At 42.7% G+C, this 144,179-nt stretch overlaps 1 protein-coding gene across 2 annotated transcripts; it reads left to right on the forward strand.

Moving 5' to 3' along the window:
- Positions 1 to 56,705: 56,705 nt before the first annotated feature.
- ADTRP (androgen dependent TFPI regulating protein) lies at positions 56,706 to 120,517 on the forward strand (the record flags this gene model as incomplete). 2 transcript variants are annotated; one of them, XM_079712846.1, is made up of 6 exons in its annotated part: positions 56,718 to 56,870; positions 66,464 to 66,598; positions 68,133 to 68,234; positions 94,739 to 94,854; positions 105,124 to 105,275; positions 120,128 to 120,517. In XM_079712846.1, 6 exons carry the CDS (start codon positions 56,718 to 56,720, stop codon positions 120,160 to 120,162), a joined length of 693 nt encoding a protein of 230 aa, XP_079568972.1. The 2 variants fall into 2 exon arrangements, with proteins under 2 accessions (XP_079568973.1, XP_079568972.1); XM_079712847.1 differs by lacking the exon at positions 120,128 to 120,517 and having other exon boundaries at positions 56,706 to 56,870; positions 105,124 to 105,361.
- Positions 120,518 to 144,179: the final 23,662 nt, after the last annotated feature.

A 144,179-nucleotide genomic window follows, 5' to 3' on the forward strand; every position in this document is an offset into this window, starting at 1 on the left:
TAAAATGAAAACTGATTTAGAATATCCATGGAAACATGAGATAGAAGGATAATTTTCCATCCATTGTCACTTTGGGTTTTAGTCCTTTTCATCCTGGGGTCTGCGGTATATTTTAGATTCTACCAAGAGAATATCTCAGGGTTGCTAGTGAAATAAACTTGAGCTCAAGTGGCCGGACTTTTCTTTGCTCACCTTGCACTTGAACTTTCCCCAAAATTAATCAGATTAGATGATCTCAGTGTCAAATACTTTTATTGGCTGGTTGATGCTGACCACCTACCTATAAAGTAGCAGATATCTCTCAAGGCTAGTGACTTTGGCAGCACACTAGTTCTCATCCAATTCTAATCAACTGTGTCCAGAGAACACATGTAACTGATTTTACTTCTCAAGCCAAGGATTTGTGCAAGTCAGAACCACTGAGAAAGGACAAAGTATTTAGGGCCATTTGTTCTTAGAAGAGGGTGTGTCATGCAGGCACATCTGACTTCATGAGCTCTTCCATGGTGCATGCACTCTCCCTGCATCCCATGTGACCACCTGCGTCATTCAAGACCAGCTGCTATTTAAAAATCCCCTAAGCCTAGACTCCAGAAGTGATGTCTATGACTGCAAAGTCTGCTCTTGCTATACATTTTGAAAAGAAGGTCATCAAAGGATTTACCTGTTAGAGCACCTCTCTGAAGTCCAGCAGAGAAAGTTTCAAATAGGCTTGTGATTTCCCAGATGAAAGAGATGACAGAAGTGCAAATTATGGCATTAAATGGGAAAGAAGAGCATCAGAAGATCAACTGTAGTTTGGGGGGAAATTAAAACTAAGAACAAAGGAAAGGAAATTAAATTCAGGTCTATTCCTTAAAAGGATGGGCTCTGATTTTGATCTTGAAAAAAAAAAAGTTTTCGAGGAAAAGCTGTTTCCAGTACTATCCATCTTCTAACCTTTTATAACATCTTTCATCTACTGAATGATTTCGAGGGAAAGAGGGCGTTGATGGTGATGCAGCAATCGTTAGACCCAATATTTAAGAATAACGAGCTTGTTTATATAAAATAATGGCAGTTCTACAAATCTAGGTCAGTGCAAACAAAGAGCAAGAAATATAACTTGCAGAAGTATAACGAAATAGCAGCAACAAATTTATCATTATTATTCTAATATTACTCTTTTGCCTTTTATCTCCTTTATAATGATATAATGTTTCATTTCAGGTAGAAGATATAAACTGTGTAGGCATCAGGAGCCGCGCTGTCATAACTGAATTATTTCAAGAATTATTGTGTGGCTCTCCCTCCTTTCCTCTTTTTTTCAGCCTCTCTGGGGAATTCCAGGAGGGACCCTGTCAGCCAGGTTGACAGTTATACGTAATGGAGCGATAGTTTAGGCTGCAAGCTGGCTTTGCAAGAGCGTTGGAGTCAATGCCCTCATTAATGAAAATTGAGACCATTTCCCTGAAAGCATTTGCCTAGGAAAAATAAAATATTTTTAAAAATTCAGCATTGGTCTTAACAAATGGAAGAAAAACACAGTTTGCCCTAGCGGTCAGAGCACAGGGTTGCGAGGCCGAAGACCCATTCCCCTGCTTCTGTTTTCCCAACAGTAATGCAGATAATATCACCTGCCCTGGGGCTCTCCAAAGTGCAAAGAAATTAAATAAGGTAAAAAAAGTAATGATTCTCTGGAAAATTTTAATTAATATACAGTTAAGAAGGGTGAACAGCCATAATACTTTTGTGTCTGTAAGACTGCAATCTGTGATGAAGAAACCCATTCTGGATGCTGGAATGACTACAAGTAGTGCCAGCCTTAGGCCAAGTGGGAAGCAATGAGGCATTATCTTGGGTGTCACTTCTGGAAGGCCTCCTAGTGAGAGCCGCTCACTCCCCTCTGCCCCGCCACACACACATGCAGCAGTATCTCCCACTCATCGGCCCCCACTTGTCCCTGTTGCCCTTTAAAGCTTTGTTTTTCTCATGATTCTTCAAAGCAATTTGAGATGTCGCGATAATGGTTTCACATGTCATTCTCACCTGGGCCTCCTTTTGCATCTTAACATGGAACAGTGTCTTAATCCATAACAGTGACTCTAATGACAGAGATCTTGGGTTCCTATTCATTCATTCATTATGGTGTTCTTCAAGCTTTTGATCATTGATTCAACAAATATTTATTGAGTGTTGACTATGTGGCCAGGTAATGTGCTAAAATCGGAAATGGGACTGAGAACGAGAGGAGCATGGTCCGGGCCCCCATTAAGCTGACTTGGAAACAGACGTCCAGATAGAGGTGGTCCATCCGTGTGATGCAGGCTTTGCCAGGGCAGCCTGCGATGCTGTGGGAAGCTTCTAGGTCTCGGGACAGGCTGCTGTGGGAGACTCTGGGGGCAGTGTGTAGGTTGGATGCCTACTACCTAGGAGAGTGATGTATTCATCTATAAATAGGGCTGGTTTTGTCCAGAAGAAACTAACTGGGAAACGAGAAAAAGTATTGGACTGGGAGTCAAATGCCCTAAGTGGAGTCTCAGTTCTGCTTGACCAATTATGTGTCTCTGGAGAATTCACTCAGCTTTTCTGAGCCTCAGCTTCCTCCTCCGCAAAAAAACAAGGGCAGAATAGGTGACTTCCGTGGTCTTTATCAGTTTTATACTTTTACATCAAAGTATTTGTCCAATACCTCAGTTAACCCTTTCAAGTCTAAAGTCCAAAATGCCGTTTTCCCTGAATATTTCCAAAGGGTGAAGTTCATTGCCTACCTATTTTTTCCAGTAAATTTATTTTTTGGCCACTGATCACTGCTGTACTTGTAACTTGCTTGGGAAATCTGATGTAAGGGCCTTGCTCAAGTGAATATGGGTTCTCTGTTGCTGTCCCACAGGCACTGAAGAATAGGCTGATAACCAACCTGGGAAGCTTAACACAGCCAAGCTCTTCCTGTCAGATGTCTTATCATATCAGGATCCGAATGCCTAGGTCCATTGCACATGGCAAATTTAATGAACCTAGCCAAGGGGTGGGTAATGCAAAACATTAAAGGAAATAATAATTCTAAAACAGAAAACCACACTTTGTCATGCAAACTTTCCTTGTTATCTAGCTTTAAAAAACATGATCCCAATAGAACCAAATCAAAATGACAACTTCTCTCAGCCCTATCATTATAAAAAAGGAAAGGCACTTTAGATGTCATTTGATCCAATGCCTACACTCCAGAGATGAGGAAATTGAGGCTCAGGTAGGATAAAATGTTTTGGCCAAGAACCCTCAGCTGGTTGGAAGCAGGCCAAGACCAGATTTCAGATTCTCTGATTCCCAGGCTCTGGGGCTCTCTGTCTCCATCACCTTGTTACCCACCCCAGATTGCACCATTTGTCTTTAAACTGTACATATTCCAAAGCGACCCCAGTCTCTCTTGCAGTCTGCTCTGGTTCCTCACTTCTGGAGAGGAAGGAGGATTTCCTTACTCATCCTGACATTTACCACCACGTCTTCAGGTCACTTAGCACTCACTCTGTGGGTGCCTCCCTTGCTGGATGGCCTCTGTTCTTGGTCTCTGGAAATCCCATTTCTTTTACTGTCTGGCTTTTTTTTTTTGGCCCAACAGTGTCCCTGCTTTCAACCAAATGCATCCAAGTTCAACACAAAGCAAGAGTGCTGAAGAACCAGTTAGGAAAGTTGTTTCCTCACCATATGTTATTTTTTTGTGTTTTCAGGCATCTCTTAAGATTTGGATGCCATCTCTGTGGAACAAATGTCAGAGCCATCAGTGGAGTCATGAAGGCCAGAGACAGTCCCCTGTGCTCAGCTGGTAATGCCTTTGGTAGAGTTGGGGCCTGGCCCAGCCCTTTTAATGTTTCCCTGCTCTTAACAGGGCATGCTGAAAGACAGGCATGGAAAGTGACCAGCCTGCTGCCTGAGCTACAGCACCAGGTGCCTCCTCTAACAGTGAATGGTCCACCCACAAGATGGAAAACGAATGCTGCTCCACCTATCTTTTCCATGTACAAGGGGCACAGATTTTAATTAAAATGATTTCTGGAAAGTCACCCTCATTGTCTGAGAAAGAGAAAATGTGGCCATGGCTTGCATTCTCTTAAGAAGATGAAGCAGCAAATACTTGGTACATACATTATAGAAAAAAAGTCAATAAACTACAACAAGAAGAAGATAAATGGATGACCATACTGATCCAAATAGAATAAAGACAGTTTCAACCCCCGCCCCCCAAACACACTTACTTTCAGGAGTTTTTAACTAATCGGGATGTGGACATTTCTTAAATACCTAGTGAATGACACTACACTAGCAGTTTTTGTGATATCTGAATTCCAAAATTAAGGTGGATTTACAAGTAGAAAAATGTGGTGCTATCTAAGCAAGAAGAGAAAGCAAGCAGTAATGTATCCCATGCATGCTCTGACACAGTGTTTCCAGAGGCCAGGTCACCCACCTGTTGGTTATTTTAGGAAGGGGGATTCTGGCAGCAGCTGGGACTCTGCCATAAATAACTTGCACACCAATGTTCTAACACTGAGCCCATCTTGTCACATCATTCTAAGAGACCTTGATTTTGGAAATGCCTCAGGTGACCATACTCTCCAGAGCCAAAGAAAATGACAGAGGCTGCTTGGTGGTCACCATCACTTTCTTCCCATTAGCCCTTGCCACTCACAAGCTGGCTATTGGCTTCAAAGGACTTTCTGCTGTTGGAGGGTCAGAAGAACAGCAACTGCACAAGAATAATCACTGTGACCATCGAGGCCATTTACATAACTCTATTAAATGATTAAACACACCACATTTCAAAAATCTTCCAATAGCTCCTCATTACCATTCATTTTAGCCTCAAAAATCCTAATCTTGGTATCTGAAGCTCCACCAAAGTTCCCAGCCTCCAGCCTCCTGAAGCTGCGTCCGCTCCTCCTTGATTGTATCTGACTCTTGGTCCACCGACCAATGGCTTTCTTACTACCAAGATGAGCTCAGCACTGCCTTCCTCCCCAAAGGCCTCCCTATCATGCATACTGGAAGAATCTGAACCTGGATGTGCATTATACACCCATATGTTAGGTGTGTATATGTATGCATGGGTTTTCTATGCCATGGCCATTTGTAGGTAGGCTCACCTGCCCAGTGCTAGAGAAAACTCAAGTCATTCAAAACCATGACATGAATGAATCCACCCTTAAGACTAGCATTAAAACAGCAACACAAACACCCATATCCAAGTGAGAGCTTCAACTGCTGCCCCTAATGACTTGCCCTAACAAGTCAGCAAAATAAGGTTCTTTCAGGAGGCTCAAGTATCTTTTATTTATCTCTTTTTTTTGAGATATAATTGAAATATAACATTATATTAGTTTCAGGTATATAACATAATGATTGGAAATTTGTATGTATTCCAAAACGATCACCAAAGTAAGTCCAATTAGCATCCATCACCACACACACAGATTTTTCCTTGTGATGAGAACTTTTAAGATCTACTATTTTAGTAACTTTCAACTACACAATATAGTATTAATAACTGAGTCACCATGCTGTACACTGCATCCCCATGACTTATTTATTTTATAACTGGAAATTGATACCTCTGACCACCTCCAACCATTTCACCCGTCCCATCTCACACCACCTGCCTCTGGCAGCCACCACTTTGTTCCCTGTATCTGAGTTCTTTTTGTTTGTTTGTTTGTTTGTTTTTTAGATTCCACATATAAGTGAGATCATATGGTATTTGTCTTTCTCAGTCTGATTTATTTCACTTAGCATAATGCCCTCTATATTGTTTAACTCTCGGAGTTGGAAAACTTTGTTGCTAGAACCCTTTTCAGAAAAAGAAAAAAATGTGTCAGTGTACAACAAGTTGGAGGCTTTGGCTGGCATGTTTCTCCCAATATGGACATTTGCAGATAAGAAAACCAAAACACAGAAATGCCTTTACACTTAAGCTCAGGTACCATTTATACCCCACTTCTGTGAATAAGATTTAATCACTATATATCAAATCTTCAATAAGATTCGTATCATCTTTAAATTATCCTAGTACAGAGTCTTGTCCTTAAGAAGGTACTCAACAAATGTTTGTTGAAGCAGTCATGGAGAATTTAGCTCACAGGAAATCTAAGTGATTATCAACAAGCATAGCAGACCTTAGTGGGAACCGTTGCTTGTTATTTGATTTCCCAATAGGAAATACAAATTCAACCTCACCTTGGCTTCCTTCTTCCATAGATTTCAGGAAGATCTTAATGGCTTTGGAGTTTCAGGTTCAGCCTTTTTTTAAGTTGCTTTTCTTTTATGCTGAACATACATTTACAGCTTTAAAAGATACTAAGCATATTCATACTACCATTCTACTTGACTTTATATAAGAAGAGAATTATGGTCATGGAAGTGTTTTTCCTATTCACAAAGTGCAAGGGAGGATTTTCTGATAATTGTCTGGTTAACCAAGGGTCAGTGAAACAGATTAACTGTGCCATTGACTCCTGACAGCATAGAAACATGTATACTTCTGAACTGGGGTCCTACATCCTTCCTTTCTAGGAGCAAACAACTAATTTCCAAAACTGGTTTTAAGTAGTATTTAACTGTGATAGTCATTATTTTTAGGCAGAATTTTTGATGTCGTTTTGCTTTCAATTAGTTCAAATTAAGTGCATCTATTCCTTGAGTAGAAGATGAAAATCCATGAATAGGAGCAATTAGCGTCAGTTTAGTTTGAGCGTTTATGAGGCAATCAACTGAGAATCCCATGAAAATTTGTCATTAGACCATGAGTACCATATTCCTTGTTTTTGTTCTTCCAATGTCTCTTCTAGACACAGACACATATGTTAATGAGCTTCTACACGCCAGTTACAGAACGGGATGGTCCCCATGGAGTGCTGGGCTTTTAGCACTTAAGGGAGGTAGAGTGTAAACTGCCAGTTTGGCTGCACCAACTTAACAGTTCTGAGTAGCTACTATGAGGGTAGTGCAGACCCTCCAAGTACAGAGGAGGCGCTGGGGACCCTGACCACAGCCCTCCGTGACCTCCTGCCACCTGCAGAACTCTTAAGAGGCAGAGACTTCCAAGATACTTTCCCCTTTGTGGCAGCCACACCTGACCTTCATGGAGTAGAGGTCCTTGTCCTTGTGTCTACCTGGACGACAGGGATCACCAGCAGGACCAGAGCAAGGGGTACTCAACTCAATGCAATTAAAAAGTCAGTTTACTGAAATATCCAGATCACCAACTCACATTCTCACACCACCGATTCTACTGAACTACACAAGGACAGTGTCTTCTTGTCCAGGACTGTACTTTAGCACCCAGTACAATGTCTGCTGCAGACAGGCTCTCAGTAAACAGATTTCAACCGGATGACTTGCATGAGCTGTTGGGGTTAGGAGTAAAGAAACTCTAATATCTTATTTCCACAGCTGCTAAAGTTCCCAGCTGTCAGGTCCTTAAGCTGCAAGGTCAGCCCTGGAAGGGCGGCTGGTGGAGGCTGCAGTATTCACCCAGGCTTATGCTTAATCTTTGGCCATTCCCTCTAAGCCTGTCGCTGAATGAAGCACCTTCTAAAATCTTCCACAGATATCTGTGCGCTTAGAATTGTCCAGTGCTTTCTGCTAAAGCTAGCGTTCCTTGGCTGACGCTGCAGTGTACTTTGGCTTGGATTGATGTCTATGCCTAATGTGGTAACATGGTTAAATGTCGGCTCACATCTTCTTTTATCTTAACCTTTTTCAGGACCCTCTTGGGAGTTTACTATTTTATGACTTTGTAAAAGCCAGTTGATTTTCCTCTTTTACTAGTGGTGAATAGGGTGAATAGTGGTGAACAGGGGCTATTTCCTCATTCACATCACTCAAGCCAGAGTAAATAGTCATTTTTAGCTGTGTATTAAAGTTATACTATTGGTGCGAATCCAGAAAAAATTGTTAAGTTCAAATATGTCTTTAATAGTATATAAAAGTATATATGAGGAATTTATATGAGAAATACTATGAAGCATCTATCTAGTGATTAAGTCAGACAACAGAAATCAGAGAACTATTCAATATGTCTATACACACTAGAATAGCTTGTGATCTTTGGCGAATCAGTGTCTCAGTAACTTTTTGTTGCAAAGGTGACTAACCACTTAATCATTCCTATGGTTAGTAGATTAAGACTACCCTTTGCCCACCTGAGAGCTCTGCTCTGAAGAGAAGCCACTGTTCTGGGTCCCAACCCATCGAGCTCTATGAAGACAAGAACACTTCTGTCCTGTTGTTTAGTGGGAACACGGTGCCTTGCACAGTGCCTGGCCCAATGTTCAAGGAATATCTGTTGAATCAGTTAATGAATGCTGGAGGTGCTCTGTATGCCTGAGAGATCTTCCCTTATTCTACACAGAGTTACACAGTCTGTTCTACTCAAACAAGTTTGTTGTGGATTCTGTGGGAAGGAAAATAATGTCAGCACAACAGATTTTTTTTTCCCCAGTGAATAAGGGAAAAAAAATTTTTTTTGTAGTGTAAACAGGCAAACACAGACATCAAACACTATTAAACAAAATTCAATTGTCTAATTTAGTTCAGTCAAATTGTTTCTCACTTTAAAAATCAGAGAACACTTCTTATTCACTTGGCAGTCACTTTCAACACTTCAGAAGAAATGACTGCACTGACAGAAAGAACCTCAGAGAAACGCATAGGGAAATAAAATAATTGAACACCGTCACATCAAATTGACTTAAAGAAACTATTGCCTATTCTTTCCCACACTGTGCTAATTTACTGTTCTAATCGCCTAGAGTATGTATTCAGCAAATATCATAGCTGCGTGTGTCACGAGCTTCATTTTCCCCGACACTGACCTTGGATTAACCCTTCCCCTTTCACTCTACAGCTAATTAAATCCAGTGACATTTCGGTGAGACACTGTCCGCTGAAATATTTAGTGAGGGTCTTGAATTCCTTCATACTTGTCCCAACCGCTATATGCCTACCTCCCCATCGTACATCTGCTTCAGTGTCACAATATTGTGTCAAAAAACTGTAGCACTGCCGTGGAAACATCATAAACCCGTCCCTCGCCCAACTCTTCCAGGAGTTTATACAACTGCAGCTGTAAAAGTTGGCCATCGGCTGTGTGAGCGGGGTCTTTTATGTGTGCTAGTTAACTTTTTTTCCCTTTCTTTCTTCACCACTCCCACTCCAAAACCACTCATTTAAAAATATTTACAAAGTAATTTAACATTTATTTAGCCATCAAAGAGGAAATTGACGTGGAGCTCAAGTTGACTTTTCTTACTACTATACTGCTTTCTAAGGTTAAAATTGTCCCCTTTTTTTCCTTTTTACCATCTGGGTGAGCTCAGCTGAAATCAGGAGTTCTTTCTTCATCCCCCTCGCATTTCCTCTTTCTTGGAAGTCTTCACTTCCCTGAGTTCCTTCTGACTTCGGTGAGAGCCCCATATATAGGAAAAACACAGAGGCATTCAAGGGAAAGGGAGCAGGCATGGGAGGAAGAAGTCGTTCCAGCACAGTTAATCTCCATTTTACTGAAACCCACTGAAGTCCACTTGAAATAGGGTGCAGCTGTCCCTTTTATTTTTTCTTCACAGCTAGGTTACCTCACGTATCTGTTTCTCCATTATTCCTAATGGTCCCCCCGTGCGTGCCCCACTAGTTTGGGCACTTCAGTGGAAATCCCATTCATCCTCAAGTTTTAGATAAGGTTGAGTGAGGTTACGTCACTCATAGTGGACAGAGTTGACACAGGGAACTCCGCATCTCCTAAAGAAAGGAAGATTTTTAAGTGTTTTTTTTCTTATTTTTTTTTTCTTAAATAAAATCAAACTTGTTAGGCAGAGAGAGAAACCAAAAATCCAAGAAACAGTCAACCAATATCTACTGGAACTATTTTGGGTTAGATTCTTTGAAAGAATATAAGTACAGAAATGTTAATTATATGACATTTGATAAGTTTGATGCCTTTGAGCAAAATTCAGTTGCAGGTTTTGATACAATTATCACCTAGGCTAAACTACCTCAGGACAAACATGAACTGTGTGTAATTAAACAGTTCCTGGTGAAAGAAGCTTGAACGGTCAGAATTGCATATCTAAGTCCAAAGTGGAATTAGGCTGCCTTCAGGCAAACATAAGCAGGGTCTATACTGAGGCTGGCAAGCTAAGGTGTGTGTGTGTGTGTGTGTGTGTGTGTGTGTGTGTGTGTGTGTCCAAGATGCACATGGAGTGATTCTGAGTAGAATGAACAGGCGGCCCAGACACAATCACCTCACTGTTGAGGTCCATGAGCTTGTGCTGGGAACTTCCCGTCTTCTGTTATCCCTGCCTCTCTCCCCCACTTATAAGCACAACGCTCGACACCTAGTACAGATGCTCAAAGGATGTGTTCTTTGCGAATGATTTGATTTTATCCCTTTCATTTGTAATTAGTAATAATTAGTAATGTATTATCTCAGGAACTATCTAACTACATCTAAAATCTGGAGAGCTGTAATATCTTGAAACTGTTCACCATAGCCCAGCAAATTAACAACTCAGCTCAGACTAAAAAAATCCCCCTTTCACACTGGCAGTGTGTGGTAATAACATCACAGTCTTTAATCATAAAATGACAGAGCCACAGAATGCTTGCAACAGAGATGGTTATCAGTTAACTTTAAAAAATTATTTTCATGCACTCTGCAGCTTGGAATTCCCCCCTTCCCCCCACCACCTTGATGTCAAGAGGAGCTACACATGGGGGTCAGCTCTATAAAGGGCCACACAAGTTAATCTGAGATTACCCTGGAAATTCCCTCCTATGGGTGTGGTGGTACAGTGGAATGACAGGTGATTTTACGGGGTAAATGTGTTTCAACACAACAAACATTCTAAACAAGAAAAAAAGTAGCACCAAAAAAAATAGCAAAAATAGCACTAACAGTTTTTCTCAAGGTCTGTTATATTTCAGACAGTGGCAAATGCATGGAAAAGGCAAGTCAACACTTCTGATCTACTGATAAAAAACTGAAGAGTTTCCTGTATATTAGTGGGATGAAGTCCTTTGGGTGGATGAACTCACGAAGAAAGAGAGTACGGAGTGAGAAAGGAAGGAATCAAGGTCAAAGTCTTACGGAACTCCAACATTTAATTGTTGGAGAGTTAAAGATAAGCTTGAAAATGGGTCTCCAAGAAGTGGTCAGAGGAGTAGGAGAAAAATCAGGAGCATGTGGGGTTCCAGAAACCCAGAGAAGAAAGGGTTTCAAGAAGGTAAGTGTGGGCTTCCCTGGTGGCGCAGTGGTTGAGAGTCTGCCTGCCGACGCAGGGGACACGGGTTCGTGCCCCGGTCCGGGAAGATCCCACATGCTGCGGAGCGGCTGGTCTCGTGAGCCATGGCCGCTGAGCCTGTGCGTCTGGAGCCTAAGCTCCGCAACGGGAGAGGCCACAACAGTGAGAGGCCCGCGTATCGTAAAAAAAATAAATAAATAAAATAAAAATAAATGGACAATACTCTTGAATTCTCATGTAAGTTCAAGTAAAATAAGCAAAAGGAAAAAATTACTTAGCATATTATGGACTGAGCTATACCCCTCCAAATTGAAATGTTGAAGCCCTACTGCCCTATGTAACTGTTTTTGGAGATAGGGTCTTTAAAGAGGTATTTAAGATTAAATGAGGTCAAAAGGGTGGGACCTCATCCCAAATGCCTGGTGTCCTTATAAAAAGAGGGAGAGAGTCCAGGGATGCAGGTACATAGAATAAAGACCATGTGAGGACTCGGGGAGAAGGTGGCCATCACCAAGCCAAGGAGAGAGGCCTCGGGAGAAGACAAACTTGTTAGAACCTTGACCTCGGACTTCCAGCCTCCAGAAAATAAATTTGGGTTGTTTAAGCCGCTTAGCTATTTTGTTATGGCAGCCCTAGGAGACTAAGACAAGCAGCAAGGGTCTTAGATTACCGATCACAAAGTTGCTTTGGGGAGAGATGGAAATTAAAACCTGGATTGGAGCATGTTGAGAAATAAGCAGGAGATGAGTACAGGGAGACAGGGAGTGGAGTCAACTCTTTTAAGCAATTTGAATGTGAAAAAAAAAGTAATTTGAACGTGAACATGAAAAAGAGAGATAGGATGATACACTGGGGAAATGCGGGGTTTCAGGGTTTTGAGGATTAAACTTTAAAATTAGCAAATACTGTATGAGATTATCTATGCAAAAGCCACATTAAAAAGACAAAATATCTCTGAAAGAGCAGAGTTAGAATATGGTGATAACAGCAACAATAATAAAATAGTGATAAATCAAAAATAATATCATTTATCAAGCAACTTATATAAGCCAAGTTATGAGTGTCGTGCTTTATAGATTTTATATATTTTTATCTTCATAGCATAGTGCCTGCCACCTACCAGGTATTCAATACACTTTTTCTGACTGAATAAGAAAGACTTTATAAAATAGATATTATTATTATTCCCAACTTAGTCCCCATTTATATTTGAGGAAATTAAGACTCACATAGTTTAAATAACTTATCCAAGGTTTACGTGGCCCTAAAGTCTAATCAATAATGTAGACACATCCAAAGGAAAATACCCTAAGTGAAAATACAAAATGAGACTTTAGAAGGGTAAAAACTGAGTGTGCTTTTATACTGCTGTCTAGGGGAAAGGATACAGGTCAGTGGTGCTATTGGCATTGGAGAGAACAACCAGCTCTTGGGAGAAGGTGCGGGAGGTTTCAGGCTTCTGGTGACTGAGTTCATTCCACCATTCACCCCCTACCTGGGATCTGGGGATCAGATTGTGGACCTTGTAGATGCCTGTATGAACTCTCAGGAGGATGGAAAGCAACTGGAGGGTTTTAAGAAGAGGAATTTTATCATCTCATAAAAGTTTGCTAGGGCTGCCAAAACAAAATATCACATACTGGATGGCTTAAACAACAGAAACTTATTTTCTTATAATTCTGGCGGTTGGAAGTCCAAAATCAAGGTGCCAGCTGGGTGGTCTTCTCCTGAGACCTCTCCCCTTGGCTCGAAGATGGCTGCCTTCTTGCTGTGTCCTCAAGTCGTCATCCCTCGGTCTGGGTGTTGTCTGTGTCCTAATCTTGTCTTCTTAGAAGGACACCAGTCATACTGGATTAGGGCCCACCCTCACGACTACGTTTTAACTGAATTACCTCTATAGACCCTATCCCCAAATACAGACATTTTCTGAGGCACTGAGGATTAGGGCATCCACACATAAATTTTGAGGGGACACAATTTAGTTCATAACACTTCACTTGGATTTTTAACATGATCACTGGGCTGCTGTGATGAGAATAGATTACAAAGCTGTATGGATGCAAGGGTGCAAGAAGGGAGAGCAATGGAGGTGGCTCAGTCCAAGGTGGCAGTATTGTTGAGGTGGTAATAAGAGTTTGCACGTGGGAAATATTTTAAAAGTTGAGCCAAAAGAAAATGCTCTTGAATTGAGTGTAGGCTAACAAAAGAAAGAAGTTAAGGAATAACTCCAGGGCTTTTGGCCTGAGTAGCTGGAAGGATGGAGTTGCCATTACCAGAGATGGGCAGATTATGGAATAAGCAAACTAGGGTGGGAGGATAGGAATTCTGTTTAGGACATATTAAGTTTGAGATGCTAATTAGACATCTAAATAGAGATGTCAAGTAGGCTTTTGAACACGATTCTGGAATGTGCATAGAGGTGTGGGCTGGACACATAAATTTTGGAGTCATTGTTATATAAACAATATTAAAAGAAACAAGAGGCTGTATGAAACTGCTGAGGGGTGTGGACAGAAAAAAAAGTCCAAGGGTTGAGCTCTGGAGCACAACAACGATAAGAGGTCAAATGCATGAGGAAGAACAAGCAAAAGAGACAAAGAATCCGTGGCCAGAGAGGTAAGAGGAAACGCAGAAAATTATGGTGCCTGGAAGCCAGGTGATGTCATAGTTTCCAGAGCAGAGAATGTTTGCCAAATGCTATGGATAGTTCAGTAAGACGAGGACTGAGACCTGAGCACTAGATTCAGCAGTGTGGAGGTCACTGGTGACCCAATATTTGTTTGCTTAACGTGAGTCAGTGCTTAAGAGCTTAATCAACTCTGGGGCACTGAAAAGTTGAGTTTGTGGATCAAACTGCAGGGAGGACAAGGCCAAGGAAAATATAACCCTCATGGCCTGCCTACTTGTCCAACTGCCCTCTCTAGGTAATCTGCTGCCTCTTTCCCAAACAAACCACAACAACGTCTCTGGTGTCTCAATGATAAGATTGGATGTGCAGTCAACACTTGGCCTTTTAAGGTCTCTGAAATCTCTGTAGACCTCAAATTGTTGTTTCTGTTGTCATTAAGTGCTACCACGGTGCCTGGCACATGCTAGACAACCAATAAATATCAAATGAATGGATTAAAAAAAGAATGCTGCTGGGTAAGTAGATATCAGCCAACAAATGACTAGTTTTCTTCCTCTGCTCTGTGTTAATCTGAACCCTCCAACGAGAGACCTCAAGATGAGATTTCCCAAAGGGAAACGCCTTTGGGAGAAAGATAGGGAAAGACGCAGCAGAGGTTGGAACAACCATCAGACCTTGGAGAAGAGAAGGAAGGAAGGATGATTGAGAAGAAGCATCTTAGACTGCAGTGCAGTTTTAAGAAAGTATTGGCAAATTTATTGGGCCAGGAATGCCCATCAGAAGAGTCCTTGTCTTCCAGGAAAGGGCCTGACTTAAAACCCTGCCTCACTCAGTCACTGGCTGGGAGCATTCCATGGGAAGCATGTCCGTGGTGCCAAAGTGATGGTGTATTTCCAAGCACAGTAGCTGGGGCTATCCGTCCATTATGCCACCTACAGCCAAGATCTGAGAGGTACTTTCCATAGCCACATCACATCCCACGTCTATTTTTGGCTTCCTACTCAATATTTTATCTAAATGAGCGAACAGAAATAAAACTCCAAAGAAAATTTGAAAAATTGTCTTTTTTAGAGTTTCTAGTCAACTACCTGAACATCCATAACATTACTTGGTTAAATAAGTCAAACAACGACAACAAATCATAATTCAGGCAACTTACAATTGGTATACGATTAATCTTTGGTCATCAACATTTAAAACATTATCACTATCTCATTAAGTGCTGATTTCATCTTTTTGTTTTGTTTTGTTTTGGCGGTACGCGGGCCTCTCACTGTCGTGGCCTCTCCCGTTGCGGAGCACAGGCTCCGGACGCACAGGCTCAGCGGCCATGGCTCACGGGCCCAGCCGCGCCGTGGCATGTGGGATCTTCCCGGACCGGGGCACGGACCCGTGTCCCCTGCATCGGCAGGCGGACTCTCAACCACTGCGCCACCAGGGAAGCCCTGATTTCATATCTTTTAATAGAAGACAAGGTAAATGAAAAAGACAGAACATGCTCTCCATTCTGCTTTCCATTTATTCTGTTAGCTACTAACCTTGAATTAGCTCAGACCCCAGCCTGCCTCCTCCTCTTCCGTTCCAGTCCTCTCCCCACACAGAGGTTCCTGTCAAGGTTACTGCTTGGACTGCTGCTCAGCACCTGCCCCAGAAAGTCAAACAAAGCCAATTGTTCAGAATCTAGTGTTTGAAGGAAACCTTCCACCCATAAATGCACACTTGTGTTTTTATAAAAATGTGATTCAACAACCATGTACTGAGAACATATTTCTTGTAAGATTGGAATTGACTAGTCAAAAGTTAATCAATTTTTTAATAAAGGAAAGCCTGAAAGAGAACATCTGGCCTGCTTTTGTCAACTAAGATTTTTGTAATATAATGTGTTCATTTTCCAAAGAAGTAAACTGACTCATGGGATAAAGAATGATTTTATTTTTACATTTTCTTCTGAGTTGATACCGAAATCAGAACCCTTACATAGATTTTCTACTCCTGCACTACACTCCCTCACTGCACCGAGATCACACCACCTCTACAGGCTGAGCATGTCAATACCTGAGAATCATGCCTTGTGCATGACAGGATAAATAACTGTACTTTTGAAACTGAATATTGATTTTTCAGTGGTCTGTCATATTAGACATGCCATTTCACTTGAATGAAGCAATTTTTTTTTTCAGTGTTGCAGAGGAAAAACACAGGTACAGGACAGATTTTCCCGCCTCTATTACTTAAATGAGAACTTCTGTTTTTAATTTACCAGTAACCATATTAGTCCCTGATTTTGTCATTCTCCCCAGGAATATCTATGCATTTAGGACTTAAGGTGGGGAGGAAAGAGGATCACAGATCCGGGAAAACTGGGTTTTTCTTTTCTTCGAGTGTGAAGGACGTCAGGAATTAATAACTATATAATAGATTTTGTAATTTTCCTTTTTCTTCTAAGAATTGAAAGCTCAATGGCCCCTATCCACGTAGCACTGACATCAACATCTACTGTTTCTACAGATGAAACGAAAACTAGAAAACCTCACTCACCTTGCTGAAAGTGTTCATTTACTGGGAGCTTTAATTACCCCATGCTAAGAAGTTGAGCAATTCAGAGGAGTTAAAACAATTTTCTCAGGTCTTCAAAAAGACCATCCCTATTTTGGAGCCTCAAGGTCATGAACTCACAGTCCTAGCAAGGGCCCTAAGATGTGTCACCCATTATTTTGTTCAGTACAGAAATGGTCAACACAGCTTGCAGATAGCAATCAGATCGTTATGTACAACCCTCTGCAGCAAGTTTGAAAATGGCTGCTCTAAATCGTGGTGATTAGATGCCACACTATGTTCTTTAAAAGACTTGACATGAAACTACTACACAGAGATATATGAATACTGAAAATAAATCTGTCAATTTTATTTCATATAATAAATTACTATATTTAAAATGTGGCCTTTGGTCAGTAACACTAGTGAATTCTGGTTCACATCCTTATTTAGTTTGGCCGCACGTACTGGAATCCTATGGGCAGAATTAAATCTAGAGTTCCTGTACAGATGGAAATCTGTACAATCTCTTGTCTAGTTTACAAAGGCCTCAGACAGAGAGATTTTTGTTCCAGAAAGTTGTTTCCCTATTTTTTCTTCTTTTCAGTGATTTTTATTTCCTTCAAGTTTTTGTTTGTTCTTTTGCTTTTTAACAAATGTACATGAGAACCTTGATTAAGCAGCTTCTCTACCAACTTTCCAGGCTGCAGTAATCATCACTGTCTTATGGTTTATTCAATGATCTTATATCCCAAACATAAGTAACCTGAAAGGCTCTCTTTCTATTTATTCGTGTAATAAATTATTCGAGTGTCTGCCTTGGGCGAGGCGTACACTGGGTGCCGTGGAGAAGGCCTGCACTGACGCAGACTGACAGTCTCTGGGGCAGTGGCACATGGCCTCAGGCTATGCAGGACACTACTTCCCTGTGCTTGTTTCAGCTTGGTGCTCCTCTCTTGTTTGCTTAACCCTCACATTGTTAGCAAAGAAGAGAAAGAGCGGATGCGATGCGGGAAGGACGGCCTCTGCCTCTTTCTTCAGTCCCTCTTTTAAAAAAAAATTGGGGGAGCAAGGAAACTTTTCCTAGAAATCCACCAGAGCTTTCCACTATTTTTTTCCCATTAGCCAGGATTTGGTTCTAAGACCATGGCTAAAACTATCACTAATGAAAGAATGGGACTACAATGTTTGGTTTAGACTAACCATTTCAGAAGGAGCAGATATTGAGAAATAAACCAGAAGAGCTACAGCAGGCATGTAAACAAATCATAAAGTGCAAGACAGAAAGTGCTGAACCATAAAAGTGATGTAACTAAAGTGTTTTGGGTGTTAAACCTGGAGAGCTTATTTTTATCTGGGTATTAATTAAAAAAAGACTTCTGAATTGAAGGCTGGAATTAAGGACAAGAGAATGAAAAAAACCATTGTAATTTGCCAGTCAAGAAACGGCAATGTATGTATAACTGATTCACTTTGTTATAAAGCAGAAACTAACACACCATTGTAAAGCAATTATAATCCAATAAAGATTAAAAAAAAAAAAGAAAAAAGAAACGGCAATGGGAAAGAATGGGGCATACGCAAAGTTACAAGATACATCTGGCTGAGATAAAAGGTTTATAAAAGGTTTATCAGTTAGGGCTTCCCTGGTGGCTCAGTGGTTGAGAGTCCGCCTGCTGACGCAGGGGACACGGGTTCGTGCCCCGGTCCGGGAGGATCCCACGTGCCGCGGAGCGGCTGGGCCCGTGAGCCATGGCCGCTGGGCCTGTGTGTCCGGAGCCTGTGCCCCGCAATGGGAGAGGCCATAACAGTGAGAGGTCTGCGTACCGCAAAAAAAAAAAAAAAAAAAAAAAAAAAAGGTTTATCAGTTAGGTTTTGCTATGATAACAAATAAACCCCACATGTCAGAAGTTTAGAACCACCACAAGTTTTGTCTTGCTCACAGATCTGCCAGGTGTCTGCAGCTGTGTTTGGCCCTTCTTCAGGTGTCTTCTTCTTCTGGGAACCAGGCTGAAGGAGCAGCTCCTACCTGGGATATGCTCCTCTTGTGGAAGAGAGCAGAAACCCAAACCTATGGTGAAGTTTCTAAGGGCCCGGTGGGCTCGGGGAGGTTGAGGTATTCCCTCGAGATGCAGCTGAAGTTGCATCATCTTGTGCCTCCTACCACTGAGAGGCACAAGGGCTGATGGGAATCTCTGGATTCTGGAGGTAGCACATGTCACAGCAAGTGCGCTGTTCTCATCGATTGAGTGAGTTATCTTTAAGCCAGACAGTTTTGCCAGGGGTTGAAAACAAAAGAAGGGTCTGTAACAGGTCCATGTTTGATCATGGAAACCAAATCACCACCAGTCAGACTGTAACTGCCTCCACGAAATAATGGCCTCTCTTGCTCTCTTCCAAATCTTGTGCAAATAACTCACATTGGCAAATTCTAACCTGGAGCAATACAGAGTAAGGATTTGAGGAAATGTAATCCCTGGCTTCTCTGCAATGCAGAGGCCCTAGGAGGGTGGAAGTGATGCCAGATTGGCAAAGGCAAATAAGATTGGAAAGAGAGACTGTGACTCAATCACAGAGGGCCTTAAATGTTATACCAAGAAAAAAAGTAACAGGGAGTCTTCTGAGGATTTCAGCAGAAGAGTGGCATGATCAGGAGTGTGCTCTGAAGCACTTTCAAGTTCTCTGTACATAGAAAGGTCACAGGGGGACCCAAGAATCATAACATTTACCCCTTAACTGTGTTCCTTTGTGCCTGGCACTGAAATATATAATTTTATTTAATCTTCTAGACTTAAATCTTTTTTTAAAATAAATTTATTTATTATTTTATTTATTTATCTTTGGCTGCGTTGGGTCTTCGTTGCTGCGTGTGGGCTTTCTATAGTTGTGGTGAGCGGTGGCTACTCTTCCTTGCGGTGTGCAGGCTTCTCATTACGGTGGCTTCTCTTGTTGCAGAGCGCAGGCTCTAGGCGCATGGGCTTCAGCAGTTGTGGCACTCAGGCTCAGTAGCTGTGGCTCACAGGCTCTAAAGTGCAGGCTCAGTAGTCATGGTGCAAGGGCTTATTTGCTCCGTGGCATGTGGGATCTTCCCGGACCAGGGCTCGAACCCACGTCCCCTGCACTGGCAGGCGGATTTTTTTTTTTTTTTTTTTTTGGTGGTACGCAGGCCTCTCACTGTTGGGGCCTCTCCCGTTGTGGAGCACAGGCTCCGGACGCGCAGGCTCAGCGGCCATGGCTCACGGGCCCAGCCGCTCCGCGGCATGTGGGATCTTCCCGGACCGGGGCATGAACCCGTGTCCCCTGCATCGGCAGGCGGACTCTCAACCACTGCGCCACCAGGGAAGCCCTGGCAGGCGGATTTTTAACCACTGTGCCACCAGGGAAGCCCTAGATTTAAATCTTTTTAATATTTTATACAGTATCCTTACAAGGTAGACCGTATCATCCCTATTTTCAAGATAAGGAAACTGAGACAAAGACAGGTTAAGGAACTTGCTCTTCTTTCCCCAGATAAGCAGATGTAGAACCAGGTACCTAAGTAGGTTTTCCTGATTTCGGTGTCCAAACACTTCCCACTATGTAAAACTCTCTTTGCCTGTGGACTAACGCATGGGGATGGGAGCCCCACAGCCAGAAAAGGTCCAGGGGGGCAGGCAACTCGGAGGGGCTGACATCTCCTCTTTGCATTCATTCATTTATTTATTCCTCCATTCAACAAATCATTAGGGGTTACAGGTTGGTCAGTTTAGAGGAGATTTGAAGGGCATTATTTTAGCATGCCGTCAACTGTGGATCTTCAGATGCTGTATTTAATTGGGGTCCAGGTGAATTAAACCCAATTATAACTACTGATTTAATTGTCATTTCCACCACAGTTTAAACTCCAAGAGGGTAGAACTATGTCTACTGTATCTCCAGTGTCTATCACATAGCAATTTCTCAATAAAGATCTGATGAGTAAATGTGGGAGTGCCTGAGTGACTGGCTGCATAAATGGGAAGAACCACAGAGAATCTACTTCTGCGGTAGTTGTAAGAATTGGCTGGTAGTCTTTCTCTTGCTGATGAGACTGGTTCTTTAAACCCGGAGCATGAGCTCTCCCTCACACACTCTCCAGGATGAGAGAGTTATTAAAAGCCTAATAACTCTCTTCCAGCCTCAGTGTCACTTCCTGCTAATCTCTAGCCACAAGCGAGGTAAAATGTCTAAAACAGACACCTAGTCACCATGTTGTTCTCCCAATGACAAACCTCCAGAGATCCTCCACTTGACTCCAAACTGTGGCATAACATCTAAGGCCCCTTTGGGAGTCTGTCTTCAGCCCATCTTTCCGGCTTCCTTTCCATCACTTACAACCAGCTCCACAACGCAACCCTCCAGACTCTACACTCCATCCATATGGGACTGTTTGCAATTCCTTAAATACTCCAGGCCCTCCTCCATTTTTCCACCAGAACCCCAACCTACCCTTCAAGTCACAGCAGCTCAAAAGTTGTCTTGACCATGACACCTCATTTAGAGTGATTCGCGCCTTCTACTGAGATCAACGACACCTTGTTTATAACTCTCTTCCCACAGTACATTTCGATTAGGTGTTTCCATGTCTATGGCTCCCCAGACATACAGAGAGCTCAGAAGTGAGGCTTTGTCTTTGCACAGGTGGTTCCTAGAGAGGTAGCCGGCACATCACAGGTGTTTCAGCAACTGGTAGTCAGACGAATGAGCTTACAGAGTGAGTGGCTGGAGGTGTCTGCTCGGCCACCAGGCTTTGATCCAAGCTTCTTTGCCTGGGTGTTCATGCTGGTTACAGACAGTTCCAGGGCCCTGTGTCTGCCACTGCAAGCAAAGGAGAAACTGTCCATGAATGCTCATTGTACAGCTTATATCTTTTCAGCCACAAAACCATCCTCTGCTGGTACCAGTAACCTGGAGTGGTAGGTCGGTGACCAGGAGGTCCCCAGGAGATCATCCTCTCCAAGAGACTAAGAGGTTTAAATCTAAGATGCTAGCCTTTGCATCAGCCTGACCCACTGTCACCCTGGCTTTGTTGTTCTGACTAATTTGCCTTGCTGTGCAGGCTAATTTAAGAGAAAACACACAGTTGATGATTGTATGAAACTGGTGACTGCACACCATTCCATCAAGGCACAGTCCTAAAAGGGGGCAGAAATGATGTTGTTGTTTTTTTTAAAGTCCAGCAATGTTGAGGATACAACCAGACATGCTCCCTCTCAGCTGAGAAATATTCCCCTCTCCTTTGTGGAAAGTAGGAGGATGACAGCAAACTTTCATCTTCCCTGACAAGGTAACTCAGACATTTTCCTCAGGGAACGGCAACTGATCATTTGATTCTGCTCAAGGATAATGTAAAGTGCATAAAAGCGCTCACAGGCCCCACTCTTTACAGCTGCCTCCTTTGGACACATGTGAGAACACACAGGATGTTCTTCATTAGACGAGGAGCCCACTTATGATTTTTGTTCCTAAAGGCTCTTGAGTCCTGGGAGCTACGACAAGAGGTCATTTCTTCCCGATAACGCAGACCAAAAGAGCTCTTCTCAGGCCCCCAGACATGCCCCCAACCTAACTACTCTGGTTGACATTCCTCTCTACTCTCTGGACTCTTAAAAGCTCTTTCTGCCTAAAGCGTACTGCAGAAGATTTATTATAGATTATATCGGGTCCTGTGCTCTCCTCTTATGTTTCATAGTGTTTCAGGTAGATCTAAAACTTCGGAAAGACAGAGGACCCACCATGTACCTCTTTGGTAACCCCTGGAGTGCCAAGCACAATGCTGAGTACATACATCATGCTCAATAAATAATTCGATTGACACATTCCTCAACACAAGATATAAAAAGGATGTGGGAGAGAAGATTAATCATATGATGTCAACTTCTTTTTAGGCAACTTTATAAGAAGCTATCACCAATTTATAACGCAACAGTATTTCTTTTTGTAACCTAGATAACAAACAATGTTCCGTGATCAATGACACATGCAGTTTCCCGTCAACCTGAAGCTGGTCCCCTAGCCTGTGCTAACATGGGATTGTTTTTAACAACAGGATTAAAACAGCATCACATTCTTGAACCTAACCAGGATACATCTACCTGAGGAATTCTGTGTGTCATTCTGTTGTCAAACCTTAAGAAGGATAACTGAGAGCTACAGAGACCTGTGGGAAAGCATTTTCGAAGCGTAAAGAGATTGGATGCACTGTTTGAAGAAAACCAGTTGACATATTACAATTCTTTATTCAGACTACAAAAAGGATAATAACATATACAAAGTTTATAAAATCACAAAGATAAAAATTGAGTGACCACAGAATTACCGACCAAAAGCTATAATTCTACCATCTAAAGACACTCGACAAACAGCAGGCTTGGAAAAGCCCTCATTTAGTGATCATGTGATTAAAAACATATAGAGACCTTAGAAGGATTGGAATCAATTAATGGTGCACAGAACCACAATATATTATTTAAGGAAATCAGGAACACTTGAGGTTCTCGTGCTGAAAGCCAAATTACCATGTCTTCTCACAAAAATCTTACTTGCTGGCCTCCTCAGACATATAATATTGAGGTGATGAGGATATTGTGTTTTGCTATTATTATATGTTTTAAAATCTTTACCTCCAGGGGCTTCCCTGGTGGCGCAGTGGTTGAGAGTCCACCTGCCGATGCAGGGGACACGGATTCGTGCCCTGGTCTGGGAAGATCCCACATGCCGCGGAGCAGCTGGGCCCGTGAGCCATGGCCACTGAGCCTGCGTGTCTGGAGCCTGTGCTCCGCAACGGGAGAGGCCACAACAGTGAGAGGCCCGCGTACCACAAAAAAAAAAAAAAAAAAATCTTTACCTCCACTTTGAATTTTTTTTTTCTTTCCCTGGATTCCTACAGAATTTTATCTGTACCAACAATATAGTAAATAATCTGTATACTCTGTGCCTTTTATTATAAATATGTGCATGTCATTTGCCCTACAAGGTTTAGAGGTCCTTAATGACAGAAAGAATGATGATAAGGAGGATGATGATATAATAAAAGCTAACATTTATTATACTTTTACTATGTGCCATGCTTTACTGGGTTTCATTGAATCAGATTCACTTAAGCACAGTGCACTCATCTTTGTATGTCCATTAGGCCTAATAGTACTAGAATAAAATTATCTGTGAAATCAACAAATAGTAAGCAAGTTCAGTTGTTTATTTTCCCTTTGAGTAACCTGGGCACATGAGCAGATTTGATTGAGATCCAAATACGTGACTGGTTTTTCTCCTCCTTTGAAATTTTCAGAAGTCTCTTCTATCAAGCAGGAAGGGTCACATCTTCTGATGACACAGTTTCCTCCAAGTCCCTACTGCAGTGGTAGCTACCTAATAGGTTCTCAGAAAATGCCCTTGACTTAAATATTCCACAGCACCAATTATGAAAAGTGACTTAGCATAAGAAATGATGATAGACTGAGCTGCTGTGGGTTATACACAGTGAACATGCTACCACTTCAAATTTATAAGCGTCAGGAAGATCATGAGGGATACATATATATATGAAAATTTACACGTTTCAAATAAGCCCTGTAATGAGTTTGAGAGGTCCCTGTGTGTTTCTAACTAATTTGACTACATCATTGTAGTCAGTCTAAAATGCTCTAAAATGCCTGGGTTTGAAACCTTTTAATACCATGAAAATAGTAAAAGAGAAACTGTGTGTGTTATTCTAACACTCTAAAAGGCTTAAAAATAAATCACAAATATCCTAAAGAAACTCCCACTCTTGGGGAAATTACTAACTTGTGAGTAATGTGAAGAGATTCTCAATAGATTTGCAGTTACATATCCCGTGGTCTTCATTGTTTACTCTTTAATTAAAGTGGGTCCATCCCTTATGTCTCATGGACTCCCAAATACGCAGAATGGCCCCCCAAAAAATAATCACTCTTCCTATCCCCCTTTCTGCCCTACCCCTCATCCCTTCTAGCACCTTTTCCTGGGGTTACAGTCTCCTGAGGGAACTTGCCCTGGGCCAATGGAAGTTGGGAGGAGACGGGTGAGGGAATAGAAAGCAAGGGAAGGAACCATGGCAACTTTGAGCTCCCTCACTACCCTGAAAAGCTCTGAAATGGCCTATCTTTGTAACAATCTACGGAATTTGCCTCAAAGAGAAAGTTGGAGAGTTTTCTCCTTTTCTGATGAGGGGAATCTTAGATCCTGGTCTCAGAGTTTGCCCGTTTCTTTTTAGTGGTGGGCGGGAAGTCAAGTGGCTGAATTCCCAAGCCTTCTGGATCTATGTGAAAGTTCTCAGCCTCTACCCAAGCCTTTTTCTCTGCCAAGTGGTGCGATAAAACTTGTGAGAACAGGTTTGCCTTGCGAGGTAGCTGATGCATCTGCACCCATTTCTGGCAGAAAACCAAAGTAAAAAAGAATTTGGAGAAACCTTACAAATATCGTAAGGGGCTTGATATGAATTTCCTTTAGAAATTTAATGATTGTTCAAGGGAATGTGATTTGTGTTTGACCTTTATCTAAGCAGTTTCTCCCCAATCCCAGCACTCACACTTAGCCATAATTCAGCTTAATCAGCCAAGACCCAGGCAAAGCACTTTTATCTGGATGAATTATAAGACTTTTACCAATTCAACATGATAGGCACGTGGCGTAGGTCTTTTGCAACAATGACCTTCTACAATAAGAAAACCTTAGAACTGTATGAGCGTCAGAGATTTCAAAAGACTTCGACATGAGTTATCACTTTTAATCCTAGGAGAGAATTGCTCCAACTGTCCAATAAATTCATTGATTCTAATATCTCAGTAAAAGAAATATTTTCTATTTTCCATCCTTTCCCTTTAATAAGAAAAAGAACCAAAAGGGAAATATGTATTCTTGTCATCCCTTCAGAAATGCAGAGGGGACACAGCTAGCTGTTGCATCCTTCAAAGGGCTGAGGTCTCAACCGGCCCTTGGTGATGTCACCGTGATCAGTTTTTCACTTTTGCTTACCCTTCCACTCAGACCCAAGGGAGCAGCCACAAGGACTGTCAGTCACTGAGAAGCGGGGCTCCCTCCACCTTCCTCTTCTTGGTTCTGCTGTGAAAAGCCCACAGTTATCCAACACACACTTGGTGGAGAAACCAAGCAAGCCTCAAGATCACCAGCCAATTCAGACTTATAAAGTGCTTTACTGGTTACCTCACTGAACTCTTAAAACAATGCTTTGGGGTAGATATTATTACTTGTCATTTTACAGACGAAAAGTCAGAATTTTAGCGAGATTGAAAGTAACTTGCGGGCTTCCCTGGTGGCGCAGTGGTTGAGAGTCCGCCTGCCAGTGCAGGGGTCACGGGTTCAAGCCCTGGTCCGGGAAGATCCCACATGCCACGGAGCAGCTCGGCCCGTGCACCACAGCTGCTGAACCTGCACTCTGGAGCCCGCGAGCCACAACTACTGAGCCTGCGTGCCACAACTACTGAAGCCTCTGTGCCTAGAGCCTGTGCTCTGCAACGAGAGAAGTCACTGTAATGAGAAGCCTGCGCACCGCAACGAAGAGTAGCCCCTGCTCACTGCAACTAAAGGAAGCACGTGTGCAGCAAGGAAGACCCAATGCAGCCAAAAATAAATAAATAAAATAAATTTATTTTTTAAAAAAAGTAACTTGCACAAAGTCAGGTAGAACTTGGATTGAACCCATGTCTCATGGCTCGGTGACAATGGAATAAATTCACCACATCCTTCAAAGCATATTCTGTGGACCAGCAGCATCAGCATCACCTGGGAGCTTGCTAGAAATGCAGAGTCTTAGGCACTCCCCAGACTGCTGAATCTGCATTCTACCTAGATCGCAGGAAGTCTGTATGCACAGTAAAGTGTAAGAAGTACTGCTGTACAAAATAACTATCTCCAGCCAAGGGGAAGCTCAGCTGAAGCTCCAAACGCAGAGAAACCAAATGAGAGGGATGTGTCCCTAGGAGGAACATTACGGCAAGCTCATGCTAATTTTGTATTATTCATCTGTAGTTAATCCCCAAATTTAAATCCCTCCAGCTCTTCCAAGTCTAGTAAAACAGAATCTCACCCTCTACAGGGCAGATGGACCTCTGCTCAATGCCTCTGCTTGTGATGGGGTGGGGGGGGGATGGGAAGCACTGTTTTCATGTGAATCTTTTTGAAGATCCCTATTGAAAAGAGGCTCATCACTCCTGCTAATATGGAGTCCTAGTTGATGTCACTTTTAAGAAAACCCATTTAGCTTGAATACTGTTGGAGATATTCACAGATAAGCAACAGTGATTTTTGCTTGAACAAAAGTTAACTGGTAGCTGTAGGGAATGGGAAAAGGTTTGGGGGAGAGGGCTGTGAGGACTCCCACGGGAACAAGGACGAAAGCTGCCTCTGACTTCATTCTCCTGCTCACTGAGCATCCCCTACAAGAGAGGGCTAAACAGGCCACTTAGGGCCTGCCTTTAGGGTGTCATAATCCAAATAAAAATGTTTCTGGAGTCTTTTCACCTTCTATCCTTCCCACTTTCCCAAAGAAGTAGTCAGGAAACCAAACGGCATGATTTCAGAGATTGGGAAAGTCCAATTATGCAAAAGGCACCCCACGCCCCTGCCATCACCTGTCCTCCAATTCCAGGAATTCTATTAATTAGTGTTTCTGCTCAAGGTAATTTTTTTATTTCTCACAATTGGAATAGTTCTCCTTTTCATGATGTTGGGTAGGGTGTTGGGACAGCTAGAAGATTCAAACTGGCTTCAGTCACACGGATGCTAGTTGGTGCTGGTGGCTGCCTGGGAGCTCAGCTGGGCTATTATCTGGGAGCTTCAGTTCTCTTCCATATGGGTTTGTCCACGTGTCTGCCTGGGCTTCCCAACAGTATAGTTGTTAGATTCTAACAAGGAGCCTTCCAAGAAGTAAAGGCAAGTAAAAGTTAAGACCTTGCCTTGGAGGTACACAGTGTAATTATGAAACATCATGTTAGTCAAAAGAGGTCACTGCCACAGCCTAGATCCAAAGAGGGTAGAGAGGGAAATAAGCTCCACCTCTTTATGGGAGAGTAGCAAGATTACAGTGCAAGAGAGCTGTAGAATGAGAGATATTGCTGGAGACACCTTGAAAACATGATCTACCACAGGCCATTTTAAAAGTCCTCTTGCATGACATGGACTGTTTAAAACAGCAGGAAAGATGATTATAAGGACAATAGCATTTGAAAACAAAACAAAACAACAACAGCAGGATAAAGATTATGATATCACTTTAAGAAAACAGAGGGTGGGATGCCTGAGATTTTGATAGCCCTCACATGTGTTATAGAGGTACTTTCCTACTCAATGGATCCAACACATTCCTAATCAGTGTATGGGGTGAAGAAAGGTCAGGGTTCATTTTCACTACCTGATTGAAATTATCAGTTGGTACTGCCAACTAATGGAGCACTGCAAGTGTATTACCCTATAGCAATACGTGGTGTGCACGCCCCACCGCTAGCACTAGACTAAGTATAGTGGGTTGCATAGGAAGAAAAGGGCCAGTCCTTGCCCTCTAGCACTTGCATACTTAGATGTATGTTTGAAATGAGAATCCCATTAGGATGGAGCTCCCAAAAGTGTACCTAGTCACATACTTCTGAGTTTGACAAACCCTTGAATCACTTAAGGAATCACTGCTTGTCTTGCTACAATGCTTTAAAAAGGAATGGTTGGTGGAAACTGATCTAGGGTGAGGTACAGACCACTCTTCCGGAGCAACAAGTCTAGTAGCATGATCAAATTAAAACTGGAGGCTATATGCGGGTTCAGAGGGAGAAGGCAGAACCTTGAAGATGTTATACAGACATGTGACTCCCAGTTGCCTGGCTCCTTGCCATTAACAACATGGTGTAGGATCAGAAGCTTTGTTGCATGATCTGAACCTGGACAAAAAGAACATTTCCAAGCACCTTGTTAAAATATACTCTGGCAAGAGTACAGCTGGCACTCTGTAAAGTAATCTGGACATTTTTATCAGAGTAAGAGACAATAATATGATTTGCTGTTGGCATAATATAAAATCTATTCATTTTTTAAAATAAAAAAGTACGTAATTATGTAAGTGTCTTATGGTAAGCATTCTTCCAAGATAGGGAAAGGCTCCACGTCTCCGGATTTCTGGGTAGAGTTTATATCTTACATAGATTTATGACAATGATGAGATTTGGTCCCTTGAACTTCCTGACATGGAGTGTCTAGCACAAGCTTCCTACCTGGATTGAATGGTCACCCTTGGGCATCCTAACTTGTGTGGGAACAGCAAACACATAATAGGCATTCAGCAATTGCTAGTGAATGGATAATTTCATGATTGGAACAGACACAACTGATTAATTGGATTTCCCAGGTCTCCCCATCTGCCCCCAGCTCCCATCTTACACACACATACCTACCATTTGAGTTGCCTTCAGAGGCCCAAGGGACTATAAGCTGCTTCAGATTCTGAGGCATTTCAAACCAAAAACATAGTAAATATTGCTAAATCAAAACCACACAGACTGCATTCATTCAGTCTACTACTTTGGAACAGTTGCTTTCCAGAGCAAGACACTCAGTGGTTATAAGTAAGAAATAGGGCTCAAGTGGAAAATATTTACAAGGGGAACAAAAAGCAAATGGTGTTGTGTTTGCCAATGACATCTTGGAGAACCAGTGGGTATTAAAAGAGGGAAGACAAAGAGACCTGCTATTATAATATGCCTTTCTTTCAAGCACACACATACACACAGCCAAACTAAGGCAAGCTCCTTTCAGGCACTGAAAGGGGGAGCACTTCTGGCAGAAATAATTGCCCTATACTTATTGCTGCTGGAGTTGTGGCTCAACAGGGGAACAGAAGGTACAAAGGGCAATGAGGTAGAGTTGCAAGGGGGACCAATGGGCACTGAACAATGCACAAACGGCTCAGTGTGTTCCACCTGGAGGGAGGAGTGTATATTGTACAATATCACATTTAATTAACACTTGAAGAGAGGAACCTAATGGCTCACACCAGTGATTCTAGGCAGCTGTTGTATGAAACAGAGGAAGGGGAAAAACCCTGATTAGACACTGGTCTTAAGCACAGTTTCCTTGGATTTCCTTTTTCCTCTTTACCATATAATAACATGGCTGAAAATTAGTTCTGACAGCTAATCAGAGTGAGTGGCTCTTTCTTTTCTTGGAGGGGTTAACACGTACTGTGCATTGTGCCAATACATCTACTGCTGAATGGCTGTAGGAAGGAAGGAACTGATGAGTTATTTCATTGCAGGCAGCTCTGTACCTCCTTTCAGCTGAATCACAGGACTTCTGTGGTACTTGGGTTCATTATGTGTCTGAGGGCAACCTAAGAATGTCAGAAGCAACTCTGCTAATATGGTAGCGTCCCCTCTGACTTACTGGACCTTATGTACCTGCACTCCCCACGCCCCCATGCCCCACACCCATCCCTCTCCAATGCCTCCCACTCATAGTTACTGCTGCTTCTGACAGCACACTGGAAACGTGTACTATAAAGATGGAGTGTTGAACTAAATTTAGTCTGTTAAATGATAAAGCAGGAATTAGCTAAAGACAAAAGAACAAGTCCGTGGAAGGAAAGAAATCATAAAGATCAGAGCAGAAATAAATGAAATAGAAATGAAGAAAACAATAGCAAAGATCAATGAAACGAAAAGTTGGTTCTTTGAGAAGATGAACAAAATTGATAAACCTTTAGCCAGACTCATCAAGAGAAAAAGGGAGAGGATGCAAATCAATAAAATTAGAAATGAAAAAGGAGAAATTACAACTGACACCACCAAAATACAAAGGATTATAAGAGACTACTACAAACAACTATATGCCAATAAAATGAACAACCTAGAAGAAATGGACAAATTCTTGGAAAGGTACAATTTTCCAAGACTGAACCAGGAAGAATTAGAAAATATAAACAGACCTATCACAAGTAATGAAATTGAAACTGTAATTAAAAATCTTCCAACAAACAAAAGTCCAGGACCAGATGGCTTCACAGGTGAATTCTATCAAACATTTAGAGAAGAGCTAACACCTATCCTTCTCAAACTCTTCCAAAAAATTACAGAGGAAGGAACACTCCCAAATTCATTCTACGAGGCCACCAACACCCTGATACCAAAACCAGACAAAATAAATTTGACAAAGATATCACTAAAAAAATAAAATTACAGACCAATATCACTGATGAACATAATCCGAAAATCCTCAACAAAACACTAGCAAACAGAATCCAACAACACATTAAAAGCATCGTACACCATGATCAAGTGGGATTTGTCCCAGGAATGCAAGGATTCTTCAATATACGCAAATCAATCAATGTGATACACCATATTAACAAATTGAAGAATAAAAACCATATGATCATCTCAATAGATGCAGAAAAAGCTTTTGACAAAATTCAACACCCATTAAGATCAAAACTCTCCAGAAAGTGAGCATAGAGGGAACCTACCTCAACATAATAAAGGCCATATATGACAAACTCACAGCGAACATCATTCTTAATGGTGAAAAACTGAAAGGATTTCCACTAAGATCAGGAACAAGACAAGGATGTCCACTCTTGCCACTCTTATTCAACAGAGTTTTGAAAGTCCTAGCCACGGCAATCAGAGAAGAAAAAGAAATACAAAAGAAAGAGGAATCCAAATTGGAAAAGAAGAAGTAAAACTGTCACTGTTTGCAGATGAAATGATACTATACATAGAAAATCCTAAAGATGCCACCAGAAAACTACTAGAGCTAATCAATGAATTTGTTAAAGTTACAGGATACAAAATTAATGCACAGAAATCTCTTGCATTCCTATACACTAACAAAGCAAGATCAGAAAGAGAAATTAAGGAAACAATCCCAGCTACCATCTCAATAAAAAGAACAAAATACCTAGGAATAAACCTACCTAAGGAGGCAAAAGACCTGTACTCAGAAAACTATAAAACACTGATGAAAGAAATCAAAGATGACATAAACAGTTGGAGAGATATACCATGTTCTTGGATTGGAAGAATCAATATTATGAAAATGACTATACTACCCAAAGCAATCCACAGATTCAATGCAATCCCTATCAAACTACCAATGGCATTCTTCACAGAATTAGAACAAAAAATTTTACAATTTGTATGGAAACACAAAAGACCCTGAATAGCCAAAGCAATCTTGAGAAAGAAAAACGGAGCTGGAGGAATCAGGCTCCCCAACTTCAAACAAAGCTACAGTAATCAAGACGGTATGGTACTGGCACAAAAAGAGAAATATAGATCAATGGTACAGGATAGAAAGCCCAGAGATTACACACACATATATGGCCACCTAATTAATCACAAAGGAGGCAAGAATATAAAATAGAGAAAAGACAGCCTCTTTAATAAGTGGTGTTGGGAAAACTGGACAGCTATATGTAAAAGAATGAAATTAGAACACTCCATAACACCATACACAAAAATAAACTCCAAATGGATTAAAGACCTACATGTAAGACTGGACAATATAAAACTCTTAGAGGAAAACATAGGAAAAACACTTGTTGACATAAACCACAGCAAGATCTTTTTCAATCCACCTCCTAAAGTAATGAAAATAAAAACAAAAATAAACAAATGCGACCTAATTAAACTTAAAGGCTTTTGCACAGCAAAGGAAACCATACACAAGACGAAGAGACAACCCACAAAATGGGAGAAAATATCTGCAAACAAAGCAACAGCCAAAGGATTAATTTCCAAAATATACAAACAGCTCATGGAGCTCAATATCAAAAAAACAAAAAACCCAACCAAAAAATGGGCAGAAGACCTAAATAGACATCTCTCCAAGGAGGACATACAGATGGCCAAGGGGCACATGAAAGGATGCTCAACATCACTAATTATTAGAGAAATGCAAATCAAAACTACAGTGAGGTATCACCTCACTCTGGTCAGAATGGCCATCATCAAAAAATTTACAAACAATAAATGCTGGAGAGGGTGTGGAGAAAATGGAACCCTCTTGCACTGTTGGTAGGAATGTAAATTGATACAGTCTCTGTGGAGAACAGTATGGAGGTTCCTTAGAAACTAAAAATAGAACTACCATATGACCCAGGAATCCCACTACTGGGCATATATCCTGTATATGATGAATGGATAAAGAAGGTGTGGTACATATATACAGTGGAATATCACTCAGCCATAAAAAGGAATGAAATTGGGTCATCTGTAGACATGTGGATGTACCTAGAGTCTGTCACAGAGAGCGAAGTAAGCCAGAAAAAGAAAAAAATATATATTGTATATTAATGCATATATGTGGAATGTAGAAAAATGGTACAGGTGAACCTATTTGCAGGGCAGCAATAAAGGTACAGATGTAGAGAACCGACATGTGGACATGGGGGGAAGGAGAGGGTGGGACGAATTGAGAGATTAGGACTGACTTATATACACTACCATGTATAAAATAGACAGCTAGTGGGAACATGCTATAAAGAACAGGAAGCTCAGCTCAGTGCTCTGTGATGACCTAGGTGGGTGGGATGGGGGGTGGGGTGGGAGGGAGGTCCAAGAGAGGGGATATAGATATACATATAGCTGATTTGCTTCATTGTACAGCAGAAACTAACACAACATTGTAAAACAATTACACTCCAAAAAAAGAAAAAAAGACAAAAGAACAAATTCAAATCCAACTCTCTCTTAAAGAGAAGAGCTTGGGACCCAAGAGATTGGCTAAGAACAGGACCAGCATTTGTGTGTAATGGGCAGATGTGAGTTAAGGTCATCCCAGGTGAGTGGGCAGGAGCTTCCCTTCCCAAAGAGTGTCCTTTACTTGGCTGAAGGGAGTTTGTTTGCTCACCAAGAATTTTGTTTTTATAGTTTGGAATGCAAAAGAATGATCATTGCTAAAAGGGCTGTGATAGAATGGACTGGAGGTAAAGAGCTTTAAGATTCTCCAGATGAAAGCCATGCAAAGGGGTACAATGACTGCCCCACCAATTAAAAATAATAGCAACAGGGCTTCCCTGGTGGTGCAGTGGTTGAGAGTCTGCCTGCTGATGCAGGGGACGTGGGTTCATGCCCCGGTCTGGGAGGATCCCACATGCCGCGGAGCGGCTGGGCCCATGAGCCATGGGTGCTGAGCCTGTGCATCCGGAGCCTGTGCTCCGCAATGGGAGATGCCACAGCAGTGAGAGGCCAGTGTACTGCAAAATAAATAAATAAATAAATAGATAGATAGACAGATAGATAGATAAATAAATAAATAAATAAATAGCAACAGCAAAAGTGGCCAAAGGGGAGGTATCTGGGCCAAACACAGCCCACAGGATTCCAAAACCTGCCCTAGGGCTGGATCTCATTTGAAATCCCAAAGAATGTCCCTGAGACTACAGTTCCTGATAGGTCCCCTTCCTAGGGAAGGAGCCCGGGGAAAGGATTCTGAGCTTAATAGGGCAACGTGACAAGGCCAGACCTGAACTGTGGCAGCTCCCACTAAGCCGAGGCTAGCTGTGTCCAAGCAAACAAGCTGGGGTGCTTGGTCATGCCCCAATCAGGCTCTTGGCTGAGATCCTGGAAAGTTTCCCTTTCAAGTTGTCTTTCGAGGGAGGAATGGGCACTCATATTCTCCAGTACAGTTCTCCTTGGCCCTCTGGAGGGAGATGAGCCCCTGAAAAGAATGAGCCTTCTTTAGCACAAATGTCCTGGCATTTTAGGGCTGTGTTTTGCTATGTCTATGCTAGAAGGTCAAAGAAAAAAGGAAAACCAAGCCTTCAAAATCACTTTAAAAATGCACAGGCTGTATTTTGGCTGGATGAACACTTTTCCTATTTTTTTTATTGTGGTAAAATACACATAACAGAAAACTTATATTTTAATCATTTTGAAGTGTACAATTCAGTGGCATCAAGTACATTCATAATGCTGCTCAACCATCACCACCATCTGGTTTCAGAACTTTTTCATCACCACGAAAGGAAACTTGTACCCGCTGGCAATAACTCCCTCATTCCTACCTCCCCCACCCCTGGCATTCACTAATCTGAATTCTATTTCTATAGATTTGCCTCTTCCTATGTTTCATATAAATAGAATTACACATATCTGGCCTTTTGTGTCTGGCTTCTTTCACTTTGCATAATGTTTTCAAGGTTCATCCATGTTTTGGCATGTATTTTATTCCTTTTATGGATCACTAATATTCCGTTGTATGGATAAAGCCCATTTGGTTTATCCACCCATCAGCTGATGGACACTTGGGTTGCTTCCACCTTTTGCGTACCGTGAATAATGCTGCTATGAACATTTGTGTACAACTTTTTGTTTGAACATTTGTTTTCAATTCCTTTGAGTATATGCCTACAAGTGGAATTGCTAGGTCCATATGACAATTCTATATTTAACTTTTTAAGGGACTACTAAACTATTTTCTATAGATACTGTACCATTTTACATTCCCACCAGCAATATAGGAAGTTTCCAATTTCTCCACATTCTCACAACACTTGTTATTTTCTGTTTTATTATTGCCATCCTTGTGAATTTGAAATGGTATCTCATTATGGTTTTGATTTGCATTTCCCTAATGACTAAGGATGTTGAGCATGTTTTCAAGCGCTCGATGGCCATTTGTATATCTTCTTTGGAGATATACAAATAACTGTTCAAGTCCTTTGCCTATTTAAAAAATTTTGTTGTTGTTGTTGAGTTGTAGTTGTTTGTTTATTTGTTTGTTTGTTTTTCGGTATGCGGGCCTCTCACTGCCGTGGCCTCTCCCGTTGCGGAGCACAGGCTCCAGACGCGCAGGCTCAGCGGCCATGGCTCACGGGCCCAGCCGCCCCGCGGCACGCGGGACCCTCCCAGACCGGGGCACAAACCCGCGTCTCCTGCATCGGCAGACGGACTCTCAACCACTGAGCCACCAGGGAAGCCCTATTTATTATTTATTTATTTATTATTATTATTATTTTTTGCGGTACGCGGGCCTCTCACTGCCGTGGCCTCTCCCGTTGCAGAGCACAGGCTCCGGACGCGCAGGCTCAGCGGCCATGGCTCACGGGCCCAGCCGCTCCGCGGCATGTGGGATCCTCCCGGACCGGGGCACGAACCCGTGTCCCCTGCATCGGCAGGCGGACCCTCAACCACTGTGCCACTAGGGAAGCCCTGTAGGAGTTTTTAAAAAATATATTCTAAATATTAGACTCATCAGATATGTGATTTACAAGTAATTTTCTCCCATTTAATGGGTTGCTTATGTACCCTCTTCATTGTCCTGTTTTTAAAGAGAAGATACCAAACAAAGCACTCAGATGCTTTTAAAAAAGGAGTACCAAATAAGACAGTAACGGTCACAACAGTTCTGAGCTAAGGAAAGTCTCCATGCTGTCACTTTTTTACGCTCCTGGCCTCCAGTAGGAGGCCTCCAACGTCTCCCTGAAATAACTAGAGCAACAGTAAGTTGTGTAAAGACTCCATGTGCCAGACAGGGTGCTGAGTGCCTTAACTGCACTTTCTCCCATCCTTGTAGCTACCCTGCAACATAAGTGTTATTACTCCCATTTTACAGATGAGGAAACTGAGGTGCAGAGGTATTAATGAATGACCAAAGATCTCAATGCTCACAAACAACAGAGTCAGACTCCAAAGCCAGGTCTGCCAGACCCCGTCCTGCTCACCGACAGGTTTGTTAAATTTTGTTCTGGGGAGCTTTAGGACCTCCATGTGGGTGCCTCTGGGGCCTTCCTGGACATAGAGAGGAGGATCAGTGGAGGGTTTGGGTCTCTGGGGCCAGCACCCACTCCAACCGGAGCAGCTCTGCTTTGATCTCTTTTATAATTTGGAGCTCAGGGGTAGAACTTTGAAAAAAAAGAGGCTTCTGGTGCTTTAAAAAAAATGTTTGAAAACCACTGCTAAATCATGCTGCTTCATGGGAGGAAAACCCAAAGCTCTTGCAGCTTCTTGTAAAACAGAGGTTTAGTTAAAGGAAAATCAGTTCTAAATGGGGAGTTGTTGTTCAGTAGGTATAAAGTTTCAGTTATGTTAAATTAATAAGCTCTAGAGATCTGCTGTACTTGCCTATAGTTAACAATATAGTGTTGTGCGTTTAACATTTTGTTAAGAGTACAGATCTCGTGTTAAATGTTCTTACCACAAAAAAAAAAACAATTAAAAAAAAAGCCTAAGGGATACAAGGAAAAGTTGGGAGGTGTTGGAAATGCCTATTACCTTGATTACAGTGATGGTATCATAAGACTTTGCATGTGTCTGAACTCATCAATTTGTACACATTAGATATGTGCAGTTCTCTGTAAATCGCTTATACCTCAATGAAGCAATTTCACAAAAAAGGAAAACCACTCCTTGGCTTCACTGATAGAAACCTTTTGTGTTGCACTCGCACACACCCACCCCCGAAGACGCACACACTCTCCCTCATCGCCCCATTCCGGTACTTTCCTACTTCAGGTGGGTGATGCCAGCTCCGGAGGGAGTTGCCTCTGAACTGCCACTCATCAAAAAAAAAAAAAAAAAAAAAGGTGGCTCTTGCTGGCGAGTGCACCCACACTGCCTGGCAGCCACAGCTGTCACCATTCATCAGTCAGGTATGCTGCCTGCCTACCTTTGAGGGCATTCTCACAGCCAAGCAGCCAAACCAGAGCCACCTTTCTTGTTTTTTATTTTGCAACTTAGCATGAGGACCGTGTTTAGCAACAGAGCCATCCTGTGGAAATCACACAAGGTGAGGCCACATCTTAAGAAAAACAGCTTGCAGGTGCCTATCTTCCCAGACTGACAGCTGGCTTGGATGGACAGGTGGCTGTGTGGCCAGGTAAGGAGGCGAGGGGACTGCCTTTCCCACACAGCGTTTCTGATCTTAGGGGAAGAGGCGGCCAGCGGCAGGCAGAGCTCTGGGCCGGAAATCCTGTGTGCAGGAAGCTGGGCTTGGTCTCGAGCTCCCTGCCTTTCGTTCTTAGGAAACTCGGGCAGCCTGAGGTGAGCTACACGCACATTAGAGTTGGCATTTGAGCTTCACCACTGTGTGAGGATGAAGAGTTGCAGAGAGGGTAAGGGGCCTTGCAGTGGGTGGACAGGGACATGGATTTGGGCAGCTTCTCACAACTGCAACTTGGGTTTCTGACCATTTATTCTCCGTGCCCATGAAGTGTTGCCAGAGGCCTGCTCAATTACAGTTCTAGTGTGAAATCACACGGAGAGGTTTAATGCCATTTACTGCTTTGGTCAAAGATAATGGAGGGGTGAGGAGGGGTGATGAGGAACCTTCCTGCCCACGAGTTAAACTGAGATCTAAGAGCAGAATGCCCTTTCATCCTCCACTTTTAGTTTTCTCCACTTAAACACTATGCAGGGCATCTTGTCTCCTTCTGTTCTTAAAAGTTACCCAACTGAGAGTGGGTATTAATTATCATACTCCTATAGGGTAAATGGTGTCAGCAGGATGTCAGCAAGATGTGTCTTCCAAAACACTGAAAGGCCTTCCTCACCTCCACATCCTCCCCAGTGCCTTCCTCAAGTACTACCCCCTCTCCTCTAATCTAGCCAAAACTTTCCTAAACTTTAAACGACTAAAGTCACTAGTAGGTTAGCCTACCAATATGGCACTTTTGCTGCCGGAAGGCCCCTGGCAAAGTACACCTGGCATTGCAGACTCAGCTGCTCAGTGGCCCGTCTCTGGAAGATCTAGACCACACGAATCCAGTGAGACACAGACGAGAGCAAGCCCAGGTCTGTCCTGCCTCTTGCTGTTTAGGTGTGCACACCCTTGCTGGGCAACACCCAACTCACCTACCCAGATAAGCAGCAGCGGGGTGGGGGGGCCCAGGCACCAGCCATCTGAACACTCAGTGAACCATCTCTGGAACACTGGATGCCTGGAAGTTGAGAAAATACCCCTTTCCTTCATCCTTCTTTCTTTCAGAGCCTAGGGGTCCAGCTGTAATTTATTCTCTTCTTTACAATCAGAAAAAGATTTCCCTATACCCTGAGAAAGAATAAAACTAAGAGGCGTTTAGGACTGTCTAACCAGTGTTATTTCCCAATGCCTCAGATATCTATATGCGCTGTGGTGTGGTTCTTTTATTTATTTATTTATTTATTTATTATTATTTTTTTGCGGTACACGGGCCTCTCACTGTTGTGGCCTCTCCCGTTGCGGAGCACAGGCTCCGGACGCACAGGCTCAGCGGCCATGGCTCACGGGCCCAGCCGCTCCGCGGCATGTGGGATCCTCCCGGACCGGGGCATGAACCCGTGTCCCCTGCATCGGCAGGCGGACTCTCAACCACTGTGCCACCAGGGAAGCCCTTTTATTTTTCAATCAGCAAAATAAATTACCACCTACCAGTGAGGGAGACCTTTTGGTGGCCAAGCTCCCGGATGGGAGTGGCAGAGGGGAAGAAATGGGCATCCCCACACACTCTACTGGCCACTGAGCTGTGCCGTTCCGAGAGCCTAATGCGGTCTGTTCTACCCCATCACAGTTCTTTAGCCTCTCCATTTACAAGGGGTGAAATTGACAAGTGCTTGGGAAACACTGAAAAACGTCCTGAAGGTATACAAGAGAGCAGGGATGGGATCTCATCGGGGAGCAAGGCAGCTCTGGAGGGAAGGTAGCAAGATGAGGCGCTAAATTCAGGTAAACCCTCTATATCCCAGAGTACCCTTGATGGCTAGGGGTGCCTTTGCTGTTGGATCTTCCTTTTGAACTAAACTAGCAAATCTCAGGGATCCTGGGTCAGAAATCCCATGAATTTGATTTAGAATGATTTCCAGAATACTTTTCTCTCAGGACTGACATGATTTCAATGAGCAGCAAATAACAGAATTATGCTTGAGGATATGCCTTATGTGAAGTAAGAAACAAGAAACCCTCCTTTCTCACACCAGAAGGGTCTCCCTAAAGCCCTCCGGCAACTCTGAACCTTCAAAACATAAACTGTAGGCAGCATTTCAAAGTGATCACAGGGCACAATCGTATACAGAGGGTTAGATACACAGAATATAGTTAGTGCAAACATTCTTGCTAAATTAACCATGGCTTGCCAAATTAATTCCTATAAGCAAAGAAAAAGTTCAATTTTCTGACTAATTACGCTCAATGATTTTTCAAGGTCATGCATGCCTCAAAACAAAGAAAATGGTGAAGGCGAATACTGGACATTGCAATAAGGCTTTATGAAGAGCCTGAATCTGAAATGATGTTTTATTTCTATTTCAGCAATAACTACCATTCTCTTAATCAGTGAGCATATCTAGAATCCTACCTTCAGAACCACACCCTGTGTTCATGCTGGCTACAGACAGGTCTGTATACGCTTAGGATCCCAGGAGCAGGCTCACCTATTTAGGGTCTATTTTCTGGGGCTTAAGAGGTTTCTAAGAAGTAAATTATTCAACTGCCTCTGCCCTCCCGATTACATAACTTATCTGTGGCAATCAAGAAAGTGTATAGTTGGATGTCATATGATGCTTGTGTTCTTTTGGTGCCCCAGTAATAAGTTTACTTTGGGACCAAGATCCACACCTGACCTAAGTCTGATTGTGAACCATGAATCAAGATGACCAAGTTAAACAATTGTTTTTTGAGGGGGTGGGGAATGGCAGAGTTGTTAATGACGCATGAATTTACAAATAATTATTTGGAGGTGTAAGACTAAGTGATTTCTAAAGGATTTAGTGTATTGAAAATGGATCCATTCAAAACAAGCTTGCTTCTTGAGGGAGGGAAAGAAAACCAATTCTAAGTGTTTAGCTTCATAGACAGAACCCGGTGTAACATCTGCACACATCTACACCCACATCCACTCCCCCGCCCATTTCCCCATTCCTAGCAATTCTGTGAAAAAGATCATGCGTCTGAGCAGTTGCCACCCTGTAATAAAGTCGAGACTGTTTTACTTACTCCTGAGGGTGCCCTGTTGATCGTCCATTCCCACCATCTCCTCCAGTACTTCTACAGATATGAGTACCGTCCAGCTGTGGGCTGCCTGCGTGGAGGGGGCCCTATTCCAAACACTGATTCTTCCCTAGACCTACTGAAACAGGATCTCTTGGGTCGGAATCAGGAATTCTCTTTTATTTTTTTAAAAAACAAGATCCCCAGCTAACGCCTATGCACAATAAAGTTTAGTAACCACTGACAGCAAGATGGCAAGGAAATTGGTTCGTAAAGGAACCAGACCCAAGGCCTTGACTTCATTCTTATATTTATCTCAGCAACTGTAGCTCTAGACTTCACCACCACCTTCCAATGGCCCAACGCATTATAAGAAAAAGAAATGCACAAGAAAGGTTTAAATGTTAAGGATCAAAATAAGAGAAATAAAAGTCTAAGTAATAAATGCTAGAATGCTGAAATAGGTAATTTTAAACTCTCTTTAATGACACAAAGACACCCAAGCCATCATGACTTCTAAAGTCATCATGATTCAGGTAACCAATATGACTGAAATTACGTATACATTTTAATATGGATGCTGATTTAGATCAGTTGAACTAGAGACATGAGAACAGTAAAGCAAAGCAAAATAAAATAAAAAGTGGGCTTCTACTTCAAAATATAAAAAAAAAATCCTTTATTAAAATGTATGGATAGACAGTAGTTACCAATAAATATACATATATTGGGGACAGAGCTCAAAATTTTTGCTGATAAGGAGACATAATCAAAAGTGTTTGGGAACCACTGCTTTATTTCATTCCTTCAGGATCTTGATAGTTGAGATGAATCTGATAAACTTTAAAAATACAACAGGATACTAATATATGGTCCCATGTGCCCCCTCTTAGAAGAGATCTGTATTTTCATAGAGGACAATGCTTACTCCAGGGGAATCCACTCAAGGAGAGCTTCTGGCTCTCTGGTTGGCAGGTAGATGAGATGTGGGGGTAGAGAAGCCTTTCCCAGGAGAAGCATATCCAAGAAGAAACTTCTAAGGGTTTGTAACCACATCCTTGTCTGGGATGAGGAAATCAAGGCAGTTATGATTTTTCAGTGAACTCAGTAATTACCTTCTGTTTGCGCACCTGAGTGGGATTCAAAATATGGTCAAGCAGGTTACTGGTGGTTTCTTCAGGTAGTCTGAGGATAAGTGTCTTGTTGGTGTTTTCCATATTCGTATCTTTATTGCAGTTTTACATAGACTACCTCAGTTTTAATAATCAACTCTGTGATCACATCAATTCATTCATTTGAAAGAATATTTTCTAGGTGTTCTGCTTGGGAGGGAAAACTCAGTTCTTCATCTCGCCTCTGCGTTTCTCTCCCTTTCACTCTACGTGTAACTAGAACACGTCTAATTCTCACTTCCAAATATGCCAAACATGTTTTACAAAGGAATCTGCTTTAGAGTGACCGGCTATCCTAGTTTGCCTGGGATTGTCTTGTTTTAACACTGAACGTCCTGCATCCCAGGAAGCCCCTCAGTCCTCTTCACCCAGAACTGCACTATCCAGTATGGTAGCCACTAGCCACATGGGGTGAGTTAAATCTCAATAAGTTAAAATAGATAAAACAGTTCCTCAGTTGCACTAGCTATCTTTCAAGGGCTTAATAACTACATGTGGCTTCTGGCTACCTTACTGGCCAGCGTAGATGTAAAAATCTCCATCATTGCAGAAAGTTCTGTTGGATAGTGCTGAGCTAGAGGGTTTTTCCAGCAAGTACCTAGGACTAACATCTTTTAAAACAGTACCCTGGTCAAGTGTCACCAGATGGTTGAGCAAACTCATGTGATGGGGCCTGCCATCTCAGTGAACACACAGAGTATGCTGGCTCATCAAAGCCTCAGTGAAAACTTTTTGTTTTTCCGAGTTCACATTTCCTGATGCATCAGGCTTCTGGAACCATGCCCTCAATCTTCCCAGCTCCCAGGGATTTATAAACAGTTGTTCGCATTTAGTGAAAATGGGAATATGGCATTAAGAAACATTTAACATGACAGCAAGAAAAGACAAGTTGACTCCTTTTAAATTGTGTCCATGACGCATGAGGGTCACACTAATTTTGTTCCCATTTGTGGATTTTCCCTTGGTGCGCAGCAGAGAGGATAGCAGAGAGGATAGCCGGACCTAGCTGAGTTAGAACTGAAGAGGACATGTGTAGGAAAACCACCTTAGGAATGGGTGCCTTTAAGTCGGTCACATCCCTACCCCAAGCATCAGGTGGATGGAGCAACGGGGCTTCTCCTCTTACAAAGTGGCCAGGAGTCACGCAGAGGACAGCACTTTGGCAACACCCCTGTTCCCCCAGGGCAAAGGAGAATTAGAAACAGAAACAGGAACAAATTGCTGTCGGTTTGAAGATGCATTGCTGAAAGACCTAATTGTGAGCACAGGGATTTATTTGTTTTATAGAAGTTATTGAGCACCTACTCAATAGGTCCCTACTCGCGAGCCATTCGCAGTCTAGTAGGGGAGATTAATAATGTTCACTGATTTTTAAAGTATAATGTAACAAACGGTTATTTGTGAAGATAGTGATGATGATGATGACAGCTAACATTTACTCGGAGCTTTCCAGGTGGCAAGCTCTACTCTGAGTGCTTTACATGAAGAAATACAAGAAGAATAATTGAGGAATACAGATGCTGGAAGGATCCCCAGGTGAAAATATAACACACTATTTTTCAAAATTTCCAGGAAATTTAGCAGATAAACAAAGCAAACCTCTCACAAGCTGCTTGAAAAAGTAGCCTAGTAAAGCAATTTAGATAATGGATTTTATTTTTTAAATAGCCTTTTTTATTTTGGAATGACTTTAGATTCATGGAATAGTTTCAAAGAAAGTATGCAGAATCCCCATATGATAACTGGTTTCTGAGTCAGACAGAAATGGCTTCAAGTCCCAAGTTCTGTTATTTATTATTGTGTCCTTGGGTAAGTTATTTAACCACTCATACCCTCAGATGTGGCTTCCTCAATGGTAAAATGGCACAACAGAACTTGCTTTAGAGGGTTGTGGGAAAGAAAAAAAATGAGAGAATTTGTGTAAAGTGGTTTGTACATGCTTGGGCCACTGTGGTGCTTAATCAACATTAGCACATTATTATTTACGTGGATGACATCTTTAACAAATTAATGAAACTTGTTAAATTTAAATGTTATAATAATTTTAAATGGCCAATATCTAATAACTATAGTTTTAGCACTTCAAAGGACAAGTTCCATTTCCTTATCTTGTTCCTTTTCTCAGGCAGTTGAAAGGGCTCTCAGTTCTAACCTTCACCCAGGCTCAGTCTATACCAGGCCAGATAGATGTACCACCATTTTGGTCTCACATTGTAAACATGTTTCTCCCCACCTAAAGAAATGGAGGGAAGATGGAGTGGGTATACCTACTGTCTTAGACATTTCAGGCTGTTATAACAAAAATACCATAGACTGGGTGGCTTAAACACAGATATTTATTCCTCATGATCTGGAGGCTGGAAGTCCAAGATCAAGGTGCCAGCAGATCCATGGTCTGGTGAGAGCCCATTCTCTGGCTTGTAGATGGTTGTCTTCTCATTGTATCTTCACAAGGCAGAGAGCAGAGAGAGGAAGCAAACTCTCCTGTATATTCTTATAAGAACAGTAATCCCATCTTGAGGGCTCCATCCTCATGACCTAATTACCCCCCAAAGGCTCCCATCTCCAAATACCATCAAATGGGGGATTAGGGTTTCAACATGTGAATTTTGAGAGGACATCAACAGTCCACAGCATCCATCCAGGATGGGAAGCTGAAACATTCCGCTCTGGTCTGTTCAATCGGGGCTCACTGAGGGGGCTCATAGAGCACCTTCTTAGGAGCTCTAGGCACGGGTACAGGGACTCCTTCTTCTGTGGGGTTGGTGAATGATCCATAACTCAGCGTCCTGTTGTCTCCCTGCTGAGCTGGGGATGGAAGTGGAAGGGCAGAGAAACTGGAGGACCAAGCACCTTCTTCCCCCTTTTCTTCTCGTTCTATGATCTCTGAGGTACTGAAGGCTGTGTCTCTACTTCTCGAACACAGAGAACTCCCAGGATCCTTGGGCCTCTTTGTGGTCCATTAGCCCCATGCACATTTATCTCCATCACTGAGAAACAGTCACTCCTGCTGTCTGATTTCTTCAGAAGAAAATACTTTTAACTCGACAACATTTAGGTTATGAATTCAAAATCAGTTTTCTGAGGCTTCAAAATTTGGTAAACAGTTGAACACACTCGAATTTTTCCATATTTCTCTCTGCTACCAGAAGACACTTCTAATCATCGCTTAGCATCCCCCTTGATTAAAACAAAGACAGCAACTCAACACTGAGTGTTTACGTTTCTTCTTACCCACCCTTGCCTACATGAACCTGCCCCCACTATGTACACACACACACACACACACACTCACACACAAAGAAAGAGGTGATGATAATACACAAACCTTGGACTTTAGGTCTATTTCAGTTGGTCTTTTCAATTTCTAAGAAACTAAGCAGGGGGCATGGGGAAATTCTGAGTTGCAGCCTTAATGGAAAGCCCCAGGTCAAGAGTAACAGCTTTTCTTCAGTTTAAAAGCTAATGTTGACCTTAAGAGAACTCTGAAATATGTGTGAAAATTGCTCCCATCCAATGTTTTCTGGAAAGAATTCAGGCTTTTTGCAGTGAAGAACCTATGGATAGATTTAGCACCTCAACATGCCATTCACCAAAGACACACTGCAAAAATTGTTCCTGTGACTATTCTTTCTAGTGGTGGGGTACTTGGTGTCGGCCAGATGGGCATCCTGATCAGGTGGTGGCTGTGAGGACAGACAGGCTGTGAGTTAATTCCTATAATAAAACCTAACACCTATTGACTACTTACTACCTTACAAGTTCTATCCTTAGCACTTCACATGTACTGTCTCATTCAACTTGCACGGTCATGCTATGAGTTGGGCACTATTATTATCCCCATTTTACAGTTGAAGAAACCGAGACTCAGAGTTCATTAATTTTCTCACTGTCACACAGGTAGAAAGAAGTGAAACTAGGATTTGAAGCAGGGCATGCTGACTTTGGAGCCCACAGTCTTGGCCAATAAGTGACAAGGCTTTGCCTCACTTCACTTTGGAGTTCATGCTTCTTTGGAAGCTAACATTTAGCTGCAGACCAGCAGCCTCACCAAACAGAAAGCAACCTGAGGACCACTCAAATCATCCAGCATCTCGCAAACATTTCCTTAGTCATCCCCTCTTAGTATCCCCATAATGACGTCACTGATGGTAGAAAAATGGCAGTGCCAGCACTGAGCACTGGATTTTCCTACGTGGCACTCTGCCCAGTGGCTTCTAGGCCCAGTGTATTCTCTCTTAGCTTCTGAACCAGTGCTCACTTTGAAAGCTACAGACAGATTTATGGAACCAGGGATGCTTATACTAACACCACTAAAGAGCCAATAACTTTGTAAAAACTGTTCTATCGTATTACAGCGGTAGGGGAGGGTGTCATTAGGCCTGCAGTGAAACAATCATTGTTTCCAAGAACACAAAAAAGTCAGCACCTCAGCACTTCAAGTAAGTTCATTGGCAAAGAGGCCTCATGGTTTGAGGACAATCTTTTTTTTTTGCAGTACGCGGGCCTCTCACTGCTGTGGCCTCTCCCGTTGCGGAGCACAGGCTCCGGACACGCAGGCTCAGCGGCCATGGCTCACGGGCCCAGCCACTCCACGGCACGTGGGATCTTCCCGGACCAGGGCACGAACCCGTGTCCCCTGCATCGGCAGGCGGACTCTCAACCACTGCACCACCAGGGAAGCCCGAGGACAATCTTGAGGACAACTATTATGCTTCATCTACTCCCTACGTAGGCCTTTTCCGAATCATTTCAACATTACTCCCTCTCAATTTTGGAAGGGGGACAGAGAAGGGGAAAAGGCAGAATATCATGGAAAAAGTTCTGACATCTTTGAAGACAAGAATGCAAAGGGCTGGTACTTGAGTGGAGGCTCAGGAGGAGACATTCCCTCGAACCAGCTGAGCAGCAGCTGTACTTCTGTCCCCAGGAGCTTACAATCTATAAAACATTCTTATGCTGAGAGGCCAGGTTTCAAAGAGATCTATTGTTGTTGAAGGTAAGAGAGAGATGCTGAGTTTATTCTGTATTGGCATGTGATTTATTTTAGGCACCAACAAAAACTGGAATCACTTTGAGTGGCCCCAAATGCTATGAACCGTCTGGAGGAGAATGGTGGAAACTGCACCTCAACCAACCAGATAATGTGAAGCAATGCTAGATGAATAATTAGTATGTAGTGATTCAGACGTGCTTGGCAGGAAGAAAATGCCAAGGAGGCTAACAGATTTGACCTTAAACTTCAGCCATTTTGTAAACAAGTGTTCTGTGAGGTTTCATTTCATTTTCATACACGTTGAGGATGGCATTTCTATTCAGAGGGCAGTCAAGTAAATGATTAGCCAAAACAACTCCTTTTGACCAAATGAGTCAACTCTGCAATAAACAATCTGGCAGTATGTGTGTTTTTTGGTTTACTTTTTGTGTTAAGGGGATTTTTTTTTTTTTAAAGCACAGCAACCTTTTCCTTGCTTTTATGAAACACTGCCCTATGTTTCCAGGCAGAAAAGCAAAAACTTTCAAAAGGTCATGTGATGTCATCTCAGCAATGCAGAAATAAGAAGAAAACCAACTAACATGAAAAAAAGGATGTATTTGATAATGATCTTTGGCAGATGTCTTAAAGTAGAATATATAAACATGCATGCGATGTATGTAAGGCTAAGAGTATTTCACCTTGAAACTTGATAGATGTAATTCCTTAATAAAGACCACTTGTTTGTCAAGGGCTAGATTAACTTCTGAGCTGGGTTATACAGGAAGTCAAATTCTGTTCCATTATAGGAGCCATTATCAATATCCTCCCTGAGTACAAATTTGGGATGTAGTAAGAGGCAAATAAAGCCTTCCCTCATCCCAAGCTGAAGGAGTCAGCGCACGTAAACACAGATTGGGATCCTAAAGTGCTTCCACAAAGCTTTAGGGGAGAACATATTCCTATCTCCCTACAGGATCATGGCCTGTTCTATATGGAGCACACTGAACTCTTCTGGTTTCTATAGAGTAATGGTCCTCACTTGGGGGTGATTTTCTCCCCAGAGACTTTTGGTAATGTCCATAGATATTTCTGGTTGTAATACTGGGACCCCCAGTGATACCAAATAAACAAAGCAAATCAAAGTAGCATCACAAAGGCTCAGGACATTAAATTGTCATTGGAACCATAGCCTACAAAAGTCAGGCCAGGACCCGTGTGCTAACCCTAAACAGGGTGACTGATTGCTAAAAGATTTAAATAGGACTCAGAGACTCTTAAGATAATAATCAAAATCTCTAGGATACAACTGAAAATCCCAGCCATACCAAGAACCAGAAAAAGCACAGCTTGAAGAAAAAAGGACAATCAACTGCCACCAACACAAAGATGAATCATATATTGGAATTATCTGACAAAGACTGTAAAGCAGTTATTATAAAAATGCTTTAATGAACAATTAAAAATTCTCTTGAAACAAATGAAAAACGGAAAATATCCACAAAAAAATAGAAGCTGTAAAAAAACTCAACTGGAATTATAGAACTGAAAGATAACAGTAACAGAAAAACAGACAAAAACAAAAACAAAAAACTTCACTGAATGGGCTCAGTAGCAGAGTGGAGATAACAGAGGATAGAATCACTGAACTTCTGGAGCAATTTACTCACATTGAAAACCAGAGAGAAAATAGACTGAAAAAAAGCAAACTGAATTAGAAGAGCCTCCAGGAGCTGTGAGACAGTTCCAAAGGATCCAAAATTCATAACACTGGAGTTCCAGAAGGGGAGTAGAAAAAGAGTTAGATTGAAAGAATATTTTTTTAAAATGGCTGAAAATTTCTCAAATTTGGTGAAAGGTGTAAATCTACAGATTTAAGAAATTGCACAATCTCCAAATATGATAAGCCCAAAGAAATTCAAGCCACAACACATCATAAATAAACTTCTGAAAACTAAAGATAGTCTTCAAAGCAACCAGAGAGAAATGACACATTAACCGTAAGGGAGCACAAAGTCAAATAAAAGCATTATTTCTTATCTGAAACCATGGAGGCCAGAAGGAAGTTGCACAGTATTTTTCAAGTGCTGAAAGAAAAGAACTGTCAACAGTGAATTCTATATCTTACAAAGCTATTCTTCAGGAATGAAAGGGAAATAAAGACATTCTGAGATGAAGGAAAACTTAAAGAATTTTGTTACTAGCAGAATCACCCTTAAAAAATGGCTAAAGGAAATACAGTCAGCCCTCCATATCTCCACATCCACAGATTCAACCAACTGCAGATCAAAGATATTCCAAGAAAAAATTCAAGAAAGTTCCAAAAAGCAAAACTTGAATTTGCCACACAGCACCTATTTACATAACATTTATACTGTATTTACAACTATTCACAGGCATACCTCACTTTATTGCACTTTGCTTCATTGCACTTCGCAGACATTGCACTTTTTTACAAATTGAAGGTTTGTGGCAACCCTGCATCAAGCAAGTCTATCAGTGCCATTTTTCCAACAGCACTTGCTCACTGCGTGTCTCTGTGTTACATTTTGGTAATTCTCACAATATTTCAAACTTTTTCATTATTATATTTGTTTGGTGTCCTGTGATAAGTCATCTTTGATGTTTCTACAACTCACTGAAGGTTCAGATGATGGTTAGCATTTTTTAGCAATAACATTTTTTAATTAAGTTATGTACATTCTTTTAGAAATAACGCTATTGTACACTAAATAAACTATAGAATCGTGTAAATATAACTTTTATATGCACTGGAAAACCAAAAAATCGCAAGTGACTCACTTTATTATGATATTTGCTTTATTGTGGTGGCCTGAAACTGAACCTGCAATATCTCCGAGGTCTGCCTGTACATAGCATTTACATTGTTTTAGGTATTGTAAGTAATCTAGAGATTTAAAATATACAGCAGGATGTACCTAGGTTATAGGCAAATACTACACCATTTTATATAAGGGACTTGAGCATCTTTGGATTTTGGTATCTGCAACAGGTCTCGGAACCAATCCCCCAAGGATCCTGAAGGATGACTTAATTCAAACTGGAAGACAATGACAAAAGGATGAAACTTGAAGCATCAGAAAGGATGAAAGAACAAATATAAAGAGCAGAAATATGGTATATACAATACACTAACTCTTCTCATGAGTTTTATAAATCATTTAATAAGTAGAACAAAAGTTGCAACACTATCTGATTTCCAAGACTATGATATTTAAAAATGGGAAAAGTAAAGGGACTAAAATGGAAGTAAGGAGTCCAAGTGGTAAACTGTAATGCCAGTAGGCTGTAATAAGTCACATATGTATATTGTCATACCCAGAGCAAGTGTTAAGAAAACTATACAAAGAGATACACTCAAAAATACTATAATTAAATCAAGATGGAATCCTAAGTGTTTAATTAATACATGGGAGGCAAGAAAGGAGGAACAGAGGTGTAAAAAAAAAAAAAAAAACAGAGGAAACAAGGAGAAAGCAAATAACTAAATGGAAGACTTAAGTCCTAACATACCAAAAACTACCTTAAATATAAGTGTCTAAACACGACTATTAAAAGGCAGAGATTGGCACAGTGGGTTAAGAAAAACCTCACAACTCATCTATGCTGTTTACAAGAAACTTGCTTTAATTTCAACAAAATAAGTAGATTGACAGTAAAAAGATTAAAAATATGTACCATGTAAGCATCAATTTAAAAAAGAAGAAATAATAATATTACTATCAGATAAGGTAGACTTTATATGAGCAAAGAAACTTACTAGAGACAATGAGAGACATTACATAATGTGAAAAGGATTAATCACCAGGAAGACATAGCGATCCTAAAGATACATGTACCAAATAATAGAGTCTCAAACACATAAAGCAAAAACTGATAGAGCTGAAAGGAGAAATAGACTAATCCATAATTATTGTTAGGGACTTCAATACTGCTCTTTCAGCAAATGACATAATTATTAGATAGAAAATCAGCAAAGTGAAATTTAGGTATATGAATATACATGATTCACACATGGTACTATACAGACTACTAAAACAAGATAACCAGAGCTTAACTGCTGATCTTCTTGTGGTGAATTTCTCAAGAAAACAGGCATTTACATGAGAGTTTTAAAAGATTGAAACTGGAATTGCTGATTGGTCAGCACTGAATATGTTTTTTAACTTTGCTGATTAGTTCAGCATATAAAATTCTATCTGAAATATCTGAGTTCTTTCATGAGAAAACTCATGTAGTTCTCATTAACACAATTTTGCAAAACATGAAATCTGACATGGCATCTAAAAAAAGTCATTTCTAGGTAGACAGTTTCTATTTAATAACTTCATCAGACCTCACATAATCAAGTGGACACACAAACTAATTCAAGCAAGAGAAATTCACCTGAAAATTTCAGAGGTTGGGTACAAAACAAAGCAATTCAAGAAACAGTGAAATCTCACTGGCCTGATTGTTAAGACACTTGTGTTCTGGTCATTGCTCCCCCATTAACAGCTGTGTGATTTGGGGCAAGTCCTTTAACCTCTCTGAGCTTTAATTTTCTCATCTGAAAGATGAAGAGGTTGAATTAACTGACCTCAAACTGTTCTTTCCTGCTCTAAACTTTTAAGACAATGTGAGTCAATTTCATGCTTGTAAACAGGAAGAGTTCTTTGGCCTCCCAACTGAAAATGCACCATCAAAACTACCAACAGGGCTTCCCTGGTGGCGCAGTGGTTGGGAGTCCGCCTGCCGATGCAGGGGACACGGGTTCCTGCCCCGGTCCGGGAGGATCCCACATGCCGTGGAGTGGCTGGGCCTGTGGGCCATGGCCGCTGGGCCTGTGCTCCGCAGCGGGAGAGGCCACGGCAGTGAGAGGCCCACGTACCGCAAAAAAAAAAAAAAAAAAAAAACAAAAACCTACCAACAGAGAACTCTGCTGCTCTAAGTGAGTCTGAGAAGGTTAACACAGGCATTTGCATTCCAGTGCAAAAGCAGAACTGGAGATCAAAGAGTAAGGCAGATCTGAATCAGGTTTCCCAATGCAACAGGCAAAGTGATGGGCCAGGAAAGTTTTCATAGACTGAAAAAAACAGGTTCCAATGCCTTTCTGAGCTGGCTTGGTTTGGTGGCTGGAAACCCACACATGGTCTCACCAAACAGACTTCAGATGGGAGCCTTTAATAAATGTTCTAGTTTTTGAAAAGCAGGGCAGTCCCAGTGACCTCTGGGAAAATCAAGTGCTGTTAGATGTGGTATGAATAACCCGATGGGTGAAACGCTTCATTCTAACTCAGTTTTCGGCCACATGTACAGCCAATGGACAAAGGATCCTAGGGATGCAAAGTCCACTGGAAGGAAGATCCTGGTCTCCCTAAATGTTGACTTCAACTGGGCATCTCATACATTTAATTATTTCCAGAATAAAAGGTAGGTACCTTTTACTGGGGAGAGGGCCTTTAGAAGACAGTGGGGGTGATACTGGTTCAGAGGCAGCAGGGCTTCTAGGGAAATACAAACAGCACTGGGTTATGAGAGTGGTAATAATCAGGAAACCCAACGGTTAGAGAACCTCCCCCCGCCCCAGGTAGATAGTAAGAATACCACGATCCCAGAATTGATCCATGCAAACAAATCTTCATTAGCATCTAGAATTTACCTGCTACCATAAACAGTGCTGAGGGCAGAATTGTGTCAGATACTCCTGGAGGAGCACACAGTCTGACTGGCTCCATCAGTTAGAGTTCCAGCAGAAAAAGGCAGCCCCACCCAGCTGGGAATTTAATAATGGGACTATTTACCAAAGGGTGGGTGAAGCTAAGGGAGCCTGTAAGGGCTGGGGAGGTATATATCAACTTTAAAGGGAAGGAGCCATCTCGACAAGGTTCTCTGTAGGTTAAGAGGGTAAGTGGACTACAGTTAAGTCTCACCAACACGGCTTGTCTTGAAGCTTAAAATGATGGGGATTTACCGGTTAGCACCATCATCGGGAGGTGTGTCTCCCCTGTGCCTGAATGAAACCACACTCCCTCAACCTTTTCACCATGACCTCAAGAATTCTGGGCTCCTCCATCCTTAATTCCTTCTCTCCACTGTGCCACCTGCAGTCATCACTGTGAAGGGTCTTCCAACACCTTCCACTATGGTTGGCTCTATGGTCTGTGCCGGAGTGGGCGTGTATCAGTGTGGGCTTGGGACTTTGCACCAATCTCTTCAGAGGCTAGGCCATATCTATCAATTACTCCTTTAGCCCAGTAGATGTCCTGGCTTTAGGAAGTGAGACAATCACCGTTCCAGATTCCCTGAGCCCCATTTCACACTTGAGGGAACGAACTAACATCCCAATGAGGCTGATGTCTGACCAGCTCAAGGTCATGCAGCAGACTCAAGCCTGGGTTTGAGCCCCTGCTCTTTGTACCTCATCATTCTGCGACTGGCCTAAGAAGGAATGGGTTACAATCTCCATCAGACAGAACTGTTATCTGTGCTGGTGAGATTACATTAATTCTTACCTTCTCCTACATGACATCTAGAGTCTCCTATGATTTACTCAATGCATTCATCTTTAACTCCATCTTCTGCATATTTAGAATGACAGAATAATTTGCAGGATAATTTAGGCTCCATTAGTATGTTATACATGCCTCTATTACAGTACTTATCACATCGTGCTGTAATTTTTTGTTTACATATCTGTCTCTGCCACTTGACTGTGAGTTCCTATGGGGATCAGCCTATGTCTTACTCATTTTAGTATTCCACCTCCTCCCCAGAACCCAGCAGCTGAACATTCTGAATGTCGTAGGTTTTTAATGAATGAGGCAGCTATTTATAGTAAGGCTCAATAGACAACCACACCTGGTTTGCACACATTCATTTATTCAACAGATATTTATTAAGTTCTTACTGTGTGCCTAGCAATATGCTAAGCTCTAGGAATCCAAACATACCATCTCTGTGTGTTTGGGATATAATGGGAGATAATGGCACATAAAAAAGATAAAATCCTAATTGCTACAGACTGTGTTTCTCCAAAATTCATGAATTGAAACCTTAATCCCCAAAGTATTGATATCAGGAGGAGGGAAGGTGATTAGGTCATGAGACTGGAGCTCTCATGATGGGATTAGTGTCATTACAAAAAAGGTCCCAGGGAGATCTCTGGCCCCTTCCCACATGTGAGGACATAGCAAGAAGATGACTGTCTAGGAAGCAGGCTCTCACCAGAAAGAATCTACCAGCAACTTGATCCCAGACTTCCCAGCCTCCAAAACTGTGACAAATAAGTTTCTGTTGTTTACAAGCTACTCAATCTATGGCGTGTTTGTTATAGCACCCTGAATGGACAAAGACGCCAATCATCATGCAATTTGCAGAGATGCACAGGGTATTAAGGGAGACTAGAAGTGGCTATTTAATATGGCCTGGCTGAGGAGAGGTTCAGGTAAGGGTTTCTAGAGAAGGAAACTGCTGAGCTGCATTTTTGAACATGGTTATGAAATAACCAGTGAAAGACATGCCATGAGGAGGCCATCAGGCAGAGGAAATAATAAGAGTAAAGGCACTAGGATATGACATAGCCAGTTGTGATTGGAAAACTCTGCCAATCTGGTGCTGTAGGACGACCATCAACTATGAGACAGGAGTAAGGCAGGAAAGACTATCAAAGCTAGCTGAGAGTGGCCAGTTCATCAAGTTATGGAACTTGGATGCTATTCTGTTAATGATACTGATGCAGTAAAGGGGCTTAAGCGGGGGAGAGATGTGGTAAGATTGGCATTTTAGGTAGAATCCCTCCCTGACCTTGTGAAGAACGGAGTTGGGGGATAAGACTAGAATTAGGAAAACCAGGTAGAAGACAGTTACTAAAGTACTGGAAAGAGATGAAGAAGACCTGGACTAGGTCAGTTGTAGAAGGAATGGAAAGAAGAGGACTGAATTGAGCTTGATTTGGTAGATGAACTTGGCAGGATCTGGTGGTTAGTTGGACTTGAGGAGTCAGGGAGAGAGAGGAAACAAGGAAGACTCCCAGTTAGAAGACAGGGCCATACTCACATACGGAGAATAGAGGTGAATAGTCAGGTTTGGGGCAAGGTACTGAATTCATTTTAAACATCTTGAGTTTGAGGTGCCTCTAACTAATTGAGGAAATGTCCCACAAGCAGTCAAAGATATGTCTGAAGCTTGATGGAGATGGGGACAGGGCTGGGATTAGAGGTATAACAGTTTTGGTCATAAATTAGAAAGCAGTGGTAGAAATCATGAGTCAGCAAAATCGCTATGGTGAGTATGTAGTGTGAGATGGACAAAGAGCTGGGCCAGGTCCCTGGGAAGCACCAGGGAGACTTAGGTCTTTGTCTCCTCTCCTTTCCCAATATTTCCTCAATTATTTACCCATCTGCAGACCTATGCTTGAGATTTTGTATAAAGGGATAAAAATCTCTAAGTCTATAATGATGCTTACCATGAAAACACCCTGGGAGACATATAGCACAGTACCTCATATGTGCACCAAGTTTTAAAACATATCTGATCCTTTCCTGAGAGAATTTTCTGATGGGAGAGGTAGAGGAATAAAAGGGGCTCAGCAGGGAGTGGAGAAATATTGCAAAGGGAGTCTGAGGGTGGGTTTCTTTGTGGTCAGGCACACTGGTTAGAGTGTAGCCTGCAGCTCTGCCTGCCTCTTACTAGCTTTTGAAGGCATCCAGCTTGGGCTTCAATTTCCTCACCTGAAAAGGAGGATTACAGTAGTACTTACTTCATAGTAGTGTTTAGAGTGTTAACTGAGTTAACATGCGCAAAGCATCTGGAACAGTGCCTGCCTCGTAGTAAGTACTGTAAAAGTATTAGCCGCTATTGTTATTTACCATTTTAACTTAGGCCATGGAGCTGTGTACAGCATTTTCCGTCTCTCATTTCCCAGACCACCCTCTCCTTTGGGAATGGTTACAATGCAGACCCTGTATTGTCTGCTCAGGCTTGCTCTACCCCCGTTTACAGTTCCTCATGTTTGGGTTCCAATGACTCAGGAGGTAGGTTTGTTTTTGTTTTGTACTCCATGTGTAGCCTGCAGTTCTTTCTCCCAGTACTTGTAAGCCCTGATTAAATCACTGAACAGCACCACCTACAGACTTTACGTAACTGAATCAGGAGCATTTCCCTTGGGGATTTGCTCAAAACCCTCTGAGTCAGTTGCCCAGGGAAACAAGCTGGTGATGTCACAAGGTATGACACTTCCAGCCCTCTCTCAGGTCCCTTCTGTCGAGCCTGAGGCAGGGCCCGGTTCTGAAAACTTTGCCCAGCCTAAACATACTCTTGTCCTCTCCAAGGCAATGCAGAGACCCTCATTCTCTCTCCGCAATGTCTGAACTCAGGTATGTTGGGGGTAGTGACCACACACCCCTTCCTGATTCTTTGGCCACAGACCTCTTGCTATGCTTCTTCCCTCCAAGGGAACAGAAATGCCTGTTTAAATGGAGTGTCTGGGACAGCTGTCAGTAACTCTTGGTTCTCTAGGATATAGATAAAAAACTGCGGGGGGTGGGGGGGAAACAACTAACTAAAATGCTGGGGCTGCTCCCTAGAGGATCAAAGATTGTTTCAGATTTTATAGGGCCTCAGGGACCTTAGGAGCAAGATTACAACACCCTTCCCCTTTCTAAATATTTACTTCCCTCCATGTGATAAACACGCCCACAATCTCTCCCTCCTGGTCGGTCAACCTGCCTCTCATTCTCTCAAGATATATTATGGCAACTTCCTTATTCTGCCCCAAAGAAAAGAAAATACGACCATGACAGTAGGTATTTCGTTAGAGTTCTCTGGTACTTAATGATAAGGTCATTTAATCATGCCCCGACCCAGTCAAATAGTGCAAAGTGCACTTCTTACATTGCTCCCTGCCCTCTTCAAAGCCTAAATACTGAAACATAGGCAAATATGTGGATTACCTGCTATTATCTAAATGAAGGCATCTGAAAATCAGCAATAATCCTGTCTCCCACGTTTATCAGGAAAGGAGCCTATGAGAGAAGCAAAATTCAGCCATGTTGGAACTCTCAATCCCAGAGGGGTGTGTTACACAGTTCTCCTTCTCCGGCCTGGCCTGCCATAGGACTTCCGCTGTGACCTGCGGAATTACACCAGAGGGAAGCTACTTTGAGACTGTTACAGTTCCCTGGTCACAGCTAGCCATGACGAGGACTTCTACGTGCATATACCACTTTTTTGTTTTGAGCTGGTATATTTTCCTCAATTTTTATATCTCACAACAAGGAGAGGATCTGCGGAAATCCAAAGTCTTTCTAAATGGTGGACAATGGAAGTACTTAACATTCCTTAATCTGGTAAGTCCATTCGGCTGTATCAGGAAGCAAGCTATTTGTCTGTAATATCAGTGCCTCTATACATAACACTTTTTGATTTTATCAAGTACAAAATTCCAATATTTGTCTTTCTTCTTCACTGTTTGTTGAGTTTTGGCATTCTCTTTTACTTGACAATTTGCTCTGAGAAACCCCATTTGGGAGTTATCCATAGCTACCTTTTGTGCTAATTGTTAAATGCTCTTTTGAAAAGAATCTTGTCTTGAAGTTCTTCTCAGATGAGCCCAAATGGGGAACTAAACTAATGGTTTCACCATGGGACTGACTACATATGCAGGAGGAATTTTGAACTTTGCTTGGGGAAGTCTGTGAGGGAAGGCAGAGTGGTGTATGTTGCGTGGGAAGTGCAATTTCCAGTGGAGGGATAATGCCATTTTACAGCACACACAGACTAACAGATTTATCTAAGAAAAGCAAATACATTTTGCCATGTTCAGATCCCACTTCAATTTTTTATAGGCTCAGGCTCCATCTTAAAGGACAAATCACCCAACCAAATGGCAAATACACATTTTCAACTATTTACAAACCAATCACATCACTTGATCCTTTCTTGTCTCCCTAGCCCAGCTGACCACAATCTGATGAATGAAGTGATGAAGTGTGAATGAATGGGAGAAAAATAGGTTTTTAAAAAATGTTTTGGAAATATGTAAAATTATTTTTAGAGTTAAAAGCTAAACATGCTGTAGCCTTTGGGGATGCTAATTAAAGTTTTGAGATTTTTAACCTAAATGTAGGGTACCATATAAACATCTGATTTCAGAAACTAGACAAAATATTCCAATTCTTTGGCATCATAATCCTAGGCAGAGGTAATGCATGGTAAAAAAAAAAAAAAAAAAAGATGACTCTCTGTAATGCTAAGGAGAGGAAATTCAGAAGGTTCAAATCAAAGAAGCCTGGAAGTTCAGCTTCCTCCTCTCTGGTAATTTGCTGGCTTTTGATTTTGAGATTTGAGCCCTGAATACAGTTCTACTGTGCTTGAAAAATATCAAGGTGACGGCTTGTTTCAATCATAGAATTTTATGAGAAAACAAGTAAATAGAAAACAATAACAAAAAATGATTTTGTGGGATTAGAATAATACAGTGAAAGTCTCAGCTTTATGTATCTATTGGCTTCACATTAAGAATAGTCAAGGTAGAGAGAGCAGTGTCAGCCAGGATTGATGATCTAATCAAATCCAAATTCTAGTATGGTTGTCCTCCCTCACACTAAGCATGGCTAAGAGCAGATTCATCACCTACTCCCAAAACCCAGCTCCCTGGCTTCTTAATTATAGCTCGGTTACATGTCCCAGAGTCATCATATTTCCAATGGAAAAAGACACTCATCTGTCCAGGACACTTATTTCCTAGTGTTAACTCCCTGACTAATCGGCCACCAAATCCTATGTCTTCCCTCTTAATAGGTTCATCCCTTCTTCCCCAATCTTACTGCCCCTCTCAGTGTAGGTGTTTATTAATTGGTACCTAGATGACCAGACCACCTCTTCAGTGTCCTCCCATTATCAGTCCATCCATCACTCAGATTTCAGATTAATCTTCCCAAAGAACTGTTTTTGGTTTTGTTTTGCTTCAAACATCATAAGCCTGCTTGAGAAGTGTGGTCAGCTACTCAAGAAACCACAGGGGCTCCCTCCTACCGTACAGGACCAACCTAAACTCCTGATTTAAGAGCTCACCTGCCTACTTAGCCGTCGCGCGCTCGCCTCCCTAGGAAGGTTGGTCTCTCCTCCAGGAAGGCCTGTGTCTTCTCCAGTGTTGGTCCCTAGGCTTTTGCTGTCACTGTTCTACCCATATTCGCACTATCCTTGAATGCAAGGCCTACCTGCTTCTACACCACCTTGCTGCTTTCACAGACCACCTGAAATCCCATATTCTCCTTAAAATCTCTGCTGACCAACTCTAGCCCAAATTCGTTTTTTCCTTTCCCTGAATTTTTACAGCTTCTCTCAGTCTTTGCTTATTTATGTATAATATTGTTTTCTCATTTCCACCCACATGTGATTCTCAACATTTCAATCAAATTGTAAATGGCTCCAAAACAGGAGTTCTGTCTCCTAAGTCTTTGCCAGCTCTAATGTTCTATGATTCTACATTGTATTTGCTACAGTGGCTGGCGCAGATTATCCCCATAATGAAAGCTGGGTGACTTGGTATGTTGACTGGACTTGACCTCACTTTTCTGTATTCCTGAGCAGTATAGTCTCTTCTGACATCTTCTGGCCCTTGAAATGGGCAGAGAGGGGCTTCCCTATGGCTGTTTCCTTTCTGCTGTTAGGTGTCATCCTGAAATTGTGACTTAATGCAATGTTTTCCAACTTGTGAAGATGGGTTGAATGTGTTTTAGAGGATCAATTTAAGGTCAGACTTCAAATATGTGACATCACCTGAAATACTGCGCCTTAAAATTTCTAGCTCTTGAGGTCTTGTGGGCTGATTAATGGTTGTGCTTCCTAATGATTAATTAGCGTTAACTAACGAATAATTAGTTAATGGTTGCGTTTATAAAGTCACAGAGGTCTCATAACTTGCTATAAGACTCTTAAATTTATCTTATGTAAACATGTTGAAGTCAGTACCCCATCCTGCTTTCCAGGAAATTTACATCCCACCCCTTTAAACAGCTTTCATTTCTAGTTGGCTGAATGAATATCCGTCATGGCCCCTAAGAACAAAGTCCAACTTAATGCAAGTCAGCATTCTAAGTGGGCCCCATTTCCTCCTGAAGCTACCCCAGGGGCTTCAAAGGATTGATGCCTGGGGCATGAGGTGAGTTGGGGGGGTGCCACTGAGGCATGGTGACCAATTCCTGCCTAGTGCCTAAGGAGAGCAAAGGAAGAAGAGGAGAGATGTGAGTGACTGTCTAATGAGGGAGTAAACTGACCCACAGGGAAGGCAGTATAGCTTGGTGGTTATAAGCAGGAGCTCTAGGATCATGAACTCTCTTGGATGGTTCCTCAGTTCCACCTCCTACTGACCCTGGTCTGGATATTTCTTTGTCTTCCATTTCCAAATCTGTCAAATAGTGCATAACCACAGAGTGACTGTAAGGGACAAAGGATATGAGGGAAGCACTCAGAATGGTGTAAGCAGTGGACAATGGAATAAGGAGATAGGAGAGTGCTGGTGAGCTTCTAGCCATCTCATCTCTGAGTACAGAAGGGATGGTGCAGAGGGGAGGGTAATTTTCTGGGACATCAGTCCCCTCACTGAGCACCATGGGTGGTGGGGTCATGGATTCAGGCAAAGGTCACCCAACTGCCTCACGGTTCAAGTACTTCCCTCCACAGGCTTCATACTTCAGCTTCCCAGCTAGAGGACGACCACTGTGGAGTCAATGCTTTCCCTATATAACAGTTGCCTGGGTGGATGCCCTCAGGCACTGGGGAAGCCCTAGAGGTAGAGTCTGCAAGCTCAGGCAGAGGGCAGCGAATCCTGCTGAATGGGGTAGCCCCCAGGAGCTGGGCATGGAGACAAGGCAGTGTTGTGGACATCCTCCGGGTGCTCACGTTGGCTCAGGCTGCCAGTGCCTGGGTCTTCCACAGTGTTGTGTTCCCTCCTCTCCATCCACTCCACTTCCACTCAGGGACTGTCCCTGACCCCAGGGAATGCAAGCTGGGGAGAGGGGAGAGAGGGATTTTTCAGCTACAGTTGAAATCGGCTTGCAGAATTCATAAGAGTTTGCTGGGTTTTCCTCTTTTTAAAAATAAACTTCCTTCTGAAACATGGTTAGAGGTGGTGCCTCATAACTGGGATCTCCAGGGGAGATTCTGGGTGGGCCCCTCCCTGTTTCCCTCCCCCCACTTCACCAACAGAGGCACGACATTTCCCTCCCTTCTCCGTATAAAGTTGCCCAAGCCGCAGGCAGCTCTGACCTCATTATCGTCAAGCTCTCAGGATGACAAGAGCCACTTCATCACATAGGTCCTCAGGGATGGCAAAGCAGGGCCAGGGGAAGAGAGATCCCTGAGAGATCCTTGGGGACGTTCCACCGTTCAAACTCCAAGGTAGCCCAGGAACAGTGAGAAGACAGGGATCCATTTATAGTATATAGAACCCAGTGCGATACTTGGGGCCAACCTTTAATTTCCATCATCGGGTTAATATACTCATCTGTGGAACTCTTAAGCTCAACAGACTCAGAAATACACTTAACTGTCTATTCCACAAAAATGCTTAAGATCACTGCTTTTACCTCTCAGATAGTTGAAAGAATGAGGGCTGAGAGAAGGGAAGAGTCACCACCGGCACCCAAAATAAAACAGCTGTGGTTTACTGAGTAACCGTGACAGCATTTTGGTAGGTTCTTTGTGCACAGTATAAAGATGAGTGATGGAAGGCCTAGCTTCTGGAGCCAGACTGCCTGGGTGCCACTCACCTGCTGTGTGCTCTTGAGTGAGTTACCTAACTTCTCTGTGCCTCATATGTAGTGGATCTGTGGTGTGGCACACAGATTCCCCTACCTCCTCAGCATCAAGGTACTCATTCCCCAGCTCCTGGGAGAAGGGGTGTTGGCTGCTGATGACTCACAGCTGAGCTCTCATCCCACAACTGTCCTCAGCAGAAGGGAGCTACCTGGACCAAGGCTTAAGGCCTCCCTGAGGTTGCTGCGTGCAGAGACTGGTTGACCTGGGCTACAAAGGCTGGGCACTGGGACAACTCTGAAGGGGCAGCTCAGCTCCAGTGCTCCTTCAGGGATTAGCTGATTCCCTGCAACTGTACCGTCCTTCCGGTTTTCCGGCTGCTCGGTCCTTCTCCCTCCCTCCCTCCCTCCCCCTCACGGATGTTCTGAGAGCACTCCTCCATCAACACTCTTCAGGCAGATCTCAGCATCTCAGATTCTGTTTCCCAAGGAACCTGGCCTACAAAACGTAAAATGGTAAATGGACCGAAAAGGTTCCTCCTCTTCTGCCGCCTGTTCTTCTACCTAACAAAGACATATTAACATAGAACCTGCCCTGGTCTGTATTATGCCTAACTTCTGGCACCTAAGAGACATTCTGTGAATGTTGGCTGCATCAATAAACGATCAGAACATAACTCTTAACTGGTAAGAGCCACTTTCTAGAGAACCCCATCCCACCTGTAAGACAGCCCACCCCACGGCCATCCTACTGCTACACTGAAGCCAGCTGTTATCAGCTACACAACCCTGGCCAAGCATTCTGACAAATCTTCCTTCCAACCTGTCCCTAAAGGTTCTTAGTTCCTTCTCTTTTCTTTCTTGTGTTCTTCATATCATTTCTTCTCCCATGTTCTTGATCTCATTCTTTCATCTGTTTCATAAGCTCAATGCACATGAATAATGTCTGAAATAGAATATTACATATAATACAGATATATTTGACAAAGACTTCCTCTACCTGTCCCAAATACCACCGCCCTTACCACCACAGTTATACAAAACACTCATCACAATGAGTCCCCATTTGCTGTTGTATTCTGAATTAATCTCCTCTGCAAGTGTTGCATCATTCTGAAGGCGAGACCTGAGAAAGTCCCGGCCTGTCTGAGTCAGGCCCAGAGAGCTGAGCTGGGCGTTGGATTACTTGACTCATTCAGTCAGAGTTGTAATGTCTTGCTCAGGAAACTTGTGGAATCTCCCTCTCTGGAATTATTTTTAAATGAAGAAATTCTCATTTCCTGGGATAGTTTAAGAGGGTTCTGGCTTAAAGCAAGGAAAATAAACTTGACGACTTAGAAAGGTTAAGCTTCTGTGTTTTCAAGATTTTTGTGAATTTTGTGAAGACATATGAATGTAAAAATGAAACATCCTTTAGCTATGGTTTCTCAAATTGCACTAGTTATAACAAAAATGTAAATTAAGCTCTCCCAGGTGGTAAGTTTGTCAGCGAGCAACAAAAATGGAAGACAGCTAACAAACTTAGATCAGCAGTATTTCAGAAGAAGGCACAGAAGAACAAACGGAATTAGGGAAGAACTGGTAGAAAAAAATTAAATCAGACAGCGGCAACTCTGAAGTAAACCCTGACCAAGAAGATACCATTAACTCCGCTTTTCTGAGCAGCCCAAAGAGTTGAGAAATGTAAACAACACTAATTTTGCTGTAAGAGTCGTAAAAGAAGGCCAGTTGTTGCTATCTTCTTTGAATGCTACTGTATTAGTTTGTGGGGGCTGCCATAAAAACGTACCACAGGCTGGGGAGCTTACACAACAGAAACTTCCTCAGAGTTCTAGAGGCCAGCAGTCCAAGATCAAGGTGGTGTTGGCAGGGTTGGTTTCTACAAGCCTCTCTCCTTGGCTTGTGGACGGCTGCCTTCTCCCTGTGTCTTCACGTGGTCTACCCTCTGTGTGGGTCTGCGTCCTAATCTCCTCTTTGTATAAGGACACCAGTCCTACTGGATCAGGGCCCACCCTACTGTCCTCATTTTAACTTAATCCCCTCTTTAAAGATCCTGTCTCCAAATACAGCCACTTCCTGAGGTACTGAGGGTTATAATTTCAAATATGAATTTTGGGGGGGATACAATTCAGTCCCTAACAGCTGCCATTTTCCCCCTTGACTGTTCCTTCTGTGAATGTCTTACAAACATTCTAGTGTACTGTCCGTAGAGAATGAGCAGACCAGGGTCTGGTTCTGTGAGCTAATGCAAACCTGTCCTTGAGGCCCTGCAGGAAGCCTCCCCATTGAGTCAGCCGATGCCACCTCCCTCTCCTGGCTCTCCGGCTCGGCTGTGTGGATCCTCTATGCCCTACTTCTTGCCTATTTATTTCTTTTGGCAACACCCTAGCGCCTCCCCCCCGGGGTCCTATGTAGGGGCTCATAAATATTCCTTGTTGATACAGATGATGGCACGTCAACGTGGATTAAGAATCAATGGAGACAAGGCTGCCTCACGCACACAGCTGGAGCCTCTCCAAAGTGACATATGCCTGTGCAATAACGTGTGAGCTGAGGGTAGAGGGGGAGAAGTGATGGGCAGGTTTGTGGCGTGGAGCACATTTTTATCGGTGAAGGAGGAGCCACGGAGGCTCTGAGTAATGTGTTCTTTCCCCAGTCCAATTTCCACATTCTGCGACTGGGAAAGGCAAGAGAAAGTCAGGACGAGCTTGACTCATGCTGATGCTAGGAAGCTCTCGCTAAGGAAAGTGGTCACATGGACTTCACATGCTGGGTGGAGGTGGCCTCTCCCCAAGGAGGGAAAACCTGGCAGGCATTCAGCGCTCCGTGGGAGATTAATTGCCGTGTGGATTAATTGCCGTGTTGATAGAACGGTGCAGGCCTCCTCACCGGGGCCCAGGCCCCTCGTCTGCCCTTCCTAACTCCAGCAGCTGCCTGCTATGGCCTCAGGGGTGAGCTGGGAGCTGCTGGGGGAGAATGGGAGCGAAGGAGACTTCTCCTAGCAACCAGTGCAAAGACTGCACTCCAATTCTGCAGCGCTCAGGGCTCAACGGCGAAAGTAAATGACAAGTATTGGGGTGGCAGCCTCTTCATGGCATTTAAAACTGTAGCCCCCCCTCCCTGGAATGGCCCCTTCTGGCTTGAAGCTTCCTCCTCCCTCAGGGCCATGGGGTTCTTGCACATTCCTGATTCTCTACCATCTGATCGCTCTTTGCTACTTGGCTTCCCCCTTAGCCCTTCTGTCTCTTAGAGGAGGGCATTTCCTCGGCATGTGCTTCCCACTTCTCTCCTCTTCCCTTTGTCCTCTCTTTAGAAACCTCATCCCACCATGCGGGCTCATCTCCGCAGCCCCGCCTCCCTGGAGACTAGCAGGTCTGCATTTCCAAATGGAAGTTCCTCTAGGCAAGTGGTTCTCAACCTTGGCTGCCCTGATTACAATCACCTGGGAGAATGTTTTAAGATCCTGAAGCCTAGGCTGCACCCCCAGACTCATTAAATTAGAATCTTTGGGAGTGAGAATCAGGCATCGGTATTTTTTGAAGTCATTTTTAATTCTCCCACCTGGAGATAATGGTCTCTTTTTCTGAACTCCCACAGTGCTTTATCCTTATTCTTAGAAACCTGACACATCACATGGTGTGTGTGTGGTTTTTTAAAAGTCTGGCTCAAGAAGCAGGCTTTGGGTTTCAAATCCTGGCCTTGATATTTATCAACCATTAGACTTTACACAAGTTTATTTAATCTGTCTGTGCCTCAGTTTCCTCATCTGTAAAATGGGAAGCGGGGAAGGAATAATAGGACTTACCTCATAAGGTTGTTACAAGAAATTAAAAACTTAGATCAGTGCCCAGCACATAACAAGAAATCAATAAAAGCCAGCTATTACAAAAAAAAGTCAGCTATTATAGTTTTGAGTAGTCAGTAAGATTTTTAAGTGATAAATTTATGTCTAATCCAGTGGTTCTAGAACTTTAGCATATACACAGAGCACCTGGGAGTTGATTGAAAAACAAATTCCTGGGCTCCATTCCCAGAGATTCTGATTCCATAGTCTGGGGTGGGGCTGAGGTCCTGCATTTCTAACAAGCTTTGGGGTGATGCTGGTACTGCTGGTCTGAGGACGCCCGTGGGGACATCGCTGGCCTAATCCACCTGTGTGTCCTCTCCTGCCCACCCTTCAGCCTGAGGAGTGGCAGGAGGCCAACTCTGCTAGAGGTTTCCTAGGGTTCAGAGCTCAGAGCTTGTTCTCCAAAAGCCGACTTGGTTGATCATTAGTCCAGATGCCCAGGTTCCAGAACTTGTCTGACTCAGACTCAGAGCAGAGTCCAGGCTGTTCCTTTTGTACCAATCAGAGCTTTCAGGGAACAGGACTGATTCTGAAGCAATAACTCAAAACCAACTCCAACTCTGTACTATTGTGACCCTTAAATTAGAAGCTGTGGGTTTGTGGAAAACTGTAAGAATGGACAAAGTCTGTTCTGATTGTGATCTTATGTCCTTGAAAAAGGCCCTGCTTCTTTATTACCTTCAAGGCCCTCAGGTACCTAGAGATGCACCCGAGCCCACGGTTTGCTGTATAGCCCTGTGGATTTAAATCACTCCCTCACACAGACTGTCTCTGTAAGGTCTTCAGAGGCCTTCTCCTCTGGCTTCTCCCTCAAAAAGGCAAGATGCCATTTTGTGGGTCTCCCTCAGGAGAGCACAGGGCTCCTTCCTGGTGCTCGTGACCCTGATTCTGGCTTCTCTAATGAGATTGCAACACTAGGCATTTAAAAATTTTTTTCTTCCTAGGAAGAGGCCAGAATATATCTACCATTGTGTCTGGTGCTGTGCCCTTGTGCTGTTTATTTGGTTTTTCCCACCTCTGTGCAGCCAAGGTATCTACCTCATTACATTCTCATTTTAAGCTGACTCTATTCTGTTTCCATTTTAGCTGAAGTCCATTATGCTAAATACTGTACACATTATTATCCCCTAAACAACTTTACACAATCGGTTTTAGTGATCAAGGTCAGGGCCCAGCAAGTTGCGAGACCAACCTTCGAATTGGCTCCCAACCGAAACAGCCAGCAGCCCCTCCTTCTCAAATCAACACTGCTCCCAGAGGGATGGCGCTTCATGTCAGTGAAGAATGTATTAATTAAAGGAAATGAAAAGGTCCTCATTTGTTGTAATGAATTTAGTTCTTGCAGGCCATTTTCTATGGGGTGGCCTGTCTGGAAGATGTGCTGAAAAGAGCTAAAGGGAAAAAAGACATTAAGTTCATAACTGCTTTCAGAGACCTGCTTTTCACCACACTGGCTTTTCCGATATCTGCAGTAAGTTACAAAGATGTGCAGGTAATATAATACACGTCAAATGGACTGACACTTCTCCTGGGCAGCAAGGAGCCCATTATTGTAATCCAGGGCAACTGCATTTGCATAAATGGCCTGAGGACTGCATAGCACTGCCCAGTGTCTTCGGGAAATAAGGCACGTTAACTGACAAGATTTATCATTAGCTTTTGTACCTTTGTGAACGTTTGATACAAGATCCTTATTACTGTCTAACAGGGAAGTCTGAAGGACCTTTCTTAACCAAAATACAACTGCGATAACCTTGGTTCCATCAGGGTGATGGGAATGGAGGGTGCTGAGGAGGGAGATGACTAATTTCCCTTTCATACATCTTGTTTCACTTGCTGCAATAAGCATTTGTTACTTCTGCAAGTGGAAACCATTAAAAATAAGGTATGAAAACTTTCAAAGTTGACACTTTGAGGAGAGAGAGACAGGATGTTTGAAATACCTGGTGTGGGACACATGTTGGGTGACTCATGCATTTTGTTGAATGAATGGACGTTGGGAAGAAGCAAGACATATATATGCAAGGGACAGTCAGCTTGTTGCTGATACTGTCCACATTTCTACAATGTTGCTCATGTTTTCATTCATTAGTTAGAATGGAAACAAACTGAGACCAGGCACACGGGTTGCCCGGCAGGGCCTATAATTAGAAATGATGACCTCTTTCTACCCGTCATCATTCCGCTTCCTACAGTATTGAGACCTCAAACTTAAATCCAAAATGAAACTCTCCAAACACTAACAATGAGCTCTCAGATAATGGAGCGAGAACTGGCATTCCAGTTTTACTTTGCAGGACACCTCCTCCTCCACCCCTAAAAATCTTCTAAAGGCTAAGTTTTTTTGTATCAATGGAGTTTATTCATTTTTTAAGTCGTAGAAATTGAGCCTTTGGAATTTAAGAAGATCATCGGAAGATTAATAGTTATTTTTTTCCATCTCTCCATTGATTTTGTAGCACGGAAGACAGACACTTTGAAAAGATAGCCAAGGGGTACAAGAGGATGGGGATCAATCCAAAGTCCTGGGCAATAAAGAGATCCAACTGTCCTTTCACTAGCTTGTGAATTACCCTGGGAGCTTGTCACCTATCCTCGCCCCAGCCTTCCTGCTTCCCTTTGCCATGACTATTTAGAGAGTGGGCAAAGCAAGTGGAAGACTCACGCCATTCCATGTGGCTGCTCTCAGCACTCCTGGCAAAGCTCAGAGAAGAGAGAAGTCATTGGTTAAAATGAAATGGTCTGCGAATCCTATTTATCTACATCCTCTCTGCCTGCCACAATGACAAATAATTGATCTCTAACTCTCTGAAATCCCCAGAGACTGGGTATCATAATTCTACAATAAATAATTTTTTCCTTCATTTAGTATTTCATGATGTATATATAGGAATGTATCTTTAAAACTGGTATCTATTTTTATTTTGCTATGTTTCCTTGGTTATCTTAGGAAGCACTCGTTGAAAATAAACCTAATGATACTATTTTTGTGTTCTATTTTCCAGTTTGTATTTTTGTCATTCTGGATCCTCTTTCTCTACGATCGAGAACTCGTTTACCCTAAGGCCCTCGATGGTATCTTTCCAGTGTGGCTGAATCATGCAATGGTGAGTAAAAGGAAAATTTAGTGACTACAGAACGGCAATAGCCTCTGTTCTGAGAACTCCAAGTGCCTTATTTATGTTTCCAAACTTCTCCTCAACCCCCAAAATCCCAGTCACTCCTCCCTCTTCATCCCGTCACTATTTATTTAAAGAACACTTTGAGAATACGAAATGAACAAAAAGTGGTGCTGTAACTGGAGATACGGAGAGCAGATGGGATGTCCAGGCAAGACTCTTTGCCAAGTTGCTTATGAAGTTATTGAAAAGACATGAAACCATAAGGGCAAGCAAATTCTTGGATTCTGCAGTCCTGAAAGAGAAGTAACTTCAGCAAATAACATGTAATGAATTCCTATCTAGGAATGGAATCAAGCAAGCTTTAAAAATAATCCACCCTGGATGTTAACTAGACTTGTGGTGGTGAACATTTCCCAATACATACACATATCAAATCATTATGTTATACACCTGAAACTAATATGCTATACGTGTCAATTATACCTCAAACAAATCCACCCAAATGTCCAAAGAATAACTCATGGCTCAGAAGCAGCTTCTTAGCTAACACTCGATCAGGACGATTTATCACAAATGATTTACATATTTCTGTTTCCCATTTGGGCTTTTGTTCATGTATTTATTGTTGAGGGGCTGAAGAGTAACCAGAACCTGTTCTGAGTTATTCAGGGCACTGTATCTGAATACCAGTAACAGTGGCCTGGACAAGCAGAGCTGGAGCAGGACTGTCCAGGTCTTGGATGAAGGAGGAGTTCTGAGTCATCAGCACCACATGCACAGAGTAATCATTCAAAGTACTTGCTCTTCTTCTCAATATTTACAAATGTATTTCCACATTAGTCAGGCATTCAGAAGGAGGTCTGAGAGTCTGTGAAGCAAATGACATTTAAAAACCAGGGGGAAGTCACAAGGGAGTAGCATATCAAGGCTCCTCAGGTTCACAGACTTTCTTCTACCTCCAACTTTTCCACTGTCTTAAAACTCACATGATTACCAATTTGGAAAAGCAGCTCAGTCCACCATGTGCCCTGCCCTCCACCCCTCAGAAAAACATACTTTCACTTTAAATATGTGCTCAGTGAGATACTAATTCATCAACTAAGGTATACAAGTTCCAATCTCATTTAGAGTTCAGGACCAAAAAACTATATATTTAATAAGTCCCGCCGCTCAGAGACCCGTCCTACCAGCTTCTTTTTGTCAGATCACCTCCTCATCTTCCCAGTTTCCCATTAACATTAATCTGAAACCCCTACACAGGGAATATCGTGGCTTTTTATGGCACTTAGACTATATTAAGTATGTTCCTCAAATAGGAGCCCATTTAATTCATACAACTTTCTTTAGATAACAATTACAATCCTGAATTTTTACAAATTAAAAAAATAAAAACTCAGAAAGGTTAAGTGATTTGCCTGGGGCCACTGAGCTCATAATTCACTCTTCCTTGCCTTGTACTATAGTAAGTGCAAAACTTGTGGTTCAGTCTAGTTTCATAATTCACCAGGCAATCAAAAAGGATGTCACTTTGCTTGATTAACAAAGCAAAGTGAGAATTCTCACTTAAAAAAATCCAAAACCCCCATCTGTACGCTAATAAGCCAAAACTCTACTTAAGAAAATGAAGCGATTTGGGACAACTGACTGAGCTGGATGTTACTAAAATAAAAAGGCAGAGTATTGAAAGTGTCTTTTATTTGGAGCCAAACACATGTATCAAATACCTTTTCAAGGTTTTGTTAGCTCAGCTAGTAGTTTTCCTACAACTATTACAAGCTTCCTACCTCTTTGGGGTACCATTTTCCACATGGAAGTAAGGTTAGATTTCTTCCAAATAGGTGTGATATTGATGCCCAGCATTTGTGACCTTGCTAAACAGACGTATGGATTTTTGTTAATTTTGGAAGCAGATAGCTTGATAATGTATGTCATATCCATCAATTAATTGGCAAGGCAGATAATATACAACAGAGAACATAAAATATTCGTGTGCCTTCACAACCTGGGGGTTTCTTTTGACCCTGCTCTTTGCCTTTTGGTCAATCAAGTAACCTGAATCCCTTAGAAAGAAGGGGCTAGGGTCCAAAAAGGTGGAACGACAGTGAAAAAGAGAAAAGAAGAGGCAACCTGCCTTGGGTCAGACACAGACTCTTCTGTGATTCTGTTCATTTAATTGGAGAAACTCCCAACAGAGCCATTTCTAGTGAAAATGTTGGCATCAGCAAAACCAGCACTGGGTGCTCCTAATGGGGTCATCCCCAAACGTCCACGCTACCTTATGGTGTCTGCTCCAAAGCCAGTGTGCTCGTGGCTGCATCTCATCCCTCTCCCCCAAACTGTGTCCCTTACTCTGGACATATTCTGTCCTCACTATCAAATACTCCTCGTCTATTACCTCAAGGAATGCTCTCTGCTAACTTTTTAAATACTAGTATACAAGAATATGGAAATGGCTGTTACTGGGTTAATTTGTTGACACTTTCTGCATTTTAACAGTGTCCTTCCATGACAACTCAAATGAGTAGATACCCAGAAACCACCACTGTGGCAGCCCAAGTGAGGATGGGAGGTCACTGGTACTAGTTGCTTCCATGTAGGGCTGGGCCTGATTTTAAAATGAATCATTTCCTGTATTGCTCCTTTTTTTCTTCCACAATATAAGAACTATTGCTGTACAAAGCCAGGGTCGTACTTTCCTGAAGGTTCTTTCATTTCACAACAGTCTTTATGTCTACTATTCCAGCCTTAGCTTTGGAATATGCTCCCTGTTGCCATTTGCGTTGCTGCCCTGGGTTTTATGAGTAGAATTTGTCAGATTAAGAAATACCACTCTCCTCTTTGACACAGTGTAGTTCTAAAACGTTCATGATTCATCAAGTCTTTGGGCTCCTCCCAACCCAACCCTTCTAGCTCATTCTAGACTTGCCATTGCAGTAGATCATTCAAAGCTGACTATCATCTCTAATGGACGTTTTTCTATCCTTGTTATATATTCAAACCAAACAGTAACATCAGTGTAATATTTGCATCAACCATGGGCAGGCTGCCTTATTTAAAGTTGATCAACCGGACTGTTTTATTGCTAAGCTGTTCTCCAGTCTTCAAGAAAGAAGGGAAAGAATAGCAAAGTACTCCTCCAGGTTTTGCCAGGAAAACATTAACTCCTCAGGCATTATCTAAATGACTACTAAAGATAGAACCAGAACAGATAGATTCAAACAGCAGGAAGAGGACTCAGTAACTGAGGAAACGCTCAGATCCTAACCTGAAGGGAGCTGGGGAACTTATTTCTCCGGAAATCAACCTAAACCATTCAGGTTTCCCTAAAGGAGAGGGAAAAGATCAGAGAACTCCCTCAGAGGCCCTCTACATTTGAAATCAGTACCCGATTATTGAGCATGTGCATACAAGCACCTTGTAAACTACCAAGGACTGCATAAATAGTTAGTATCATGTAAGACTCTCACTCAATCCATGATCACAGAGTTTTAGAACTGGAAAGGCTTCATTTATATTAATAGAGATTTCAAAACAATCTGCTCTTAAGAGACAGGCCTTATCTTGGCTCTTTAAATTGGAGCAAATACCAAATCCAGCTACCTAGTTATTTAATGTGTTGTCATTTATTCACTTGAAAAAAATAATTATTAAGTACCAGCTATAAGGGTAACACCAAGATGGATATTTGACAAGGGTTTTGACTTCTGGCACCCTTAAATCTGGTTGAGCCTAGTATACACACACAAAGTTGAAATAATAAAAATAACAGTTAATGCTAATACAAGCCATTGACATAGATGGTGTCATGCAGTGGTATGTTATTATTGCCAAGTGAATGACATAGACAGGAGGGATGCTGTGCCCCTTGTGTCCCAGTCTGGCTGTGACAGGCATGTGGGTCATGACTGGACAACCTGGAAGGCCTTTTAGCCATCTCTGGGGGTTTGCTGGGGAGTCAAAATGTCAAGGGAGTGAAACTCTAAACCTTCCAGTTTCTTCCTCACTCACAGTAGGCCAGATGTTGTCCATCACTAAATTCAGGCCCAGTCTCAGATTTTTCTTTCCCACCCGTAAGTTTGGTGTGAAACTGTCGGGCGGCTAGGTAGAGGTAGGTGAGTCCTAATGAGTAAAGAAGGTCACCTGTGGGGACATCAGCATCAAATGGCCGCCCTTTGTCCTCAACATTACAAACCCCTCGCCCATGCCTCCTTGGTTCTTTACCCCATTGCTTCTGGGCAGAGAGGACCCACAGTCTAGATATCTCTGGATAGCTCAGTGGTTTTCAGCCTTTAGGAAACAGAACGCTTTGTGAATCTGAGGAAATCTATGAACACTCTCCCAAGGAAAGCACAAATAACCATAAAATTTTGTGTACAATCTTAGAAGGTTCATAGATCCTCAAAATTCCATTTATGGACTGCAGGTTAAAATCTCCTGACATAACTGAACATATACTTGAAAACTGGGCCCCCGGATGAGTTCTAATGCTGAGTTCAAATAAAAAATACAAAATCAAGAATTATTCATGGGGTGACAAGAGAAATTTGAGATATGATTCCTAACCTCAAGAAGCTTAAATTATAGTTTTATCTATATACATACTCCCACCCAGCCTTTTAACTTGCTGTAAGTAGAGGCTGTGTTCTGAAGGAACTCTGGCAGAACATTTGCCACAGTTAAAAACAGCCCCCTGCCCCTCCAGTATTATTCCCCAGAAAGTCCATGTCTGAAGAGGAAGAGGGTGCTGGTCAGGGTTCCTATGGGAACTCCACCTCCCATCTACTTCTGTTCCCATATAAGACAATAGCCAGAGTATGTTCTGCTGATACAGCAGCGTCCCAGCCCATGTTACTCACAGGGTGGTAAGTGAGATCCTTTGGAGGCTTGGTCTAAGTCCGCAGACATGCTGGGCTTGTGCTCAGTATAGATCTGGAATGTAGAGCCATCAGGATTTACTGAATATCTGGCAAGAAAAAAAGGGGAGATAAGATTATTAGCTTAAGACACAGGGGAGGTATGGATAGAGATGGTAGGGGAGGTGCAAGGATTGTGGAGAAGGAAATTATTTTGTCTGGACATGTTTGAGATGCCAATTAAGACAACAAACTTTAGATGCAGAATAGGCAGCTGGACATGTAAGCCTAGGGGAGATTTCTGGACTGGTGATGTAAATTTGGCTGTCTTCATTATAAAGATTGTTTTTAAAGTTAAATAAGATCACCTAGGGAGTAAGTATGGTTAGAGAAGATATCCCAGAGCTAAGCCTTAGGACATTCCAACTTTCAGTACTTGGGAGGAAAAACAGGAGAATTCAATAAAGGAGACTGAAAAGGAGATGCCAGTGAGTTAGGAGGAAATCCAGTGCAGTTTAGTCCCCTGGAAGTCAAGTATAAAAATGTTTCAAGAGGAAGTCTTCTACGTCAAAAGCTGCTGAGAAGTCAAGTAAGAACAACACTGTAAGATGATCACTGGATTTGCAGTAATGAACTCTCTGGTGACTTGTACAAGAGCAGTTTTTTTTGTTTGTTTGTTTGTTTTGCTGTACGCGGGCCTCTCACTGCTGTGGCCTCTCCCGCCGTGGCACACAGGCTCCGGACGCGCAGGCCCAGCGGCCATGGCTCAAGGGCCCAGCCGCTCCGCGGCATGTGGGATCCTCCCAGACCGGGGCACGAACCCGTGTCCCCTGCATCGGCAGGTGGACTCTCAACCACTGCGTCACCAGGGAAGCCCAACAAGAGCAGTTTGATTGGGGGGAGGGGAGAGCCTTGGTAGTGCTGTATGTATTAGTTTCCTGCTGCTACTGTGACAAATTAACACAAACTTAAATGGCTTAAAGCAATACAAATTATCTTACAGTTGTAGACGTCAGAAGTTCAAAATGGGTCTTACAGGATAAAATCAAGGTGTCAGCAGAGCAGCATTCCTTCTGGAAGCTCTAGAGGAGAATCTGTTTCCTTCCCTCTTCCATCTACAGTCTGTCTGCCTTCTTTGATTCACGGTCTCTTCCTCCCTTCAAATCTGTTGTACCGTTACATTCTAAAATCTTCTCTGGCCATTTTCTACTCTAGACCAAGTCCACATTAGAAAGAGAAACTATGACTGCCAACAATGACCAGAAAATGGTGCTGGGAAATAACTTGTCACGTGACTCTAGAGAGGGAAGAGCTGCACTAGTTAAGCCGATGGCGTACCACAGGAAAGGTCCTTCCTCAGAGCATTGTTCTAAATCTCTGAGCAAGAATGAAGATAGAATCATTTATCAAACCCTGATATTTACTTGGATTTTTTTTCAGGTATAATCACTACAGTGTTATAAAAAGTTGCCCTCTTGTTTTAAAACACTTTATTCATTCCATTCGCTTCCTAATCTAAGGTAGGTTAGACTGTCCAGTGGCACTGGAGAAACACTGGGTTAAATGAATGCTTAAAGCTCAGCAGTGAAATCAGAAGCTAAGCTGGGATTAGGAAGCAGAGTTAGCTGGGTAAGGACAATAAAGCCATCTTGCCCCTCAGGAAGTCTTAAGGTAAACACAGGAGATTCTGATAATGAACTGCCGAAGGATTACTAGTCCACTAAAGGTTTTATATAACTAGAACCAAGCAATCACAGTGCCTGCTTTCTTCATCTCTTGAGAGCAGAAACCAGAATGGTGGAAGTGTATCTTTTTTTTAAAAAAATCCCAGTTCTGAGAATTTCCGGTGTGTGCTGAAAAGTAGCTTGCTTTTACAATTCCATTATCCAGTGATGCTCTATCAATGGGCTGCTTTTGAAATAAAAGAATACCAGTAGAAAATACATCCCAATTTCAAAATCAAAGTCAAAGGTTTTTAATGATCAAAACCTATACATGCCTTCTAAGAAGTTACTGGGAATTTGAATAACTGAAATCATTTGGTGTCCTTGAGGGTTCACTAGCAGGTCTCCCCTCCTGTGTGATGTAATTAGTCCCCACTTCCATGGCAACCACAGGTAATACTACCAACAGGAAGAATGACTTTATGCTGGAGAATAACCAAGGTGGAGAGACTCACAACAGAAGATCCTAAACCTCTCTGAAATACCAAAAGAAAGAAAATCTAAGTGGGTAGGAGAGGGCAAAAGTCCCAAAATCTCAGAGCAAAAGTGAAAATGCCTACGAGCAGCCTGGTGGAGGGTGTGAGGGCCTTCTCCACAGATTTGAATGGACATCCCCTTCCTGACCAGGGAGCCAGCACAGAAAAGCCCCTTCATGCTTCTAGTTACTTCATAACCCCACAGGCAGACACTGTGACAGCTGCAGAGTCCCATCCTTGAACAGGGAGCTGCTGACAGGCTCTCAACCAGCCTCCACATCTTTTTCCCTGGTCTCTTTATCTTCTCTGCCTACAGAGCAACCACTTGTGCCTAATTGGGAATTGAGCTTTTCCAAGTCCTCTAATCTTACTCTCACCTCCAGGTCCTTGGATTATCAGCCAGTAGATGGTTTCTGCAGGGCGTTATCTAGTCTGCTTTATTCCACTTGCCCACATGTTACACACCCACCACGTGGATTCCTAGCTCTCACATGCTTATGTCCTAAGTTTTGGATTCTCAGCCCTGCCCTTTATTCCTCTCAATCCAATGGGCACATTCATTCATATACAGGTACCTGCGTTCCCAACAGCTTCCTAAATCTCAACAACTCTTCCAACCTACCACCAGCCTTACTTACTTATCAACTTCATCCTTTTTCTATCACCGTCATGTATTCACTAGACTCATTTATTTTCTCTAAAAGTTTATAATTAGAGTAAAGCTAAAGAAGAGTGAGAACATGGGAACAAGAATGAGCTCTTTCTCTAGGGAGTTCATGCATGTTGAGCCATGTGAGACAGGGGCAATTGCCAGAGTCTCTGAGAGTGTGAGCAAAAGGTTTGCTCAGAATGGAGATCCTGCTTTTATGCTCAGTGATTCTACACTGAGTGTATACTTGCAGTCTTTTAACAGTGGTCTGATAAAAGGGCCCAGATGCCATTTAAAGAGCATCTCCATTAATACAAAAATCTATAGGTATGTTGGTGCACACTCCATGTATTCACTCAAAGAATCAGCTATCTAATTCTGAATGCTGAGAAACAATAAAAACCTGATGTTAGAAACAAGCTTGCTGATCAGGGGCAAGAGGGCACGGCCATTGCTTGAAAATGCTGTTCTTGCTATTGTCTTAGTACATATGACTAACAGACAATAATATAGTGATATTTCCCTTTTTACCCAATTCATGCTTGACGATAAATATTCTTTTGTAGCAATGATTGGCAGAGACACTAAAATACTTAACCTATCAAATAGTATTTAATAAAAGTCTTTTGTCTCCAATCAACCCAGGGACTTTAGTGTAAGGCTTACATGTGGGAACATTTTAATTAATATGCATACTTTTCCTGACATATTTTAAAATACTCTGCTAACCTAATAATGTCAGAATTAGTGGCATTAAAATATCATGATGATCACAGAAATTGTAAGCCTAGCAAAAAAGGTGCTTAAGAAATATTTGCTGAATGGTATTTGACAACTGGAATATTAAGCTACATAGCCAAAGGGAATGACACAATCTTAGTGGTATCTTTTGAGGTGGTGACTTTTAGAGCATGGTGCAGACAGTCCAAGACATCTCCAGGTACAGGTCATCAGCAAATGGACCATCTGGTGAATCATATTCTATCTTCACAAAAGTCCTTTCATATCTGTTAAGGTTCTTCTTGCACTAAAAAGTTGGAAGGGATAAATTATTAGGAAGAAAAGTGCTGCAGCTTGATCCCTAAGAGTTAGTTTGGGATGAGTGGAAGCAAAATGTCTTAGCCCTGTGTCTCAGTTGCAAAAATAATTGATCTCAGATGTTTTCTACAAGTTAATTTTTGATTTCATGAAAAGAATTGACAAGTACCAGAAAACCTCAACTCTGGTCCCATTTCTGCCATTGTCTTGCTGTGTGATTTTTGGAAAAGCTAAGAGACCTACACTGGGTATTGGTTCCTTGAAATAGGTGTGTTTACTGTTCTTATTTCTCAGTGATGCTATTAGGAGCAAATAAAATAATATGTGTGCAACATAAAGTGCTATCCGTGATCCAAAACAACCTATGTCAAATTGTTGTCAACTTGGAATCACCGTCACCCCTTCTCCATTCTCCTCTGCATAGCAAGGGATAAGCCTGGAATCTCACACAAGGTCCTAGAATCCCTTTCTCCATATGGTTCCAGGTGACAGTCAGCCAGTGACAGGCACTCTCATGAGACATGAAAGTGAGGACGCCTTTTTCTCTAGTGGCAGTTGAGAACAGATGTGCAGACACGAGGTTAGCATCAACTGCTGGACAAGCACCCAGGAATCACAGGCTTTATACTACAGGCAGCGAGGGGGCAGTTCCCAGAGACTTCTGAGATATACCACAGCTTCTGAGCCAGCGCCCTCAAACCATCCCCTTGTAGTAGAAGTTCCCCTGACTTTTACTGCTTTGACCTTTCCAATAACTGCCTAAGCCTCTAAAACGTTCATCCCTGGAATCCCTCAATGGGCCTCCCTGTTCCTGATGGGATCCTGACTGATAATGACCATAAATTCCTGCATCCTTCCAAATCATGCCCACAACCCTTAACAGGAGGAGAGTTATCCATCCAAAGGAAACAAGGTCCCAAGTGCCGTCCATTTCTGGCCATAGAGAGCAAGAGTAGCCTGAAACAAACAAACATACAAACATCACAAGACACCTCAAACGCTGAAAAAAATATTTTAAAAATATTTGTAAATATTTGACTTGCGGACAAGAAAATAATGGAAATTCCCCAAAGTTAAAATAAAACAGAAGAGGAGCTAAGAAAGAGAGTGAGATGCAGGCAATATCTGAAGAGAGAATCACTGATTATTTCTTGGAATTTATGAAAAATTAATCCTCAGAGTCAAGAAGTGCCAAAAAAAAAAAAAACACACACACACACACAGGACACAGGGCAGACATCTAGTCACTTGTATGACATCACAGACACCTTAGACAAAAAGATCCTAGAACCAGCCAGATTAATAAAATGGATTTCCCAAAAAGTAACCACTATTACACTGATAGCTGATTTCTCAATACCACCAAAGAAGCCAGAAGAAGTGGAATAACAGCTTCAAAGTACTGAAGAAAAAAAGAGCCAACCTATTTACTCTCTGAAAGTATCTTCTGAAACAGGGACAAAGTAAAGACATTTTCAGACACACTAAAACAGACGTTATCACCCACAGACCCTCAGTAATGGAAAATGCTAAAGGTCATACTTCAGGAAGAAGGAAAATGATCTCAGAAGGGAGGTACGAGATACCAACAACAATGGCAAGCAATGTGTTCAATTTATGGTGACTTTAAAAACAAATGAATTAAAATCCTGGGTGCAAACAGAATGTAAGTTGAGAGAGGGCTGATTAGAATTAAGGCATGCTAAGCCCCCCTGGATTGCTGGTGGGGAGGGGCTAGAAATAATGACTTATATTAGCCGTTACCACATTAAATACGCGTTTTAATGTCTAGAATAGCCACGTACAAATGGAGTGTATGACTTACGCATCAGTAGAAAAGGAAAAAATGAACAGAAAAAAAAATAAACTGATGAGAGTTCGAATCCATGGTCAGAGACTGTTCTAAGGTTGTGGAGAAAGGCCTTTCCTGCAGGATTAAGTTACCTTCCCCCGAGAATCATTTCTACTGTTCCTGCAGGCACAGATCTCTAAATTATGCAACCAACCCCTAATTGAGCTGTTCCAGTTAATAATGTAGGTGATATGGGGGTTGGGGTGCAGGATGGGAATGGTCAGAACATATTTGAGAGTAAAATGCTAAGCTTCTGAAGTACTCATTTTAAAGGGGGAGGCAAAAGAAAAGGGAATTAATAATTAAATCTTCCTTTTTGTTCATCCCTTTAGTAGGGACAAGAGCCCTGTTCCCAAAGGCTTATTCCACAGGCCACTATTTAAAAATACTAAATTGTGATTATAGATGAATTTGGTGGAGTGTTCTCCTTTCTAATCCCGGCAGCTGTCCCTGGACAGAAGGCCCGTAGAGTTCTCTGGCAATTAAGAAAAGGCTCTTGGGCTTCCCTGGTGGCGCAGTGGTTGAGAGTCCACCTGCCGATGCAGGGGACACGGGTTCGTGCCCCGGTCCGGGAAGATCCCACATGCCGCGGAGCGGCTGGGCCCGTGAGCCATGGCCGCTGAGCCTGTGCGTCCGGAGCCTGTGCTCTGCAACAGGAGAGGCCCCAACAGTGAGAGGCCCGTGTACCGCAAAAAAAAAAAAAAAGAAAAAAAGAAAAAAAAGAAAAGGCTCTTGATCATAAAGTGATCTCTGGAGGTGATCAAATTGCCTGCCTTCCATGCTAGGCAATGTAACAATTAAGCACAAGGTTTGTATATTTTTTATACTGTGGTGCATGCTGTGTATTCGTTTGTATATAATTAAAGTTTCAGGGTTGGGTTTTAATGTCTCAGGATTGCCTGATGTACTTTCCTGTTAATGTCAACATGGGAGTTCTGCACACAAATCTACAGAACAACCTGGACCTACTAGTGAGGGGAGGGGTGAAATGCAAGCTCTATTTGTTACCCGGGATTTTCCCCACTGAGAGATCTAAGTGGAAACCAAGTTCTCAGCTCTCCCCAGCTCAGCAATGCCCTGAAATGGAGACTTTGCCAACACAGGCACTGCTTTTCTTTTCCCCAATTTCCCAAACCCTTCTGTTCTTCTGTTCTATTCTATTCTGGTGGTTGTGGGGTTGGCTGATTAGGAGTTTCCTTCAGGGCAGATAGTGCTATTTGAGCCACACGCAAAACAAGCAGGTATGCCTTTCCCAACAGAACAAAGGCCAAGAGCACTGCCCCAGACCCATACGGAATTATCTATACATTCTGCTCACTCCTCTTATTCTAGCCACCAACTATCCCAAACTGCCAAACCCAGGGCTCCTGTTTCCGCCCCCATCTTACTCTCAGCAGCATTCAGCACACTACACTTCTCACTCCCTGAAACTGTGCTTTTTTGGTTCTATTGATAGCAGACTGACTAGTTTTCCTCCTACCTCAGTCTCTGGCTGTGTCCTCTACCTGCCCTCTAAGTGATGCCCTCTTTAAGGCTTGTCCTGGACTCTCTTTGCCAGTACTCTTTTCCCAGTAACTACTCACATCCATCCCCATGGGTTTAATTCTATCCATGTGCTGAGTCTATAGCTCAGATAGCCTTTGAGTTCCAGATTTGTTTCTCAACTGCCTACCTGACATGGCTGTTACAGGCACACCTATAGGCGTGCCACAGACATCTCTGAATCAACGTGTCCAGAAGTGGACCTGTTATACTCACTGCCAAACCTGTCCTGGGCACCTCCATCTCAGAAAATGGAGCCACCATCCTCCCAACTGCTCAAGACAGAAACCAGCACTGACCTTCCCACCTCCCTCCATCCCACCACCCTCATATCCCATCTATGAACTAATGTCGTCGATGCTACCTCCAAAATATGTAGCAAATCTGTTCGCTTTCCAGTTTGCTTTCTGTTCACTGCCAGCACCCTGGTGTCCACCTTCACTTCTCATCTAAACCATACAACACCTCCAAACTGGTCTCCCTGCTTCCATTCTCAACCTTTTCCATACAGCAGCACGATTCACAGGACACAGTGTCCCCCTTCCTAGGGCTCTGCAGTGGCTTTCCACTCTACTTAGAATAAGTGTAGTGGAAACTACACTTAGGGAACTCCTTCCCATGGCCTACAGGCCTGATGAACCTGGCCCCTGCTTAATGCTCCAGACTCCGGTGGAGCCTGTCTCCCCATTATGCTATGTTACAGCTCTTCTGGCCTCTGCTTTGTTTCTGTAACTATGAGAGCTCCTTCCCACACCAGGACCTCTGCATATGCTGTCCCCTTTGCCTGGAAGGTTCTCCATTTGCTCTTCCCTGGCTTTGCTCTTACATTTAGGTCCCAGCTTAAAAATGACCTCCTCAAAATGACCTTCCCTGACTGCCTCATGTAAAGCATGTGCCTCCACTTTCCTTCCAATGAGTAGATTCCTGTTTGTTTCCTTTATAGCCCATATCGTGACTGGTATCTATGTGGCTGTTTACTTGTTTATAGAAAATCTTGCTGATTAGACTGAAAGATCTACAAGGGCAGGGCCCATATTTGTTTACTGTTTAATCCCCAGCACCTCACACAGCACCTGGCATGGGGTAGGCACCTAATGAAGATGGCTGCACGAAAGAATGAAGTCTTTTCCTCTTGCTCTGCTAGCTTCTTTGTACCCTAGACTGACCCCAGAGTTCCTCCTCAGGGCTAGAGTGAGGTGTGCTGGGACCAAAGGGCACTGGAGGCAGAGAGAAAGCCTTTAGCAGCCCTGCCTTTACAATCTGTGGATGACATGATACGTTTGAAACTTTGAGGTGTTCTTTTGTACAGGAAGTTACAAGTGAGGAAAATTCTAGAGAGATTATTGGTACCTTGAAATATCTATGGGGCTTTTCGTTGTTGTATTGAGACATATGCTATATTAGTGACTGATTTATGTTCAAAGAGACGCACAGAGTCACAGTAATTACATATATTTTGTTAAAGGAGGGATGATGTCTATTCTGATTTGGACTGGACTGTGGCTCAAAAGCGGTTCTGGAAAAACCATTTCCAGGCTTACACTTTCCTCTGTTATCACCATTCTCAGATGTTAATTAGGGAACTGAGTATTCATGTAGCCAAAGAGTTCAAAAAACCATCAAATCAAGGAAGAAGGGTGGCAGAGGCTGAATTTAAGAAAAGGAATGAAGACACGACCACAGAAAAAAACAGATGAAAGAAAAGTGGTCAAAAGAAAGAGGAGAAGAATTGGTTGCAAAAACAGCCTCTTTTTATCTCTGTGAAAGTGTGTGGAAGGCCAATTTCCCCCATTTTTGTTGGTGGGCTAGCAGTGGCTCTGAAAGATATGTCCTGCCACTCCCTTCTGGCTTGCAGAGTTTTTGCTGAAAGATCAGCTATTAACCTTATGGGCATCCCCTTGCATGTTATTTGTTGCTTTTCCCTTACTGCTCTTAATATTTTTTCTTTGTATTTAATTTTTGATAGTTTGATTAATATGTGTCTTCATGTGTTTCTCCTTGGATTTATCCTGTATGGGACTCTCTGTGCTTCCTGGACTTGACTATTTCCTTTCCCATGTTAGGGAAGTTTTCAACTATTATCTCTTCAAATATTTTCTCAGTCCCTTTCTTTTTCTCTTCTTCTTCTGGGACCCCTATTATTTGAATGTTGGTGCATTTAATGTTGTCCCAGAGGTCTCTGAGACTGTCTTCAATTCTTTTCATTCTTTTTTCTTTATTCTGCTCTACGGCAGTTATTTCCACTATTTTATCTTCCAGGTCACTTATCCATTCTTCTGCCTCAGTTATTCTGCTATTGATTCCTTCTAGAGAATTTTTAATTTCATTTATTGTGTTGTTCGTCACTGTTTGTTTGCTCTTTAGTTCTTCTAGGTCCTTGTTAAACGTTTCTTGCATTTTCTCCGTTCTATTTCCAAGATTTTGGATCATCTTTACTATCATTACTCTGAATTCTTTTTCAGGTAGACTGCCTATTTCCTCTTAATTTGTTTGGTCTGGTGGATTTTTACCTTGCTCCTTCATCTGCTGTGTATTTCTCTGTCTTCTCATTTTGCTTAACTTACTGTATTTGGGGTCTCCTTTTCACAGGCTGCAGGTTTGTAGTTCCTGTTGTTTTGGGTGTTTGCCTCCAGTGGGTTAGGTTGGTTCAGTGGCTGTGTAGGCTTCCTGGTGGAGTGGACTTGTGTCTGTGTTCTGGTGGGTGGGGCTGGATCTTGTCCTTCTGGTGGGCCTGGACCACATCCAGTGGTGTGTTTTGGGGTGTCTGTGAACTTAGTATGACTTTAGGCAGCCTCTCTGCTAGTAGGTGGGGCTGTGTTCCTGTCTTGCTAGTTGTTTGGCATGGGGTGTCCAGTGCTGGAGCTTGCTGGCCATTGGGTGGAGCTGAGTCTTAGCACTGAGACAGAGATCTCTGAGCGAGCTCTCACCGATTGATATTACATGTGGTGGTCCAATGTCCTGGACTCAGCTCTCCCACCTCGGAGGCTCAGGCCTGACAGCTGGCCAGAGCACCAAGACCCTGCCAGTCACAAGGCTTGGAAGAAAAGGAAGGAAAAAAAGGAAGAAAAAAAGAAAACGAACAGATAGAACCCTGAGCCAAATGGTAAAAGCGAAACTAAACAGAAAAAAAACCACACAAAGAAACATACATACACACACTCATAAAAAGAAAACAAACAAACAAACAACAACAAAAAAAAACCCCAACAGTCAGAACCCTAGGACAAATGGTAAAAGCAAACCTTTCTACCTTGTTAGACTGGCTTCTGTTCAGGATTTCCAAGCTGCTATACTTGAGAGTCATTCTAATCTCTGCTCTTCTCCAGTCCTTCTGAAAATTATGAACCAGGAACTAATGTAGATCCATGGATTTCAGTAGTAAAAAGCAGTCAAGAATGTGTGGCTTCGTGGCATTTACACTGGTCTTCCTAAAGCCGGGCCACCTGCAGAAGCAACTTCTTGTAGCCCCTCTTCCACAAAGCCAGAACCTAATGTTTTAAGAGTTCAGTAGTAATCAGGAGTCTTATGTTGAGGGCAGAATTGGAAAACAAACAAACAAACAAAAAACCAAAAAAAACCCCTCATAAAGCCAGGGGAGATTTCAGCATTTCACTTCCCTTAATCAGAACAGATTTTACCAGTGAAAATTCAGATCTGAAAGTTATAAAAACCAAACTAAAACAAAACAAAAACCTTTGTGCTTTTCCCCCCTGAGTTTGGAAACCAAAAAAATGCACGATCATTTCAGAGGGGTATTCTGGAGAGCTCTCCTAGTACAAACTGCTTGGGAATAAAAGCTTGTGTGTTTTTGACATCTCTCTCCAAACACATCTAGGAACTCATAAAAGCCACATTTTTACTATTCTCTGGTGAGACGGAATTTTGTGACCTTTTGAGAAATTCTGTTTTATTTTTCCTAAGAGGACCACGATAAGGAAGTAAGCCAAATTTCCTGGCAATGGGAGAATTTCAATGCCACAGGCTTGCATTCCCAGGAATGTAGAGGGCTCTGAGCAAGTGGACTTGTAATCAACTTGTGCCACATGTAGTTCCCAAATTTTACACTTAAAAACTTGTCTAGATGTCCATCCACTCTTGGGGTTTGTAGAATGGAAGGCAATGGCAGCCCTGGAGACATCTCTGCATTAACCTCCTCCCAGAGCCCAGGGGCTCCAAGGTCCAGGACTAAAAATACTATGAACAGGAGGTTGAAACCCAAAGATGCAGGAGACTGGACAAGGAAGATGGGAGTCAGCCTAGAAGGAAGAAGGAGCAATCGGGGACACAAGGAGCAAGCTCCTCTCTGCTCACCACACATTCTCGTCCCTAAAACCAGGGGTGCTGGTGCTCATGTCTTAATACCTTTCCTTGATCTTGGACACAAATTCACCACATCTTTTTCTCAAAATATTCTCTTCTTTTACCTCCAGACTCTCTGACACTCCTTGTCAACTACCTTTGCAAGATGTTCTTTTTTTGTCCATCACTTAAATCAGGGATTTTCAACCAGGATTGCTTTTGCTCTCCAGGGAACGCACGGCAATATCTGGAGACAGTTTTGATTGTCACAACTGTGGGTGGGTAGGTGCTCCTGGCTTCTAGTGAGTAGAAGCCAAGGATGATGCCACACGTCCTACAAGGCAGAGGCAGCCGTCCACAACAAAGAATGATCTATTCTTCAACATCAATCGTTCAGAGACTGAGAAACCCTGCCTTTCACAGTGTTTACTTCTAGATCCTTTATTATTCTGCTCACTCACACACTCCCTTTGGGCCATCTCATCTACTACCACGAAAATAAGTTCTACACTCTGCTCCCACCTCTCTCTCTCCAGCTAGATTTCTCTTCTGAGCACCAAACTTGTATATCTACTATCTTACAGGACTTCTTCTTTGATATCCTACAGATGCCCCTATTGTTTTCATTTTGTTTTGCTTTTTGATTCTCAGCAAGAAAAATAATTGTTCATAATTGAAAAAGTAGTCTGTGATGATAGCTACCTGCTTTTAATAAGAGAGAATTAAAATTGACTTTTATTTTGAAAGAACAAAACACAGCTTAGTGACTGCCTAGGAGATATTAAGACACAGTTTGGGATGCCACAAAAGCTGGGGAGGAGAAACCCTTGAGTCTCTTAGGTGTGAAGGATTTTTACGAAGTGCGTGAAGGAGAAGCAGGTCTTTGCAGTAAATGAGAACTTGTTCTCTTTGGTTGTGGACTTCAAGGACTCAACCCAGAGCTGCCTACTGCTGTCTAACACTTTCAGAGCCTCCACTACATAATGCTTTAGAACTAGTCCAGGCATAGTGTGAAACCTGTAGGGTTACAGTAAATGTAAGTTGAAATTCATTAATATTTTTTTGAGTTCCAAGACCGTATCTTATGGACCTTTTAATTGCCTGGAGTGCTGAAACATAACTGCTTTTCATGAGATATTTGATGGATAGCAAATGAGGGCATTTGTCAAGCAAACTTTTCTTTTACCTCAAGGCGCCACTCCCATCCATCTCCTCCCTCTACTGGGAAGACCCACCCCCACCGAAACCCCACAGTGAGCTCATGTGCCCCTCATGCAGACAAACCCTAAATCAACCAAGTACACACATCTGGGAAAATCACCAGTGAGCAACTGCCATTCTTGCAGAACAGCTGGTGAGTCCTTCTAGGAATACCCTGATGGGTCAGCAAGGGAAAGCCAGAGGCAGGAAGGAGAAAGTGTGGAAAACTGGTCCATCATGGGATCCGTCACATGGAGAATCTGGAACTCTGCCCTGGTGCTTGTGCTTACAGGGTATTTTCCTGATTCACTGTTTTATTTCCCAGGGAAACCAATTGAGTCCTTTACTGGCATGGAGACGAGATAGCTGAGAGGAGCGGAAGGTGCCCTGAGAGGTGGTGGCTCTAAAGCAAGAGCAGATTCCTGTGCTTCTGAAACTTTCTCTTTCTTGAAAAGAACAGTCTCCTTTCTCCAACTCGGAGCAGCTTTCTAGAGAGCTGCCCATCTGTCTATGTCTTAAAAACAAGTCTCCATGTGTGCTCTGTGGAGCCAGGCACAGAAGCACGGAGGAAGCGTGGATTACAGATTGATATAGAGGAGGGGGTACAAAGGAGATGCCGAACAAAACCTGGGGAGTTTGTTTACACCTGGCCCAATCTCAGAATGGAGGGCCACAGGCCAGTGGGTCCCAAAGAACAGCCTTTGCTGGATAAAAATTTCCTGACTTCTTCCAGGGCTGCCAACTCCTGCAGGGCTGCAGGGATGGTGACACCCCTTTATTGAGTCTATAGTTTAGTTGCTGTGATGTTGGCACCCAGAGATTGTTCCCAGGAGTCACATTTCCTCACAGGTTTCCCCATGACCCACAACACCCATTTTCAGGATTTGGGGTGCCATCTACAGCCATGACAAAGGGTATAGGTGACTAGCCTGAAGTGGGATTGACTCTGTGGCCCTGCTAACCACGGGCACAGCCCGACATGTGGCTGCCAAGCCAGGTGAGTCTGGCCTGCAGCTGTCGTCTTCTCACTCTGGGACACTGATTATCTTCCCAGGCTATGCAGAGGAACTCTTCTCCCTCTTTTGCCCCACTCCACTGTTTCACTGATTCATTCATTAATGCCACAGACAGGAAGTGGCCAGAGAGGTGAAGCACCATTCTGCACTGGAGATGAAATGGTGACAGCCCTATACCCTCGAGCTGCTTCCATCTCTGGAAGGTTTGGCTGGTGCTGGGTGAACACAATAATGTGATGCTGGGATGGGGATGAGCACAGGGAGATCCAGCCGTGCCAAGGAAGGCCGCCTGCCGGAGATCCAGATTCTGCCCTGGAGGCGGGGATATCTACCTTGAGCCCTGTAAGGTGAGAAGAAGGTGGAGGGGGCTGAGGAAGGGGAGACGTAAGTGTGTGTAATGTACCAGTGGTGAGAAAGGGAACTGTGGGTGGAGGGCAGCGTAATCAGGGGGTGAGGGCTGGGTGAAGGCCACAGGATGCGGAGCGGGGCATGGAAATGAAGATGGGACAGGGAACCAGATCACCAGGGGCTTTGCAGGCCATATTAAGGGCTTAATTCTACAATACTTTGTAACACATAGGTTTGAATGAAGAAGATCGGTGGAAAAGTAGTTATTACTCAGAGGGTGGAGGGGAGTCCTGAAAAAATAGGAGGTGAAAGCTTTGACCTCAAATTGTTTATAATCTAACTGAGAATAGAAGAAAAAGTACATGAAATTGACAGTGTAAAAGTGAAAACGGAATGTAATTAAGCACAGAAGAGTCTAATGCAAACCAAAAGAGCTGCAGGAAGGACAGGGGAGAGTCAGCATCTAATGCAAAGGCAGGATGTGACACGGGTGTGACATGCATGTGACACGGGCCCCAGAGGTGGCAGAAAGCGCTGTGCTCAGCTCCTAGAGGCTGGATGGTTTTCTTGGTGAGGCTTCTGATCTGCAGTGAAAGGGTGTCAACACTGCCACTGACTCTCTGAATTCCTGCAAGCTTTTATACCTCCGTGTCACCAACAGTGTATCATACCTACACTCTAGGCTCTAAACACAGAATAAAATACGGGCTGTTTTATGACACACAATTAGAGTAAAAACAAACAAAAACTCTCGTGGGGGGAAATGTTATTTCTGGAGTCCCCCTACTGCTCTGATCATCAGAAGCCGACATAATCGTACAATGTTATCTCCTTACTGGCAGAATCCTCTTCAAAATATGTTTTATTATTTTGCCTTCAAATTTTATCAGATATTATCATTTTATGGAACTTAGATGTCTGAAATGTTTTGCTATGGGGACACTGGTGAGAGCACTGCCTACTCTTACTGAGTGTTCCCTGAGTTTCACTGAGATGCAACAGTGAAAATTTCTTTGAGGCCTACTTACTAGTGGAAACACTTAATTTCCCCTTAAAAAAAAAAAAACAGGAACTGTATACATTCCATCTCTCTCTTTTCACTTTGGCTGTCTGGAAAGAAATTGCTAAATTTAAATCTCGACAGCAGCAACCCAGCAAGCCTCTGGTTGGCGTGTTTCTGTTTCAGTGTTCTCCTGGGTCCTGATGTTCTTTTACATCTCCTCATGTTAATGTGTGTGCTTTTGGTTGGAAGGCATCTCCAAAGTGTGTGGGTCTGACTGGGAGAGAAGAATTAGAGAAAAGAGTTAGGTGTATGAAAAGAGGGAGGAGTTCTAGGGAAGGAAACAGAATGAAACACAAGAATAATGAGGAGACTGGATTGAGTGGAAGGGATGGAGCCTGTGGAGATATTGTGGAAAACGGGAGAGAGAGAAGATTAGAGGAGTAGACAGTGGACTGAGGCAACGGGGAGCCACAGAAGGTTTTGGGGGGAGTAGTAGCATGAAACTTGTTTGAAGAAGGTTGGTCTAATTGCAATGCTGAGTATGGACCAAAGTAGAAGAAAGCTAGGGAGGTGATGCTGGGGAAGATAAAAGAACAGACAGCTATGGGAAGCATCTGAGGAGGAAAGTGAATCAAGTTTGGATCGAGAAGGAAAGAAATGAGTCACTGATTACAGCTGGTGTCTAGGGTGTTATCTTTGCTGGAGAGAGTTAAATTAGAGGCAGGGGTTTGGTGCTTTGCAGAGGCAGGGACAGAGAGGAGGAGGATGGGAAGAGGCAGATATATTCCTGACTGCAGGCTCTCAAGAGCCCAGGTCTTTCTTTTGTCTTACCCTTAACTGAATAGAATCTAAATCACTTCTTCACCAGGCTGGACACCGTCAAAGCCGACTAGCTTCCTAGAAGAATGCTGCTTTGAAATGTTGGCTAACCTACATATTAACCCAAAGGACAATAGTGTAGCAAGTAAAAAATCACATAGAAAGTTCAGAGATTCAGAAAGTTATCATCTAACCACCTGTTCATCTCACATACAAGTTCATAAATAATGGCATGCTTTTCTTCCTCAGCCCAGTGGAGCATTCCTTTCTCTTTCCAGGTCAGTAAAACTATTCATATTTCTCGCAACATTTTATTATGAACATTTTCAAACATAAAGCACAGTTGAAAGAAGTTTACAGTGAACACCTGTATTACCTGCCACTTACGTTCTACTATTAGTAGTTCACTGTATTTGCTTTATCACAAATCTACACATCTATCCATCCAACAACTCATCTTCTTTGTGGTGCATATGAGAGTAAGTTGCAAACATTACTACTCTTCTGCAATAAATAAAACTATTGGTTTTTAACTTCTGTTCTCTGAATTTTTACCTGACTGGGCTGTGTCAGCCCACCTAGGTAGACCGGAGATCAAAGAGAAGCCTTTGGCTCTTTCTATGGGTGGCTTATCCTCCCAATCCCTCATCCCCAGGTGCTGACTCTTTAATTACAGTGATGCTTAGTCTGTGCATTTAAGTTCCTAGAAAGTAGAAAAGGAAGTTTTTACAAGTTTTACAGTTATCTTCTAAACTCCAGTATCTGAGATGGAAAAGATTCCTGCAGGTAGTGCAGGTGGAAGAGTGAAAAAAAAAAGTCCCCTATATATGTAAGCAATACAACCTGTGTCTACATATCCAGATTACCATATATTGGATTGACTTAAAGCAAAACTGCACCTTTAGTAACATAGTGGGGGCCATAGAGAATACAGATGGTCTCTGCTTTTGGATACAAAATATTCCCAGAAAGACCATCACCACTGTCCCAAACTATAAGAGTTAGAGGCAGAAACTGCAGTGGGGGATGTTGGTGAGGAGTGAGGTAAAGTTTTTTAGCTGGTAAATGGATATTATCAAAACCAGAGATTGCCTCACTAGGATTTACAAAACAGCTATTACTGTATGTTTTTACTGTGTGTAGTTTTCAAGCTTAAGGAACATGATCCTCCATTGTAATAACAAGCCTGGGTACAATGGTGTTCTATTAAGGTTTGTTTTGCCTCCATTTTCATGTCTGTTGTGTATTTATGTTTAAGTTTTAATTGATGTTTTGACCATGTGTTTGCCCCGAGGAGGTTTTGTGAAGGCTTTCGTTTTTAAATAAATTTTAAAAACGATATATTTAATATACAGTAAGCAAAAATATCCTCCTTAATGTACCCAGAAGTAAAATCTTGTCCGTGCACTAAAACTTCATTTTAAAATATCTATCCAGTAGCACCATAAACGAACCAAAGACATTATCTTAGAGACTTGAGAGAAAGAAACTCAGTTTGGGAAGAGCCGGTGTAAGGAATGAATTCTCAGGTCCAAGCATTGCCTGAACAGAGGAAGGAAGGAGAAGACTGAAGCAGATGTGAAGTGGGCAACACTACATAAGCTCATGATTAGGAACAGCACATGAAGAAGAAAGCCTCTCAATGACCAGCCTGAGAAGGTAAAAGCTGACGTATTTATGTTGGTCCACTCAACGTAAGAGCTGGTGCAATAAGGACATGAAACTGAGGAGAGAGGCAGAAAACTTATTTTAAAGTGTTACCGTCTGATTTTTACAATGTGTAGGCTCTCTGAAGTTCTTTCACTGAAGACTATTAAGTGCTCTTGGACCTCCAAGAATCTTGGAGATAAGAGTGTGGCCGTCCTCGCCTTCTGGAGTCAGTCTCTGGAGGCTGCACAGCAAGGATGGAAGACTGCCGGCTCCATGCGTTATCTGAGTGATCGAGGCTTGCCTCTTTCTCAAGAGTCAGGCAAATGCATCTCATTTTAATCTGAGCCTCAGACACAGGGAAGCTGTTTTAGAGCAGCTACTTATCTACTGGTATGAAGCTAGTAAAAATAAGTGCTCATTACTTTCCATGTCGCCACTCATATAACCTTATAGGAATTCTCTACAGGCTGGTAAGTGGTAGTACTTATCTACAAGGCTGTTTTGCAACCAAGGAATCTACAGGGCAACTATGATACTAACACTTAAATCAATCTTTCATGCTTACAGTTCTGTCTCCAAGATATTCCGATGCAAGTAGGCATCACACAAAGGACAGGAGGAAAGGTGTAATTTCGTAGAAAAGGATGAAAAAAGGCCAACACTTTTCCTTTTAACCAATGCTTTTGGAATGAGGCATTTAAAGAAAAATCTACCAAAATGATGGCTCAGTTAACAAGGAAAGATAGCTTCCTTCCATCCCCTCTGTTTACACATACTATTGTTTCAGCCCATGATGTTTTGTTTACTTTGGAAGGAAATATTTTACCCCCTCTGAGATAATTAATTTTTGTCAGCTTCACTGTTTATAAGGGAAACTGAAAAACTGTTAACTGAAATACAGAATGAGTCACTGTTTTCAGTAATTTTTGGCAGCATTCTAATTTGTGTCAATCCCAGCCTAATTATTAGATTTTTTGGAAGCAGGAAGCATATTTGATTTTTCTCTTACTAAATTTTTTCTCCTCTTTTGAAAAATATGTGCTGCCTGACAAAGGTTATATAATTTATATCAACGTGAGGTGAAATACCAGTAGGTTCGAAATACCAGGAGGTTTACTGTGTCATGCTTGGCTCTTCACAGTAGCTCAATATTTAGAAAGCTCACAGAATACAATCTTCCTCCTTTCCCCATTCATACCCCCAGCCCTGGCCAAAACAATGTGATTCTTTTCACGACCTTTTAGCTGGTATTAAGCCATAGTATATGGCCCATCACGAATGACATCACTGAAGGAAACTTCCCAGAAGCCATCAGGGAGAATTCATTTGGAAATCCAACTGAATGTCACTTGCAAAGGGCAGGCTCCTAGAAGAGGTGACCAGTCATGCATTCCTGAGTTATTTGTTATAAAAGCATTAATCACTGTGAACTCATTTGCTCCTAATGCAAACACGCTACACTATTCCACAGGAATTCTGTTCCAAATGATCATTAATGTAGAGAATGGAAGCTGCTGTGAGCAGGGATAATAGAGTCTGTCAGGTCAATGGCCAGTATAATGGGACTGTTGGTGGTTCCTGACAGAAGTCGGACCTTCCTGATAGAGCAAAGGTGGGCAGAAAGGCGGGCAACTGTACTGGGCAGACAGCCCCATCTCTGGCCTCCTGAAGTGGCCTCTGGATTAAAGGAGCATCAGTGTCCATCACAGAGTACTGCTAGGGCTCTGAGGTGGCCATCACTGGGAGCGCAGGCACCAGCTGTGGGCTGGAGAGGGACCCATGGGACAGCCACGGGGATGGCCCTGCTACCACACTCCAGCCGCTTGCAGGCCACAGGCAAGGGTGCATCCACTCACCTGGTGCTGTGGACACCCCAGACGCTTGCCTCACCCCGCTCCACACTGGGCCACCAATGAGAGGAAGGGTGACAGTCACAAGGATAATAGTGATCATCACAGCTAATGCTCACTGGATGCTCTCCTGGGCTAAGCACTAAGCCCTTTACGTGCACTAATCCCAGTCCTCAGAGCAGTACCTCTAGGACATGCGTACTATTTACTGTCACGTTTTATAACCGAGGAAGCTGAAGTTCAGACAGATTGAGTCACTAGTCCGGGGTCAGATTCGAAAGTATGTGCCCTCAAACACCATGCTCCGTTACTGGAGGGAGAGACAGAGAAACTGTAGATTTCGGTCCCTAAAATTAGACCAAAGAAAGATGCAGGATACGACAGCGGGCCTGGAAGTCTTTCTACTGTGTGGTCAACCAGTCAGTATATTCAGGACCAACCTTGTAGAAAGTCTATAAAAGCTGTGGTTTGGAGCTTCCCTGGTGGCGCAGTGGTTGAGAGTCCACCTGCCAATGCAGGGGACACGGGTTCGGGCCCCGGTCCGGGAAGATCCGACATGCCACAGAGCGGCTGGGCCCGTGAGCCATGGCTGCTGAGCCTGCGCATCCAGAGCCTGTGCTCCGCAATGGGAGAGGCCACAACAGTGAGAGGCCCGCGTACCACAAAAAAAAAAAAAAGCTGTGGTTTGTCCACCATGCTCTTCCTCCAAGCTTTGCTACTAAAATGTGGGCGCCCAGGGCCTTCAAGTAGCCTGACTGCTCTGTGCCACTGAACTGCAGGCTCCCTCTGCCCAGGACTGCCCTATATTTAAGACCTGTGTTTCCTCATCCCACCCCTGCTCCATTAAAACCTGTCACATTTCTTGTCATCAGAGGGTTCTGATCTCCTGACTGGACCCCAGCTAGCACAGGTAGAGCAAGAAGAAGCTACCACCTCCTGTGGATGCCTCTGAGCACAAGACTGGTAGGACTGACAGCAAAGGCCAGCCAGAGTCAGTACCCAGGGTTCCAGCAGCACAGCTGGGCATGGGAGCACGGTGACATGGGCACTGTGACATTCCTAAGCCCCAGCCCCTATTGTAATTGAGGTGCTGTCTCGGGGCTCAAGAATGGGCCTGGGAGGGAGCTTGAAAGTAGAAGCTATGGATGCAAGAGGCTTCCAAGAGCTGAGGAAACTGGGGAGCAGGGATGAAAGAGGAAAGATGTAAATGTAGATAGTATAAAATACTAACACTGTGAGATGTTACCCACAAGCACAGAGTGTGACAGAGGAACTTAATAAACGTGTTTAAGAAACGAAAGGACATTTGCAAAGAGACTCAAGTCACCTCTCCCGGATCAGTTCCCATAACCAAGAGAGGAGTGGGACTCAGTAGTCTTCGCACCCGAAAACACCTCTATTCCTTGATTATGTCATTTGAAAAAATCTAGTGTTAAGAGTTTAAAAGACGTGAGAAAACAGATGGTTATAAAGAAGGAGGTGAAGCAGGGAAGGAGGCGGGGAGAACACAGAGGTTTCAGAGGGAGACTCTCCTACCCCCTACAGCACCCACCACCTGTCGACAGGACAGCTCCACGGTGCCAAGTGCACTGCTAAATGTGTTCTTGGCCTCTCCCCACACCGAGCTTCCCAATACGCACCGTAAGTGTTAGACTACATGGCACAGGATATAAATGCAGCAGAACTGAGTGAGAGAAATTAGCAAGAGGAAAATACAGAGACAGCATCATGGAAGATTGTTCTGGCTGTGAACACCATGGATGATATGAATACAGGGAGAAAAGACACACTCCACACAGTTGAAGCACGAACAGAAGTGTGAAGGGGGAGCAAACATGCCAAGTGCAAAGAATGAAGGAGACAGCCTTGTTCTGTGAAGGAGTGTGTGCGTGCGTGTGTGTGTGTGTGTGTGTGTGTGTGTGTTAGGAAGGGCGTGAGAGCATATTATAAAGAGCCTTGGTAGCCAGACAAAGGAGTCTGGATCAGTATGGTAGGCAGTAGGGACCTGCTGTAGGTCCTTGGCATCCAAGGAGCACGATCCAAGCCAAGTTCTGGAAAGTTTCATCTGGTATTTGTGTAAGAAGGTAGACTGGATGGGAAGAGAGAATTAGGGGTGCTGGAGACAGCCGGGGCACCTTGGGTTGATGATTTGTCGTCTTTTCCCCTGCAGCACACGTCCATATTGCCCTTCTCTCTGGCTGAAGTCATCCTCAGGCCACACTGCTATCCACCGAAGAAGAAAGGACTCGCCTTGTTGGCTGCTGCTAGCCTTGCTTATGTCAGCAGGTAAGAGTTGCAGAGAGAAAATCAACTTAGACTTGTCATTCCAGACTCTGAGGAATATTCCAGAAGAAGCGCACTGCTCTATAAGAGTGCCTTTATCTTGGGTTAACAGGGGTTTTACCATCTTTAAATTTCAGGAAAAAAGGAATCTTAGTGTTTCCTTTTGATACTCATGGAAACATCAAATGCCCAAGAATACACAGGTATGCGTGCACACACACAGCAAGTCATGAGTTCCCCCCCCATGAAGAATTAATCGTTGTAAAGCTACACATGTTACTTTCCCTAGGAAAACATTAATCTTTGGTTTCATTTGTAATTAAAATGTTTGAATGGCTGAATGATCTAAGGCATCTAAATATATTCCATCTAAAAGGGCACTTGACAGGTTGAGCAGGCAAGGTTTGGTCCATTCCTGTTGCCTGTATTATTATGGGCTTAGCTGCATCAACATCTGGCACTGGAGCACTGAAAGGGCATTTGGGCAATTGCCCAGGGGCCTGCAGAACAGCCTAACTGGAGGCATGAGAGATAACTTAAGTAGCTGGCCTGGATTTCATCATTCAACCACCTGGTGACACTAATTCTCAGAAATTCTGCCCAATGTCTGTAATCAAGGGAAAGTGCTTGGCCTTCCACCTAGCAACTGGAAAGCCCCCCTTTCTATTCTACAGCCTTCTCACCCACAGCCATGCTCTTGCTCTACTGGGAGGGGCATGCCAAGCATAATACCTGCAGATTGGAAGCGAATCCTGATGTTCCTACTCTAGCCTAGCCTCACATAAGCTTTGCACATCTGCCAATCCGGATAATCCCCCAATCCCTACGTGAGGGGTGGTTTCACTCAGGGCAGTGCTCTGTCGGAGACAGAAGCCAGGAAAAGAACACATTCCAAAGGACTGGCCTCCAGCAGTGCCTGCTTCATGTGCTTTAGCAGCCTTTGTCTTAGAGCCAGTGACCTTTGTGCCCAGAACTCAGGTGATGGTTCCTCCCCAGCCTTTCCTTCCCTTTTGCAAGGTATGTTCCTCCCACCCTTCTGCACCCTTCTTTCCCTGAGTGCCTAAAGTCTTTCATGTTTCACCTGTCTTAAAAGAAAGCACTTGTTCAGTAAATCCACCCCAAGACTCAATTGATTTACACTGTTCACTAGCCTGGGGCCTTTGCATTTTAACAAAGGACACTTTTAGAGAATAAGGCATAAATTGGGGACCTACTGGTAGCTGAGGTCTGGAGCACTGTGTTGAGAAGGATTCTAAGGCCCTACCAAAAGAGTTGTGCTATCATTTAGCAATATCTGCCTATAGCATGTGAATGGATTGTGGTGGGACATGTGCCATGTATATTCCAAGTCTGGCTTAACCCAAAGGAATAAATCCCTAAAGACAGAATATCTAGGACCTGGGGTCAGGTAAGATATACACAAAAGATATATTTTTTTCTCTTGTATGTGTTGAGGAGAAGCAGGGTGGTAGCTGGTTGATTATGCACATGCATTTCCATACTCTGTTTTTTTGGTGGACTTTAATCTGATTTATTCTTTCTTGCCAAATATAACTTTCAGAGTTCATATATGAGATAGCACTTACGGTCTATTAATTTTCTTCTACCTAAGGACTTGGAAGTTGATCATCAATCCTCATATCTACCCTTGCTCTTTTCCTCCTCAGAAACCAAGAAGGTAATAGAGCACCTAAGGTGACTGGTATTTGGGGAAAATTGTGGTGCCCATAAGGACGAAAAGTAGTGGTCGAGAGGGTCTGGCTCATTGGTGCCTGGGCATGAGCTCTGACAATGCAGGGAACTGGGGTGCTGGAGAAAGGAGGTGCAGCAAGACGGTCAGGAGTGAACACATCACGCGTCCAGTCAATTATTCCTCAGTGCCAGGCACTGTGCTAAGGTATGAGGATACAGAGATGTACAAGACACGGTGCTGCCTTTGGGGACTGCCTGGGAGAGAGGACAGTACAGAAACAGTGGGAAGACAGGGTGGTGAGACTCTAACAGGGATAAGCACAGGGTGCTGGGGGATGCGGAGGACTGGCTTCTTAAAGGAAGTGGTGTCTGAGCTGAAATGCAGAGAATAAGTAGAAATAAGTCAAAAGAGATATGGAAAAGACCTTCAGGCAGAGGGAATAGCATCTGTGAAAGGCTGGAGGAGCTGAGGGCATGGCTGAACTGTAGGACAGGGAGAAGTTAGTGAATCTGGACTTTTAAAATGAGGGCTTGGGCTTCCCTGGTGGCGCAGTGGTTGAGAGTCCGCCTGCGGATGCAGGGGACACGGGTTTGTGCCCCGGTCTGGGAAGATCCCACATGCCGCGGAGCGGCTGGGCCCGTGAGCCATGGCTGCTGAGCCTGCGCGTCCAGAGCCTGTGCTCCGCAATGGGAGAGGCCACAACAGCGAGAGGCCCGCGTACCGCAAAAAAAAAAAAAAAAAAAAAAAAAAAGAGGGCTTTTCTATGCAAAAGTTATAAGCAGAGAAGTGAAATAACATGGCTTATGTAAGAAAGATGATTAGGAAGATGATGCTGGCTGAAGTATGGAAATTAAAGGGGAATCAGACAGGGAGATCAGTTGGTGGCATTTGTGGTAACTCAAGAGAGTTGATACTGGCCCACAGACGACAATATCAATCAATCTGCAAAGAGAATCAGAGAGGGTGGGTGGTGGAAGGCGACTCAGAGATCATCCAGCTTTGGAGACCTGAAGCCCCAGTGGGCTAAGTGACATGTCCAAGGTCGTGTGGCTGGGGAAAATGAAAGCTGAGACTTAAATCAAGGACTTCTGTTTCCAAATCCAGTTCTCTTTTCAGTGTATTCAGATGGTCAGGTATTTGTTCAGCTCCCTGTTTGTGTAAAACACACTCTGCTAAATGCTGAAGGGGTGAGAACGCAAAAGCTTACCATCATCTCTACAGTCTAAAAGCTTTCACGATGTTGTTCCTTCCAGCTCCGTGCTGATTGTATGTTAAAGTGATGTAATGGGGCAAATGAAGGGAAGGGCTGGAGACCTATCACTAGCAGGAATGTGACTGGATAGACCCTGGCAGGGAGCTGAAGTGGTTTGGGATGTGGACTTTCTTGAAATGAATGAAGTACAGAATCAGCATTCTGTCCAGTAGGCCTCATTTTTGCTGGAGTGAAGCAAATACACCTGTACGCAGGCATTTTATGCTGCCCTATTGATTGGAGCTTTGCTCCCTGTCCGTTGCCTAATTAGGGGAGCTCAGACTCCTTGCTGCCAGCTGCCTCCACCCTTACACAATACTCTGGGGGCACATGCACCTTCATGACCACGGATGGTCAGCAACAAGTTCCACAAACTGTGGATGTCCATGGAGATATTTTAGGGAAGCGGCTATAGGTCAGCTGTTAGGCGTGCCAGTTTGGATGCTCAAATAGGGAAACAGCATAGCAGGAATGAGGTAAAGAATACGGTCCCGGGCCAGAGGGAGCGTGAGAAACAAACATGAGTCAAAAAAATGGCAATAACCCTGAGCTGGAGAAGTATTTCACTGCTGAAACCATGTTACAATGACCTAAAAATATCCACCAAGACCATGGGGACTGCCTCATATGTGGCACTTGCTTTTTGTTATTTTTCAGATTGCAAAATTGGAGGGCTGGCCCCTAAGTGGGAAAATAAAGCTTTGCAAAGTAGTAATAATTGTAAATCTTTCATTTCCTTTGGAAAGCATTAGTCATCTATATATATGGTAGCTCACTTACTCCCCCCTTCTCTCTCACCCCAAAACACATCACCTAGCTCTTCCTAAGGAGCAGGAAAATAGAAACGTTCCTACTGCTGGCTCTTACTCATCTTTTATTGAACAAATATTTCCCCTAACACAGGGCTGGTCCTGCTGGGAAAAGCAAAGTTATATAAGGCCAAGCCCCAGGCCCTAGGGGGTTTGTACCTCCTAAGTGGAGATGAGCCATGCACACAAATTATAAGAACACGAGATGGAAAGTGATAAAAATGTCATAACAAATACGAGGTGCTAAAGGGAACACAAGGAGGAAGCAGTTACATCTGACTGGGCAGCGTGGGAAGGACTTCATGGAAGATGTCATTGGATCTGGGCCCTGATGGACTGGCTGGATTGGAGCAGCAAAAACTGGGAGAAAGCGAACACTGCACAATCGCAAAGCCAAGAGGGCACACACCACATTAAAGCCATGGCTAGCAGTTCACTTTAGCTGGACCTACTAGTGAAAGAGACTAACAGGAAACCACCCTGAAACTGCCCACTCACGGAGTCTTGCAGGCGGCAGGCTGGAGGAGGCTGGACATGGTACAGACAATGTGAGATGTGTTTGTTGCTGTTGTCTGTTTGCCATGGAGGTAGGAGTGAGAAGAATTCTTAGTAACATGGCCAGAGAATTATGCTTTAAAATGACTATCTTGACAATAGTGCTTAAAATGGATTGAAGTGGCAAGACATGGGAAGCAAAACAGAATAAAGCAATATACGAATAAAGGTTAGCCGGAATACTCTTAAGTCATCTAGTTCAATCACAATGGTTTATTCTTCATCCACGGATATTTCACAGTTCCAGTGTCATCCCATGTCTGGATGCTTGGAACACCCTTCTGCAGGTGGTCCAGTCCTCCAAGACTTCCGTCTCTAAAATATTCTAATAATCCCGTGAGTGCTCACACATGCCCATGTAGTACACAGTTCTGAGACTCACTCTCCCACACAGACTGTAAAGCCACAATACCCAGCCTCCTGGATCCAGCACCTCTACTGGGCTTGCTTTAAGGTTAGCACGCCTCCCCCACTGCTGTCACTGCCAACAATGCCACTGCCCATTGGTCTCCTATGTTGGTGGAAGTAGAACAATGCTACTGGCTATTGCAACAGCCCCAGCTGGCCTGCAGTGCACCACCGCCTTACTCTTTGGTAGACCAGAAATCAGCTGATGCTGTATTTGTCTCTGTTAGTGTGTAAGGTATTGCATGCCAAGTGCAAGTATCATACAGATATATAGCTGTAACCCAGCCTGGGAAAAGATATTTTTAAAGTCACCTCTCAATAGCAGTTCCTATGGGGCAAGAGAGATGATTCCTTTCTTCTATTCTATGCTCGCTCAGGTGAGGCCCCAGAGCAAAGCTGCCTGGACACCCCAAGTGTAATAACCCTCTAAATTCGTGCACCCGTTTACACATGCACACTTACACATATAGACAGCTTACGCCCAGAAGCCATTAGAAACTGCCAGAGGGGCAGACTAAGCTGAGTTCCAGGACCAGCCACCTTGTTACACGCGGTACCAACAATCCTCTCCCACTACCGCTAGCGCACTATGTGAATTCACTCCCAGATCCACTGTTACCCTTTCCTGAAATATGACCTTAGTCTGGGACCATCTAGATGGTACCATTGTTTTACAACCTAAAAATCTTAGTGGGGATCAGAATCCCAGCCTCCTTTTCCACAGAAGGACTCCCTAGCCCTCCTGTAAATTAATATATGAAAATAAATAGGAAGATGCCACACAACTTCCCCTATGATCAGCATCTGGGGTCCAAGCCAGCCAGCATGCAAACTGAAGAGGGGTGGAGGTGGAGGGCTAAGAATGGAAATGCTTATCTACACTCTTCATCCTTCCTGCCCAAATCTCAGCTACCCAAAATGCCTGTTACACAAGTTAGAAATAAGAAGAGCCTGGAGAGGGATATAGCTGTACAATTAGGAATGAGGGACACACCTGAGATGCATTGTTGGTGTAACAGAATAGGTTTTATGGATTCATTGGTGTGTAGTGGGCAAATGAAAAGGGAACATCAAGGAAAATTCTCAGAATTTTCAGCTGGTGGATTGGGAAGATGGTGATTCCATTAATGTGAGCATCCAATTAACTACAATTTGGAAGGCTACTGGTTACACGTTCCAGCTTTCAGAGGCTGCAGTGTTCTTGGCGTGTCAGGCAGCTGAGACCTGTCTATAGAAGCCACAGCTAACAGCACTTAAAAGGAACCATAGGTGCTGGCAGTGCCACCCAAACAGCCATTTATTTAAAACTAAAGAACCTGCCATGTTTCTAGCACTTAGGAAACAGATGCACATAATAGATAAAATCCCAGTCCTTACAGAGCTTCCAGAAGCTCTGGAGAAAGACAGTCAAATATGCAACAAGGGTAAACTCATGGTAGGCAAAGCACATAACAACCTAACCAAATGTGGGTTGTGGGAAGAATGGTCAGGAAATTTTTTCTGGAGAAATTAACTTGTAAGCTGAAATTCAAAGCATGAGTAAGATTCAGCCAGGGACAGAGCAGGAAGTATGTCCTAGGAAGGGTAAAGGCAGAGGTGTTCCAAGTAGAGACAGTAGCATGGGTGAAGACCAGAAGCTGTAGAGCTGGGTTCATTCAAGAAACAGAAAGGGCTAGACTGCAGATCTGAGGGTGGATGGGTGGATGGGTGGGCAGGGCAGGGCCATGGAGGCCAGGGGACGGAGCTTGGGTATTTTCCTAAAGCAGCGTGGATCCACTGGAAGCAGGGGAGCACCATGAACAGATTTTTTTCTTTTAGAGAGACTATTGGGTTACTGCATTGTGGAAAGTGGGTTGATGTGAGCAAGAAAGCCGAGTGAGCAGACAACTATAGAAACCTATAGGAGATGAAGGAGCCTGGATTGAGATCATGAAATGAGTGCACTGCAGAAATATTTAAATATGATTCCATGGGATCATATGTGGCAGCTAGGGAAGAGCTGACATTGGCTGAGATGGAGGGCAAGGACAATTCAGCTGCACACGTGCTGAGTGCCTTTCCCTCCCTCCCTCCCTCCCTTCTTTCCCCCCCCTTCCTTCTCCCCTCCCCCCCCCTTTTATCATATATTCCAGAGGCCATAAAGAGGTGATAGCACCTGACCATGGCTATCTCCGCACTCGGCCTCTCTGCTGACTACCCTTCATTAAATGACGGCAATCATGCCTCACGCTCTAATCGTATTTGCATTAATTTCCCCACTGTCAGTGAACACACCTAGAACTTTCTTTGCACCTTCTCTGCGAAAGTGCAGACTTCATTAGCTTACTTCAGGAACTTTCCTTTACAAACCTTACGCTGGAGGGAACAAAAATGAAGTAAATAAACAGAAACTTCCCAGGCTTCTAGAGGAGTGTCCTTATTTGTAGACTATCTTATATAAATGTGCATGGAAACTAGGAAGCCCTAATTTCAAATATATAGAGAAAACCAAGTGAACCAATTAATGCAACCTGTTTGGAGTGTATTTAGATCTCCTCGCTGACCCCAAACTCCTGGCCTTAGCTACTTGAGGATATTTACTTTCTGTCCCTTATACTTCCTCCGGCCTGTCATGAGACAGCCACGCAGGAAAGAAGTGCTGTGGATATCCTTCTAAAATGCATCCATGGATGCACATCTCACAGAATTCTAATATTAGTAACAATGATAACAATTATTACTTGTTTTCAATCCAGTGCAGTTTTGAGTACATGAGAGTAGCATCTAGACAAGCCTGGGGCAGCAGAGTGATGCCAGCAGGGCCAGGCCTAGGGCCCAAGGGACAATACTACACATGCAGAACCCTGAGACTGATGCCTCCTTAAATTTTCTTTTTTATTGTGGTAAAATACACATAACATACAATTTACAAGTTTTAAGTATACCGTTTAGTGGCATTAAGGACATCAACATTGCTTGCAGCCATCACCACTATCCTCCTCCAGAATGTTTTTCTTCCCAAACTCCCCATTTCCCCCTTCCCCCCAGCTCCATTCTACTTTGTCTCTATGAATCTGATGACTCTAAGTACTTTATATAAGTGAAATCATACAGTATTTGTCCTTTTGTTACTGGCTTATTTTACCTAACATAATATCCTCAAGTTTCATTCAAGTTATAGCATATGTCAGGATTTCCTTCCTTTTTTTTTTTTTTTCAAATTTATTTTTGGCTGCGTTGGGACTTCGTTGCTGTGCATGGGCTTTCTCTAGGTGCGGCGAGCAGGGGCTACTCTTCATTGAGGTGTGCTGGCTTCTTTTCTGCTGAGCATGGACTCTAGGCGCGCAGGCTTCAGTAGTTGCAGAATGTGGGCTCAGGAGTTGTGGCACGCAGGTCCTAGAGCACAGGCTCAGTAGTTGTGGTGCATGGGCTTAGTTGCTCCGTGGCATGTGGGATCTTCCCAGACCAGGGCTCGAACCCATGTCCCCTGCATTGGCAGGCGATTCTTAACCACTGCGCCACCAGGGAAGTCCCAGGATTTCCTTCCTTTTAAAGGTTGCATAATATTCCATTGTGTGTATATAACTGTACTACATTTTATTTATCTGTTTGTCCTTAAATGGACACTTGGGTTGCTCCCATATTTTAACTACTGTGAATAATGCTGCTATGAATATGAGAGTACAAATACCTCTTTGAGTCTTTGCTTTTAATTCTTTGAAGTATGTACCCAGAAATGGAATTGCTGGATCATATGGTAATTCTAGGTTTAATTTTTTGAGGAACTGCTATACTATTTTACACAGCAGTGACACCATCTTACATTCCTACCAACAGTGCACAGGGGTTCCAATTTCTCCACACCCTCTTCAACACTTTATATTCTCTGGGGTTTTTTTGATAGAAGATACCCTAATAGGTGTGAAGTGGTATCTCTTTATAGTTTTGATTCACATTTCCCTAATGATTAGTGACACTGAGTATCTTTTCATGTGTTTGTTGGCCATTTGTATATCTTCTTCATAGAAATGTCTCTTCAAGTCCTGTGTCCATTTTTAATTGGATTGTTTATTTTTTGTTGTTGAGTTCTAGGAGTTCTTTATATATTCTGGATAATAATCCCATATCAGATGCATGATTTGCAAATATTTTTCCCATTCTATAAGTTGCCTTTTTATTCTGTTGACTGTGTCCTTTGATGCATAGAGATGACTTCTTAAATTTTATGCCATAGGTGGCTCCCTTGCCTCACCCTAGTCCTGGCCCTGATGTTAGCCCCTCTCTTCCAACAAAGCATTTGACAAACTTGAAGTATTTGAAACAACCAAGATTGCACTTGGGTTCTGAAAGTTTAATTAAGCACAGAATTTCATTCTTCCATCTGAACTCCTTTGACAACCTGGGATATCCAAGTATGAACGTTGTTTCTGAAGCATAACCTAGGCTATCCTAATTTTTACAAGAGATGAATAGCCTCAAAGAAAGATTGCTGAGGCGACACCCACTGTGTATTCCCTCAGAGGATAGAAGCTTTTAAACTCTTATAAAATGATTACAATCTGCCAGGCACTGTTCTATGTAATTTACATGTGCTAAATTAACTCCCTTAATCTTTACAATAGCCTTATAAGCTATATGCTGTTTGTACCCCTACTTTATACATGAGGGTAGGGGGAGAGAAGAGTTGAATAAATTAGTGAAGGTAACACAGCTAGGAGGTAGCACACCTAGGATTCGAATCACAGAAGCCTGGTTCCATATTCCGTACTCTTAACTGATTATAAACTGTAGCTGATACATCATCTTCCCCGCATTTAATTTTAAAAGTTATTTCAGACTTTGGCATCTTCCGGTGCAGTTTGTTTCCAGCAAACTGCATTTTTAGGCTTCACTTAGACATTGTGGCTCCTCTCCTAGCATTTCTTTTCCTTCTCTTGGCTGACAGAAATGATTTATATTCTACCCTCACATGAGCAAGATCTGAGCCTCCTGTAGATCCATCTATTCCTACTTAATACTCTATCCGTGGCTATTTCCACGAGCTGAAATCTAGGCCCACAATTAAACCCCAGGTCTACTCTATTATAGTAATAATGCTCAATCTCTGCCTCTCCTACCCCAACAGGCTTAGAGAGCTAATGGAAAGCTATACTTAACTCTTAGGCACAGAAAAGCAAACCCCACTTGTCTGGCTGAGAGTGAGCAAATGGGCACCATCTTAGCAAGTTCAATGTCTCAGCAGGTCATATCTTTCAGGGAAAGAAATAATTCATGTTCTTATACATTTTGTTTGGTTAATGATGTGTTCAGTGTTTTCCCATATTCTTTTACCATCATTGAATTTTAATGGATTAGGTAAAATAGCCAAGCCCAGCGCCTGAAACAGAATGTCTCAATGAATCAGTCTATTTATCCAGAAAATACTCACTTCTGCAGGTTCGGGAAACACCTCGGCTGTTAAATGTCCCCTGTGGCTTCTTTTCCTCTGCCTGGACTCCAGAACCCCAATGATCTTGAAGAGACTATGGCTTTTTTCCCCTGCTGTCCTAATCATTGTGATTTGTCATTTTCTGCAGGGTACTATGGATCTACTCTGAGACGGGTACATGGGTGTATCCCGTGTTTGCCAAACTCAGCCCAGCGGGTCTAGCAGCCTTCTTCTCTCTCAGCTACATCTTTAGCGTCGGCATCTACCTATTTGGAGAGAAGCTCAACCACTGGAAATGGGGTCAGTTCATTTCTCTCTTACCTACAGAAACACTTCTTCGTTATGCTCTCTGGACTCCTCCTGGAAACAGAAGGAGAAACCAGTAAAGCAGAAGGCAGTGATGTTTGATGCCTTTGTCCAAAGCAGGCAAAGGAAAAGCCTGGGGGAAGTTCGTACTTTCTCAAAGGACCCCATCAAATTATCTCCCCTCCTCCTCCAAACAACACCTCATTTAGCTTTAAGGCTAAAAATCATCTTGTTTAGAGAGCTTAGGACCCAGAGAGCATGGGTATCACCAACCCCTGCATGAAAAAATGGACTCAAGTTCTCTCCCTCCCTTAAGTGAGGACTTGAGGTTCACAAGTTATTAAATGCCAAGAATTCCTCTTAGAAAGAAATGGATCCAGATGACCCTCTCAGCTCTTCCACCCTCAGCAGTGCCTTCCCTGATGTGTTCCCATCCCTCTCTTATGAGGTTGCTTCTCAACCTTTAGTAAAGTGTTCACCAGGTAGAATCACACCCTGTACTTGAGACTGAAATTCTCACTTGGGGTTTCAGGCAATGTGAATATGCCAGTAAGCTAAGCTTTCTAATTATAGGTAGGCAGAACCACGTTGCTTCTTCATAGAAAAAAAGCAATCTTAACTTAGTTGATTTCAAAGAGGAAGATTTTATTCTCTCCCTGCTTCCCCTACTGCCCTCACCCCCAGAATATTTTCTGTCGGAAAAGTAACCACCAAAAAGTCAGGTTGAAAAATAGCCAGGATTTTTTTACCTATCCAAGGAGGAGTGCAGGAACTCCACTCTGATTTTGTATATAAGGAAGGCAAGAGTCACACACAGTCCCCCACATCACACACCCACATGCCATTCTGTTCTATTAAAATAGAAGTGGCATCTTCCGCCCAATCTATGAACTGGTGTGAAAACATAAGCCTGTGTATGCAAAAAAAATGACAGTTTCAGAAGGTTCAGTACAAGAGTCTGTATTTCTGAGAGGAGACTGAGACCCTGGAGAAATAAGCATGCAACTTGGCTTTTTCACATATTTTCTGCTCTTGGAGAATTTAACTGGTTGAGAAAGCCTCAGAGGCAATATCCTCCTTGAAAGCAAACACTTAAAAAATGGAATACTAAAAATGACTCAAAAAATCAGGATTTCAAATCACAGGAAATTATCCAGAAAAAAATGTGTTGACATTTCAGATGTGCTGACATCTAATGCTAACTAGTTTTGGCTCCTTGAAGTTCTGGGTAGATTGTTGATGCTGTCCCCAAGTCTATATTAAAAAAAAAAAAAAGAAATAAAGCAAGACACTAATCCATTTTTTTGGCAGAAAATGTGCAGAGAAAAAAAGTGATTACTCAGTGCTTAGAGAACAATAACTTTTTAAATCAATACTATTTTCAACACAAAGCTCTTTTTAATAAGCTTCATTGTTTAAGTGCTATATCCAATTTTCCACTACAGTTGAATCCCAATGAGCAAACAGGCTGGCATCAACATGTGGACCCTCATTTGCATCATGCATATGTGAATGTTCATGTGAACGACGGACACTAGCGTCAGTGGCTATGTGTCTCTCTCTTCTCTCTAGATTTTTAATTCCTTAAGAATAGAATGGGTAAAAAGTTCTATATAGCATCAGAATAGGATCATAAGTGTGTTAAATTCTGAACTGATCTTAATTATAGATGGTTAACTAAGAAATTAAAAAGAGAAATTAGATCATTTAAAATTCCAGTGGCAGTGAACACTTAAATCACCTAAAACCAAACACAGCTATATATGTGAACACATTTTCCCGTGTCCTATTCCGCTGAAAGCACTGTAAGTCTTCCCTCATCAGATGAAAATCCAAGCCCTTGGAATGGCACACTGTGACCCAGTCCCTGCCTTGACTCTTAACCCTCCTTCTTCTAAACTTGTTCCCCAGCAGCACGGAACCACTTGTTTTCCCTACACATTGATGTTTCTCACCTCCATGGGCTCTCTCACTTCCCCCAGTCTTTGCCTGTCTCACACCCACTCATTCATTTCAACTCACCTCTTCTAGGAAGCCTCCCCTGGTCTGCCCCGAGATTTGTTTTTACACTAGACCCTGAGTTTCTTAAGGGGTAGAAGTATGTCTTATCCATCTTTGAATCCCATTTCCATTAGCTTCCCCAATATTAAATGGATCAATCAACACAAATAGAGAATATTCAAGGTCTCTTCTCTCTAGGCATTAAATGGGACTTTGTGCAAAGTTGTTCTGGAGACAGTGGTCAAGGAGTGACTCTACTGGTTGGAGATTAAAGTGTTGGACAGGGAGTTTAGGAGCATAGGAGGGTATGATATGGTACACTGGTTAGAGAGTTGTTGAAAAAGAGATGAAAATTAGGGAAGGCAATACAAAACAGGAGAAGAGCATCGGAAAAGGAATCAAGAAAACTAGGATATGTCCTTCACCTGGCCACAAACCAACCATGGATCCTGTATTAATGCATTTCAACTCCTCGCGGATGAGACGACCTATAAGAAAGGCAACTGCACATCTCAGTTTGCCTAGGACAGTCCTGGTTAATGCCTGCTGTGCCAGTGTGAATAGAATTTTACATTGTCTAGGCTTGGACAACACATTGTGTGGTCCCTCTATCTCTGAGTCCCTCTCTAAACCCTCTGTTCTGGATCTATGGAAACATGTAAGTGGCCACCTACTCTGTCCAAATTCAGGGCTAATTCTACTTTCTCACCTTTTCCCACAGCCTGAGCTTCCTTGGATGAGAGCAGAAATTCAAAGGAGTGCTTTAGTGATGCAGTGGGCGGCCGTGGTTTGGAGAAAAGTTCTGTGCCTGATTGCCTGGGTTCCTACCTTGGGCTTACCACTTATAGACCTGTTTCACTGGGCAAGGCACTCAATGTCTTCGTGTTCTAGTTTTCTCTTGCACAGCATGGAGACAATATTAGTACCCTCATCGTGGGATTCTGGAGGATCATAAGTGACTTGGGAAGTGTCAACTGCCAAGTATAGGGTCTGGCACACAGGGTTAGTCACTACTGCTGTTAATTACATTCTTTCCAAGGAAAAATCAGTAACCTTCTTTTCTATGTGGATATTCCAATCATCCCCTTCAACTTTACGCATAAATTACCAGTTTCCCCAGCCGAAGGTGATTAAAAGTAACAACCACCTAACTGAATGCAAACTGACAGAGATGGTGTAGTTCCTGAAAAACTTACAGAGTGAAATAGGTTAGGCTGATTGAGATTAGAACTGATTAGAATCTCTGCTTCTGAAATTTCTGAGCCACAGTGTGGCCTGGTTGGGAGTCACCAGCCAACTAACCAAGTGATCAAGAAGTATCAGTCAAGACCCAGGTAATAAGCAAGTATCTCTCTAGCAGTAATGCTCGATCTTGACTGCACATTACAAAATCACTAGGGGAACTTTAAGAATACTAACTCCCAGGTCCACCCCAGACCAATTAAATCTATCTATGGAGATGGGGACTCAGCACTGGTATTTTTAAAAGCTTCCCAGTTATTTTAATTTGCAGTCAGGGTCAAGAACCACTGTCACAGAACAGCGCTTCTCAAACTTGTATGTGCCCGCAAATCTTGTTAAAATTAGGATCTTGTTAAAATGCAGATTCTCATTCAGTAGATCTGGAGGACAGCTTGGGATTCTACCCTTCCAACATGTGCCCCAGACAGACGGACACTGCTGGTCTGAGAGCAAGGCCCTTATGTGCCACAGGACCCTGGACTCCTTTCAGTTTAAATAGTTATGTCTACAAGCATCCTTGTCCGATGTGGTGTTCTCCCAAGTCAGCTGCTTGGCTGAGACGGGTGTTGGAAATGATGGTCACATCTACCCACTTTCTACCTCCTCGTGTGTCATGTCAGTGGGTGAAAATGAAGAAGAGGTTGAGAAGGGCAATAATAAGGAGTGACACCAGGAATCAAATGTAAACTTGGAAAGTGTGTGACATTCTCCAGGGGTATACGGATGCAGAGAGCTGACCCTGTGCGCCAGGGAGACAACTGTTGTCAAGCCCTCAGGAAGGTCCTGCTGGCCTTCAATAAGCTCTCAAGAGGTTCCAGAGGGCCACCCTGCTTGACTTGTCACCATCTCATTTCCTGACCTGTGCTAGCTTTTCCGTGTCATGGAACAGAAGGGTGGACAAGCACTGAGTCAATTACTGGGACCAGATACCCACCAGGAAAGAGTCAATTTCTACTTTTCAGGCAGAGCTAGGTGAAACACTGGTTTCAAACAATGATGGAAGCCGGCAGGGGGAAGCAGTCTTTGGTAGATCACTGAAAACTTGGCTCACCATGTCTGAGCATCTAGGGATACTCCAGACAGATTATTTCCACTCTGACTGGGAGAAAGGGGCTGTCAGGGGGTCCCAGTATAGGCCCCTCCTCTGCCACTTAACTACTTAATTTTCTCTTTTTTTCCTTCTTGATAAGACATAAGGATGCCGACACCAGGACACAAGTCCATCAGGAAGAGAAACCCAATCTACAAGATCTACCAGGCACTGAAAGGGGCTAAGTGCCTCCAGGACAAAATGGAGGGCCTCTTATATGTAGGTGTAGCTGGAGGGGCAGTCAGCTTACCTGTGGCCCACGGCCCCTCTCCTTACATTCACTGAGGGATATATGCCAGGGGTATCCTTTGTCAGGGCCCAAGACCACAGATCCTTTTCACCCAGGATGGTTTATAAGCTGAAAATTCCAATCTGGCCAAGTGACCATGTGACAGTACCTTGGACAGAATGATATTAAAACCTTCCTTTAGGGCTTCCCTGGTGGCGCAGTGGTTGAGAGTCCGCCTGCCGATTCAGGGGACGCGGGTTCGTGCCCCGGTCCGGGAAGATCCCACATGCAGCGGAGCGGCTGGGCCTGTGAGCCATGGCCACTGAGCCTGCGCATCCGGAGCCTGTGCCCCGCAATGGGAGAGGCCACAACAGTGAGAGGTCCGTGTACCGCAAAACAAAAAACAAAAAACAAAAAACTTCCTTTAATACTATTTCCTACAGATCAGATTTATTTAAAGGAGATTTTATTGTTGAAAGCTGCTCAGAGGGCATCTAGTTTACCTCCTTAGTTTTACCCATGAAGAAATTTATTATAAGGTCTGCCTATCTTGCATGTTGTCCCTAATAATTTCATTAAAAAAAATCTTATCGTGAGTTGACTCCACATGTATTTATAAGGCATGGCCTCACTGGGCACCATTTAGTCCATTAGAAAAATACATCTCCTTTTTGCATTCTTGCCCTAACTTCATCTCCCTAAGCTCCAAAAGAGTCCACGAGGGATTATCACTTCTCCCTCTTCCTCAGCCTCTTTCCCCACTAGGGTTTCTCCAGCCAGCTCTCAACTCCAGCTCCTCCTACTACTTCTGCACTGTGACGCGTACTCATGTTCTTGTACTCAACTACATGCAAATCTTGTACTCACTTGTACTCACTATGTTCAAATCTCATTCTTCTAACACCTCATGTCCCCCCCCACAATCTGCCTTCTCACCCTTTTCCAAGCCAAGCCTCTAAAACCAGGCAAATGTTCTTCAAATTTTCAGTTCGAAGTCTAGCAGTAGCTTTTGTGATGGTAGATACATAGGTGTAAATCTTTTTTTTTAATAGTATGCTTTTACTTATCCTGTGTTCCAACTATTGGAATAATAAGGTATATAATTACATATGTATCCATAGTGATGTTGACTACAGGAATGGTTTCCCTTACCTCGCCAGCAGAAAATGTTTGAATCTTGCATGAGACGAACATGAAATGTTTGGCCTAAAATACCTCTACTCCTTGGTACTAACATAGGATAAAGAAAGGACTAAAATAATCCAGGGTGGGAGGAGATCAAAATGGCATAGTAGGACGACACTGGGCTCACCTTCCCTCATGAACACATCAAAACTTCAACTGCGTATAGAGCTTCTCTCGCTGAAATTGACCTGGGGACTAGCAGAACAGCTATTCTACAACCAAGGCTGTGAAGAAAGATCCACACGGAGTTGAGTAGGAAGGGAGAAGAAGCGATCTGGTCAGCACCCGCACCGCTGGTGGGGGACACAGAGGAGGCGGGGGCTATCACAAGCTAAGGGATCCTCCCTGGGGAACGAGGGGTGCGAGCCATGTATTAGGCACCTCAGCCCTTGGGTCTGACATGGGGAAGACGAGCCCCCTTGGCTGGCTTGAAAACCAGTGGGATTTACTAATAAGGGCTGTTAAGAAACTGAGACTCCACTCTTGAAGAGCACACGCACAGATCTGCTTACTCCCGATGATAGCAAAGAGGCAGCTGACTGAAAAATGCCTAGGGACCGTCCCAGTGTGCCCCCAGCCTGCACCAGGCCCCTGCTGCAGGCCCTCTTGCTCCAGCACTGCTCTCCGCTAAGGCAGAGGCTGTCACTGCCCACGAGAATGTGCACACTTGGAGGGAACAGAGCTGGCTTGGACCCTGACCCTGCCTCTGACCAGGGTAGAGGCAACCATTACCAGCTCACGAATATCTGCCCACACTCCGGATGGAGACTGCCATCGCTGGAGCACAGATCTCTGTGCACACTTGGGGGAGGAGGGGTGGGGTCAGCTCAGTGGCATGGCACTAACCCCTCCAGCCCTGACCCAGCCTCTAACTGAGGGCACACACTGGGGAAAAAGTAAAACCAGCACAGGAGTACAGCCCCAAGACCTTAGGCCCTGACCTTGTCCCAAACCAAGATGGAGACTGCCATCATACCCAAGAGAAACCCAGCTCCCTCAGGGCTCCGGCTCCAGCCACTCTGCCCTCACCCCCACCCCCAACAGAGCAGTGACAGTCATCGAGCACAGCAGCAGCCCTGGCTTGTACCCGGCTCTGGCTCTAGCCCCCTCCAACTCCAGGCCTACCTCCCACCAAGGCAGTGGCTACCAGCACACCCTGGGGGAAGATGCAGATCATGCTCACCTCAAATCCAGCTCTCCCACCAAAGCCACTGGGCTCACACAGACTGCACAGGAATGGTCCCACACGAGGACATGACATCAAGACCAGGACAGGCACCTGTTTCACCTGATTTCACACAGACGAAGAAAGTTAAACAAAATGGGAAGACAAAATGAAACAAGAAAAAAATACCTGAAAAAATGCTAATGAAACAGAGATAAATGATTTGTCTGACAAAGAGTACAAAGGGGGCTTCCCTGGTGGCGCAGTGGTTGAGAATCTGCCTGCTAATGCAGGGGACACGGGTTCGAGCCCTGGTCTGGGAGGATCCCACATGCCACAGAGCAACTAGGCCCATGAGCCACAACTACTGAGCCTGCGCAACTGGAGCCTGTGCTCCGCAACAAGAGCGGTCACAATAGTGAGAGGCCCGCGCACCGTGATGAAGAGTGGCCCCCACTTGCCACAACTAGAGAAAGCCCTCGCACAGAAACGAAGACCCAACACAGCAAAAATTAATTAATTAATTAATAAACTCCTACCCCCAACATCTTAAAAAAAAAAAGAGTACAAAGAAATAGTAATGAAAATATTAACTGAACTGGGGAAAAGAATAGATGAACACGATGAGAATTCAACAGAGAACTAGAAAATACAGGAAAGAACCAGTCAGAGTTGAAGAATACAATAACTGAAATTAAAAATACACTAGATGGCATGAACAGGAGATGAGGTGATATAGAACAATGCATAAGCAATCTGAAAGACAGAATAATGGAAGTCACCAATCAGAACAGCAAAAAGGAAAACAAATTTTAAAAAATGAGAATGGCCTAAGGGACCTCTGGGACAACATCAGTCGTACTAACATTTGACTTATAGGGTTCCCAAAAGGAGAAGAGAGAGAAAAAAGGGTAGAAAATGTATTTGATAAAACTGTGACTCAAAACTTCCCAAACCTGAAGAAGGAAACAGATATCCAGGTACAAGAAGCACAGAGAGTTCCAAACAAGATGAACTCAAAGAGACCCACACCAAGACATAATTATAATTAAAATGGCAAAAGTTAAAGATAAAAAGAGAATTCTAAAGGCGGCAAGAGAAAAACAAAGAGTCACATACAAGGGAACCCCCATAAGGCTATCAACTGATTTTGCAGCAGAAACTTTGCAGGCTAGAAGGGAGTGGCATGATATAGATAAAGTGCTGAAAGGAAAAAATTTACAACCTGGGATACTCCTCCCAGCAAGGTTATCATTCAGAACTGAAGGAGAGATAAAGAGTTTCTCAGACAAGCAAAAACTAACATTCATCAATACTAAACCAATCTTACAAGAAGTGTTAAGGAGTCTTTAAATGAAAATGAAAAGGCTATATCAAGAGATAAATTATAGGAAGGGGAAAATCCCACTAGCAAAGACAAATAACCTACTAGTAAAGACTACACAAAAATCCTACTAGTAAAGACTGTGGATCAACCACTGAAATAAGCTCATATGAAGGTTAAAAGACAAAAATGTAAAATCAACTGTAACTACAATAAACAGGTAAGGGACAGACATGAAGATGTAAAATATTACATCAAAAATACAAAACATGGTGGGGGGGGGAAATGTAGACCTTTTAGAATGTGTTTAAACTTAAAGGACTACCAGTTAAAAATAAATATAGTTACAGATCCATATATATGAACTGCATGATAACCACAAGTCAAACAACTACAATATATATACAAAAACTAGAAAGGAACATAAACGTAACATTAAAGAAAATCATCAAATCACAAGGGAAGAGACCATAAGAAGAAGAGATAGAGAAGAACTACAAAAACAATCAGAAAACAAATAACAAAATGACATTAAGTACATACCTATTAACAATCACTTTAAATAAAAATGCACTAAATGCTCCAATCAAAAGACATAGGGTGGCTGACTGAATAAAAAAACATGCTGCCTACAGGAGACTCACTTCAGAGCTAAGGACACACAGACTGTAAGTTAGGGGATGGAAAAAGATATTGCATGCAAATGGAAATGAATAGAAAACTGGGGTAGCAATGCTCATATCAGACAAAGTAGACTTTAAAACAAAGTCTGTAATAAAAGACAAAGAAGAGCATTACATAATGATAAAGGGATCAATACAAGAAGAAGCTATAATGTTCATAAACATATATGCATCTAGTATAGGAGTACCTAAATTTATAAAGCAAACATTAACAGACATAAAAAGAGAAATTGACAATAATACAATAATAGGGGACTTCAACACCCCACATACATCAATGGACAGATCATCCAGAAAGCAAATCAATGAGGAAACAGTAGACTTAAGTGACACACTAGAGTAGTTGGACTTATAACTACAGGACATTCCATCCAAAAAAGCAGAATACACATTCCTTTTAAGTGCACATAGAGTATACTCCAGGACAGATCACATTCCAGGTCACAAAACAAGTCTCAAAAAAATTTAAGAGGATAGAAATTGTATCAAGCATCCTTTCTGACCACAGCAGTATGAAACTAGAAACCAATTATAGGAAGAACTTAGAAAAACGCAAACACATGGAGGCTAAACAACATGCTGCTGAAAAACCAAGGGGTCAACAAAAAAATTGAAGAGGAAATCAGAAAATGCCTCGAGACAAATGAAAATAAAAACACAACTTTCCAAAATATATGGGACACAGCAAAAGCAGTCCTAAGAGGAAAGTTAACAGTGATACAGGCATACCTCAAGAAAGAAACAAACAAAAAATCTCAAACAACCTAATCTACCATCTGAAGGGATCAGACAAAGAACAAAAAGCCCAAAATCAGCAGAAGGAAGGAAATAATAAAGATCAGAGAGAAAATAAAAGAGATTAAAAAATAGAAAAGATCGATAAAAGCAAAAGATGGTTTTTTGAAAAGACAAACAAAATTTATAAGCTTTTAGCTGGGCTCATCAAGAAAAAAAGAAAGGACCCAAATAAAATAAGAAACGAAAGAGGAGAAATAACAAACTATATCACAGAGATACAAAAAACCAGAAGAAATCACTACAAACAGTTGTATGCCAACAAATTGGACAATGTAGAAGAAATGGATAAATTCCTAGAAACATACAACCTTCCAAGACAAAATCAGGAGGAAACAGATCATCTGAACAGACCGATTACTAGTATTGTAATTGAATCAGTAGTCAAAATACTCCCAAAACAAACAAAAGTCCAGGACTGGACAACTTCACAGGGGAATTCTACCAAACATATAAACAAGAGTTAATACCTATCCTTCTCAAACTATTCCAGAAAATTGAAGAGGAGGGAACATTCCCAAATTCATTCTATGAGGCCACCATTACTCTGATACCAAAACTAGACAAAGACACTACACAAAAAGAAAATTACAGGCCAATATTCCTGATAAATATAGACACAAAAACTCTCAACAAAATATTAGCAAACTGAATTCAATAATATATACAAAGGATCACACACCATAATCAAGTGGGATTTATTCCAGGGACGCAAGAATGATTCAATATCTGCAAATCAATCAATGTGATATACCACATTAACAAAATGAAGGATAAAAATCACATGATAACCTCAATAGATGCAAAAAAAGCATCTGACAAAATTCAATACTCATTCACAATAAAAACTCTCAAAGTTGGTACCGAGGGAACATATCTCAACATAATAAAGGCCCACAGCTAACACCATATACAACAGTGAAAAGCAGAGTTTTTCCTCTACAATCAGGATCAAGACAAGGATGCCCACTCTCACCATTTCTATTTAACATAGTATTGGAAGTCCTAGCCACAGCACTCAGACAAGAAAAAGAATTAAAAGGCATTCGAATTGGAATGGAAGAAGTCAAACTGTTACTATTTGCAGATGACATGATACTATATATAGAAAACACTACAGTCTCCACCAAAAAAAACCTATTAGAACAAATAAATGAATTCACTAAAGTTTCAGGATACAAGATTAATACCGAAATCTGTTGCTTTTCTATACACTAATAATGAACTATCGGACAGAGAAAGTAAGAAATCATCCCATTTACAATCACATCAAAAACAGTAAAATATCTAGGAATAAACTCACCCAGTGAAGTGAAAGACCTATACCCTAAAAACATAAGGCACTGATAAAAGAAACTGAAGATGATACTATTAAATGGAAAGATTCTGTGTTCATGGATTAATATTGTTAAAATGTCCATACTGCCCAAAGCAATCTAGATTCAATACAATCCCTATCGAAACACTCACATGACATTTTCACAGAACTAGAACAAAAATTCCCAAAATTTGTACAGAAGAACAAAAGTCCCTGAAGAGCCAAAGTATTCGCTGAGAAAAAAGAATAAATCTGGAAGCATCATGTTCCCAGACTTCAGACTGTACTACAAAGCTCAGTCATCAAAATAGTATGATACTGGCATAAAAACAGACACACAGATCAATGGAACAGAATAAAGAGCCTAGAAATAAGCCCATGCACATATGGCCAATTAATCTACAACAAAGGAGGCAAAAATATAAAGTGGTAAAAAGACAGTCTCTTCAGTAAGTGGTGGTGGGAAAACTTGACAGGTATATGTGAAAGAATGAAATTAGAACATTTTCTCACACCATACAGAAAAATAAATTCAAAATGGATTAAAGACCTAAATGTAAGACCGGAAACCATAAAATTCCTAGAAGAAAACACAGGCAGTACATTCCCTGACATAAATCTTAGCAATATTTTTTTTGGATCTGTCTCCTTAGGCAAGAGAAACAAAAGCAAAAATAAATAAATAAGGCTACATCAAATTAAACTTGAAAGCTTTTGCACAGTGAAGGAAACCAACAACAACGTGAAAAGACAACCTACTGAATGAGAGAAGATATTTGCAAATGATTTGTCTGATAACAGGTTAATATCCAAAATATTAAAGCGCTCATACGACTCAATATCAAGAAAACAAACAATCCAATTAAAATATGGGCAGAAGACTTGAATAGACTTTTTTCCAAAGAAGTCATACAGATGGCCAACCAGCACATGAAAAGATGCTCAGCATCACTAATCATCAGGGAAATGCTAATCAAAACCATAGTGAGATATCACCTCACGCCTGTTAGAACAGCTATTATTGTCAAAAAGACAAATAATAATAAATGCTGGCAAGGATGGAGAGAAAAGGCAACCCTAGTACACACTGGTGGGAATGTAAATTGGTTCCTCAAAAATTAAAAATAGAACTACCATATGACCCAGCAATTCCACTCCTAGGTATACATCCAAAGAAAAGGAAAACACTAATTTGAAAAGATACATGCACCCCAAAATTTATAGAAACACTATTTACAATAGCCAAGATATGGAAGCAACCTAAGTGTCCATCATCAGATGAACGGATAAAGAAGACAACATATGACTATTACTCAGCCAGAGAAAATAATGAAATTTTGCCATTTACAGCAACATGGATGGACCTGGAGGGTATTACACTTAGTGAAGTAAGTCGGACAAAGAAAGACAAATACTGTATATTTGTACTTATATGTGGAATCTGAAAAATAAAATGAATGAATATAATAAAACAGAAAAAGACTCATAGATACACAAAACAAACTAGTGGTTACCAGTGGGGAAAGGGGTGGGGGAGGAGAAAGATAGGGGAAGGAGATCAAGAGGTACAAACTACTATGTATAAAATAAATAAGATACAAGGATGTAGTGTACAGCACAGGAAATATAACCAATATTTCATAATAATTTTGAATGAAGTATAATCTATAAAAATATTAAATCACTATGTTGCATACCTAAAACTAATATAACATTGTAAATCAAATATACTTCAGTAAAACAAAAACTAAAACAAACGCAATCAGGGTGGACCTAACCCCCTAACCACCAACTAGGAGGTGTTCCACTGGGAAAGACTCCCTTCAGTGAGGAAAAGAGTGATAACAAGGAACATTATTTCTCAACCCGTTTGAAATCCATTTTGTGAACTCTGGGTAAGATAATATGCTCTATTACGAAGTCAGCACTTCCCTTATCTCCAGCCATGCACTGTGGAAACACAGTCAGAGATAAATTCTGAAGACTCAAAGAAGTCTAGAGACTGCTCAGCCTCATAAGAATTTAGGACCAAGGAACCATCCCCACCTGCTAGAAACAAAAAGAAAAATGTGATTTCTGTGATAGTCACACTGTGTAAGTCTCTACAGAATGAAATGACTGTTAGAGCTCCACACAGAGACACATCTGGGGATGGTGCCTTCTCTAGCACACGGGGGCGCATGTGGGCATTTCTTGGCACTCTGTCTAGCTTCATGGTGTTGGACAGGGGAGACCCAGATTCACTGGAAGGAGGCATCTGCTCTCCTCCCCCAGGGGAACTTCCCACCACCACTTCTGCTCCCGCTTCTGCTGTTTCTAAGCCATCATGTTCTGTTGTGTTTCTTAACTGGAGAAGGAATCTCCAATCCTTGGAACCCTGGGTTGAAGAAGTGAGGTTCTGATTACAGTTAGATTCGAAGTGTTGAGGGTTGGTAACAACATGGATAAACAAAGTTTTAGGTGCCCTTAGAGTGACCACAGAGGGAACAACTTTGAGAAGTTTATACTGACCAAGCTCTTGAACACAGGAGAATTAATGTGTTATTTATCTGAAAACTGATTCATTAAAGGCCCTAAGTGTATACTTCAGAAAAGAGAAGCTACTGTGTTTGTCCTTATAGACCTAATGTAGAGAAGACCTAACTGGGGAAAAATGAAAAACAAGTGGAAGCATAAATGAAAAGAACACGAAGCATGTAAAGCTGGATAAATCAGCTAGGCTTCACTGGAGTGACTGGATATAGTATGGATTGATGAGGAGTAGAAGAAAGGAGAAGACTGTGCCTAAAAATGTTGAGAGACATGAATTCAAGTGTGGCCATGAGGACTGTGTGATTAGGAGCTGTCTGCCCTAGAAAATCAGTGTGATGAGGGGGCCACAGGAGGACTTCAAGTCATCAGTCACTAAAGCCTCTGAGAAAGGGAGTTCCAGCAAATAAAATGATAAGATATTTAAAATTTACTATTAAAGATGTAACTGATGGAGGGGGCAGGGTCTGAAGCATAAAGCATGGCATTGGGAGCTGAGATTGCTATGGTAATACTGAGCCAGAAGTAATAGGGCTGTAACTTCCAGAATGGATGAGAAGAGGCTGAGCTGAAAAAAGACTGCATTTGGCAACAGACAGGAAGGACAATGAGTTAATGAAGTTTTCAAAGTTTCAAAGTTTATGTAAAGATTTGTGATCATTAACTATGGAGGTACCCGTAGTTGGCCAAATGGAAGTCACTCTAGAAATCTAATGTTATAATTAGATTGATAATTAGTAATTCCTAATTAGTAATAAGCTTATTACTTATTACAATTAGTAATAAACTTACTAAAAACTAAATCAATATGCCAGTACTTTTCTACCCAGGTCAATAAACTGATTTGGTGAGAGGTCACAGAATGGCCCCTAGTTAGGTGAATATCCATTCTTCTCTTTCCTCTCTCATTTGATGCGGTTTCTTCATCTCCATCTGCAAAGTCTCAAAGTTTGTTGATGAACTGTGTGCAGCCTACAAACACATGGCCAAAAGCAACAGCCATCAGTGGTTCACAGGACATATTCAGAGCCACGCGATATGAACTGCACCGCTGGTCAGCTGGGTGGCTGTGAGCCAGGCACCAAGTAGGAGAGCAAGATGTCCCTTCTTGCCCTTGCGGCGGTGCTGGTGGTTTTCCAGAACTCTTTAAAATACATCAGCTTGCCTTCGGAAAAGCTTCCTCAACTTTCCACTGTCCCAAGTCAGGGTGAATGTCCACCCACAGAAGAATACCCATTAGGGAAACCCTGAAGGCTAAGGTCTCTTTCTGTTCTTGTTTGTGCAGGTGACACGATGCAGCCAAGCAAGAAGAGGAAGTGATTAGACACCATTTTCTAAGAACTAAGGAAGAAGAAAACAGTTTAGTTTTTTTCATCTTTTTTTCTTCCTGGTGCAGGGAGGTGGTGGAGCAACATAGGAGGGTAAAAAGGACAGGGAGTGATATTTAAATTTCATAAGAGAGTTATGAAGGTAGCTGAATTTGAGGACTTTTGTCTTTTTAAAACTTTTACTGGACACACCTAAAACAATTCCTGCTGTCACAGAATTTGTTACATCCGTCTGACCTCTGTGGAGGATGGTCTGTGGTCAACATCTGGCCAAAAGCCAAAGAAACTCATGTAAATGTGGTGTTAGAGAATGTTTAGAGAGAGAAAGGAACTTAGGATCACCCAAACTATTCACTTTACAGAGGAGGATGCTGAGGACCTAGATGAGAAGTTACCTGCATGAGGCCAAAGAATTAGCGTCAGAACCAAAATAAAAGCTTTTGTCTCCCATATCTTCTAACTCCCAGTCCTGGGCCATTTTTGAATAATCCCAATTTTCCTAAAAAGAGGCGCTCTCATAAGCTAGTTATTTTCACGGATTTCTCATCTATTTTTTTCTCAGTCTAAATGGAAATGTAGGGAGATGGCTGCTTCTGAAGTTGTCTGTCTACTCAGTATAATAGAAAATTAACTGGGGCAATGAGAAAATAAGTTATAAAAAATATTGGTAAATCTGTCCCTCTTGTAAGCAAGCATTTGGGGCAGGTAAACATTGAACACAGTGATATTGTCAAAATCTCTTCCATTGGTACATTGATTAATTTGTCAAATAAATGTACATTTTACTTGGGGAATAATCTGGATGGGAAGTGATATGATGATGATGACTGCTGAGACAGCTTTAAGTACAAAGCACTTTGCTGCCATAGTTTATGGTTTAACAAAGCTGACCGTCAGATGATTAACGAGCACGTTCATGAACCCTGCTTTAATTTTCCTAGAGGATTTTTCTGGGTCTTTATTTACAGACACATTTTGTAAAGAACACAAATGACTAGGGGTAGGTAAACATGTTCAAGTCCATCGATGGGTCAACAGGCCCATGTGGGTTGGGTGTGGGCACCAGAGTAAATTGTACTTGGGCTTCCCAACCTAACATTATAGAGGAGAAATTTGGTTGAAATGGACACCAAGGGCAGTCTGATAGGCTTAGAGAAGAGAGCAGACTATCCCAACAGGGCAGGTAGTCCAAGGGAAGACTAGGACAGGCACCAAGAAAACTGCTTGAAACCTACTCCTCTACAGTTATACAAATATGAGCCTCAAGTCTTTTTGGATTAAGCTGGGAACATCACCTCTTTTCCCACACCTGCTGCTTCTTGACTGCTCCTAGCACCTGTCTCAGCAGGAGCCCAGAAGCAGTTGTCACAGTGGAAATTCTCCAAATGTGAAGCCCGCAGGGGATCACCCAAATTTTCCACACCCCAAAGATGACTCGGGCGGTATACTTCTCGGAGTCATAGTAAGCTCTTGGCTGCGATGAGCCTGCAGATTTCTATCTGTGGTTTCACTGTCCCCAGGACCAAATTAAACTGTGATTGCTGCATGACTGGCCACTGTGCAATACCTATTCCAACACCAGAAATACCTCAGAACCATTCCCCATTGAGCGTATATGTAAGCACACAGTGCTTCCTTGGTGCTGGTGTAGCTTAAGAAAGGAGAAGCAACAAAACACCTGTAATGAACACTGACTAAACATTCATTAAAAGGGAGACAGTATTAGCTGCCTACATAAGGCTGTGTTTGGCCCTTAGTGGTTAGAAAACAACAATACAAACCAAATGATGAGAAATCCAGCAGTAATACTTGTACAGTGTCATGTAATTTAGAGCCACTCTCACCTCTATGACCTTGTTTTATCGTCACAAAAGTCTTAAAAGTAGAAAATGTATTATGTCCTCATTTTACAAACAAGCAAACTGAGTTTCTGATATTGGTGTGCTGTAAATATTTAAAATCCAACTCTCTGGAAAAAAGAAAACTTTAAGGCCCTGATTTATAGTTTGCCCATTGCCATGGTGTAAACACTCCAACATGACCTTTTTCAAGCTACCAACATGTCACTGAATGCAGAGCTGGGAAGAGAGACGCAGAACCACTGAATCCTTGTGAGCCTGTACAAACTCTCTCCAGCACACCACTGGGTTCAGAGAAAGGGAAAAACCGATCCAAGGTCACACAGATGGTTGATTCCCAATCCCACCTTCCTTCCTCTTTATTACAGAACAAAGCAGGAACTGAGCATCTGGAAGCCTTTATTTTAAAAAGCAAAAATGTATGTACATCTGCAAGGTTACACAAAAGAAGGGGCTAGGGACCCCAACTTGGTGGAAACTCTCAGCCATACAGGCAGGGGGAGGAGCTACACTACTGCTTCATGGACTGGTCCATACCTGTGCTTATATTCTGTGCTATCTCACATGTGACACCAATGTTGAGTTTGGGGAGAAGACTTACCTTGTTTGCCTAAACAATACATTAGCCCCATGCTCCCTGCAAATGGGTCATACATTTCTCAAGCTATTTTTGGGCCCTCTGCACCTACTCGCTTGCAATACTTGTCATAACAGGAAGTCAGTTTCATATACCGTAATCCCCAAACACGCTGCGCCTGCACATGGGGAGTGTGAGGCAGGGCGAGGAAAGAGTGGGGAGACTGGGCCTCCCAGAAGGCTGCTGGATGAGCACTGAACCCATCCCAAGTCTGGGCATCCCCCCTGCGAGGGCACAAGTGTCAGCAACCAGAATCCATATCCAGATATTATTTTCCATTCTCATGCAGTTGGTGGTTCCTTTTTTTTTTTTTTTAATAAAGCATTTGAGTAGGCAGCAAAGCCAGTCAGAACTGTTTATTTATAGCTGTGGATTTTCAATGCTGTGTAAATTAGAAATCATTGCTGAATGAGGCCCGCGCCCACTCACACACCGAGGGCCGCTATCTATAAGTCCTTTCACACAGTTTGACTGTACACAGTCTAAAATGGGAGAAAATGACATGCTCCAAGTCAAATGATGGAGTCACAGCTAAACTGAAAAGCAGAAAACCAGCAATTATTTTTCTTCAGCACAATATGGGGAGTACGACAGGTGCAATTATCCAATATTATTTAACAGCACTGGTTTGTGGTGTAGGGAGAAAATAAAGGTTTCTGTGTCTTGGAGAGAAAAAAAAAAAAAGAGAGAGAGAGAGAGAGAAAGAACCAGCCTCTGGCTCCTGTTTCTGTGGATTAAGCTGTGTAATGTAAATTGAAACTGGCCTGGATTCCAAAAAGGGAAGGAAGAAACACCTGGCTCCCTTGCCCTGGCTCCCTGGAAGCTCACCACTTGCTTCATCAGGGACTTTTGAGAAAGGCCCCTCTCCTTGGGGACCCTGAACATCCTTCTCAGAGGCAGTGGTTCCAGGTAAGACTGTGTGGAAGGCTGAGCTTCCTGAGCTCCTGTCCCTTAGAGGGAAACCATCTCCTGCGATGACTCCCCCTCCCTCAACTGAATTAAGATACAGTAAAAGAAAAGGCAGCCCACGTGAATAATTTTCATTCCCCTAATCAGACCTCCCCCCCGCTTTTGTCCTTCAGCACATTCTTATTCCTACTCCCAAGCCTTTCCTTTATTGGTCATCCCACCTGGAAAGACCTCTCTTCTTCCAGCTACTATCAAATAAGTTGTCCTGCATGGCTTCTGGCCCTATCTGAGTGCCACTTCCCAGTTCTCCTAAAAAGTTTTCTCTTGGGCTTCCCTGGTGGCGCAGTGGTTGGGGGTCCGCCTGCCGATGCAGGGGACACGGGTTCGTGCCCCGGTCGGGGAGGATCCCACATGCCGCGGAGCGGCTGGCCCGTGGGCCATGGCCGCTGAGCCTGCGCGTCCGGAGCCTGTGCTCCGCAGGGGAGAGGCCACAGCAGTGAGAGGCCCGCGTACCACAAAAAAAAAAAAAAAAAAAAAAAAAAGTTTTCTCTTACTGGTCCAGGGCATTGGGCTCTTCCTCCTCTCAACTCCCATAGCAGGCCACATCCGCCCCCCACAGCCTTCTATTGCTCTCTTCACCTCTCCCTCTTGGCTTCTGTGTCCATAACAATGTGGAATGCTGAAAAGAATATAGGCTTCAGAACCAGACCAGACCTGAATTTAAATCCTGACTCCACCACTCACTAATTATATAGAACCTGGGGAAAACAGTTTACTTTTCTCAGCCTTGTTTCCTTATAGTCATAAGATAATCCCTACTGCGATTAAATAATATTATTTAAAGTGATGGATGCAAGTGCTTGGCATCCAAGATTCCCCATTCCACTCGCTTAACTGCAAACTCCTTGAGGCCAGGTAGTTGTCTGCATACCCAATAAGGCCTAACTCCATACCGTTAGGAAGCAATGAAAATACATACAGACTGACTTGAGAATTACTAACAACTTATTGATTTTACAGGCGTAATCACCAAATAGCTTCCTCCTTTCCTAGAAGCTGAGATTCCCAGCACGAGACTCACTGTTTCATTTAAGATACTCTCTCCATCTTAAATCCCAGGATCCTATTGACAATGATGATCAAATTATAATTTCATGTGATCCAGCAGTGGAAAGCATACTGATAGAATGGGACACAGGACAAATAAATTTTGATAAAGAAAAAAAGATGAGGGACAGCCTGCAGAATAAAGATTGCATGCAGGTGACACTCCAGATTGGACTATTAGAATGACCCTGATTACCCCAAGGAGAGCCTATAGGCCACTAGGGTCCAAATCAGGGAGACTGATCTTTAAAATCTCGTTTAGATCTGAATTTATTTTCCTTTAGGTGCCTGCTAACCCCTTCCTCACAGATGATACCTGTTATTTGATTATTTAAAAGCAAGTTTTAATATGGGAGGAAGCATGCTTGGAAGAATAAAAATGGGGATATTGTGAGAAAAGTAACGGTATAGAAAGGGTCAGCTGCAGACTTGGAGGACAAACCTTACCGAGTTCACAGTGTTTTACCACGCGGCTGCCAAGAAATGGCTAGGTATGTGTGTCTTGACTCTCACCCCTCTCTAAGAGAGCTAATCTATGGTTAGAGTACTGCAATATAGAAGAGACAGTGATCTTAGCCACTGATGGGTCAGCAAAATTCTGCATCCCTTTGAAGGAGTGGAAAGAGGAGGCGCAGCTGTGACATGCCACACTTTATGATTCCAGTCTTGACTAACTAGCTGGCACTACAAGAATTTAAACCTGCTTTATGGCTGGGGAGAGAAGTTACTGTTGGGTTGTCACCATACCTAAGAAGGGAGGAGACAGCAAAGAGAAAAATAGATTCCATTGGTCCTGAAGAGCTTCTGATGCCTTCAGAAATACATTTTACATTATGGCTCAGTAGAAACATACACACACACACACACTTTTAACACGTGTGATAGACCACTTTATTTTCTATCCTATTGTTTGAAAGATATTGTGGGACTTCTCTGGTGGCGCAGTGGTTAAGAATCTGCCTGCCAATGCAGGGGACATGGGTTCGAGCCCTAGTCCGGGAAGATCCCAGATGCCGTGGAGCAACGAAGCCCGTGCGCCACAACTACTGAGCCTGCGCTCTAGAGCCTGCAAGCCATACCTACTGAGCCCATGCGCCACAACTACTGAAGCCCGTGCGCCTAGAGCCCACGCTCCGCAACAGAGAAGCCACCACAACGGGAAGCCTGCGCACCGCAACGAAGAGTAGCCCCCGCTCACCACAACTAGAAAAAGCCTGCATGCAGCAAGGAAGACCCAACGCAGCCAAAAAAAGAAAATCAATTTAATGGTCACAATATCTTTCTTTTTAAAATTTTTTATTTATTTATTTTTGGCTTTATTTATTTTTTCAGTAGTTGTGGCGCACGGGCTTAGTTGCTCCACAGCATGTGGGATCTTCCCGGACCAGGGCTCAAACCCGTGTCCCCTGCGCTGGCAGGCGGATTCTTAACCACTGCGCCACCAGGGAAGTCCTTTAAACTGATTTCTTAATACAACAATAGGGTTGCAACCAATAAGCTGATCAACGCTGCACTCCACCATACTGTGGCATTCATTCACTCACTGAACAAGTAATGGTAAAGTGCCTACTACGTGTATGGCCCTGGCCATATGCACGTCATGGCCTGAGGACAGGAACATGGTGGCCATCACCCAGGCCACTTGCATTAGGGTTTGGGATTTGTATCCTTTCATCCTGCAGCACCTTTGGGAATGCAGAACCAAGCCTTGTTTTTCCAGCTCATTCTGTTAGCAGCTGCTCTGCCAGACTCAGCTCCTCTGAGATGCTGACAGGAAGAAGAGAAAAAACACTTCCACTACAAGAGCTTACAAAACCTTCCGCTGAGGCTTAAGTCTGGCCTGAGCCAATATATTTGGTTATACTTTTGGGATTTGTTTTCACTCAACACTTAATTTTATTAAGATTCAAATTATGAAGTTAGATGACGTAGAGTTAGGAAAACAAATGCTATACGACTTCTACTTTGCCAGGAATCTGGTACAGGGTTCTGAAAACTCTCAATCTAGGCACGTTTTATTCCATTTGAAAAATTTTCTAACTAAATTCTAAAATGCACTCGTGTTGACATTTTATGTACATGCATTGACTCAACTTTGCCAATTATTAAAGTCATGGGGTTAAATAAAATTCTTTTTACTGTAAAATAAATTGCATCGGCACTGCCTATATTTTCCTCTGCTAGACTTCCTGCCATCGTGACCTTTTAGTGCCCTTATATCACCCAACTCAGAGGAAGAGGCCAAGAGATCTATCTGCAGCCAATTCAGTCAGTCTCCCCGCCCAGCGAAGTGGATTTCTGGGTAAGCTTCACGTCAAGAGAAAGAAAAGACCTGTTGCAAAATATTCTTCCAACATACGGATGAACCTCTCCCGGGCCCACCTGGGAGCCACATTAGACCCTAGGCATGGAGTATTTGCAGGGGTTACTTGTGTGACTGTATCAACAATGATAAAGGGAGACTTGGCCGTACATTCCAGTGGGTTTAACGAAAATGTCATGTGCACATGAATCTCTGTTCTGTGGCTGCTTATTGGTACAGAGATTGAAATCACAACTCCAGGAGCGGGTGTCCAAGAATGAGAGCCAGCAAAGTCTAAACTAGTTGAGTGTGCGTGTGTTTATGTGCGTCACAAGGGGTTGTGCTGGTGCACCTGAGATCAAAGGTCAGGGAGCCCTTTTCCCCTGATTGGTGGGTGGACGAGCCCAGGGCAGGCGGCAATCTGACTTTTACTTATTGCCTTACTGCCTCTCACGTGGCCCCTGCTACGTGCAACACTTGTTATTTCACTCCATCTCTCAAAACGGTCACCCTTGAAAGACCCTCCAAGTGTCAGCGGCCTTGGCTCCTAGCACAGATATCATCAGACTAGGCTGTTTATCCAATATCTAAATAATCCTAATGAACAGTTAGCTAAACTTTTACCATTTCTAAATTTAATTACATTTACAATATAAATTCATTTATAGTTGCAATAACCCAGAAGTACTATATTACCACCTGAATTGATTTCCTAGAGCTACCGTAACAAAGGACCACAAACCAGGTGGATTACAAACCCCAGAAGTTTATCCTCTCACAGTTCCAGAGGCTAACAGCCTGAAATGAGGGTGTCAGCAGCACCACGTGCCCTCTGAAAGCTCCAGGGAAGAATCCTTCCTTCTGGTGGCTTCTGATAATCCTTCGCCTGTGGCCACGTCGCTCCCCTGCTTCCATCTTCATATGGCATTCTACTTTGCATGTCTGTGTCTCTTACCTTAGAGGAAATCTGGAATCTGTGTCCAAATTCCCCTCTCCTTTCTCGTATAAAGACATGAGTTATTGGTTTTAGGGCCCATCCTAAATCTAGGATGATTCCATTTCGAGATCCTTCACTGATCACACCTGCAAAGACCCCATTTCCTAATAAGGTCACATCCTGAGGTTCCAAGTGGACATTAATACTGGGGGGATGCTATCCAACCCAACACATTATCCCTATTTTACAGACAAGAGAACTGAGGGTCAGAGGTCACTGGACATCAAATTTTGGCTTTTAATTCCTCTGTCTTGTCTGTCTTAAGTCAAGCAGTCACCAGCAGTTTATACCATCTATTGAACGCCCAATACAGGATAGCCATTTACTTATTCATTATCTCTAGTCCCTCTTTATCTGAAAAGCAGACATTATTATCCCAATGTTAAGGATAAAGAAATAGGCTCAGTGAGGCTGATGAATGTGCCCAAGGAAGAATTACCCCAGAAAAATGGAGCCCAAGCCCAGTCTGGTCAGTTCAGATGCCCCCTTTTCTTTATACCATGTAACTTCTACCAAATCTTGCTTCTGTTTCCTTCATCATGTCTAGAAGATCAACCCTTCCTGCTGGCTCCTCAAGGTCAAAATGTTCAACATTTTCATTTTAAACCCTCTGATACAATGTGAGAAAGTGCAGGCCCCAAGAAAATCACATTATTGTGGAAAACTCCCTTTCCAGAGCCCTAGCAGCTCGAATGGCCATGGAAACGGGTTAAATAGACATTGGGGGAGCCTCACATAGGGGAGGTGGGGAAGGAAATGCAGCTGACCCTTGAACAATGCAGGGATTAGAGGTGTCGGCTCCACACAGTGGAAAATCTGTACATCACTTATAGTCAGCACTCTGTACCAAGGTTCCTCTGTATTCACTATTCCACATCCACAGATTCAACTAACAGCAGATCATGTAGTACTGTAGTATTTACTACAGAAAAACATCCGTATAAACGTGGACCCGTGCAGTTCAAATCTGTGTTACTCAGGGTCAACCGTAGAACAAAGCTGCTGGAGCTGTATATGGCAGAGCTATTCAGCCTTGCCTGTATATCTGGAGTCACCCGGGGAGCTTATAAAAGTACTTATGCCCAGATCCCTCCTTGAGAAATTCTGAATTGTTCTAGGCTATGCATTAGGCATTGGGAGTTTTAAAAACACTTCTAGGTCATTCCAATGTGCAGCCAAAGTTGGAAGCACTGATATATGGGAATTCTGATCGAATATTATTTGGAAATGGCAGCAGCTGAGGTCTGATTGAATATAAGAAGTTGCAGTTGCTTTAAACGTCGCCTGGGAGAGCCACCGCCTTCTACCCTAGCTGCCTTCTGAAACCCCGCCATCCTAGCGCTCGGCAGACCTGGTGGCATAACTGACTGTCTGCTCGCTTCGCATGCAGTATCAGAGGTGACCCTGAGGCGGAGTGAGGGGCCAGGCTCTGAGGATGCTTCACAGTCCTCTCCGGAGCGTCCCGGTTGGGCTTTCTCACATCTATCCGTCGATCTCAGCGCAGCTCCCTAGCGGTGACAAATTACAGACGGGCAGAACACAGCCGCAGCCGCGACTCCTGTGGGGAACTCTGTCAGCAGTCGGCCTTTGGGCTTGACTGCCGCCCGGGCTCTCCTGGGTCTCCAGCCCGCCGGCCCTCCCTGCAGATTTAGGTCTCGCCAACCTCCGCAACAGCGTGAACCAACCTCCCTGAAACCTCTCCCTCTCGCTCTCCCTCCCTCCTTCTCTCCACACACACACAGCCCTCTTGGTTCTGCTTCTCTGGAGAATCCTGGCCAGCCTCATTCACTCCTCTGCCTTTCCTCTGCCCTGGCCTCGCTTCCTCCCCCCCGTCTGCACCCCACCCTTCCCAGGCCCCGCTCCACGCTGGCCCCGCACTCACTCACCCCTCTCCCCATCACCTGCCTGCAGCCCCCGGGACTCACAGGCCTGTAACAAGCCCTCAGCTTCTGTGTGACAAACTCTCTCTCCCTTCATTCAAGAGTCTCCCCAAATCCATCATCCCATCAAGGAAACATCCCTCAGATGAGCCCATTCAGTGGAACAGATTTCTGAAAAAAATCTAATAGTATGAGTTTTGCTTTGAAAATTAAACTCTGAGACTGTTCCACACATGACCATAAGGGGACTTGGTGTTTCCAAATTCTCTGCTTTAGGGGCCAGGCTGCCAGAGGCTGGGTCTGCACTGCAGAGATTTGTCTTTGGCACATCTTCACATGTGCTAATGATGCTCACGAGGGCACGGTCTTGGGTGTGGCTTCCGGACTGAGGTGCTAAAGGCCACTGCCCTCCATGGCTACAGATTTTATAACCAACCTCACACTACCATCCTGCTCATGTGACACTATTTATCAGGTGAACTGGGTGAGAAGGTGTAAAGGGGTCAGGACAAATCCATACACATATGTCCTCTTGCCTTCCTCCTGGGGGCAAAGCCCATTCTTATACAAGCTCAACACAAATGATCAATATGTACAATCATTCTGGTGGCTCATCCACCCTGCCTGTGTTTACCTGCAGACCATCCCACGGTCAGAGAACGTTAGTGCCTGGGATGAGAAGAATAGCCGTGGCCAAACCATGGCGGTTACTGCAAGAGACCTGCAAGGGTCTCGTCACTGCCCCCTGCACTCCGGATGATGGAGGGCTGGGGGACACTACCCCTCCCTTTCCTATCACCTGTGTGGAGGGGCCTTGTCATGTTGCTGCAATCACCATTAAACCACGCTCTCGGCACACACTGCAGAGGCTATGGAACACACTGCTCAACCAATGAGCTACACTTCCAAAGACCCCTGAATGGCCTGGGGAGAGGAATCCTTGGGTAGCCAGAGGATAAAGAAAGCCCAAGGTATAAGCTCATATTATGAGGGCTCCTGCAATGTCAGAAAGAAGATGAGCTTCACGGGTAGGCAAAATTCAGTTTGCCCACAACATTTACCATCTTGGGTGACTCACTCCACCTTTCGGGTCTGGGTTTCCTCCTATATAAATTGGGGGAGCAATACTTGCCTTGTGTTAGAGTTACTTTAGGGATGGACTATAATAATGAACCTAGAACACAGCCCAGTGGGTGGCACTCAATAAACATCCATTTTCTTCTCTGTTCTCTTAACTCAAAGGCTCTATTAATCCAAGGAGGGATATATTTATAGGTTGTCACTTGTGACCTTGGTGGATTCAGTGTGAAATCACAGAGCACAAAGCAGCCAATGGGGGCACCAGGCGTCAGAAGATTTTAATGGGAAATCTAACTTATTGTCTGCATGACTTCACAAAATCCACAAAAGGGTCCCAATCATTCCCTAACTTAAAATACAAACAGGAGACCATTACAAGTGACCCAACAATATAAAAATGAGAGAAGGAAGTGAAAAACTGTAAATGCCATAGACTCCAGCAATCCTAGGTTTTAGAACGCTCTAAGTCTTCATAAAGCACTAAAATTTCAGCAAACATCACCACTTCAGGTAGCTTACATTAGGCCTCACTGTTAACTCCCCACTTCTTTCCACCCGACATATGGGAATACCTCCCACGCGGTCCTTGCCTTATCACAGGGCATTAGAGAGAAATTCATTTTCAATTAACAAAAGACAAGGAGCCCCTCCTTGCCATTTGGAGACAGAGTATTTAAAGCAAGTTTGCTAGTTTCAATTCTCTCATCTTGTAATAAGATGACTTGGCAGGATGTCCTTACAATGGTAGTATAAAGTTAATCGAGTGGGAAAGGATATATACCCTCTTCTGGTCTTCAGCTGCACTTTTCTCTATCTCATGAATAGTTCTAGGCCTACAATTAAATGGAATGATGAGAGCCCTCTGCTGGCTAAATTGACTCTTCCCTTTTCTTAGAGATATTAAAACAAATTATCTTATGTTTTGAAAGCCCTGTGCATTGTTCTCATGAGCAACTTGCTGCATGAACTTCACCTTTTCTCCACCTGTGATCCCTCACCCTCGGGTAAAGAGATGATGAGATATTTTATTTTCAATTTATTTGAGGCTCACACTCTGCAAATATCTGGGCAGATAAATCCTTCTGAAAAGATAAAACACACTTTTAAAAATTAATTTCAGACATTTATCTAACAAATATCTATTGGGCATCTATAACAAGTCAGAGACCATACTATGGACTGTAAGAGATACAAGGAAATTTAAAATACAATCTCTAATTACAAGAAGCTTATTGAACAGTACAGAAGAGGCTTTAGTTTTTTTAAATGCGGCTTTTCTATAAAACTTAATTGTCTTATAAAATATATACATTTTCTTCTAAGAGTTATACCCTGAGATTCTCTACCTTTCTATCCTCTTGGGCACCTGCAGCAGGAATCTGAGCACCGTTCTGGACACTTCCTCCTCCTCCTCACCACTCCAATTACTCACCATGTCCTGCCAATTCTACTTCTCTCTGTTTCTACTGACACCAGTTTAGCTTAGGGCACCATCATTTCAGGTTATTACAATATACTTTTTAAAATATTTTAATGATTTTTGAGTGGTTAATGCATGCACATATTATAAAATTCAAAAAGTACAACAGGAATGCATAGAAAGTAAGTCTCTCTCATACCCTTAATTCCCTAGCCACCCAGGTCCCCTCTACAAAAGCAAACGACAATTCCAATCTCTTGCGTATGCTTCTAGAGATACTATATTCATGTACAAGCATATATATATATTTTTCACAGTAGTGACATCCTGTTCTGCACCTTGTTTTCACATCTTTCAGTTCACGTTGGAGAAGATCATAAATGTGTGTAAAGAGGGCTGCCTCATTCTTTTTTAACAGATTAAAAGAATTCTATTATATGTATACTACCATAATTTATGTAATCAGTTCCCTATTGATGGAAATTCAGATGGTTTCCAATCTTCTGCTATTATAAGTGGATGCTGCAATAAAGATCTTCATACAGATACCATTTTGCATATGTGCCAGCATATATTTAGGATAAATTCCTGGAAATGGAATTGTTGGATCAAAGGAAATGTGTTGTTTTCTTTTTTATTGATAGTTATTGCCAAATCACTCTTCATAGAGGTTTTACCAATATCTACACTCACTGACAAGATATGAGACCCTGTTTCCCCAAATCCTCAACAATACAGTGGGTTATACAATCTCATGGGTAGAAACAGTAACTCAATATAGTTTTAATTTACATTATTCTTATTTTGAGTGAGGATGAGCATCTTTTTATGTTTAAGATATTTTAGTATGTATAATTTATATATATTTCTATGAACAGACCTTTATATCTCTTTTCCATTTTTCTGTTTTGAGGGTTTTTTTTTCCTTATTGAACTGTAGGCACTTGTAGCAGGCAGCCTCCAAGATAGCCCCAGATGACCCCCACCTCCTGATATTCACATCCTTGTGCAGTCCCCGCTCAGGCTGTACCAGGGCTGGTCTGAGTGAACCAATACCAATATGGCAGAAGTGATGGTACGTCCTTTTCAAGATTCGCTTGTAAAAGATGTTGTACTTCTCTCTTGGAGGTGTGCCTCTTTTGAGGTCCTCACTCTGAAGGAAACAAGCTGCCATCTCAGCTAGCTGCTGATGGAGAAGGCCAGTGCTGAGGAACCTAGGTCTCCAGCAAGTGGCCAGCAAGGAACTGAGGTTTCCTGCCAAGAGTCACATGAATGACCTTAGAAGTGGGTCCTCTAGCCCCAGCTGAGCTTTTAGATGAGACTGTAGCCCCAGCCAATAGCTTGACTGCAATCCCATCATGAGAAGCACTGAGCCTGAGCCACCCAGCTAAGCTAGCTGCTCCCAGACTCCTGATCCTCAGGAACTGAGAGATAATAAATGTTTGTTGTTCTAAGCTGTTAAGTTTTGAAGTAATTTATTATACTTTAATCAATAATAATGTAGAGCTCTAAATATATTTCTAAAAACCAGTCCTTTCTTTCCTTTGAGTTTGAGCTTATTTATACGAGTTTCAAATGTGTCTCTCCATTTGTTGAATGTTTATTACTGGTCTTCTTTGTGATTTCTTTTTTATTTCTTTTCTTTCTTGCCATGCAGAATTTTAAAAATTCACTATGTAGACATATGTAAACATAATGAAATTTACCAATTTAGGGGAACACTTTTATACTCAGAAATGGTGAAAAAGAGACCATTAAAAAATGTTCCAAATTTCATTTTCCCCCTTTTCCAATAATAAAGAGCTGGGCCATTTGCACCAACCCTCCTGCTAAAAATGTGTCAGATAATTTCCTCCCCCCCAATTTTTTTTTTTTTTTTTTGCGGTACACGGGCCACTCACTGTTGTGGCCTCTCCCGTTGTGGAGCACAGGCTCTGGATGCGCAGGCTCAACGGCCATGGCTCACGGGCCCAGCCACTCTGCGGCATATGGGATCCTCCCGGACCGGGGCACGAACCCGTGTCCCCTGCATCGGCAGGCAGACTCCCAACCACTGTGCCACCAGGGAAGCCCTTCCTAAAAATTTATAAAATAATTTTCCAATCTCCTTAAAAGCATCAAAGGAAGGACAAGATAATGAGGAATTACCAGACCAAGTTCTATGAGACTCCAAGAACCCAGAAAGGCACGAAAAGCAACCAAAACCTTTTGCCCTGAGGACATATGCTGGGGGAACTGTGTTACTGTTCTGAAGAGCTCACAGAGTAAGAGAGACAAGTCAAAGCTCAGGGTCCACCCAGGGTGAAAAGTTAATATTAGACACCACCTCTTATGTTAACCTAGAATCCCAAAGGGATAACCTACAGGAGAAAGGTAAACCAGAAGTAAAACTACCTACCCCTCACTCCCCATTTCCCCAAAAATCCCAACAGTCCAAAGACAAGATGTCTTAATAGAGCAAAGAAGGGACACACACACACACACACACACACACACACACACACACACAATCTGTCCTCGCATAGTTCTACCCAGCGACGAGCCCTCTGAGAATTTATAGCATAAATTCAAAACCCAGGAGTGGTTCAGAAAACTTCAAGCCATTGCTTTAGTTTGAATTGGTTACAGAGAGGTAGTGCCCCTAAATGTCTGGAGAGGCAAATGCAAGACTGTCTGGAGAAGGGCTCCTCACCCAAGTCACAGGAATCACCAAAAACGATGTCTCATAGACAGTGAGCAGTGAGAAGTCAATGGCAACCAAGTCACAAGGAAAAAAGTTATGATGAGAAAGAAACAGCAGCAAAAGAAAAATACAAAACTGTATAAACAGACCCTGAAAGACTTCAGATCCTGGAAAAATCAGAGGCAAGTTATAAAATATCTATATTTAAAAAAATAAAAACGTAAAATCTGCGGTAAATAGGAACTTGAAAAAACTGACCTAACAGATTTGAAAAAGAACCAAGTAGAACATCTAGAAATGAAAAACACAAAAACATAAATTAAAAACTCAATTGATGGGTTTGAGAGCATAATCGACAAAGCTAGAGAGAAACAGACTACAGATCAAAAGAAATTATCCCAACTGTAGCATGGAGAGACAAAATTGGAAAACACAAGGCAGTAGTTAAGGGAAATGGAAGATTAAAGGAGATCTACCATATGTAGAACCCAGAGAAAATTATATAAAAAACCCACTACCAGAACTAATTAATGTATTTATCAATATTAGAAATATTGATAAATTATCTTGCTATTTAATAATAGCAAAATTCAGAAAATGTTCAAAAATATTATTTACAGTAGTAAAAAACAAAGTATTTAGAATTTTTTAAAATTAAGGTAGGATTTATATACAGTGAAATGCATTTAAGTGTTCAGTTTGATGAGTTCTGACAAATGCATACACCTACATGTTATCCCACAACTCCTGTCCCCAATCAAGATACAAAACATCTTCCTCACTGCAGAAAGCTCCCTCGTGCCCCTCCCAGTCAACCTGTGCTCCACCTCCAACTCCAGGCAACCATGTTTCTGACTCCTTTCACCATAGTGCTGTCTACTACAGAATTTCATAGAAATTATATCAGATAGTATGTATTCTTTTGTATCTAGCTTCTTTCCCTCAGCATGGGCATGATGTTTTTGAGGTTATCCATGTCTCTGCATCCGTGTTTCATTCTTTTTATTGCCTTTAGTTTGTATGCATATGTCATAATCTGTTTATCCATTTTCCTACTGTAGACATTTGGGTGAACTTCAGTTTGAGCCATTATAAATTTGCTATGAACAGTCCCGTACAAGTACTCTTGTGGACATATGTTCTCTTTTCTCTTAGGGAAATACTTAGAAGTGCAACTTCTGGGTCAAAATGCACTCACCACACCGTATTGTAATTATCCACATAAATGGCTGCCCCACTGAACTGTAAGTTCTTTCAAAGTAGGACCAGGTTTGGTGCATTGGCTTATCTCCAATGTCTTGCACGGTAAAGGGCACACAAGAGGCATTAACCATGTAGTTCTTGAGTCAACATATTGAGGAAAAACTATTTAAAAACACAAAAAATATAAGCAGACAATATATCTTCAATCCAGCTTGTCTTGATTACACCACGGTACTGTTTCAAGGATATGAACACCTTATTGTAACTGAGTCACTTTGCTGCACAGTAGAAATTAACACAACATTGTAAATCAACTATACTTCAATAAAATAAGTTAAAGAAAAAGAAAAAAATGCCCTTTTCACAACTTTGTAAAATAAATCCCATGAAAAAGGCCCAAGGAATTTTGAACTTGTAGTGATAACTATTTTTAAAAGACTAATATTTACTGACCCCTAACAATACTAAACAATTTACAATAATCATCACATTCATTCCTTGTGCTCCAAAAAGTAGGTACAAGGAACCAAGGCTTACAGAAGTTAAGTAACTTGCTTAACGTCACACAGATAAAAATTGGTGGATCTGCAATGAATATGAAGAAGTTTTGTCTTATTATGTTAGTAAGTATTACTTTTGAAAACAGTTTCAGTCCAAGTTTTTCTACACAAAAATTGAAATGATAATAATAAAACTGCATCACCTATGTACTACAGGGATCCAATGAGGTCATTTATTTAGTAGTAGTAATTCATTCTCTAAACAGAAAGGCATGATAAACAGATAAATTCTCATCTTCATTGTCGTCGTCATCGTCATCTTTTGACCACTTACCAACTGCGTGTCCTTAGGTATGTTACTGTTAACTTACAAAAAGGGGATAATAGTACCTACATCGTATCATGATGATTAGAAGATGTAACACACATGAAGCACAGTGCGGTAGCTGGCGCTGAATAACTGCTCAATACAAAGCTGTTGCTGCTCACCCCCCTTGGCTTGTTCACACCATGGTTCTTGTCCATAATTTCATTCCTGGCCAACTCTTCACTCCCCGGTAGGTAGGAGGGCTCCTAACCAGGCTCCATGATTCTCCCTCTCTCAGCCATACTAAAGCTTTGACCAAAGCAACCAATCAGAATACCCGTTAGAAAAGTGCCTGTTATCAATCACATCAGCTTCCAGCAATCATCAAAGTATTTGCAAACATCAGTGTCCTTTGTTCTCTCACGACCTTTCATTTAAAGACTGCAGTTCTGATCTTTCACTAATGTGAATAAAGTGAACTGTGTGTATAAATCAGTGATCAGTTTTTCTAAACATAAAGTGCCTCACATATAGACACATTCATTTTTATATAAACCAAGGAATATAATTTAAACTTTGTTTAGCTGTTTGTTAACTTCTGAGCCTTGAAATACTGAAATTATATTATCCTTAACTGGAAGCATCATTTTCATAGGAAATTTAAAAGCTACGAGGTCTCACTAAAGCACAGGCCATGTTCATAAACACAAACCAAAGGGACAGAGGCAGAGAGCTCCTCTGACCTCATATCAACCAGAGGGGTGGACTGCCAGGTTGATTCTGCTGCCTCAGTTGGCACACAACCATGATTTGCAGCCAAGCCTACGCCTGCAAAATAAAGCGACCACACAGATGCCATGGGACTCTAAACACTGCCAAGTCCCCTGGCCACCCCCTGTCTTCTCCCATGCTGGGGGATGTACCATTAATGTTGAGTCAACATAAGGCACCTCAGGGTAACAGGTTCCTCCAGGACAGATACGGCCAGGCCTGGGACCACCTCTAGACTGCTCCTCTAAACCTGTCACCCACCTCAGTTTGGGTCTGATGCCAGTGACGTCAGAGGGCAGGCCTCCTGCCCTTGCTCTGCTTTTCCTGCAGCTGCTGCTTTTACCACCAATGCACTCCGTCCCCCCATTGATTATCACTTGGTTGCTGGCTTTCTGATACAATCATCATTTCTGTTCTAAGTGCTACAGGTAAACTGCTACCCGAGGTTGCTATGTTTATTCACTTTTCCAGCTTTCTCTATTGAGGCCATGTTGGTAGCTTTTTCTCTATTTAGGAACTTCAATGAAGTCCTCTGCTTGTTTTACAGGGGAAGCTATTCAGCAAAGCTCCACGCAACAGCCCAACTCCTCTTCCTCCTACCATGTTCTCTGTGCTCTAAAGAGAACTCTCGTTCTCTGACTGCCTCCAGCCCCAAGCTGGCCTTGTACTTCACCAGAGCTCTCCGACCACAGCTCAGAGGCAAAAACCTCATTTCCCCTTGCTGGAGACTAAATGCAAATGTCTTAAGTGGAAAAAGTTAGGGTTATAGTCTTTTCCCTTAAAATACAGGGCTGCCTTTTTGCATAAAGGGTTCCTGGAGCCCCAGTGGCCATATGTGAACTAACCCAATGGTCCTGGGTTTAGACAGTCAAAACAAATAGATCAGCCATCAGGTGCTCTCAAACTTTCATAGCCTCAAAACCCTAACGTGTAAATCTAAGAGCATAGCTGCAAGGACTGCGTGTAATTAGCTGCCCAAACTCCTATCCCCTGAGGTGGCTCTGATAAATGCAGTGTTTTTTTAAAGCCATGCTTTTCAATCATTTATTTTCACAGATGATTTTTTCCATTGCATTTATTCCCCAATCTGCACCTTTCAGTGGCAGGGATATAGGAACTCTGTGAAGATATGTACAGATTTGTGGTTCACTGCAAGTGAAGATGTGAATCTGAATCAATTGCAACATATGCTTCCAAGACTCAAACCCATTCAGAAGAACGGTCAAGGAAGAAGCATCTTGCCTGGAGATCCTCACAGTAGCAGACACATGTTTTCTAAATGGTTTAAGGCAGGCAGAGATTGCTCCGTCTGACCCTTGAGTGTGACTGGAGGCACGTCCTTAAGCTGAAATAAGACCTACAAATTCCCAGAAAACAGGCCCTCTTATGAGCTCCTAAATGTTGACTCTTTTTCTTTTTTTTTGCTAATAGTCTCATTTTCACACAGACTTACATATTACTTCCATTTTTTTTGGAGTAAAGGCACATTTATTTATTGGAATATCAGCATGCAGATTGACAACAAGAATTATAATAGCTCAAAGAGAGGCAAAAGTCAAACATATGAGCCTGAAGGAAAGTGAAAGCAGAGAAATAATTAAAATGGTAGTTATGCTTATATTATTTTTCAAGGTTTACAAAGCACTTTTACATATATGATGTATAATAATCCACATACTTGGTGGCAAGTAACAGAAGCTATTTCTGGCTATTGCAGTGGAAATAAATGTATTAGAAGGATAAAGACTAGTTCACAGAATTTACATAAACACCAAAGCATGGAGAACAGTCAGGAACTTAAGGGACTTTGTGGTACAACCGAAGTCATGCCACAGTCACTTCTGGTCTGAAAGCTGCCCCAGACTCTGCCACCACTGGGAATCTGCCACCACTGCTGCCATTCTCTGGGGATGACCTCTTATAGCACCTGAGTCTTTGTATCCTTCCCTCCAGATTCAAAGTTCCAGGTGGGCACGTCTGATTGACCAAGCCTGTGCCCTGGCTGTTAGGGGGGTAAGAAAAGACAATACTCACTTCCTTCACCCCTCACCTCTTGGCGTTCGGTACTGAGTGTGTTAGTTTTTATTGCTGCATAGTAAATTACCACAGACTTAGCAGTGTAAAATGACACAAATTGATTATCTCACAGTTTCTGTGGGCTAGGAATTCTGGCATAGCCTCAGCTGGGCTTTCCATTCAGGGTCTCATAAGGCTGTAAGCAAGGTGTCAGCTAGGCTGCATTCTTATCTGGAGGGTCAACTGGAGAAGAATCTATCTCCTAGCTCCCTCAGGTGGAGACACAATTCATTCATTTGCAGCTGTGTGTCTGAGGTCCCTGATTTCTTGCCAACTGTCAGCTGGGGACCATTCTCAGCTCCTAGATGCCACACTCAAGTTCTTGCCATATCCACAGGTCCATCCCTCACAGGCAGTTCACTGCTTGCTTCTTCAGGGCCACAGGGTATCTCAGGCTTCATATCTCCCTTCAGGAAGGCCCCAGTTCCTCTTTTAAGAGTTCACTTGATTAGGCCAAGTCCACCCAGGATAATCTCCCTTTCAATTAACTCATAGTCAACTGATTATTAACCTATGCATAGGAGTAAAATACCATTATATTCACAGGTGGTCACCCACACTCAAGAAGAGGGGGTTACACAGGGTATGTATACCAGGGGTTGGAATCTCGGTGTCCATCTTTGCATTCTGTTTATCATACTTACCAGAAAATGACAAGAACTATCTCATTTCATCTCATTGGAGCAGCAAGTCAGGCATAAATTTTCTAATTTTATAGAGGAAAAAAATAAGATTCTGAGAAGTCAGGTGATTTGGTTGTAGCCACAGAGTTAAGAAGTAGCTAAACTGGAACGTGACATCCAAACTTTTTTTTTTTTTTTCCTTTTTTTTTTTTGCAGTACGCGGGCCTCTCACTGCTGCGGCTTCTCCCGTTGCGGAGCACAGGCTCCGGAGGCGCAGGCTCAGCGGCCATGGCTCACGGGCCCAGCCGCTCCGCAGCATGTGGGATCTTCCCGGACCGGGGCACGAACCCGTGTCCCCTGCATCGGCAGGCAGACTCTCAACCACTGCGCCACCAGGGAAGCCCCATCCAAACTTCTGACAGTGTTTTTTTCAAAGACAAATGGAAACAATAGCAGTAAATATAAACATTCATGAAAATAAATGATTTGACAATTGATGCTACAAGTTCTGATGGAAATAAGAAAGGAAGAATAAAAATGCAGAATCATGACTAATGAGCCTATGGCCTGCTAGGGGAGGCAGTTCTTCAGCTTCAGGAAACAATGCCAACAAAGAACATGAGCTGTCTGTTTGATGTTAGAGAAAATGACATGCATCTGTGACATGACTGCTTTTTTTTTTTTTTTTTTTTTTTTTTGCGGTACGCAGGCCTCTCACTGCTGTGGCCTCTCCCGTTGCAGAGCACAGGCTCCGGACGCGCAGGCTCAGCGGCCACGGCTCATATAAGCAGCAATTGAGAGCAAGTTTCAAAAGTGAATATTCAAAGTGACAAAAGTCTCCAGAAAAGACCAAGAAGGAGCCAGAGAGATCACTGCCAAGGCCCTGTAGTTTTCACCAGCTCTACCCCTCTGTGTGTCCTTTGCTTCCTGTTCTCCCCTTTATAGTTCAGAGACCACCCTGTGTTCCAAGGAACCCTCCTTGGGCAGGATTATCAAAGAGAACTTGAGTTTATGTCAAGCTAACGATGTTATTTCCTTTATCATCATAGTGAAAGGTTACCAGAGAAGCTTTTGAAAGGCAGGATTTAGAAGGATAAAAGGGGTAAGGTTCTCAATGCTTTAGTTTGATATTCTACAAATAACAACATTTTGTTGTCTAAGGATATATAAGTAAAAGTTTAATAGGTCTTTGAACCCATGTCTCTGTATGAAAAACCTGAGTGTAGAGAGGGCAGTTTTAAAAAAATATTCAAATGTGTCTGAACACATAATAACATATTTATTAACCTCTTCTAGTTACATGTATACCACATGCAATGAGTAACAATAAAGTTACTGGAAAACCTCTGTGCTAATTTGGACCCTGCCACCATCCAGCTGTGTGATCTTGGAGATATAATTTCACCTATCTAGGCCTCAATTTTCTACTGTAAAAAAAGTAAGAAGTTAGAAAATTTGATTCCTAAAAGCACTTCCACCTTTAAAATTTGGTAATTCTTCAATTGGCTAGATAATGTGCAATAGTCAATATTTGGGGAAGACTATCTTTAGATGGAAGGATGTTAGTTCACTTTAATCACAGGTGACCATGACCTTGGTTACATTTTGAATTACATTCAGCTAAGAACATTTTCCAGCCCCTTTCATCATTTTGGGATATTTGTCTACTGTAGAAATACTTACCATAGCCATATATCTAGCTATCTAGATTCCCCCCATGCTAACACACACCAGAAATATAAAGACAGCTAGTGACCAGGTTAACAGAGTGGAAGAGAGGAGTAGCTGAATTAGCAGAGATCTGCAGAAGGAGAGAAAAATAGAAGAAACAGTGCACAGCTTTCCCAAATTGACATTATCCATATGCATCACCATTAATTATAATCGTCATCTCCTTCTACAGCAAGTATACTGTTTGACCCTATGCCTATGTTTTACTTACTTTTTTTTAGCATTTCTCTTCTCCTTTAGGCTGTTAATTAACTGCAGTGAAAGATTAAAGATCTCCATCCCAGGGTCTTTTTGGCCTGTCTCTGCTCTCTACCATCTTAAAAGACTCCCAACACTTTTATGAACAGTGGTACATTTTAGCATAACCAACAAGACAGCCAGCTCTCTTCTTGTCTCTTAACCCCTTGTGTTCAATTTTTACTGCAGAAGAACAAGGCACAGGAATGCTAGACCAGCGTCCAAACTCTGTCTGAAACATAAGTGGAGTATCTGGGATATGTGCCCATTTTGTTTTTCCAAACTATGCAAGAGGAATGCATATTCTTGCTAAGACCTTCTTAAAAGCCAACTGTATTCTTTTCCAAAGAGATATGGAAACACATTTTTTAAGGAAAGGAAAAAAGACTTTCCATTTTGTTGTCATTTCTGCTTCACATATTCCTCCAACCAACACAGACTGAACATCCTGTAAAGTCTTTTTCATTGAGGTAACTTCCTCACTTAACAAATGGTATTTCAACTTGATCTATAATTCAAACTTCAACGACGCCCTACGTGTGTACTATCTTACACTATTCTCTTCACAGCCAGAAATCACCTACACATTGCCTTACTCGGTGGGCGTGTGCTTTCACTACCCAGCCTGAGGTCAAGTCACGGTTAAGCACTGCCTCCTTTGTGGAAGTCTCTCCTCCTTTGGATTCGGTGCCTTCTCCTTCTCTTCCCTTCTACCGCTCTGACCGCTCCTTCTCTGTCTTTGGCGGGGGGGGAGCTTTCTTCGCCCGCCTGCCCTGAAAACGTAGGCGTTCTTCAGAGCTCCAGCCCATGGCCCTCCGCTCCACTCACTCTTCACACCCTTCAGGATTACATCCAAACTCGTGGTGTCACTTACCACCCACTCCATGACTGCTTCTAAATGTATTTCTCCAACAAAGACCTCCCTTCTGGAGCCCACAATTATGTACTGAAATACCTACTAGAAATCACCATTAAGATGTTCCCCAGATACCTCACACTCAGCTGGGCTGTTTTAGTGTGCTCAGGCTGCCATAACAAAATACCACAGAATGGGTGGCTTCAACAACAGAAATTTATTTCTCACAGTTCTGGAGGCTGGAAAGTCTAAGATCCAACTGACACCTGATTCAGTTCCCAGTGAGGGCCCTCTTCCTGGCTGGTAGATGGCACCTCTTGCTGTGAGCTCACATGGCTTTTACTTGGTGTGTGTGTGTGTGTGTGTGTGTGTGTGTGTGTGTGTGTGTGTGTGTGTGTGTGTGTGTGTGTAGAAAGAGAGAGAGAGAGAGATGTTTTGTCCTCCTCTTCTTTTGAGAGATGTTTTGTCTTCCTCTTCTTTCAAGAGCGCTGATCTCATCACACCCTCATGACCTCATGTAACCCTAATCACATCCCAGAGGCCCCATCTCTAAATACCATCACATTGGGGATGATGGCTTCAACATATGAATTTGGAGGGGACACAGATATTCAGTCCATAACATGGGCCGAAACCAAAGGCCTTCCCCTTCCCACTTACATATGCTCCACCTCTGCTGTGCCTCATCTCAGTGCGGGACAGCATCACCCACCCAGTTGCCTAACTGGTAACCGGGGGCCACCTTCTAGGTTCTCCAAGCCTGTTTTCTCACCTGTAAAATAAGGATACTAACAGTATTGACTTCACAGAGAATGAGATTAAATAAGTCAA

Source organism: Hyperoodon ampullatus (assembly GCF_949752795.1).
Source record: "Hyperoodon ampullatus genome assembly, chromosome: 10".
Classification (NCBI taxonomy): Eukaryota; Metazoa; Chordata; class Mammalia; order Artiodactyla; family Ziphiidae; genus Hyperoodon; species Hyperoodon ampullatus.